The 143,521-nt window shown below is 43.1% G+C and overlaps 8 protein-coding genes and 1 long non-coding RNA gene across 11 annotated transcripts in view; 5 read left to right on the top strand and 4 right to left on the bottom strand.

Annotated features, from left to right (window-relative positions):
- mxd1 (MAX dimerization protein 1) overlaps positions 1–15,609 on the top strand; it is a 17,401-nt gene extending 1,792 nt beyond the window's left edge. Inside the window, 4 exon segments of the mRNA XM_032515184.1 lie at positions 6,667–6,705; positions 11,556–11,670; positions 12,447–12,606; positions 12,917–15,609. Of these exon segments, the coding sequence (XP_032371075.1) occupies positions 6,667–6,705; positions 11,556–11,670; positions 12,447–12,606; positions 12,917–13,113 (511 nt within the window). The 3' untranslated portion in view covers positions 13,114–15,609.
- An 8,394-nt stretch (positions 15,610–24,003) lies between these two features.
- neff1 (neuronal intermediate filament family member 1) lies at positions 24,004–31,253 on the top strand. The gene is made up of 4 exons (XM_032515181.1): positions 24,004–24,879; positions 27,439–27,756; positions 28,305–28,429; positions 29,242–31,253. The coding sequence occupies exons 1-4, from the start codon at positions 24,127–24,129 to the stop codon at positions 29,618–29,620; spliced, it is 1,575 nt and encodes a 524-aa protein (XP_032371072.1). The 5' UTR covers positions 24,004–24,126; the 3' UTR covers positions 29,621–31,253.
- Positions 31,254–37,817: 6,564 nt separating this feature from the next.
- On the top strand, positions 37,818–59,201 carry cds2 (CDP-diacylglycerol synthase (phosphatidate cytidylyltransferase) 2). Its single transcript, XM_032516805.1, has 14 exons — positions 37,818–38,066; positions 42,490–42,632; positions 42,797–42,893; positions 43,365–43,462; positions 44,753–44,892; positions 48,052–48,110; positions 49,547–49,629; positions 50,272–50,359; positions 50,998–51,066; positions 51,471–51,623; positions 52,060–52,179; positions 52,819–52,922; positions 54,548–57,028; positions 57,859–59,201. Exons 1-13 carry the CDS (start codon positions 37,995–37,997, stop codon positions 54,681–54,683), a joined length of 1,362 nt encoding a protein of 453 aa, XP_032372696.1. The 5' UTR covers positions 37,818–37,994; the 3' UTR covers positions 54,684–57,028; positions 57,859–59,201.
- A 502-nt stretch (positions 59,202–59,703) lies between these two features.
- Positions 59,704–78,485, top strand: arhgap25 (Rho GTPase activating protein 25). 2 transcript variants are annotated; one of them, XM_032516801.1, is made up of 11 exons: positions 59,704–60,041; positions 64,673–64,875; positions 69,328–69,415; positions 69,775–69,888; positions 70,622–70,826; positions 73,349–73,484; positions 73,642–73,715; positions 73,957–74,078; positions 74,467–74,621; positions 75,505–76,043; positions 77,936–78,137. In XM_032516801.1, exons 1-11 carry the CDS (start codon positions 59,978–59,980, stop codon positions 78,135–78,137), a joined length of 1,902 nt encoding a protein of 633 aa, XP_032372692.1. In that variant the 5' UTR covers positions 59,704–59,977. The 2 variants fall into 2 exon arrangements, with proteins under 2 accessions (XP_032372692.1, XP_032372691.1); XM_032516800.1 differs by having other exon boundaries at positions 59,705–60,041; positions 64,652–64,875; positions 77,936–78,485.
- On the bottom strand, positions 69,564–93,704 carry ch25hl3 (cholesterol 25-hydroxylase like 3). 2 transcript variants are annotated; one of them, XR_004332158.1, is made up of 5 exons: positions 92,990–93,704; positions 90,396–91,929; positions 84,565–84,569; positions 73,791–73,797; positions 69,564–69,574 (listed from the first exon to the last, which is right to left on the bottom strand). XR_004332158.1 is itself a non-coding variant. In XM_032516808.1 (2 exons), exons 1-2 carry the CDS (start codon positions 93,427–93,429, stop codon positions 91,554–91,556), a joined length of 816 nt encoding a protein of 271 aa, XP_032372699.1. In that variant the 5' UTR covers positions 93,430–93,704; the 3' UTR covers positions 88,161–91,553. The 2 variants fall into 2 exon arrangements, 1 of the variants encoding a protein (XP_032372699.1); XM_032516808.1 differs by lacking the exons at positions 69,564–69,574; positions 73,791–73,797; positions 84,565–84,569 and having other exon boundaries at positions 88,161–91,929.
- bmp10 (bone morphogenetic protein 10) lies at positions 81,146–85,972 on the top strand. Its single transcript, XM_032516803.1, has 2 exons — positions 81,146–82,212; positions 83,253–85,972. Exons 1-2 carry the CDS (start codon positions 81,807–81,809, stop codon positions 84,332–84,334), a joined length of 1,488 nt encoding a protein of 495 aa, XP_032372694.1. The 5' UTR covers positions 81,146–81,806; the 3' UTR covers positions 84,335–85,972.
- Positions 81,718–95,929, bottom strand: LOC116690066 (uncharacterized). Its single transcript, XR_004332159.1, has 3 exons — positions 94,787–95,929; positions 83,555–83,556; positions 81,718–81,728 (listed from the first exon to the last, which is right to left on the bottom strand). It is a non-coding gene; the product is annotated as an uncharacterized LOC116690066 (long non-coding RNA).
- Positions 95,930–97,942: 2,013 nt separating this feature from the next.
- erlin2 (ER lipid raft associated 2) lies at positions 97,943–114,684 on the bottom strand. The gene is made up of 12 exons (XM_032516807.1): positions 114,471–114,684; positions 110,298–110,405; positions 109,573–109,654; positions 109,251–109,297; positions 109,024–109,085; positions 108,699–108,824; positions 106,145–106,218; positions 103,461–103,519; positions 101,306–101,397; positions 101,132–101,221; positions 99,569–99,648; positions 97,943–99,477 (listed from the first exon to the last, which is right to left on the bottom strand). The coding sequence occupies exons 2-12, from the start codon at positions 110,402–110,404 to the stop codon at positions 99,298–99,300; spliced, it is 999 nt and encodes a 332-aa protein (XP_032372698.1). The 5' UTR covers position 110,405; positions 114,471–114,684; the 3' UTR covers positions 97,943–99,297.
- A 25,030-nt stretch (positions 114,685–139,714) lies between these two features.
- znf703 (zinc finger protein 703) lies at positions 139,715–142,912 on the bottom strand. Its single transcript, XM_032516802.1, has 2 exons — positions 142,263–142,912; positions 139,715–141,483 (listed from the first exon to the last, which is right to left on the bottom strand). The coding sequence occupies exons 1-2, from the start codon at positions 142,509–142,511 to the stop codon at positions 139,978–139,980; spliced, it is 1,755 nt and encodes a 584-aa protein (XP_032372693.1). The 5' UTR covers positions 142,512–142,912; the 3' UTR covers positions 139,715–139,977.
- Positions 142,913–143,521: the final 609 nt, after the last annotated feature.

The raw sequence follows: 143,521 nt of genomic DNA, 5'->3' as shown, positions 1-143,521 counted from the left end.
TTTTTGGTTTGTGGTTACAAAGTTATTTGTGAGCACATTTAACATAATGTTGTTTTGCATATTTTTGGTGCTCCAATTAAATATATTGCACTCTCTCAGCTCTTTCCTGTAAATCTTCAGACATACTATCTATTAAAGGCAAGAAAAGCTACAAAAACAAGACAAAAGGTCATCTAATATTATAGGTTGTGTGTGTGTGTGAGTGAGAAAGAGAGAGTCTATTGGGTTAAGGCCATGTTTTGACTTCCCCCTGTCTTCTGTAAAGCGTGTGACTGACAGCAGCAAACATCAGGCTGGCTTAGAGCGAATGGCCACTCTGTATCATTAAGTCAAGGTGACTGCAGAAGACATTTCAGTGAGGGAGCATGTCCTGACAGCTCCAGTCAACGGACACTACTGCACACACATAGAATTCCATTAATCAATCAAATCAGGACAGATTCATGTTACATCCACACCCCACAGATCAACCTGCGCTCCGTGGTCAGATTGCAGTTTGGGTTTTTTTGCAACTGCTGAAATCGAACAGAGTGGTGCGCGCCCTCTGGATGCACACTTCAAATCCTGGGGCGCCAGCGAGATCTACGTCCTTTTGACGTCACATCGGCGTGTGCACGCTTGGATGCGTTGACCGTAAAACGGCATTTACTCTCCCAGGCTCTCGTTTTTGATTTTAGGACCACCTGCTTCTAGAGCTGCAAAGGTTAATTGTGGTAAATAAAGTTGTCCACTATTACATAATTTGACAACTATTTTGTATAATTGATCGGTTTGAGTCATCTAAGTAAGAATTCTCTGATTCCAGCTTCTATGGCAGTAAACTGAAAAGTGTTGAGTTGTAAACTAAACTTTTATATTTGAGGATATTGCCTTGGGTTTTGGGAAACAGTGATTGACATTTTGTAGACCAAACAGCTAATCAGTTAATCGAGAAAATAATTGGCAGATTCATTGACAGTGAAAGTAATCGTTAGTTGCAACCCTACCTGCTTCCACAGCTTGTAGTATGTTCAAACGAGGGAAACACTGGATGTCTTGAAGGCAACACTGTCTGAAGTGTGCAATGTTGTCCCCATGTGCACTATCACGTCTTGCCCTGTGGCGGTAGACCTTTAGACCTTGTTGGATGACCGGTAGTATACAGCGGTGCTCATAAGTTTATGAACCTGTGCTAAAGTTGACTAAAAAGAGGAATTAAAAATTATTTTTTAATTTTTTTAAATTGATCTTAATGCCTTAATTAAAAACAATTAGAAAAAGCCAGTCCTTAAGACACCAATTTTAAAATAAATACATTTTCTTTCTTAAAATACAGGGGGCATAAATATACACCCATTTGTTAATTTCCCATAGAGGCAGGCACATTTTTATTATTAAAGGCCAGTTATTTCATGGCTCAGGATAATATGCATCCTGATAAAGTTCCCTTGGCCTTTGGAATTAAATAGCCCCCCCCCCCCACATCATCACATACCCTTTACCATACATAGATATTGGCATGTTGTTATTTCAGTTAGCTTAATAACTGGTTTGATTTGCAGTGAGATATGATCTTATGGAAAGTTCCCCATGCCAATCTCTATGCATGGCGAAGGGTATGTGATGATGTGGGGGGGCTATTTTAATTCCAAAGGCCAAGGGAACTTTATCAGGATGCATATTATCCTGAGCCATGAAATAACTGGCCTGTAATAATAAAAAAAACATCGGCCTGCTTCTATGGGAAATTAACATAGGGGTGTACTTACTTACACCCCTATTTTAAGGAAGAACATTTATTTATTTACAATGGATGGATTTGTCCTATTTCTTTACTTAAGGCAGTAAGATCAATTTACATAATGTACATGATGTAAAGCATGCCATTTATGTCCACATATACAGGCCTGTCACCCTTCATAACCCCAATGTACATATTCAACTATATTATCCCCCGATCTAAAGTTACAACACCGCTATACACATTTCACATTTGAGTATCCCATACATCCATATAGGCTAAGTCCATTCTTTTTCAATATTTAGTCTACCATAAATAAGAACATAGTTAATAGCGTCCAACATGACGTCATCAAATGTCTTCTTTTTTTTCTTCTAATAGTCAGAAGAAAAACACAGTATTAGGGGACCACTAAGGTCCATATAAAGAAACTTCAGATTCAGTATTAGGGACCACTAAGGTCTATATAAAAGAGACTTCAGATACAGTATTAGGGGACCACTAAGGTCTATATAAAAGAGACTTCAGATACAGTATTAGGGGACCACTAAGGTCTATATAAAGAAACTTCAGATACAGTATTAGGGACCACTAAGGTCTATATAAAAGAGACTTCAGATACAGTATTAGGGGACCACTAAGGTCTATATAAAAGAGACTTCAGATACAGTATTAGGGACCACTAAGGTCTATATAAAAGAGACTTCAGATACAGTACTAGGGGACCACTAAGGACTATATAAAAGAGACTTCAGATACAGTATTAGGGGATCACTAAGGTCTATATAAAAGAGACTTCAGATCCAGTATTAGGGGACCACTAAGGTCTATATAAAAGAGACTTCAGATCCAGTATTAGGGACCACTAAGGTCTATAGAAAAGCCTCCAAAGAGCACCATGTCATGGGACCTTTTAAATATTTCCTTTAGCCTGTTGGCCAGGATTACGCCCGATGGGCTCGACCAACGTTTTTAGTGACGGTGACTAACCTGTAGTGTTCTTCCATTGTCACTATGCGCTAAACGGAGCAGGATGTGGAGTGCTGCAAGAACACACCTGCTTCCAACTCAGGACATGCCTGAACATGCTTATCATAAGTTAACATAATAAGTTAGATTTTGTTGTGAAATGTAGGGCAGTCATTCATGTATGTATGTGAAGCCACTCAACCCAGTGTGTACAAGCTCCTCCAGTCTCTGGTGTTCCTGCATAGCGTGGATGTGTGAGTAGTGGGGGAAGGGAGTTCCGTGTGTTTTTGGCGTGTATGTGTGTGTGCACGCATGTGTCAGTAGTAGTGGTGCTCTCTCTCTCTCTCTCTTTTCCTGCTCTATTCTCACTCTTAGCAGGCAGTGGAGAGCACCAGCTCCTCCATTACATAAGAGAGTCCTCCCCCACCCTTCACTACAGTGCACTATGGAAATCATACAGTGATCTTTGAGCCGTCCTTGTTAAGCAGGCAAATTGAGTCTTCCCATGCTCCCCACCCTGTGTTGTTGTTGTTGTTCAGGCTAATGTGGCTAACTTGGGCGAGGCTACAGCCAAGCTTCAGAAATGAAAATACAGCTTAATGGTAGTTTCATGAAGAAGAATCTTGTAGTAGACTAAGCTGAAGGAAAGATGGACTGGTCAGTCATTTTGAGACAGTTCCGTTTTCCAGTAAATTCTGCTCATCTTTCTTCACCAAGGACCACCAAAGTGACAGGTGCCCATGGACCCCATGTAGCAAAGCTTTGTCCAGGGATGTGTATGGGGAGATGGAAGTCTTCACTGTCTATGTAGGGCTGCTCAATAATGGAAATAATCCTAATCTTGATTATATTGGTCATATAACCCTAACCCCCTAACCTTTTATTGAAATCACGAAAACACAAACTGTGAAATTTCCCACAGTATTTTTCCCATTTGAACTTTTTTTCCCCGTTCAGAACACAGGAATTTTTGTGTTAATAAGGAGCCGTAATCGTGATTACAATTTTGAAACACTGAGCAACCCTAACTGTGTGTGGAGTTACAATATAAGACTGAACAGTCATTCATTTTCTTGACATTACCCTGACCAGTCAATACCATGCAGGGCCTGAAGTTAATTTTTTTGACCACCTGCCATAGTGGTTGGAGGATTTAAAAATCCACCTACCACTCTCTTTTCTTACCAGCCAGTTTTTTTCACCTGCATCGGGTGTTAACTTCAGGCCCTGGTACCAAGTAAGGAAAGAAGACTCAGTTATACTCAGGCGTGACACTGTGGCATTGGCCTCCGTAGATGGAGCATGTTGGAGACGTTTATGCTCAACTAATCGATATCCGCGACGTTCCACTTCCTGGGTTGCTCCCCTGCCGCAGGAAATTCCGACAGATTTATTCTTTTTGGCCAGATGTCCGTTACCTTCCGCTTCCTTTGTGTTGGAACTGGAGGTTGGAAGACTATGGTTACCTGGTCCTCTGATCTCTGCAGGGTAAATCCAGACAGCTAGCTAGACTATCTGTCCAATCTGAGGACTATGGTTACCTGGTCCTCAGATCTCTGCAGGGTAAATCCAGACAGCTAGCTAGACTATCTGTCCAATCTGAGGACTATGGTTACCTGGTCCTCAGATCTCTGCAGGGTAAATCCAGACAGCTAGCTAGACTATCTGTCCAATCTGAGGACTATGGTTACCTGGTCCTCAGATCTCTGCAGGGTAAATCCAGACAGCTAGCTAGACTATCTGTCCAATCTGAGGACATGGTACCTGGTCCTCAGATCATTGCAGGGTAAATCCACGACAGTAGCAGACATATCTGTCAATCTGACAATCTATGGTTACCTGGTCCTCAGATCTCATGCAGGGTAAATCCAGAAGCTAGCTAGACTATCTGCCAACTTGAGGACTATGTTACCTGGTCCTCAGATCTCTGCAGGGTAAATCAGACAGCTAGCTAGACTATCTGTCCAATCTGAGGCTATGGTTACCTGGTCCTCAGATTCTGCAGGGTAAATCCAACAGCTAGCTAGACTATCTGTCCAATCTGAGGACTATGGTTACCTGGTCCTCAGATCTCTGCAGGGTAAATCCAGACAGCTAGCTAGACTATCTGTCCAATCTGAGTTGCATTAAACAGCTACAGAGTTTACGTTGCCATTGACGTAGGATTCCAACCACAGAGATGGAACAGACAATTTTCTTTAGCGGAAGCAATACAATCGTATTTAACGGCCCAGTGTGTAGGAATTTCTCCCATCTAGTGTTGAGATCGTATATTGTAATCAACTCTCTTGCACCACGCACTTCAAATTACGTATTACAGCTCCGGTAGCCTTCACGCTTCAAAAAGCCAGTCTTTTGCTTTTTCTGGGTGAACATTCATCTCTCCCCCACCCCCCGAGGGCCGGTGGTCTATGAAATTTCTCTACACTATCCCTTACATATAGTAGCATGGTGATTGCCAATGTAATGTGCTTGTATAGAATTAAAGCAATCCATAGATTATTTTATGTTGCTCACGGTATAATAAAACAACAACTAATCTTTACTCTGTATAACTATGTATCAGCAATACACTGTCGCGTCATGGGTGCATTAGGTGGAGGGTAGAGCATTCTGGGGGGTAGGGCAGAGGGGGGGAGGTGTCCCATGAGCCTGAATAAGTGGGATCATTTCCCTGCTAGCCCTGTTATGTCATCAGCGGCTGTCTGACCTGCAAAGGAATGCACCCTGGCTGTAAGGCGGACAGAGCACTCAAAGCTGAAACGAGATGGTACCACACACACACACACACACACACACACACACACACACACACACACACACCACACACACACACACACACACACACACACACACACACACACAGGCCGTTTACATGCAGTTTAAAAAAACAGATTATATTCAGGTTAAACGTACAATATGTAACTTTCTGCCACTAGGGGACTCTCAACCAAAAAATGGTTGATAAACACAGACTTTTGTTGACGTTTGAGAAGTTGCGTGGAATTATGGGAGTTGTAGTTTTTAGTGGTCAACACCATTGCTGATTAGAATGCATCTGTTCACGGACGAGTTTACCCATTGAAGGTTATTCACGTTACGTTTAGTAACATTTATTCATGTCATTCTAATAAAATAGCTGCTTGGAAGATCTTAGCATTGGGACAGTGTCAAGCCTAGCAGAGCTGAAGATGCAGAGGCTATTTTGGGACATAGGGTGGGAGGGTGGTTTGTGAGGTCAGGTGGAGGTAGATTAGAGTTCACGAATGCTGAGGGTATCTTTGCCTTCTGTGCCCACACACACACACACACACACACACACACACACACACACGCACACTACCACCACCACCACCACCACCCTTACGCCTCTTTTTGTACACAGGTCAGTCCAGCACATGCATTCCAAAAACTACACATAACCCTGTTTGTATAAGTGAATAACCCAGTGTTCTCTCTCTCTCTCTCTCTCTCTCTCTCTCTCTCTCTCTCTCTCTCTCTGTGTGTGTGTGTGGCTTTAACACTGCAATGCAGAAGTCATGCTGGCCTCTAGCACACCTTCATCTCTCAGTTTACCTTCAGCAGCCCTGTGTGTTCCTCCACTTAAATCCGTACTACATGCACAGTGGCTAATCAGGCAAAATGAAGGGACATAGTCCATGGCTTCTGTTTCTAGTTACGGTTACTATGTTTACCTCTGGCCTCTTCATCACGTATCTGAGTCCTTAAAAAAGCACAAGTATCCTCCGTTAAACAAGCCTCAGGCATCAGAATACCCAGCCTGGTCTTTGTTTTTCCTAGAATCCCATATTGTCAGCTGTTCTGACTGCTCATAAACACCCACACCTTTTCTACTTTTCTCTCTCAATCCACTGCAGTAAGGCCTTGGACTGCATTAATGACGCACAAGACCTTACCTTGTTTAAGCAGTGGCCCTGTAATTAGGGGTGGTTTCTCATATGGTTTTATCTCCACAGGTCTACGCACAATGAATGGAAAAGAACAGGTATGTAAAAGTGTCTATTTTCTTTCTCTCTTGTGTGTGTGTGTGTGTGTGTGTGTGTGTGTGTGTGTGTGTGTGTGTGTGTGTGTGTGTGGGTGTGTTGTGTTGTGTGTGTGTGTGTGTTTGTGTGTTGTGTGTGGTGTGTGTGTGTGTGTGTGTGTGTTGTGTGTGTGTGTGTGTGTGTGGGTGTGTGTGTGTGTGTGTGTGTGTGTGTGTGTGGTGTGACATGTGTTGTTAATTCTCATCATGGATGGTGCAGGGCTCAACATTAACCCTTGCCCTGGGAAAGTAAACTCACTGTTCGGGCAGTGGAATACCTCATGCAGTTGTCAATCGTGCATGTGAAAAAAACAAGTAATCTTGTGAGTAAGAGCCCTTGCCTACCCAGCAGCACAAAAAGGCAGCCAGGGAAAACCAAATATAGCCACAATATTTTCACATCAAATATAGAAATAAAAGATACCAACTCTTTGTCCATCTGGTGAACGTTTGCCGGTGGGTGAGCAGGGATCTCTGGGCCTGGGGGCATGCGGTACCGTTTTGTCCGCGCTGTAGTGACACAAGCCGGTTGAAAATTGGCAACGTTTCCCTACCAAACCAGACTAGGTGATTATTGTCAAGTCAGCTGTGGCTCGTATTATTATATTGTCCAAGTTTAGGAAAATGTGTTTTTGCAGCACAGAACACCTGAGAAAACCTTCTGGACACAGCTGATATTCGCCATGCTAGTGGAAAAGCTCTCAGGATGGCAACCTCAGTTGTTGTTGTTCCAAACTGAAACAACTCAAATGGATTTCCTTGAGATTTGGTACACGCATTCATGGTTGCTAGAAGATGAATTGGATCATAATGTCAACTTTTTAATTTGTCCAATACTTTGTTTAATGACCTTAAAGACATTCTTATCAGCCTCAGCTGTACTTGGTGTTGTTTTGTTTGGCCAGTTAGCAAATGCTAGCATGCTAAATTAAGATATGAACATGGTAAATATTACACCTGCATAACGTCAGCATCTTAGCTTTGACATTGTGAGCATGTTAGTGTGCTGATGTTAGCATTTGGCTCAAAGCACCGCAACGCCAAAGTACAGCCCCACAGACCCTTAATCCTGCTATAAATAGAACACATTTTGGCTAAGATAATGTCAGTTCTAATCACAGGCTGTGAGGTTGTCATGAATTTGTTTTTTAATGCAGATATTTTGGGACCCAAAAAAATAAGTGTTTTATTTATGTGTTTATGTTTTGGTCCCAGTCCCTCTTGCTGCTTCCATCCACCCTGTGCTAGTTGATCCGAACCAGCAGCTCAGTGGACAGCCTGAATAATATATGACACTAAGGCATGTGCCTGGTATTTAGTCCCGTGCATGCATGTGTTTGTGTATGTGTGGAGGCACCTCATGCCCAACAGTGAGTCAAAATTATGACTACAGCCCGATGGTTTTGCACCTGAGAACATTCATAGCCTTTTGCTAGTATCTCCCATCAGTAGTTTGATGATAGAAAGCCATCATAGGCTAGTAGTGAACTACTCCGCTCGACCCCTTCTAGCAAGCCAGAGGCATGCAACCAGACCCATCCCCCTCCCCTCCACCCCTGCAGCAATATTGGCTCAGTGAAATCTCTATATACACACACACACACACCACACACACACACACACACACACACACACACACACACACACACACACAACACACACACACACACACATATTCAGAGTTCTATTTTGTACAACTCCCCTCTGTCGCCGCAAACAGAACCAAGAGCGTGCATGTGGGGGAGTGTGTGTGCATGCTTACGTCCATGTAACAAGACTCCAGCCAAAGCGTGTTAGGTTGCAAGGGACAACTCGTTTTGCATTTTTTTATGCATAAAAAAAAAACTGACTTTCACACTTAATTTCAGACCAAACGAGAACTTCGCAAAATTAGGGCAGAGAAATCTAGGTTCTGGCATTAGGCTAATGCAACACGTAGCGCCACATACAGTAACATACTTACCTATTTACACACAGCACTAATAGCCTTATTAAACCAGAATAACCTGTTAAAGCCACGCCCATGGAGTGTTTTTATCTCACTTAGATACCTTGTGACAGAATAAAGCAGCCAAGGGCATTTCCCTGACAATCTGCATGCCCTTTGGAATGATACTTTTTATTTTGAAACCAATGACCAGAGTTTTCTGACCGGTCTTCAACCCTTCTTTTATCAATTCAAACCAAACTTGTCAACACAGGTTGATCTCTGGTCATGACAATTCAGATACGTCCTGGGTCACAACGCTGGGAGAAATGCATACCAATTAACTCAGGAGTTGAAAATGGGCGGAGGTTTACACGCCATATTCAGCGGGCAGCTACAATAGTACGCATACTACAGTCAACCAGTAGTGTTTTGTAGCCAACTTGAATTGGTCATTGTACAGTATGAGAACATCCCAAAAATAATCAGTTTTCAGTTTACACGTTTCACAACTTTGACATTAAAAAGCATACTGAACTGGTTTGATTTACTAACACAAATGTGTCAGTGACTACCTTTTACTTGCACATAATATTCAGTTTATTGCCCTTATTCTGAAAAAGACAGTTTTCCAACTAAGATGTTTACATGGCTAATGAATGTGAATATTCCACTAATATTCCCGTTTACATACAGCGCCATGGCGGACTTGTTCGACCGTGCACACAAAGCCTCCCTCTTTCATTCCAAGCATGCCTCTAAAACCTGAATAATACTGGCATATCCCACATCCTCAGATCAGTGCAGCGGCACCGTGGCTCTGTCAGGCTCTTAGTGCTGCCCGTGATGATTGTGATTGGTTTAAGGAATAGCCAATAACGAAGCATGTTTTTTTACCCATCCCACAATACTGTGTGGACTAGCCAGACCTTGTTCCGCAGCACTGTGAAGAAGGGTCTGGCAAGGCGAGACTATGCTGGTAAACACTACATTGGCCCTCACCGTCCCGCAAATTCTTTCCTCATCGCAGACCGCTGTGTGTGTGTGTGTGTGTGTGTGTGTGTGTGTGTGTGTGTGTGTGTGTGTGTGGTGTGTGTGTGTGTGTGTGTGTGTGTGTGTGTGTGTGTGTGTGTGTGTGTGTGTGTGTGTGTGTGTGTGTGTGTGTGTGTGTGTGTGTGTGTGTGTGTGGTGTGTGTGTGTGTGTGTGGTGTGTGTGTGTGTGTGTGTGTGTGTGTGTGTGTGTGTGTGTGTGTGTGTGTGTGTGTGTGTGTGTGTGGTGTGTGTTGTGTGTGTGTGTGTGTGTGTCCCCTCTGCACACAGTCAAATCGGTCTCTCTTACATCAGGACTTCCTGCAGCAGACAATAAATGTACAGCTCGTCCAGCCAGCCCTCAGCTGCCGAACATTTTCAGTGTCAGGATAAGTCTGACGTACGCGCGCCCACGCATTCAGCACACACAGGCATACAGACACGTACACACTCCGCCGAGGCCGGAGCTGGAGGTGTGTGTTGTGTAACCGCGGGTTGGCAAACACCCACCAGACCTGACTGCCAAGGCTGCCAGCTTAGAGCAGCTACAGGAGGAAATGGAGTGGAGATGACAAATGTGAATGTGAAGTTTGTTATAGGACATGTGTCCCAGCACATTTGGCTTTTCTTCTGGTCAATGGAGGATTGGGACACTGTTCCTCAGATATTCTATGTAGCAACATTATGTGGTAAAGTACAGGATGGTTTCATCACTTCATATAGAACCTGTGCAAACATTTTAATCACTACATCTTTTATGAATGCGTAACTGTGGTTCAAAAAGCAGAGGGACTAAATACTACTTTGGTAGTATTGAAGTATTGACACAATATCCAAAGATTTTCATGTTTCATGCTTGTGTATAGACAACATTTGAACATTTAAGAGTTTGGGCTTCTATTGTACAGCATAACAAGAGTCTAAAGCCACACTAGCTCTGCGAGGTTATACTTATTCACTCAGGTGGTAACATGTTCACAACACTGACCGCATTTACCATGTTTATCACTTCAGGTTTTAGCATTTGCACTAAACTCAAAGTACAGCTGAGGCTGATGGGAATGTTAATAGTTTTGTCTGATTCATCCTTAGAGAGACATGAATGTCTGTCACATTATGTGGCAATTCATTTCAGCAACAGTTAAGACATCTCACTCAAAACCACAAATGTCAACATCATGGTGGCACTGAAGGAAAAGTCAGGGGATCACCAAAGTTATTAGGATTAATCATCTCGGGACCATAAACTCAAAATATCATGACAATACATCAAATAGTTAGTTAATAGGCCAACCGACTAACAGACAGACAAATGTTGCCATCCTTGGAACCAAGCCACTAGCATGACTAAATAATTTCTATTGTTATATGTTTCTATTTCTCAAAGTAGGAAAATAAAAAAGGTATTCATTTGATATCTTTTCAGGACTAGTTTAGAAAAATCCAGATGTGTTTTAGCCCTAATAACAAGTAAAAAATGCAAGGCTTTATGCAGGCTTGCATCAAATCACATTTGACAAAAGACAACTTAATTCAAAATCCACCCACAACTTTTTGTCTTGAGCCTACAACCACAGCTCATGGTCTACATGAGATAGCTTAAATGGCATCATGCGATTGAAGCTCCATGCTTTGGTTACCTGATTCAACTGAGTGGACTCCCTCCAGCGATGGAGACCATGAGATGCGGTTTAAAGCTCCAGAAAAAAGTTAACAAGTGGACCTTGAGTTATTATTAATTTGTTGTCTATTTCCAAGGCCAAGAATGAACTTTAACGTGTAACAAGTCACATGCTTTTTGTGTTTATCTTTAAAAAACATAATGTTTGACAGTTTCTCTCTCTTTGTTTCTTCTCTTCTTTCTTCAGACGGGCACATCTACGGCTCTGTTTAGAGCGCTTAAAGTCTCTCGTTCCCCTAGGACCAGATGCTAACAGACACACCACTCTAAGCCTGCTGATGAAAGCCAAAGATCATATCAAGGTGCGTGTATTTATGTGTGTGTTTGGTTCACACCAGATCAGTGCGAAAAGATAAGGAAGGTCCCCTCTGAGCTTCTCAGTGCTGGCCTGGTATCCGGTACCTTCTTCCCGGCCTCAAAAGGTAGAAAAGGCTATTACCCAGGTGGTTTGGATCTTTAATGATTTCTGCAGTACCTGGTGGAAATCCAATTTAGGTAGGATAGAACAAGACCTACTGTATGTTCAGCCAACAAACAACTTTTTTCAGTGCTTTGCAGTCCTGTTTAGTGCTGTTTCTGTACCAGGCAGGGATTTTCCTGTTAGGACACTTTCAATTAGTAGAAATAAAATAAATAGAGTAGAAATTCCTTAGTGTTTAAGGGGATACCTGGAATTGCCTCACGCGTTTGCCTTTTTCACCACTGAAAATAATTATGACAAGCAGTGTTCAAGGATGGAGCCGTGAGGAACTCCACTAGATAGAATTTAAACCAAATAGCACCATGCCAGACAAACAGTCCAGTTTTGTAGTCTGTCAAGCAGTTTTGCATAATCAAATAGGGGGAAGTGCAGCAGTCAGTGTTTAATCGTATGCCATTTACAACTTCAATAAGAGCAGTCTTAGTGCTGTGATTGGGCCCAAATCCAGACTGGAAGTCATCTACACAAGACAAGAGTAATTTGTTGGGCCCTCTGCTGTGTGAGTGTGTTAGTCTTGTGTTTGAGTGACTTAAATCTTGCATTAGCCACTGAGGGAACACACACATTAACTGTTTTGTTTTTTTCTCGACCCTGCAGAGGTTGGAGGAGAGCGATAGGAGAGCTCAGCACACCGTGGAGCAGCTACAGCGGGAGCGGAGACATCTGAGGCGGCGTCTGGAGCAGCTAGGGGTGGAGAGGACCCGCATGGACAGTACCGGCTCCACTGTGTCTTTGGACAAGTCTGACTCTGACCAAGGTACAGCTGTTTAATTAAATACACTTAAGAAGACGTAGTGGCGTCTGAAGTCAAACAAGTGAAATCATAGTAGATTACGCCCTAGGCTGTTTAAAAGTCGCATTGCGATTACATTTTCATCTCAACCGGTTGTAATCTTCTCACATTTATTGTGATTTGTATAGGGTGCATCGTTACATCCTGACTCACGTTGTTAACTCAAAAGATTAAAGTGGTACCTTCAGGAAAAAACTTGAATAACTAACAACAACAGGACAAAATAGTGAATTAGCCCTATAACCATGTTCTTGTGGTCCCTGTGCTCCAACAGAGGACCTGGATGTGGACGTGGAGGGGACGGACTACCTGCTGGGTGACCTGGAGTGGAGCACCAGCAGTGTCAGCGACTCGGGCGACGAGCGGGGCAGCCTGCGCAGCAGCTGCAGCGACGAGGGCTACTCCAGCGCCAGCCTGCTGCTGCTGCAGGACACTCAGGAGAGGGCCAAGCAGCTGGGCTGCAGCCTATAGACAGCACTGGGCAGCACAACTCCCCCCACCCTCAGCCACTCTCGTCCCAATATTGCCTCCCCACTCCATAAGCCCACTCTGACCTCCCCCTCCCACCTCCGTCCCTCCATGCTGTGACTGACCAAGTCTGAGGCCTCTCTTCCAGCCAGGCCTCTGCAGACGTCCCGTTCCCACCAGACTGCAACACCTGCGAGACACCTGCCCGCATCCAGCCCATCAGCAGCGGTCAGTCTTTTAGGGTGTCGCCCGCTCCGCACCAGTTAAAGACACTCCACCCATCTCTCCGTCCATCCATCACAAACACAACTTTCAGCCAGAGAATGTTACCACACAATGTCCCACTGCCTCTTTTCTATGCCTCAAGAGTCATGGAATCACTTGAGATATCACCCTTACTTACACACACACACACACACACACAACACACACACACACACCACACACACACACACACACACACACACACACACCACACACACACACACACACACACACCTACCTCATTGCTCTTAGTTGTCCAGTGAGACCGAGTCCTTCCAAAGGTGTGGCACTGACATGATCACCAACCAGGTAACCCATCTGTGCATGGTATTTAGCACTTACAATAGCATTTTTTTGTTTAAATCTTTTTTTTTTTTTTTAAACAAAACTGTTTCATCTTTTTTCAAATGCTGACTCTTAGAAACTTAAAGGGCACCCACTACAGCAGTAATGTTACAAGATGAAGTGAGCGTTTGAAACGCATGCCACGTGTCTGCCTGTGCCGGGGGGTGCAGCAGAGTTTTAGGGGACACTGAAAGTAAAACTGTGTGTGGTGTTAAACTGTTGGGGGCCGACCACAATGCGTCCCTACGCACCCAGGCAGTGGCAGGCTACTAACCAACCTGTCCACAACTGCTATTCAGAGGGAAAAGTAACAAAAAAACATCGCACACACAAAATAGTGCAGCATGAGACTGTGAAGGGGCCCAGGGAAATGGGAGTTTTTTTTTCTTTTTTGGGGGGGGGGGGGGGGGGGGGGTCTGCCTCTCTCTGATGACTGTGGCGTTTTTCTTAAACAGCATCCTTTTTATCCTAATGTGTGTGTGGTGTGGTGTGTGTGTGGTGTGGTGTGTGGGGTCACGTCTGAGCCTGGCGACGACAGGGTCACTAACAGGTTTGGGAAGCTGTAACAGCGGCCCCCAGGCCCAGGGCTGCCCCCCCGCCCCGGTCACCAGGTACTAACAGGAAGGGAAGAGCCGCGGAGCAGTCGGGGGACTGGAGCACATTCCATAACGTAGGGAGGACAGGAAGGTTTTTTCACGAGTGGACGGTCCTGCCAATCATTTCTGAAGGGAGAGTTGAGATTGAGACGAGCCGAGTCGCCCTGAAACTAAAACGACTGGCGCGGACTTCTCAGTAGGAACACCCGGAGAAATGGTCTCCTCTGTGTTCACATGGAAAGCTCGAAAATGTTTAAAAAAAATAATAGTAACATATTTTCTCTCCTTTGCCTTGCCTTTATAGCTATTTATTGTTTCTGCAAAGTGTTAATGTAAATAGTTCACAGAAAGATGTTATGTCTAACAACAAATGTATTTATTAGATATGCTGAATATATAGAAGAAAATATAGAACTATATTTAATTAGTCATAGCTTCTGTTCTTCTTGTGGTTGCGGTTTATTGAGCGTATTTAGAAACGTCTCCGGTGTGTCTGTTCAGATTTGGGCAGAGGGCTCCTGAAAACCTTTCTTTGTGGTTGATCCTACTTTTTAGCTTTCAAAGCCATCTTGCACTATAATGCAGGAATAAAAGGAAAAAAAGAAAAAAATCTGAATAATATATGGGGAAAAAAAAATAGAATTAAAAATATATATATATAAAACTGAGAGGCGTTAGTGGTCAGGTTGAAGGTGGGGATGATTGCTATGGCAACGCTGGGTTGCCTGGTGGCCCATCTCGGGTCCTACTGGCTGCTCTAGGTTCAGAAATCATCCCAGGCATCCCTGCAGCTTCTTATGAATGTAGACGGCATCCTAAACCCTGCAGTGTAGCAGCGCAGTGCCCAAGGAACGTCCCTGCTCCTGCAGCCACTAGTTGCAAATCTCAGTTAAAGCATGAAGGTGAATCAGAAAAAAGCGTAGTGTGTGGAGTGCTGCTCTGTGTTCTTGTCAAACGGAAACTTGTTCCACTGGAGAGGAACTGTGTAGCCCCGGTATTAGGGGGACTAAAGGGGAGTTGTAATGAACTCTGTGTGTGTGTCTGTGTGTGTGTGTGTGTGTGTGTGTCGCGGTCTTCAGAGAGACATTTTTGGGATGGAAGAGGGCAGAAATAGTCCACTTGACAAAGACTTCATGTATTAACCTAAGCATTAATGTCTGTCTATGGGAGTCTCTGTTTCCTCCTTTTTACAATCCATGGCCGTGTGCGTGTGCGTGTGCGTGTGCGTGTGTGTGTGTGTGTGTGTGAGAGAGATCACATGCAACTATTGCTCCTCACCTCACCACTTCCTCATTACCAAAAAAAAAAACCCGCCCGTGGTGCTCTCAGCCTTAAGAAGCAGCTGTGGAATCTCTCATAGAACAAGACTACTATTCAGACCAGTTGTTTAAGCTACAAGTTTCACCATCAGAGGAAACTCATGTTCATGTGTATATTTGATTTTTTGTTTTTGTTGCATTCTGTCCCCGTATACAAAGTGTCTGATAATGCCTTAAAAGAGACACAACCTAACAGAAGTATATATGACATGTATGAGCGTATATGAGATGTATATCGACATGTATCACAAGGGTCATTCCTTATTGTGATAGTCTCAGGCGTGGTGCTTTCATGCATTACACACACACACACACACACACACACACACACACACACACACACACACACCACACACACACACACACACACACACACACACACCACGTCATAGCTCATTGAACATCCCCATCGCCTGGCCGCCTGTCTCTTTATTGAACAATAACTTAAGGGTATTTTGTGCACTTACTTTTTAAAAATTATATAATTTGGACACTGTCTTTAAAAATCACTTCAAATGTAGGGGGGGACATTGAAAATGAAATATGGAGCAGCAATTTATATTTGCCATTGATATTAAAGGAATAAAACATTTGAAACCCTTGTTTACCTACCTATCACCGTGTCATCGTCTGTGTTTGTGGTCCAAGGCTCTAAAGCCGGTGCAGTGACTATTTAGAGAAGAGGGAGAGAAGGTTTTAACTGAGGAACGCAGTTCTCACACACCGAATAATCTTCATGTCGAGGTTGAACAAACGGGAAGGAGGAGGTTTTTGATCTTGATCCTCGCCAGCCATCCAGGGTGTCTTAGAGTAATCTGCTGGCCAAAGCCCACGTTTGTATGATCTCAGCCATCTGACTGCTGCTCAATAACACACACAGACACACACACACACACACAGACACACACAGAGCCAGAGAAGAAGCTGTGTGGCTGCTGAGGGGGAGGGGAGCCATAGAAGGCTTTTTCCCATCGTGGAAGCCCTGGTTGTTGGCTCCAATACCATTTCAATATATTGTAATGTATAATAACTATGATGCCTAGGCGCAGATTAATAACCAATATTCAGTAGCGGCAGATTGTCCCCCTCAAAAAAATATTAAATACAACCCCCCTCCTCAAAAGACGTAAAAATAACCGTTCAGGGGGCTCAAACGTGTAGGGGGGGTTAAAGAACACCACAGGAGCGAGAAAAATAAAGAAGATGTTTTTTGTGTCGGTGTAAACTCGGCTGCTTCTGGTTTCACTGGGACCCGGGACCCGGGACCTGTTTCTAACGTGGCCTGTTGAAGCCTGTTGGTGCTAACGCTAGCAGGAGGCTAACTCGCTGTAGACAGGTTTCATTGGTCTCGCTACTGACAGCACTCCACATCTAAACAACAGAGCTACGTGTTGAAATCGACCGGAATGCTCCTTTAACGATGAACTGGTTAGACTTAGACTTAGACTTAGCTTTATTACAGATGTATGTAACCGGTTGAGGTAGAACAGGAGTTCGATGCCATTTTAATCTTCTTCTGATTTCACTTGTTTGACTTCAGACGTCACCTTAGTCTTCTTAGTTTTTTAATTCATAGGGATGTTATTAGTTGTATTCAAAAAGTTATTTTGATTTGTCTTCAAAAATGTAATTATGAATTTATTTATGAAAAAATAATTTTTCAATTGCACTTTATTTGTCATCTATCCATCTATCTATCTATCTATCTATCTATCTATCTATCTATCTATCCATCCATCCATCCATCCCAGTGCTGGTAGAAGATAACCCCTCCATCCTTCTGTAATACACACCTTCTGTTTAATCTGCCCGTGTAAGAGGAGCCAGACGCTGCAGCAGCTTAGCTGAGCGTGTTGTTGACATAACCTGCTGGTGTGTGTATGGGGAAGTTGTGTAAGTAAGTGTGTTACTTAGGGTCAGGGTCACGGTCCCACTGACCCACGGCCCCCATGGTCAGATTAGTCAAAGTCCAGCAGCTTAACCTGCAGGACCTGCACACACTTTAGTTTGACCCCAGATTTAGCACTGCCCTGATCAATCATGCTCATACACACCAGCAGACACACACACACACACACACACATCAGAGCATCACAATCAGCAAATACCATGTGTACCATGGAAACAAACAACACCCTGCCCCTGGGAACCATAGAGGTAGTACATGTAGAGATTCAATCACTAGTAAGCATCAAGTCACCAATGGTGAGCACACGATGACTCATTTAATCAGAATCTGCTCTAACAGGAAGTCTATTCTGCAACTTCCTGTTCAGACAGAAGGTTGCTTGAAAAAGCTGGAAATTGTCCAACTTGACAGCAGGTTTTTGTCACCGCCCCCTGCTGCTGCCCCTTCCCCCGTCCACTTGACCTTATCCTGTTCCAGATCCACATTCACATCCTAATTGAATGCATTTATCTGAGCCCCGGTGAGTCTGATCAGCTCAATAGGAGCCCAGCAGCCGCCAGATCCAGAGTGGCACCCTGTTACTGCAGGAAGTAGCTGGGTGACAACAGCCTTCCATGATCACCCTCCATCACAGCTGACAGCTCAGATCAAGAGATGGATATGAGAGAGAGAGTGTGTGTGCTTTGCATGTGTGTGTGCATATGCAAACAGATGGAGGAGATTGTCTGCATGCGGCAAATAAGAGGGATCCCGGGGGACCGGAGTACACATCAGACGAGATCAGTGCATCCAAGATAGAAGAAAAGCGAGGGAGCTGAGTGGCCTGGACGTGACACCTAGGGAAGCTCTTCACAGAAGCCATTTAGTGAGTACCACCTGGCATATCAAAGCACCAAAGGGAAACCGGTTTCAAAGGAGCTGGGCCTCCATGGAGATCTGGGCATTTCTGAGTTATGAGATGCCGAATGTTAAGAAAATAATGCCACTCAATGAGTAGCCATAAACAGTAATGTTCCCTTTGCAGTACTGAATGCAATACATACATAATCAATCAAACTACACGACACTGTGTTGCTGAAAGCCTCAAAGCTCCGACTCCTTCTGGTTGTTGTTCTGCAGGTGTAGTGTACCGGGCGCCATGTGGACCCGGGTTCACAGAGAGGAGGGACAGCAGCAGAGGTCGGGACCGCAGAGGAACAAAGGTTAGCAGGCTGGTGAAGGAAGCATAAGGCATGTTTGAATTCCAACGGGGGGGGGGCATGGTAAATAAATAATATGGTATTATTACAGCATACAGTGTGAGGGACTTAGGATGTATTTCATTTCCTGCTAGATGCTTTTTATTGAGTTTTAATGTTTTATTTGGACAGTTGGGTTAGCATGTGTAGTTAGTCTGGGAGTCAGACACTTTTCATTCATTACATTTTCATTATATCTGGCTTAATTAAAAAACAAGCCTTTCATGATGGACTGTTTCTCGAGGAGAAGCAGGGACCCCTGGTGGTCTGGTGGTCGGGAAATCCTGTCAACACAGAAAAGGTTGGACCATTTTGATTTAAAGACATATTCAACGAGCTCATGCCTAGGTGTTTTGTGGGGTACGACAAGTAAATAGACATCCAGCATGTCATATTTGGATCAACATAATATAACAGCAGACAGTTGTACATGATCAACGTACAAAAGGGATTGCAATTTGACCAAAACAATGATGAATTGCTTTTATCTTGTGACTAGATCATGTGAAGATTGAACTATCAGTCTGCTGCGTGTCAACTGGGATCTGGGAAATGTACCAAAGCCAAAATCTGTAAGAGGTGAGCTTTAGAGGCACCAGAAGGTGGATTTGATTTACACTGGTTCCTAAGATGAGCCGATCGGCTGCCGGTGGCTGTGCAGTGGACATGACACATGCCATTGGTGTGGGAGACCGGGGTTCGATTCCCACTGCGATACATACACCAATGTGTCCCAGAACAAGACACTTAACCCCTTGTTGGTCCGGAGCCGTGCAACCTCTGAGATATATAGGAATTGTATGTTGCTTTGGATAAAAAGCGTCAGTTTTCTTTATTAATGGCAGGAAAGAAAAACAAGCTCAAAATGTGGAATCATCTTTTAACTGTAACATCTTAAACATGGTTATGCTCTCTTCACATGATAACTATGGACAAATAGGATAATCAATGACATGGAATCAGAATCACATTTATTAACAAATTAGGTTTTCACTTGCATGGAATTTGCCTTGGTGAGCCAATGAAAATGGAATCCACAATACACAATGGAGCAAAGTACCGCTAAAGGTAAGAGCACAATACAGAATCTAAATATTACTATCCAAAAGGAAAAAGATGCCAAGAAGAAACTGTTTTAGTTGCTTGAGGTTTTTTTGCTAATGGACTGAGGCCTCCTGCCAGAGAGGAGGGGGGGGGGGTCCAAATGTTTGTGTCCGAAGGTGGGAGGGATTGGCCAATCATTTTTCCTGCACCTCTGGGTCCTGGAGGGGTACAGGGTTCTGGAGGGACTGCAGACTGCAGCCAACCCCCTCCTCAGCAGAGCTGTTTTATTGGTCACTAAAGGTTTTCATATTGCTACTTTCCCTTTTAGTTTGTTACATCTGTGATGAAAAACTTTGATGATGGCTCTGTTCCATTCGAGCTCCAGTAAGCCATGCCAGTGAACCAGCATGTGGGATAAATAAAGTATAATCTAATCTAATCTAATCTAATCTAATAAAAAAGGGCCCTGAATCAGAGTGAAAGAAATGGAATGCAGCCATTGTTAGTCTGTGGTTACCCTACAGTGACATGTCAACATGTCTGCTGTTAAAATGGTGATTACCTTGGATTGCCCTTTGTGTCTTTGTGTTTTTTCCTCATTACACTGATGGATATTATATGTTAGAGCTTGCTTTTCTTTCACCCGTTCCATTTGCCATGGCCTCAAGTCCTCCCCTTCTGCTTCTGCTGGGAGAACAGCGCCCTCTTCCTGTTTTTTTGTTGTAAAACACCCCCGCATATTTCCTCTGACATCCAACTAGTGGCACCACTGCATGCAAATGGCAGTGCAGGGAGCGCTCAGGGCTGCCAGCTGTGGCCTAGTTTGGGTGCAGTGATCACACCGTGGTCGGGGTGTCATGCCCACTGCACATCTCCTCTGAGGGGGGGCGTGTTTGTGGGGTACAGCAGCAGCTCTCTGCTACAGCTGATATCACTGACGTTTCACTTTACTGAGTGATATGATGCTTTTAGTAGAATCAATTCAATAAGGTCTTATCCTGTCTGTCCTGTTGCTGTGCTGTTCGGTAACTATAAGGGTGGGGGTGGGGGGGGGGGTGAGCCAGACATATGATAGAAATCGGACAGTTCTAACTACCTGTCACTTCCTGCTGGCACTGGCACCCTCTCTCTTAAATAGGCCCTTCTGTTGGCAACACACACACCACACACACACACCCACACACACACACACACACACACACACACACACACACACACACACACACACACACACACACACACACACACACACACACACAGTCTCTCTGCATCAGGGATGCTTTGTGTCTTGATGATCCCACCTGTAAGCTGACACCTGAGGTGTGTGTGTTGGTGTGTGATCAGTGTGTGCCCTGCAGCTTCACACCCCAGAGACAGACCAGTACCTCCCGGTCTTCTGTTAGAGACCTGGAGGCCGCTGCCAGCTAGGCTCAAATGTCCACATGTCCACATCATATGTCCACAGTCATTTGCACAATTCTACACTAGGAGAGGTGTTTGTTATTTAACAAACCATTAATTGAATTCAATTTTATTAATCAAATCATATTTTTGTGTCAAATCACAACAGGAGTTATCTCAGGACACTTCCCAGATAGAGAAGGTCTGGACCACTCTCTATAATTTACAAAATCCCAACAATTCCCTCCCAAGAGCAAGCACCTGCTGTAGCAGTGGTGATCTGCCGGGTGGGACGCAGATACAAATATACAAAAATAGGATTCATAATAATTATAGCAGTTGAACAGTGGCGATTATAGTAACAATACAGACAATAAAACTATCACTAGAAATGATAGAGCAGGACGTAGCAGTGCAGGGCGTAGCAGTGCAGGGCGTAGCAGGACGTAGCAGTGCAGGACGTAGCAGTGCAGGACGTAGCAGGACATGGCAGTGCAGGGCGTAGCAGGACAAGGGTTACTGGGACATGAAGGCACACAGACGGAAGGAGAGAGCAGAGGCGCTCAGTGAGGCATCATGGGACATCAGTGATACAGACGGGGTGTTGAACGTTGAATCGACACCTCTCTGAAACCGTTTGAACAGAAACTGAACATCAGTGAAGGGATGATCGGTTGCAGGACTGTTGTACGCTACATTGTGTTATAATTATTAGGAATCCTATTCATGTATATCTGGATCTGTGTCTCTGTGTCCCATCCGGCTGCGGCAGATGTCGTTGTTCCTCGCCACTGTCGCACCAAATGCCTGCTCTTGGGGGGGAATTGTTTTGGGTCTTTGTAAATTACAGAGCGGGGTCTAGACCTTCTCTATGTGTAAAGTATCCTGAGATAACCTCTGCTATGATTTGAGACTATACATAACATTAGATTGAATTAGTTTTGACCAATAAAGTGGCCCCTGAGTCTCAGTGCTCGGCAGCAGCGCTGCGGCTCAGGTGAAGGACCTGTGATGTGTTAGCATCCCTTAGTGGTTAACATGTGTAAGGAAAAATCAAAAAGACTAGCCAGCGTCATCTATCTACCATGTTGACATTGTTTGCATTGCTTACTGACTTCCAAAATAATTTGACATACTTATCAACAAGGTATTCTACTGACGAGTTACACTGACTGTGTGCAATGAAAGAAGAAGAGATTGGAGCATGAGGAAGGTAAACTATGTGGACAGACAAGAATCCAAGACTGACGTAGTGATCAGTAAGAGATACTGTGTGTTGTTGCTGTGGAAATACTTTTCTCCTAATAGGTTACTTCTCATATGAAGAAAAAATATTTTCCACTTTTCCCATTAAAAAGCGTTAGGTCATATTGTAAGGATGAAATATAAAATAGGTATGAGTTCTTTGTTTACAGCCATTATAAAAGTGGTCTGAGGGGATTTAGGTGGACTAGGCTGTTTCCCAGACTGGCAGCAAACAGGACCTCCTAATGTAGGGTTGGAGGTGGGGGGGCTGCAGTCGTGTGTGTGTGTGTGTGTGTGTGTGTATGCGTGTGTGTGTGCGTGCGTATATGTGTGTGTGTGTGTGTGCGTATATGTGTGTATTGGGCGTGTGTGTGCATGCGTGTGTGTGCGTGTGTTTGTGTGTGTGTGTGTGCGTGCGTGTGTTTGTGTGCGTGCGTGTGTGTATGTGTGTGTGTGTGTTTGTGTGTGTGTGTGTGTGTGCGTGCGTGTGTGTCTGTGTGCGTGTGTGTGTGTGTGTTGTAGTGTGTGTGCATTGGGCGTGGTCCTTCTCCAGCCTCCAGTCTGGATCAGGACCAAGGTCAGCGACAGCTCTGCGCAGCGACCCCAGACAGGACTTTCAACCAACGGAGACTGATTGTGTGGCCGTAGCTGAATCTGGATCAGGACTCTGGCTATATACATATCATACATTGGGATATAATGTTATTAATCATCCAGAAATCAACTTCTAACCAACGCTGGTTGTCAGCTCCACACACATTTGAAGGGACCATGCACATAGGGCCTATAGTTACAGTGATCTCAGTTCTATGGGGAAAGCAAAGTGAATAGACAGGCTGTTGGAGGATGTATTAACTTATAATATGGTTCTCATTTATAGGCTATAATTACATGTGTTTTGTTGTTGTGCTGCAATATGACCGTGACCGACAGGAGGTCACCAATCCATCACTGAGGTTTCCGAGTGCCAGGGCTGCAGATGAGACTGCGATGAGCCAGGCCACTATACTGAGTCTCATCCAGTCTCCCGATGTTGCGGAGGACGGGGCGATAAGGGCGGCTGGAGGCAGACTGCAGCACCAAAAACACACCCTGGCGCACTATGCATCGATCTCATTTGCCATTCTGCTGGGACAGCAAAGAAAAACTGCAATGACAGTGGACAGTATAGACTAAGGTAACACGAGACAGTCCAGTACACGGAAAATGAGATTACACGTGACTTAAATATGATGTGATTGCATTTGCATGTCATCAAGTCAGAACATGACAGGATGTCGTGAGTTACAACTTTATGAAAGTGACGTGCAATAAGCTGTCGGGTCCAAAAGGCTACAATGAAGCCCCCGATACAGGACGTGATCTTCATTTAGAGTGGTTAGAGAAGAGGAGCTGCATGAGTGGATTCGTGTTCTCCCGGAGGGGGGAGGCTTTCTGCAAAAGCTTGCAGGTTTCCCCTCAACTTCTGTTGTCCCTGCGTCAAATGACGCGCCGGCGTCTTCACCATAAAAGCACCTGTCCGGGCCAGACATCACTCGCATCTCACTTTCTCTCTCTCGCTCACACACTCACCCTCACACACTCCTAAAACTCCACACACACTCTCTCTCTCTCTGTCTCTCCCGTACAGGACAGTCGGACCGGGCAAAGGAAACATGAGTTACTCCAGCGACATTTACAGCAGCAGCTCCTACAGGAAGATCTTCGGAGATGCGCCCCGGTCCGGCCGAGTGGGTCTGGGCAGCAGCAGCAGCCCGTCCCGCCTGCACTCTGCCCCTGCGGGATACCGCAGCAGCCACCGCAGCTACGGCCCCCCCTCCGTCATGTCCTCCACCAGCTACCGCAGGACAGCGGCTCCCGGCCGAGTCTTCTCCTCCATGCCGGACTCCGCGATGGACCTGACCCAGTCCACCGCGGTCACCAACGAGCTCAAGATCATCCGCACCAACGAGAAGGAGCAGCTGCAGGGCCTCAACGACCGCTTCGTGTCCTTCATCGAGAAGGTGCACAACCTGGAGCAGCAGAACAAGGTCCTGGAGGCGGAGGTGGGCATGCTGCGCCAGCGCCACAACGAGCCCTCGCGCCTCCACGAGCTCTACGAGCAGGAGATCCGCGAGCTGCGGGCGCGCGTGGAGGAGCTTACTCACGAGAGGAGCCAGATGCACGTGGACTGCGTTCAGATGAACGACACGCTGGAGCGCGTGCGTGAGAAGCTGGAGGAGGAGACCAAGCTGCGCGAGGAGGCCGAGAACACCTTGAAGGGCTACCGAAAGGACGTGGACGACGCCACCCTGTCGCGCCTGGAGCTGGAGAAGAAAGTGGAGTCACTGCTGGACGAGATCGCCTTCCTCAGGAAAGTCCACGAGGAGGAGCTGCAGGAGCTGCAGGCGTCTCTTCAGGCCACTCAGGTAGCGCACACCCCCACTGGGGGCTGGGGGCCATGCACGGGCCCCTTTTAGTTTTCAGTGTCACACTGCCACACACACTGTAATACTCCTCAATGGTTCTCATGGTTTTTATTTTTCACATCCATACACCAACAGACCAGGCTGTACAGTGGCAGATCACACTTCATAGGAGGTGATACCGCGAGTAGAATCCTCACTTCAAATATTGATTTGCTAGAAATTAGTCTACATATACATCGGTAATAGTCAAACACGCAGACCCACTACTACTGTGTATCATCTACAGATTTCCCAAATAACCTGCTACTCCAGTAATATTACAATTAGTATTATTGGTAAAGGAGAGTCATGAACCGTTTATTCCTGTAATCTTAACTTTATGTGTCCTTCTCAAACTGAGCATTGCGCACTGGATAATTGATGGCACTGCAGTCCCCCCCCCCCAGCGTCCTGTATGAAGGATAACTTTAAGATGTCTACCGGCCGTCGTAGAACTGTCCTCTCTGTGGGAAAATTATGTGAGGGTTATTATTATTATTATTATTATTATTATTATTATTATTATTATTATTATTATTATTATTATTACTGAGTATCACGTCACAAAAGTACCTCTCCAACTATTAATACGCTTAGTGCGACAAGGTCAAGATGAACTTTGAGTTCGTTATTAACTAGCGAATACTGTGAGAGCCAAATCTTGGTTTGGGAATATGCTGGGGGGGGGGGGGAGAGACTGCGGGGAAATAGCGCATAGTCCAGGGGTGTGGTCGTCCCAAGGGGCAGCAGACGGGACAGCCCTGAGAGGGGGGCTGTGTACATGTCCACATAGACTCCCTCTGACAGTGAAATACTGTCCCGTTAGACACACAGACCTGCTGGGAGGCCCTGGGCGCACGCGCGCCTGTGGACGTGGGAGCTGCTTTCATTAACAAACCCATCACTGTAGATTCGTATAAAATATATATTAAAGCTGCTTTTATGTGTGGGGCAGTAATCTAGTTCATTGTGTCGCAGGTGGAGAAAACGAAAAAGAAGAACAAGGTAGACATCGAACTGAATGAAACGCTCAGGGCTGCTGTGACATGCAGCAGTCCAGTGGCTGGGCATAGCATCCGGTCACGATGCTGGGTACAGTTCTCCAGGGTATTAACGCCATGGAAGCTATTGACAGCAGAGAAGCCGAGTCAGCAGTCCTGCAGCAGCACATCAGCCCACTGCTCACCTTATACATACATGTAGGCTGAATGTCAGTAGCCCATTACAGTCCCACGGTAGCACAGAAAACAGTGGGGCGTAGTGTTTATCTGCAGGCAGTTTACACATCCCATTAGTTTATACAGGAAGAAGGGGATCTCTGAGTTTGCATTAAAGGTCCCATGACATGGTGCTCTTTGGATGCTTTTATATAGACCTTAGTGGTCCCTAATACTGTATCTGAAGTCTCTTTTATATAGACCTTAGTGGTCCCTAATACTGTATCTGAAGTCTCTTTTATATAGACCTTAGTGGTCCCTAATACTGTATCTGAAGTCTCTTTATATAGACCTTAGTGGTCCCTAATACTGGATCTGAAGTCTCTTTTATATAGACCTTAGTGGTCCCTAATACTGTATCTGAAGTCTCTTTTATATAGACCTTAGTGGTCCCTAATACTGTATCTGAAGTCTCTTTTATATAGACCTTAATGGTCCCCTAATACTGTATCTGATGTCTCTTTCCCAGAATTCAGCCTTGGTCCAGAATTCCAGCCACTAGAGCCAGTCCCACAATGAGCTTTCCTTAGTATGTGCCATTTCTGCGTCTGTAGCTTTTGAGGGGAGAGGGGGGGGCAAGGTGGAGGGTGGGTGTGTGGCCTTGACCAACTGCCACTTTGCTTGTTTGAAAGCCATGATGTCTCTCTCTCATGGGGGGGGGGGGGGGGGGGCAAATTCTCTGGGCGGGCAAAGCAGAGAAAGGGGAGGTACCCTTTCCCCTTATGACCTCATAAAGGGAAGATTCCAGATCGGCCCATCTGAGCTTTCATTTTCTCAAAGGCAGAGCAGGATACCCAGGGCTCGGTTTACACCTATCACCATTTCTAGCCACTGGGGGGCCATAGGCCGGCTGGGGGAACTCATATTTATGTTAAAAAAAAACTCATAAAGTGATATTTTCATGCCATGGGACCTTTAAGAAATATTGCAGAGATTCCAACATCGTCATTGTTTTTATCAGACTGGTCAGTTCATTAGTAGTCCAGTTTGGCTGGAAAGCTCTTTTTTGTCCTCCATGGTGACATTTAGCAAACCAGTGTTACAGTCTCTAAAGAATGACTCCTGATCAAGGAACACACAAATAAAGTCAACCGCCCAATATGGTTTATCATGGTAAAAACGTAAAATAAGACCTAAATAGAATTATAACAATTATAGCATTTTCTAAATGTAAGGATTATTGATGCAGTAAGCAAAGTGGCGCTGCATTCATTTCCAGATGGAACTCCAACGTTTAAACCTCCTAATAATGAGCACTCATATAAGAAAAGGCCTTTCTGTTCCCACCCGCTCCTACATCCAGGTGTCAGTGGAGATGGACATGAGCAAACCGGACCTGACTGCCGCCCTGAAGGACATCCGGGTTCAGTACGAGAACCTGTCCTCCAGGAACCAGGCCCAGGCAGAAGACTGGTACCGCTCCAAGTTTGCTAGCGTGAGTGAAGCGGCCGCACGCAACCAGGACGCCATCAAGCACTCAAAGGAGGAGCTGAGCGAGTACCGCCGGCAGGTGCAGTCCCGCACCCTGGAGATCGAGTCCCTCAGGGGCCACAACGAGGCCCTGGAGAGGCAGATAGCCGAGATGGAGGATCGCCATAACCATGAAATTGGAGAGATGCAGGTACTTTGATGACCAGGGGGGTGAGGAAGAGGTTTCAACCTGTTTCATATCTTGATTAACCTTTATTTACGCAGGGTGAGGGAGACCTTCTCTCGGGAGACCTGGCCAAGATGGAAGCATAAAACAGACAAAAATCATGCAACACATAGATCAATTCCAAAAACTGCTAATGCCAGTGATAGCAATGTGCTTCATAAGACTAAAAGCAGGCTAGCAACAGAGACAATTAACAATGGGGACACTTACCACATCATTTACATCAGTCTTAAATTCTTTGTCAGGTCTCAGGGTACATATAATTACATATATAATATAATTACACAAACTGTCTTTTATAAATCATTTAATATTAAAACTGAACTCCTTGTTAAGTGTGACAAGTCAAAAGGGAAAATCCTACTTAAATGTGTATCAGCACATTTTCAGTCTAACTCTATTCACAAGCATGAATTGTTTGATAAAATGACTTGTGTGTGTGTGTGTGTGTGTGTGTGTGTGTGCGTGTGTGTGTTTTGTGTGTGTGTGTGTGTGTGTGTTTGTGTGTGTAGGATACCATTCAGGAACTGGAGGCTGCCCTGCGCAGCACCAAAGGAGAAATGTCCCGTCACCTGCATGAATACCAGGACCTGCTGAATGTCAAGATGGCGCTGGACATTGAGATCGCTGCCTACAGGTTGGCTACATCACAGACGTTGTGCAATTCATGCCCTCAAAGCTTGCTTATTTTAAATATGTATTATGTAAAAAAACAACAGTTATTAGTGTATTTTGCGGAGTTCAGTGGTTGGATTGCTGAAACCTTACAGGTCAACAAGGCAGGGCAGTCAAGCAAAACCCTTTTTTTAGTTGTTAGATTTTCAGCTGACATTATCTTTATACACTTACACAGTGTCTTACAAAATACAGGTAACAATACAAAACGTTTCACTTTTCCACTCATTATGTATTTTAGGAATTAAACTCTTGGTGCGTCTGGCCTCGTTTTTAAGACGTCCCCGGTTGGAATCTGACCATTGTTGCATGTCATACCCCTCGCTCTCTTAATTCTACACAGTAAACTGTGGTAAAGTGTGGTTTAAAAAGCTTGTATTGACAATAGTCTCTTTCATGCAAATGGATCAGTTCTCTCCCACTGCAATAAGGTAGATGACTGGAAGTGATGCCAAGTGAAACCTTACAACATTCCAACTCAGCTAACACAATGTTTCAGGAAGAAACAGCCAAACAGACAGCAGAGGGGATGCCACTGATACTCCAGTGACATCAGATCCCTCAGGAGAGATACACTGAGATAATTATAGCTCTCTCTCTCTCTCTCTCTCTCTCTGTCTGTCTGTCTGTCTGTCTGTCTGTCTGTCTGTCTGTCTGTCTCTCTCTGTCTCTCTCTCTCTCTGTCTGTCTGTCTCTCTCTATCTGTCTTTCTCTCTCTGTCTCTCTTTCTCTCTCTGTCTCTCTCTCTCTCTCTCTCTCTCTCTGTCTGTGCAGGAAGCTGCTGGAAGGCGAGGAGTGCCGCCTCAGCTCCATCGGCGGAGCCATGGTCCAGTCTGGCTACCAGGGCTTCTCCTACATGTCGGCCCGCAGCTACACCCTCGGAGCCTACCGGAAGGCTGAAGCCAAGCCCGAGGAAGAGGAGGAGGCCGGCGAGGAGGAGGGCGAGGAGGGAGAGGAGAACGAAGAGGAGGGAGAAGAGGGAGAAGAGGGAGAGGAGGGAGAGGAGGGAGATGACCAGGAGGAAGGCGATGGAGAGGGCGAGGGAGAGGGTGAGGGAGATGAGGATGACGAGGAGGAGGAGAAGCAGAAAGAGGAGGAGAAAGAGAAGGAGAAAAAGAAGGACAGCCCCACCGGCAAGACCAGCAAGAGCTAAACTGCTTATTCCGACATCATCTTCATCATCATTATCAATAACACATTCCTCATCCCACCAATCACATGTATGGATCTGGTCATTGTTCACATCATCTCTGTCACACACAGATGCCTCACACCTACTGTCTCTGTCCACGCTGGGATGCAGAAGGAGTAGTTCAACCTTTAGTAGATGGAGGAGGAGCTTTAGAAGGAAACGGATGTATTACAATGGCACAAGAGTTTAAGTCATTCACATACTCTGCAGAGGTCGTCATGGTTTTACATCACGCAAGCGCAGAGGGACGTGGAGAAAGCTAGCATGATGCCACAAGGTCATTTAAGTTTAAAACGGGAGGATTTTTCCTCACATGAGCAACAGTGAACGTGCCATTGATGATCAACAGCGAAAGTAACATTGAATCAGCACACAGACGTTAAGACAAACGCACAGTAACAGAGTAACAGGCAGTCCAACTTTTAGGGTGCTATTTGATTTTTACATATAAAAGTTGGGGAGTACTGTAGGTTAAAGATTGTATCACAGACCCAAAGCTCTACCAGCTCATTCCGGATTCTCGGCTTGTTAGATGAAAAACTGCTTCTGTTTAAACTGTAAGTCCAACTGCACACACTCCGCACAACCGGTGAAGGATTTTCTCGCCCGTCTTTCTTTCACTCCTTTCCATGACTCTAGTTCTGCATCTCATCCCACCATGACAAATAGAAATGTACCACTAACCATTTAAGACCTTTTTTCTCATTATCTTTAGTACACTGCAGTGTCACAGCACGGCCATAATGGCTTCTTGGAGCGCAGAAAAACTATATATAAATGTGTTGGGGTATGCTGGTATTTCCAGTAGCTGGAAAGGAGGAGTGCTGCAGCTTCTCCATGAGGTAGTGCATCTTTGGGAATGAAAAATGTAGAGTTTAAATTGCCGCTATATATATATAGGTATATATTTTTTAATCTTTGATTGATTCATTTGTCAATACATGCATCAGCCATCTCACCAGTTAGTTTGACATTACTGTAAGTCTTCTTCCTTAATTTCTTTCCTGACATGTTGCATAGTACGTCAGAGAAACCAACCTGTTACTTTCTCCTCATAGTAATGTAGTGGTGCTTCTGTTTAATTTAGCTGGATGAAGGCCACCAGGAAGCAGGTAATGGCTGTCAGTGTCAGGCAGCTGAGGATGACGCCGACAGCCCTCAGCTCCCACTGACAGTGGCAGGTGGGGCAGACGCCTCAGGGGTCTTGGCTATATGGTAAAGATAAGGGCTATTTCATCATAAACCCATTATATCCCTTTGTTCTGAACTGTTTTATTTCACTAATGTTCATCAGTTCATATTTTATTTTTTGACAAATGAATCAACCAACGGGCATGAATGCATGGCCTGACTCGTGAATATCTGCTGGATGGGATAGATTCTTTGCTTGTTGTGTGTTCAATTAAAAAAACTTGCCTTAACCATGACCGAAAGTTAAAATAAAACATGTTTTCACATCCATCTCACTTGTTTCTGCTGAGGCTGAGGAGTACTGACACGTTCCAGACCTCTGCTGTACAACTGTGACTTTACATGCTGCTGTCTCATGCAGTGATATTCCTCTCAAAGCCAAATAAAGACATTTATTAACCAAGCACTCACTTCCTCGTGTCTTTAATGTCATGTTAGGAAGGAAATTTGTTAAGGAAATTATATAAGGCTATAAGGTAGACTACACAATATAAAAAACACGCAAGAGAGACATCGATTTTTGAAATTTTGAAATACTCACAATTTTTTTATTTAACAAATGTTAATATGTTATGATATAAAACAATCTGCTGTGAACGACATTTTACAACATAATAATTTGAATGTTATTGTTGTATGAATGTTGAGCAAGTGTTAGGTCAAAATAATGAGAGTTAAGTCAAGATAAATAAAATAAAGGGTAAAGCATGTAGCAGTGGACTCTATTTGTGTGCAGTGTTGTACACATCAAACAGTTGAAAAGGTTTCGAACCTCGGGGGAGAAAGAAGGGCTTTGAGACGGCCTTCCCTGGGGAGGGACAGAGCACTTTGGGCCGACGAGTAGAGGAGCTTTCGACTAAGAGACATGATATGCAGCCAGGTAGGGATAGGGGGCAGAAGGTGGAGCCTCCGGGGGTTGGGGCTTGCAACTCTGGCTGGCAGGGCTGATGGGGGGGGGGGGGTTGGAACACTTGCATGCTGGAAGTCACCAGGTGACAGATCCAGGAATTTGGTAAAAGAATCGTTTGACAGAAACATTTTGAAACGATCCTTCAATGTGGTTTTCATAATCGCATTATAGTGCGTAATATTTGGATATTACTGAACATCTGTTACATTCAAGCCATTGCCAAATGAGTTGCTACAAAGCTGATGAAGACCACCAGCTCCACACCCCTCCCTGTGGATTCCTCAGTATGTTCAGAAGACCGTGGTGCCCGGTGCCACGCAGAAGCTGAAGGGAAGATAATAATCTCTTCTGAAGAGTCCATCGGGTTTTCTTCAATCCTCCGTGTCCTCCTTGGCCACTAGCAACTGTGTGGAGGAGGGGGGGGCAATGCACAATCACGGAAGGCTTGCACCATGTGGACGCGCTGACAGTGTTGTTGTGTACATCACTTAGAATTCCTCACGGGGTCGACAGACAGAAACTACACACTATAGCTTTAACTAGAAATTATGACTATTCATAATTGATATAATGTTGTATTTTAGAAGGAGTTTAGGTTGATGCAGGTCTGTTTCTCTCACAATCATGATTTGTATGTTTAAAATGTAAATTCGTCAAAACTTATTAGAATTAAATGAATTAAGAAATGTGTCAGCTTGACTGCGTTTTCATTTTTTCTGTAATATTTTTCTCATTTATCAAGGCCAGTTATTTCATAGGATTCTTCCCTGGTTACCTTCTTAAAGTACAAATAGTCAAGCTAGCAAGACCACCGAAAATTAGTCCACAGACGTCTTTGTGTTGGTAGGTCTGAAACTGCTGAATGGAATTTAGCCATTTTTCCTTTTTTAATTTGCACCTTTTCTTTTCCTGCTGCATTATGTCAAAATACATCAGTAGGCACGCAGGTCTGCATCAGTAATGCCTTGTTCAAAGGCACCTTGACAGTGTTTAATGTTGGAAGAAGTGTCCACTAATATTACTTTAATAACAGAAGTAATACAAACTGCCTACTTCCAGTCACAAGCCGGGCTGCCTGCATCCCTAAGCTTCAGGCGGTCGTAGACGGCTTTTCGGTAATGGGCGGGGCTGCAGAGTGTCTGCTGGGTGCTTCTATCGGCTCATCTCAGCTTCAGCCTGCCTGCACCCAGAGGTGAAAGATGGGCCCGGCCAAGATGGATGGCAGCTGCCATCACTGGCCCCCAGCACAGCTGTCACCAGCAAGAACTTCATCACAGCCTGAGAGTGTGTGTGTGTGTGTGTGTGTGTGTATGTCTGTGTCTGTCTGTCTGTCTGTCTGTCTGTCTGTGTGTGTGTGTGTCTGTCTGTGTGTGTCTGTGTGTGTCTGTGTGTGTGTGTGTGTAGTCGGTGTGTGTGTGTGTGTCTGTGTGTGTCTGTGTGTGTGTGTGTCTGTGTGTGTGTGTATGTCGTGTGTGTGTCTGTGTGTCTGTGTGTGTTGTGTGTTGTGTGTGTGTGTCTGTGTGTGTGTGTGTGTCTGTGTGTGTGGTGTTGTGTGTCTGTGTGTGTGTCTGTGTGTGTGTCTGTGTGTGTGTGTGTGGTGTGGTGTGTGGGAGGGAGGGAGAATCAGCTCAGTGGCAAAAACATTATCAGCACTAACAGACAATCAATAAAACTACCAGAAAAGCAGGGGAAAGTAGCAAGGACAATGTTTTTAACCAGAGTATTAGATGAAAAGGAACAATCTTGAGTTTCAGGAAAGAAAATGCAATGTGATACAATGCAGGAAAGGAAATGCTTGGGGCAATCAATAAGAAGTTAAATGTTATTTAAGACAGTTTACCATAATACTGCACAGAGATAGGATGTGGGTTTGCATTGCATGTAAGCAATACTTTATTGAGGAGAAATATTGAGTCTACCTGCACATTTGCATCTTTTAGTACATTTGTATCTTAATATCACGGTGCCAGATCTATACCATTCTCATATCTGTCTGTTAATATGACCCTCTCGCAGGTCACAACAAAGTAGGAGATGCACGCCAAACTGACATTGTTAACAAAGTGACAGTTAATAAACTAAAAGTCAAACAGGAAGAGGACGGTGTGGTGCTGAAGTCAGGATCAGTGTATCATGAATGTCGTCAGTGTTAACAAAAGAAGCAACGCAACGGACACAAACTGAGGTTGGTCTAGGGTGAAGGTAAAGACCAAGAGGCCTTCAGCAGCTTCTGAACCCCGGCCAGGTGGACCCAACAGGAGCCCGTAGCCTTACTTCTGTGTACTGTGTAAATGTCTCTATGTCACTTCCTTGTTGTGGCCTGTGAGCTAGTCATAACATATTGGGGGCTCTTCCGCGATGGAGACTGGTTTCATGAGTGGCTCGCAGGCCACAACATGGGAGGGAGATGCTACCAAACTGGGTGTTACAGGTGCCAGGTGTTTCCAGTTACCTCGTAATCACCTTTGTATCCACAAGTCCACAGACCTAAAAAACATTCACAAACGCACACATTACAAAACAGGTAACAAGTCTGTTAAATATGAAGCTACAGCCAGCACAACAGGTGGCCTGGCTCTGTCCAAGCGTCAGTGTTGTAGTACTCAAGACCGGTCTTGTCAGACCCGGCTGGCAGAATAACCCAAACGCAGACAAGGAGAAGTTCAATGAGAGTTTATTGATACTAATCCGTGCACCAGATGACCAACCAAGGTGAAACAGAGGGAAATGCTGTGACGGCAGGTGAGTGAAGACAATCCGGGGGGGAAGTGTGTTGACGGTCCGTAGCAGGATAACTGGAGGTGAAGACAGAGAGACAGACGTTACCAAACACGAAGACAGACACGGAGCAAAACGACGACAGGCAAAAGTCAGATGAGACGCCAAACATACTGAGAAGACTAACAATCCGACAGGGACTGGATGTCAGGTCACGGTATAAGAGCTGGTGGTGATGACGATGAGACACAGGTGGGTGCTGGTGATTAGGCTGAGCAGGAACAGGTGATGGTGATTAGGCTGAGCAGGAACAGGTGATGGTGATTAGGCTGAGCAGGAACAGGTGATGAGTGAAGGAGGCCACACCTCCCCAGGTTGCATGGCAACAGGAACCATGATGCACAGACCGAGAAAACAAACATACAGACAGACCACAGGATCAGAGCGGGGGATGCCTGACAGGTCTTGACCACAGCTTCAGGGACATCGCAAAATTGCTTGTGTATCGTCTGATTTGTGTGTTAACATCATTTCTGTGATTGGATGTAAACCTTCCTGCTTCTAATGCAATCGATAACTTGAATATTTCCTGATGTCTTGTTGTTACCATTAGGTTATTATTATTGTATAAAGGTCCCTGAAGCTGCTCGAGCCCTCTCTGGACTCAGTGTGATCGATGCTCTGATCTTTTGGCCGTGACACCAGGAGAGTTATCACTCGGCATGCACTTCTGTGATGGAGACAGGGAGCTCGTCAGAGGGCAGATTTATTGCAAGTACAAGAATCTGATCAGTCCCACAGGTCTGTGGGTCTGTGGCCTGCCGCTGGCCGGACCTGGGCGTCGTCCTTGAATTTGCCGTGCAGCTGCTATGTTGGTGCTGCGCTCTGATGTCAGCACATTCGGTAGTTGTGGAGGTGCATACATAATCGACCTGCTCTCCTCCTCCACTGCCCTCCTGTGACCATTCAAGATAAAGCAATAAAAACTGAACCTCAGCATTTAGCACACCCTTTCCTGTTACTGTTGCTGGGAGTCCACAAGCACGTAATGACATTTTCTCCTTTGTGGTTCTGGGGTTTTCTGGAACATTCTTCAGTGAATTCAATGTTTCACTGCTTTCAGTTTGTACAAACTAGGAATTTACTTTAACTTTAGCAGTGGAGAAAGCTGCATTCTGTAGGGCCTTATATTAGTCCACTGCACATTCTCAGTTCAATGTTCACTCTTTTCATTCTCTGTCTTGTCCTTCCTTTCTGTGTCTCTTTGAATCCTCCCGTCTCTCTGTGTCTCTGTGTCTCCCTCTCTCCCCCTCTCTCTCCCTGTAACTCCATGGCTATATATAGACTTCTGCATTGCAGATGTCCCAGAGCCCTGCAGTTCTGGAGGAACCGCTGAGGAGTCCCAACCAAATTTTTGGCTGGCTGCCTGACACACACACACACACACACACACACACACACACACACACACACACACAAACACACACACACACAGAGAGCCCAGGTGACCAAAACAGCAGAGTTACTGAGCACCACAGGATGGGACAGTTACAGCATGACAGGACCCTGCACAGTAGCAGTGTGTGCAGCAGGCTGTGTAGCAGCAACGTCCAGGGCATCACACTGCAGAATAGAGTCAAAAGCACTGCAGTCATAGTCCTTGGGTGGGAGGGTGGGTGGGAGTGTATTCTTGTTTTTCATGCTAATGTTTCTGTCATTTTAGCAATGGGTATTAAAAAGAAGAAAAAAAATTCTGAAAATTACAGAAAGTCAGGCAGTGGTGCAATGTTACAAAATGTATTTTTCACAAATGAAACCTTAAGATTACCCTCATTTTGTAGATTGCTATGCTAAATAACCGTGTTCTATTTCATTGGTGCTTGTCCAGCCCTGTTACTACCTGTTACTACCATTGAATACCAGTGAACACCCTATGATGTGAGAACCTATTGAACTGTTGTATTTGGGCTGCAGTGCTTCCCGCCCCTTCACTTCTGCTGTAACAGTGGTATGGCATTAAGTATTTATAACTGCTGACTGCTGTCAGCCCCCCCCCACCCACACACACACACACACACAAACACACACCCACACACAAACACACAACCCCATAGTGAGCTTTTGCTGCCACATTGTGTTACAGGGTGCACATTACAGATACTTTTACAAGCAGGAGACTGGCAAACACACATCAGAGCCTGCATAGAACTGAAAATGTCATACGCTTGTCTAATAAATGGTCCCCTACGATATTAAGATGTATGTATTAAGGTCACAGATACTATTTTAAAGTCTTGAAGAGGAAGGAGAACTTCTGTTTGAAGATTTTAAGAACGGTAACTTGTATTGTTAGTTGGGGAGGTTCATGGATAAGGTTGTCCCTGTTACTGTATACACCCTGCCATAATGTTTATTACAGCGTTAGTGAGTTTGTGTAAAACATAATCTTTGAGAAGATGTGTGTATTAAGAGCAATAATAAAAATATCAGAAGGCCTGATTTGACCAAGAATGTATACAGGCTGGCTCACAGGCTCACTGGGGGTCTGAACATCACCGTCACTGTTACATAAAAGTATAATAATACTTTATACTTAAAGCATTAAGTACACTTTATTATTATTATTATATAAGCTATTGTAATAAAGAAATATGTCCCCACATGGTCTTAGCTAATGCTGTATTGACTATCTACATTTGTAGCACTCCAAACACATTACACGGTTGTCTTAATACAACTCCATAGACGTAAACACCACACCTCCCATGACGTCAGAGGACAACGTCAAGTTCGTCAGAATAAACCGAACCATTGGGAGAATATGCCTTCAAATATAAAAGCACACGTTTACCACTTGGCGAAGTTGCATAGCTACGTATATGATAGCTGTTATATATGTTTCAATGTATTACATATCACACCTACAAGGAAAAGCCTACAAAAATACAAAGAAACAATAATTCTATAATTAGTTTCCATGCATAAAAGCTTCTTTCTTTTTCTGTTCACATTTTAACAAAATAAATTACAAATCCCTGTTTTTTTCTCATCAGATTATATGTTGCTAATTCACTGCATCCATTGTTGTTTTTCTCTTTCTCTTAATAAAATAAAGATTTGATTTTACATAAACTACTGGCACACACATTAGTGGCATATGCTTTTGGAGAAAAGTCTGGGATACAGAGAGTTTTTGTTGTTTTTATGTACTTTTTATGTACTGGTTCTATATGTATAAAAAAAGCATTGATGCCTACTTTCATAAACTTGGAAAAAAAGAAATACTCATCCATTTATGTTATGCTTAAATGTCATCAACTTGGACTTTATTTTGAAAACCGGAAGTTGTTTTTAATCTTTTCTTCCTGCAGACTTTACACCACCGATTGGGTTGATCGAGTGAAAAGTGTTGCTGTGCAAAATCTAGCTACACGCTAGATCTGTCAAATAACGAATCCGTGTCTCTGAGACACAGGACCTTCGCCGTAGTCGGTAGGCTACGATCTGCTAGCTAAGATGGCGGAGCTAAGGCACCGTGGAGCCAAAGACGCCGAGCCGACGTTACCGCCGCAGCCGTCAGAAGACAAGGTAACGGAGCCAGGCTAGCTAGCTAGTTGATAGTGGGTTATCCTAAGGCTCGTGTAGCTAGAGGAAGAGGAATGTCAAAATCGATTAAAATCCGTCATTTTGACGTTGGTGTTCCTCTGTGTCCCGTCGCAGCATTACAATGGTTACTCAACAGTCTGAATGCGCTGTAGCGGGTAACGTTAACAAGTCATCCGCCAAACTACTCCCACTTTCGACTTGATTGGTTGGTGCCACTGTCTCCCTGTGTTAGTCTGGAAAACCACAGACGATACAACTGTGAACGGAATCAACTCTGCTTTCTTTATCGTGTAGCTAGCTATATGTATGCCGACGTGTAGAATGACTCTCATTGTATAGCTAAAAACCCTCGTCACAGTTGTCCCGCTGATTTTATTTTATGCCATAAATAGTAAATTGTAAACAATTAGACTGATGTGTGGGGCACGTTTAGCTGCTAGCCACCTAGCTACATGGTCTGAGATGTACAGAAGCCTAAAACACTGTCCTGTTGTAGTTTTTCTAACAACGTGAGCTAAAGTCAACTGTTACTGGAGCTAGCTAACGGGAGCCAGGGCTCGCAGACATCAGCATCCCTGCCAGCTTAGCTTAGCTTAGCTTAGCATAGTTTAGCTGGCCTGATTGCTACCACAATAATAACAAGGGCTTCGGGCATTCTGCTGTCTAGCAGTGGATTCTAATTCCTCGTGTTGCATTCACACTGAAGGAGAATAACCGCTGTATCGGTGTTGGACATGGATGTCGAAGCTGCCAGTGACTTAGAGCCAGCGAAGGGGCGTGGTGTGATGGTGTGGTGGTGTGGTGGTGTGGTGGTGTGATGGTGTGATGGATGTGGACAAGAGGACATCATTACAGATGATTGAAGAGCAGCTAAAAGCAGATGGGAAAGTAGCCCAGGCATTACCTACGTCTAGAGGCGATATTAATTATATCAATATTGGGTTTTGAGACTAGATGGCTGCATTACAGTTAAGTGATGTCAATTTCTGATCATACCAGACTGTTGTAACTGTTCAATTATTTGCCTTTACCCACTTAGTTATTATATCCACATTACTGATGATTAATTATCTATTTTTTCGATACCGATCTTTTTAAACAAAAATAAGTTACAACATTATGGCACAAACCTTTTTATTTATTTTTCTACTACGTCTCTTTGTGCTTAACGTAGTTTTTCCTGCCTGGCCTCTATGGCGTGTGAACTCAGACAGCCAATCAGCAGCATTTGTACTCCTTGGTAGAAGCATGCTGCATGCTGATTGGCTCACTGACACCGATGAGATTTACTCCTTAGGTTTTAAAATTGGGTTTTGAATGACGAGGCATCTTTCAATACTCCCGGTAAATTTCGGTGGGTGCCTATAAAGTATACCTATATCGGTACATATATATATCTAGATCTATATCTAGCTATATTAGCGAAATGCAAGTGCAGAAACTGGAAATTGATTGTGTGCCACAAGTATCCGATGTTGAAATACCGGCATATAGTAAATTGTCACGTGTTTAAGATGACCACAACAAGCAATATCACTTGACAATCCTCCACAAGACAAAGCTTCTTAGTGCAGGGCGTGCAGCTGATCGTGGTGGATCCCCGGCCTGCAACGACCTGATCAATAAACGGTGGGGGGGGGAAATCAATCACATAAAACAAAGTTCTATCTACTCTGGCCCTGTTGTGACCTTTTCATCTGGATAAGCTTAAGAACAACACTAGAGAAAATGACAGTGTTTATGTAATGAGTAGGACGTTAGTTTAGGTGAGGTACTTTTATAGGAAAGTGAAATTCAGTTTACATATTAATGAATGAGTCCCACTGTGATCAAACTATATAAACATATGAGATGCTGCAACACCATTTCTGGATATGTGGATGGTTGTGTATGTTTCTAATTATAGACCTGGTGTGTTCAGTCAGAATTCTCACTCTAAATGAGCATCTGAACACACGTGTGGTCTACGGCTGTTTGAAACATTTTCAACAAGTTGCTCTTAAATATTTGAGCCTCATAAACTAACAGCACAACCCATCTGAAAACCTCAATTCTCCCACTGCCTCTGCTCCTTTTTGCTTTATTGCTGAAGGACTCACGCTCCTCTGGCTTTAAACACTCTAAAATACCACTACAGATGGCCTTTTTCTATTGAAAGCCCTGGAGACACTCGGTGTTGACGCTGACTACCAGAAAGCCTGGTAGAGGGGAGGAGTCTTTTTGTGAAATGAGCGCCTATTTTTAACTCAAGCATCCTGAGTGACGGAAATTGTCTCCATAGAAACCAGCAGCTGGAGAATGGGTCTGTAGGTGCGTGTCTCCCTGTGCCTGCTTCTGCATTCACTTGGTTGGTATAACTATTGACAGTACATTTCGTAAGAGTGTTTCATAGGATTTGAGCAAAGTAAAGGACATTTTACAAATATTGGAAAAAATGTACATATATTTTTTAGCTAAGTTGATCCAGAGAGAAGGCGCAGTCAGTGTTCTGCTTCGGGTATTACTCCCAAGACAAAACATTTCTAGTTTTATTGAGGTCCTCCTCACATTATAACATATCTCCTTTGTAACCTGTAATTTTCCATTATTAATCGTGTACTTTGATTTTGAGCAATATTGTTATAGCAAATGGTTTCTTGTTACTGAATGAAACTGAATCATTTTGGTATCTAGTGATATGCCAAAATTAGTTTATGGAAAATATAACTTTTTAAAAACATGACATTTTTTTAGTTGTAACTAGAAATTGGGAAAATACACTGCCATTGAGTCGGTATATAATATTGTTGCCCAACCTACCCAGTTACATTTAATCAGCCTTGCACAAATACAAAGTGGTAGGCTCTGTGCAGACTAGAGCCTGACCGACACAAATATTTGGTTATTAGAATTCTTAGGAGACCTGTGAATGACATGTTGAATTTGGATATAATTTGGTGTTGTGGTTTCTTATTTAACGAATTTGTCACACAATATGTGGGTTTCAACTACTTAATATTACTTTATTTCAATGACTACTTCTCAGGTTTATTGTTTTCTTAAATTATTTAAATGTGTTGACAAAGGACATTTAGTGGTGACCTGATTATATTGGTCATATAATATCATAGTGATATGATAGTCTTATAATCTGTCAGCAAGCAACGCATCATCAAGGCTGTATTGTAGAAGTCAGATGAGCGTTTGTTTCGACAAAAAATTAGAAACAATGTAATTTGAGGACATTTCTCAGCTACGGCGGCTGACGTTTTATTTCTGTGTGGAGCTGTTTTTTAAGTGATGTGGGAAATTGTGTTGTGCGTGATGTCATGTAAAGGGCAAAAAAATAGCCGTCTAACCTAGATACATATCATGTGATTTAGTTTGAGGCAGTCACCATGTAAAGAGTATTTGACAGTTTACACTAACTAAATAAAGAGCTTCTCTTACATTCCTTTTATGTAAAGGCAAGGTGGAGGCTGGGGGGGTGGCCTTGACCAACTGCCTTTTTGCTAGTTTAAAAGCCATGATGTCTCTCTCTCATGGGGGGTGGGGGGGGTAAATGCTCTGGGCAGGCAAAGCAGAGAAAGGGGAAGTAACCTTGCCCTAGATTTACCCTGCAGAGACCTGAGGACCAGGTAACCATAGTCCTCAGATTGGACAGATAGTCTAGCTAGCTGTCTGGATTTACCCTGCAGAGATCTGAGGACCAGGTAACCATAGTCCTCAGATTGGACAGATAGTCTAGCTAGCTGTCTGGATTTACCCTGCAGAGATCTGAGGACCAGGTAACCTTAGTCCTCAGATTGGACAGATAGTCTAGCTAGCTGTCTGGATTTACCCTGCAGAGATCTGAGGACCAGGTAACCATAGTCCTCAGATTGGACAGATAGTCTAGCTAGCTGTCTGGATTTACCCTGCAGAGACCTGAGGACCAGGTAACCATAGTCCTCAGATTGGACAGATAGTCTAGCTAGCTGTCTGGATTCACCCTGCAGAGATCTGAGGACCAGGTAACCATAGTCCACAGAAATCCACCAGAGGTTAGAACACCAACACAGAGACAGAAGACAGGGACGAATATCGGCAAAGCAACATGCATCTGTTGGAATTTCCTGCGACACCGGTGGAACGTCATGGATATGTAGACTACCAGGCTTGCCATACACTGGAGTAAACCCTGATAGTATACATTATCACATGAAGATCTAAACGGGAACAGGAGCTATTCTTAACCCACTACGCTCTACCCGAGTTTTAGAAGGAACAAACCAAAATATCATTATTTTTAAATGCAAAGACTGAAGAGTCACTTATGTTTCTTTTGATTTTGTGGTTCTAACTAATTTTCTAAAATTTTGAATTTTCTTTTTTTATCGCTACAATGTCAGTGACGTATTCCCCTCTGTTTTTTTGGTTTTGTCAGGGTTCAGACAGTGAGCTGAAGGTGGAAAAAGATGGGGCGTCAGATGGCGAGTCCAAGGTTGACTCAGGCGTCCCAGAAGTGCCGGTCCCTGCTGATGACACCCCCGAGGTTCTAAACAAGGCACTGTCTGGACTCTCTTCAAGGTACCATCACTGTTGAAGAGCAAAGCCACATTTCTGATTTTTGTCTGCAGTAATAAAAGGTCTTATATAAAGAGATAACTTAAATAAGAGATCCCAACTCTGAGGACCCCCTGTTGAAGATCTCTGAGACTGTGTGTGTGTGCGTGCTCTTCGCTTCCTTTCAGATGGAAGAACTGGTGGGTCCGAGGCATCCTCACCTTAGCCATGATCTCCTTCTTCTTCCTCATCATCTACCTGGGCCCCATGGTGCTTATGATGATTGTGAGTACACTCCACGCTGATGGCGATGTGCAAAAGCTCGGACACTGTGCTGCTTCAGTGGACTGAAACGCAGTGTAACAATTAACAAAATGTATACCTTAAAACGTAGTGGATATAATAAGCCGTGGTCTTGTGCTTACATAATTATATTTATGGTACAGACACAGCTCATTTTCTCAATGACTTGTACAGTGTAATAGGGGTCGTCATTTCTCAGTGCAGCACGTTCAGTTGAAAACATAATCTCATATGGATTAATGGGATCCCGGTCAGCCATTTTGTGTCACTAGGACTCCAGGACGTAGGACATATTAACACACACACACACACACACACACACACACACACACACACACACAACACACACACACACACACACACACACACACACACACACACACACACACACACACACACACACCACACACACACACACACACCTCTGAATCTGTCCAATAATTCTCTGTGCAGGTCCTCTGTGTTCAGATCAAGTGCTTCCAGGAAATCATCACCATTGGCTACAGTGTGTACCACTCCTACCACCTGCCCTGGTTCAGGACTTTGAGCTGGTGAGGGAACACACACACACAAACTCACAGACACACACACACACACACACAATATCATACATTTTATAATAATTACAATAATGTAGGTGTTGTGGAGCCTGCTAATATCCTTGCATGCTCTTTTCTTATTGTTTTGTCTCATGTTTTATTTTGTTGCAGACTTCCCGAGGTTTGTTTTCTGACCTGAGTGCATTTTGAGTAGGTTGTAGATTATTAAGCCAATCAGCGAAAATACCAAAAATATTGTGAATTATCAAAACTGTTTTTGATTTTAGCAATAGTGGTGTACAGTTTTAGTGTGATAGATAGCCAATAGAGACCTGACATTCACTATGCCATAAGCCTGAAACAATCTAAATTTGAGACTGTATGCCATGTACAGTTGGCAATTTGGACTAAAACCTCTGGCCTTCTAACTTTGCCATGCAGGGAAGTGAGTCAGTGAAGGTTCTTCACATGGCTTCACTGGCTTTTCTGCAGGCATACTGAATGCAGAGTAGGGCTGCACGATATTGGAAAAATCTGACATTGCGATATTTTTTTCCCCTGCGATATACTATATTGCAATATGAAAAAAGAAAAAGTAATTTGACATAAATAGCTCTATTTGGAAATAATAAATCATTCTCGACTACTGCGGTGATTTTGTAGGGGAGTGCATCTGCATAGAAGAAAAAAATGAAAAAGGATCTTTTCTAATGTGAACCATACTTTGTTAAACTTTAATACTTTACAAACACCAAAGCAAGTAAGCCGTTACTAACGTTACTCTTCTTCAGTGGTGTTGGAGAGGGACATCAGGTAGAAATACGCTGGTTGACTAGCATGACACCATTGGATTCATATAATAATCAATCCAGGCTAACGTGCATGACAGTGACTGCATGTTGCTCCCTCTAACTTCCAGGTTGTGGTCGACTAGCGGGGTTAGCTCGTTAGCTTGTTAGTTCGATAAATTAATCAGACCTGCATGTCACACGCACTAGCAACACACTCTGTGTAACCCCCGTCGGACTAACGTCACATGCACACTCTGCCCACATGGCTACCTGTCTTAAAGGGGAAGGGTCGGCCGGTAATAACATGTAAAAGGAGAACGGTGGAAGTTTACTTTTCTATCACGCAGCAAAAAAGGATTATGTCAACATCGTAACGTCCTGCGCAGTGACCATCGCGCATGCGCACATCGTGATGTCGATTCTAAAACACAATATCGTTCAGCCCTAATGCAGAGTCTGATGAGCTGCTGTTATAAAGATGTAAGACTTGTACATTTGCTCCACCCCACAGGTACTTCCTGCTGTGTGTGAACTACTTCTTCTATGGTGAGACTGTGACAGATTCCTTCTTCACACTGGTGCAAAGGGAGGAGCCGCTCCGCATCCTCAGCAAATACCACCGATTTATCTCCTTCGCCCTCTATCTCACAGGTACAAAGACCGAGACCTCAACTGGGAGGAAAGTAGGGCCGGGACCATGTGCTTTTGTCCCAAATTGATTCTTTTGCGGTACATGGTTGCCAAATTGATTTTTTTGTATTGCGATTTTCATGCATTGGGATTCTAGAAGTATTGTGATCCTCTTTTCCTCCTTTAAGAAGGATTAGCATTACCTTTTTGTGATATTAAATTCAACAAGTTTGTAACGTCAAATATTGCGAAACATCTTTTTTCATTTGTGAAATGTTACTTAGCTTAGCATTTCTTTCTCATGAACATTTAAATGCGCAAACGTCTGTCTCTTTCTACGAGTCATTGTGCCAAAGTGTGTTAGATGTCTGTCCCCAAAATGGCGGCAACGCAGACGCATCTCACAAGCCGAAGGCGGTATCTACGTATTTATATCTATGGTCTATTAATTCTGTTTAAACGCAGCGTCGCATAGTCTGTCCACCAGAGGACGCTCTACAACGTCCCTGTTAGTGATGGCCTAGCATAGTCTGTCCACCAGAGGACGCTCTACAACGTCCCTGTTAGTGATGGCCTAGCATAGTCTGTCCACCAGAGGACGCTCTACAACGTCCCTGATAGGGATGGCGTCGCATAGTCTGTCCACCAGAGGACGCTCTACAACGTCCCTGTTAGTGATGGCGTTGCATAGTCTGTCCACCAGAGGACGCTCTACAATGTCCCTGTTAGTGATGGCCTAGCATAGTCTGTCCACCAGAGGACGCTCTACAACGTCCCTTATAGGGATGGCGTCGCATAGTCTGTCCACCAGAGGACGCTCTACAACGTCCCTGTTAGTGATGGTGTTGCATAGTCTGTCCACCAGAGGACGCTCTACAACGTCCCTGTTAGTGATGGCGTTGCATAGCCTGTCCACCAGAGGACGCTCTACAACGTCCCTGTTAGTGATGGCGTGGCATAGTCTGTCCACCAGAGGAGGCTCTACAACGTCCCTGTTAGTGATGGCGTTGCATAGTCTGTCCACCAGAGGACGCTCTACATCGTCCCTGTTAGTGATGGTGTTGCATAGTCTGTCCACCAGAGGACGCTCTACAACGTCCCTGTTAGTGATGGCGTTGCATAGCCTGTCCACCAGAGGACGCTCTACAACGTCCCTGTTAGTGATGGCGTTGCATAGTCTGTCCACCAGAGGACGCTCTACAACGTCCCTGTTAGTGATGGCGTTGCATAGTCTGTCCACCAGAGGACGCTCTACAACGTCCCTGTTAGTGATGGCGTTGCATAGCCTGTCCACCAGAGGACGCTCTACAACGTCCCTGTTAGTGATGGCGTTGCATAGTCTGTCCACCAGAGGACGCTCTACAACGTCCCTGTTAGTGATGGCCTAGCATAGTCTGTCCACCAGAGGACGCTCTACAACGTCCCTGTTAGTGATGGCGTTGCATAGTCTGTCCACCAGAGGACGCTCTACATCGTCCCTGTTAGTGATGGCGTTGCATAGTCTGTCCACCAGAGGACGCTCTACAACTACAATCTACAAACAACTGCTAAACAAATATACCCCCCCCTCCCTCCCGAAGCTCCGACCCCCAGATTCACGGACAGACAACCACTGGCTGGCCGGGACATTGTGTGCACATTATTAGGTTAGAGACTTCCATGGTTGGTTATTAAAGTAGGCCCCATGCAAATTGGAGAAGTCCCACTTCCTGTGCTGCAGGTCGTCGGTTAGTAATTCAGTTCTAATGTAGCTGCTGGCAGATGCCAAACAGGATGTGGGGGGGGAGGAAGGACGCACCCTGACTCTTTCTTCCTCATAACTACTGTACTCAAGGTGAAACTGAGTGGCCGGGCTTTCTCACATCTTCTCTTGTCTTCAAGCGGAAAGGCTTTGAAGATATATAATCAAGTGTCAGAAAATGCTCATATCTGCAGTGTTTTTGTCATGACATCTATTTTTAGATGCTGTAGATGTTGCATCTAACCTGGAAAAGAGTAAATGTACAACTACTTCCCCGGGTCTACAGCATGTCTGGTTTGACTTCCCGGTAAAATCACTTGAAATGAAATGACTCTCACACATTCTCTGCTGTGCAGTGGTGAAATGTAACCAAGTACGTTTACTCAAGTACTCTACTTAAGAACAAATTTGATGTACTTTACTTGAGTCTTTTCTATTCATGCCACTTTCTCCTTCTACTCCACTGTATTTCAGAGAGAAATATTCTACTTTTTACTCCACTATAGTCATCTGACAGCTTTAGTTACTAGCTACTTTACAAGTTAAGATACCCTAGTCCAGCTGAAAGCATTAGATCATTAAACACAGAACAATTTCCACACCTTTTTTTTTTTTACGCTTTTAACACTTTTCATTTTACAATTTCTAAAATTTGAGGATTTTTCTGCACTGAGTACTTCATAAACATGTCAAGTACATTTCCCTGATGATAGTGATATACTTTTTATTTAAAGCTCCCATATTCTGCCCATTTTCAGGTTCATAATTGTATTTTGAGGTTGTACCAGAATAGGTTTCCATGGTTTCATTTTCAAAAAACACCATATTTTTGTTGTACTTCACATTGCTGCAGGTCCTGTGTGTTTAGGTCTCTGTTAGAGATCTCCCGATACCAGTATCGGTATCGCCTCTGATAACATCTAAAACACTGGTATTGGTATTGGGAAGTACTGGAGTTTATGCACCGATCCGATACCACGTAAACATTTTTTTACGTTCAAGTAGTTTATTTATATTCTTTTTCCGATATAACTGGCTGTCAAACTGGATGATAAAAGAAAGTTTTGTGGTGTTGATTGTTTGAGTTTGTTCATGTTTCACAAAGAGTTTAACCTGAACCAGACCGACAACAAAGATAGAAATCATATCTCATCCATACAGGGATAGTAGTATACAGCTGTTAAAACATAACTAAATATATGACTCACTGGTATTGGATCAGTACTCAGTATCGGCCGATACGCAAGTTCAGCTATCAGGATCGGGAAGCTAAAAATGGTATCGACCCATCTCTAGTCTCTGTTTTAGCTACAGAGACATCTCACTTCTACACTATCTTTGTTGGGAGGGATCTTTGACCTCATTAATCTCCCTTTTCTGCACAGCCCTGATTATGTCCCCATTAAGTATTTTACACAGCACTTGTCATGTTGTTGCAGGTTTCTGCATGTTTGTGCTGAGTTTGGTGAAGAAGCACTACCGTCTTCAGTTCTACATGGTAAGTGCCCCCCCGCCCCACCATCCTCCAGCCTCAAGGCTACTGGCTTATTGACGAGGCCAGCTAAAATACAGGCCCTCCAGTGTATGGAGAAGTAGGCCGGGGTTTAAAAAGTATCTGGCACACAGTCATTCCAACTGTGTTGTGTTGGTTGTGTTGAAAAGAAAACTAATGGTACGGTAAAATAGTTGCTTGGTAACCCAACAGGCATATAATCATTAAAGCCTATATACTATAAACGTTTTAAACGGGTACTTTTTAAAACGTAGCTGAGGCTGCTTTCTGCTTTTTTCCAGGCTTCTGATTGGCTAACAGGGCTTTAGGGTTACGGTAGTCTGGCGGCCAGAGGCGGGCTAAACCGATGATGATAGCGCTGCGACGTTGAAGTTCGTAATCAGTCAGTAAACATTGGTCGTAGTGTTATCCAATTGCGTGCAGTGATATTTTCAAATGCATGCTTAGTGCCGCCCCGTAATCTTTTGGATTTGGGTCTGGATTTCCAGGCTACTCACATCTGCCGCCGCTGGCTGCTCGCCGGGATGTCCCTCACTTTCTGCTCTGTGTGTTGCCGGTGTCTATTTCCGTTCTGCTGCACGCTTAAAATGGCAGGTTTGAAAGAAGAAAAAAAAAGAAAAAAAAGAATTTTGGATTGTGCAACAAGGCAGGCCTGCTTGGTTCTTTCAGGAACAGTTTGTAAAGATTTACAGAGAACATGTGAAGGAGTTTCCTCTCTAACTGGGACGTTTTGGGACAGAGTGGTGGGATTGCTGTGGACAAAGTACACACGGCAATACACTGTTAAGACATATGGCATTATAACCATGTATCCAGCTCATTTAAATAGTTCACGCTACTGTATCCTGTCAACAGTTAACTTTACTTAAAATGGTACGTGGTATTTTCTTATGCGGGGGTGCAAATTTCCCACCAAAAGAATTTCCTTCCAGAGACTATTTTGCAGAGCGACCGTGGCTGCGTCCTGAGCTTAGCACCGCCCAAGATGATCGGGATTGGTTTAAAGAAATGCAAACAACCCAGAGTGTCTCCTACCATTCCCCTATCCCAGAATGTATGTGTGGTGTAGCCAGACCTTCCTCCGCAGCGCTGTGGAGGTGGGTCTGGCAATGCCAGACTAGGGTTAGGGTTGTATCACCTGCCAAACTAATAGCCTGTTGGTTTGTCCGGCTCTCCACAGCGCTCCAGTACGTCTGCAATGTTTAGCGGTCTGTAATTGAGTACAGCTCGTTCTTAATGCCAAAGAGGAGACGCTTCCTCCACCCACATCTTCCAATCACATTGTGGATTTCATAGGACTAATATTGGGTCACGTTTTAGCTAAAACGATCACAGTAAGAATTAAGACTCGCAATCAGGAATAGTAAGGGTTTAAATTCCTAGTGTAAACATACTTGTCTAATGTTGTATTGTGTCCACAGTTTGGTTGGACCCATGTGACTCTGCTGATTGTGGTCACTCAGTCTCACCTTATTATTCACAACCTGTTTGAGGGGATGATCTGGTAAGTAAACTTTATTTCCTTTACATACACTGTGTAATATATATATATATATTCTTGCAGTGAAATGGCTTCTTCTCTCTGGTGTACTCCAGATAAGAAAATTACTTTGAAATCCAATTATGTTAATTTTGTATGTTGATTGGTAGGAGAATTAGTAAGTAAAAATGAAATAGTGTTTCAAATTACCTTACCACACATGTAGGACTGGGTATCATTCAACAAATATTCAAAGCCGGCACCAATACTAATACCATGACTTTGATACCGGTTGCTACTTTTTTTTTTTGTTACTAATTTTATAAAACAAATTACAAATCTCAGTGCGTGAGCCCTGTCTCTGTGCGTTACGTAGAGTTTTCCCTGCGTTCCTGTACGACATGTGACGTGAGACAGCCAATCAGCAGCAATATTAGATCTCGCTAGAGTGCTTATTGGCTCACTGACGCTGATGAGATTTACTCCTCGGGTACTGAGATTGGGTATTGAATGACGAGGCTTTTTTTGATACTTTAGAGGCAATTTGGTTGGTACCTAAAAAAGCATTAAACTCAGGACCCAGCCCTACACACTTCTTGTTTCATAAAACATATTTTCCCCTGGTCTCGTATATGAGGCTCGTGTAAACTCTTCTCGTCTGAACAGGTTCATTGTGCCAATTTCCTGCGTGATCTGTAACGACATTATGGCCTACATGTTTGGTTTCTTCTTCGGCCGCACCCCTCTCATCAAGGTTGGTTGATATCACTTGCTCTTAGCTTTAGAATCCATTAATGCAGGGTTCCCTCGGGGTCTGAAAAGTCTAAAGAAGTCTAAAAAATTCTGCATCAAAATATGAGTCCTTAAAAAGTTTTAAATTCGCTGAAGTATTGTGTTCTAGGTCTTAAATCATTTTAATTTTCCTACACCAATCTAATCTAACCTCTAACGCTCATTGAAATGTTCCCGCAGCATTTGAGAATTCTGTGGTGTTGTAGTTCTTCCTGTCGCTACTCCATATATATAACAACTACAAATGAGACCAGCATGCAACTTGTATTGCAGCCAATCTAGACACCAGACCTATAAGGCCAATGAGGAAATCAGGGAGTTGTTTCAGACAATGCTTCTGGACTCTGACATCGGATTTTGTTTTTGATATTGCAATATAGGTCTTAAATTTGACTTGGTGAAACCTGTAGAAACCCTGTCACGCAAACACCTGATGTGCACTCTGTTTTTCTCTAATCAATCTATTTGAGGAGGATTCTCCTTTCCAATTTTGGTTTTACTGCCAGGTCAGATCAAACGTAATCCATTGGCTTATGTGATGAACACATGAAATTAAATTAAGTTAAATTAAAATAAATGAATCTCCTGTGTCCTCTGCAGCTGTCACCTAAGAAGACATGGGAGGGATTCATCGGTGGACTGTTCTCCACCATTGTGTTTGGCATCATGGTAGGATGGGGTCTTAACTCATGCCTTTTGTAGCGAATTCTACATTTTGTCTGTTGTGATCCCCACTATAGCCTTGACCTTCCTTCCTCCTTCCTTCCTTCCTTCCTTCCTTTCATTGAGACAGACACATTTGGTTGAAAAGTTGGATCTACTACACTAGGCTGTTTACAAAGAGATTGTTCAAAGCTACACTTAACAAACATTAGGCTTTGATTTTGGACTTTCTAATATAAAAGTTAGCTACACATCATACAATCTCTGAATTATGATAAACATAAACCAAAAAGCTGCCAAATATAAATACTCAGCTTCTCTTCCTCTGTAGTCTCTCATCATTTGACTGAAATAAGAGCCAGCTGCCAGGGCTGTGTCTGCAGACTAACTGAAGCCTCTTCTCCTCCCAGCTCTCCTATGTGATGGCCGGCTGCCGCTACTTTGTGTGCCCGGTGGAGTTCAACACCAACTCCAACAGCTTCCAGGTGGAATGTGAGCCGTCTGAGCTTTTCCAGCTCCAGGACTACGCGCTGCCCAGCGTCCTGGAGTCTGTCACTGGATGGGTAAGACTTTCCTGCACTTCTGTCTCTCTCTCTCTCTCTCTCTCTCTCGCTCTCTCTCTCTCTCTCTCTCTCTCTCTCTCTCTCCCCCTCCCTCCCTCTCCCGCTGCCATCTGTTTGGCTTTAGGGCAGGGGTCTTCAATGTTTTTCAGGCCCAGGAGAGAGACAGCTCTATATGTGCTTGCAACTATAGCTAAGCAAGTTTGTGGGTCCAAATGGAAAATGCGAATGCTGAATGCCTCGTCTATAAAACGGCTTGTCATTGTATTTAGGAAGCTAAGCTGCAAACAGCTAAGTTGTAGGCTGTCCGTATGAATACGGCAGCTGTTACGTTAACTGGGTAAAAATGTGGAGTGGCCAATTTTTCTATGCAGTCCCATGTTTAGACGCTGGTTGATCGTGGCTAGTTGCTGGTACCACTCTCTTCTTGTCTCCACAGACCACAGTCCGTCTCTACCCGTTCCAGATCCACAGCATCGCTCTCTCCTCCTTCGCCTCCATCATGGGACCTTTCGGTGGCTTCTTTGCCAGCGGCTTCAAGAGAGCCTTCAAGATCAAGGTAGGGATGACGGACACCTGTCAGTCTGCTCACAGGGCTTATTTTCTTGTTTGTGTTTGATTCATAATTCATCTGCTCATTAGGTTTGGGCAAAAATTTCAAATTTATTTCAAATATTTTTTGATATCAATGATTCACCTAAATATTTTATATTTTTTATTTCATACGGTATGGCTGACGGCGAATACATCATATCCGTTTTCTGACCGAAAGCAGAAAATTGATGTTATTTACTTCTTTAGAAATGAAATAGATGTCAGACTGACTATGACTTCATATCCCAGCTCTATTGCTTATGTCTGTCAAGTCAACTGAAAAAAAAGTCTAAGATCTCAGTAAAATGTGTGGCTTACACTCTACTTGAAGGTGGTGATATAAGAGTGACATGACACAGTCATGAACGTGTCATAAACATTATAAACAAATCAAACGTTGATGACTTAACCCTTTGTTTAGTCAGGGTCATTCGGTTTTGTCATGACGGGTTAGGGTTAGGGTTCATCATGACAGTGTCATGTCACTCTTCAAGTAAAGTGTTACCGCTGTGTGTTGTGCTTGATTACATATAAAACAAACTGTTGAAATCTTCAATGTCCAGAGGAGCAGTCCGAGCTCACGTACTGTCCTTTGTCCTTTCAGGATTTTGCCAACACCATCCCGGGCCATGGTGGCATCATGGACCGATTCGACTGCCAGTACCTCATGGCCACATTTGTTAATGTCTACATTGCGAGCTTCATCAGGTAACCACCTCCTGATAAAATGATGACACTTGAATATGGTAATACGCTGAATATGTCAATTAGCAGTTTACGGAGTTGAATCCTCCCAGTTAGCTGTAACTTTTTAAACAATGGCTTCTTGGTTTCCAGCAGGAAGACAAAAGCAGCTTCTCATTTCTGGCCGGCGACCATTGTTTTTTTTTCATATCACAACTACGCTAGCTCTGTCTTTTGTTGAGTTGTAATGTCTCCGGGAGTGTAGGATAATGAGATCCCTGAAGAAGGGTCATAAATATGGATCAGATGGCTACATGCATGATATCGTCACTGTCGGATAGGCCTGCACGATTAATTGTTATAAAATTGCAATCTCGATTCACCCTGTTCGCAATTTAATTTTTAAATAACTTCTACTAAATGACTACAAAAAAACAAAAATCTTCTCATCAATATCAAGTCTAAGCTAAACAATCGTGATACATATTTACCCAGAATTGTGCAGGCCTACTGTCGGGTAAAAAGCTTGTACAGTATGTTAATGAGGCTAATTTGAAAACCTTTGATTGAACTACAGTACCAGTCAAAGGTTTGGACACATTCTCATTCCAGTGAATGGGAAAGCGTGCACTGTATTTACCTGAGAAGAAATCGCCTCGTTCGGGCATCTGGTAAGCATGCCCCATGGGGGCCTCCCTAGGGAGGTGTTCCAGGCACGTCCAGCTGGGAGGAGGCCTCGGGGAAGACCCAGGACTAGGTGGAGAGATTATATCTCCAACCTGGCCTGGGAACGCCTCGGGATCCCCCAGTTGGAGCTGGTTGATGTGGCTCGGGAAAGGGAAGTTTGGGGTCCCCTACTGGAGCTGCTGCCCCCACGACCCGAGACCGGATAAGAGGCTGAAGATGGCTGGATGGATGGTCACTGTTTAAACATTTGTTAAACCGACAGGCCACAGACAGATGTAACGGGTGACCAATAGCATTGTTTTATAAAAACAAATTTTAATGAAAAAAATATATGGAGATGTGAGGTTTCTGACAGTGATGGGTTTGCTAAACCAATGCCATGTAAGGATGCAGCTAAAGCGTACAGGTCCCAGGTATGGAAGTATACGACCTGGAGACAGCGTGAGAGGCAGAGCCCCGTTCATTAGAGTTGCTCAGCGGCACATCAAACACAAAAAAGTTTAACTTCCCCGTGTAAAATGATCCAGATAAATCGATGCTGCTCCCGCGCTGTGCGGCCCATAAACCTCCGCATCCCGAGCCGGCCACTTCAGGTTTAAATGGGGACCAACTGATTCAATCATGTGGGTCTTCTAGACTCTCCAACTGTAATCAGATTGAATGGGTCAAAGTGGATTCAGTCATTTCATAATTTCACTGATTTACAGGCGTCTCCTTTTGCCGTTTATGTCGATGGGAACAAGTCTTTTTGGGCCCCATGGCATCACGTGACGGATACGGAAGTTTGGCCGCTATGTCAAATTGGCTTCAAAGCCCGGCGCACTTCCTGGGGGGCCTGGTCCCAGGGACTTCAGGGCAGCTACTGTAGCAAGCCTTAGGGATTTAATCAAAGGTCAGTTCTGTTGACTTTAGAACTATAGACTCTGACGACGTACGATGATCTTCTCCCTCCCTCCTCTCAGGGGCCCCAACCCTAGCAAGGTGATCCAGCAGCTCCTGGCCCTCCGCGTCGATCAGCAGCTCCACATCTTCAACTCGCTGAAGGCTCACCTGACAGAGAAGGGCCTGCTGCCGGCGCTGGCGGAGGCCGCTGCCTAGAAGCCCCCCACCCCGCACCCACACCAGGTCACCCTAAGAGGAGGGCAGCACCCCGAGGGCCCAGGAGCTCGGGGGGGGGGGGGGGCTTGCAGTGTTGTGCGTGTGAGCCAAAACAAACTAGAGCCTGGGTCATTCCGTCTCATTTGTGTATGAGAGCCGAGTGTGTGTCTGTGAATCACCAGGTTCAGGTTGGGTCAGTGAACCACTGGACCCTGGTTCCACATTTCCATCACTGCCCGTGTCTAAATCCACACTGTTGAACAAAATGTTGGTCAGCTGTTCATTTCTACCTGTACACAGGCTATCCTCTATATACCTATTAATGTGTGTTCATATTTTATTGTACATTCTTTTGTTTTAATGTACTGCTCTCAACCCTGTTACTCACTGTATTGTTACCCCGGCTGCACACCCCAGCTCCCCAAATGTAACTTTTAATTTTCTTTGTTGTGATTGTTTCTATTTATACATAGATTGATTTTATATTTGGTATGTTCTATTATATCTCAATGTTGTGTCTGTTTTATTCAGGCTGAATTTACCTTTACCATCTGCCCGGTGTATTTATGTGTGTTTTGCCCATGTTTTTGCTGCCATTCACAATTTTAAAAAAAAGGCTCTCCCCCTCTGCCAAACCATTGACATCATGGTGTCGACTGTAATATCAAGCGGAAAGCCCTAAGATGATTGGCTAAGGTACAAGGGGTGTGAATCTTCACTGGTCTCACGATTCGACTAGTCCATCAATGATTCAAATCGACAATATCATTATATAATGCTACAAATGATTTTTGTAGCATTATATACTGCTACACATCAACAAATTCAAGCAGTCAGATATATACAGTTTGAACTCCCATTTTTATTGCATCTGCTCCTAAAATAGACACTGGCTGAATGTAGCGTGTGTGAACACAGAAGACAGCAGACAAAGGAACTGTCGCTGCATCTCTTCCACACCTCTAGAAGGTACCCCAAAGTGTTCCCCAGGATCAGTCCATCTTACAAATACACAGTCCAGTCCTCCAGTCTGGAAGCTGGGAATTCCCAAACTGCAGTTAGCAATGCTCAATTTAAAAAAGTGTTTTATTATGAAGGCCAGTGCGGTGGATAGCAGCACTCCTCTCAGCATTTCATGGCAGAAGCACACTGGCCCACAGAAATGGAACACGTGTTATGTATTTTTTTGGCTTCATGGACTCACTCTGTTTTAAAACTTTTTTTTTTTTAATATCTCCAACAAAGTAGCTGATTTTTACACATGTTTAATAAGGTGGTGGGGGTGTTGCTTTATGGCTTCTGTTTGTGACATTGTTGGGATGGGACCGTACACAAAAGGTAACCATGGTTTCTGTGTTGCCACTATCTGCTTCTGTGTGTCGTAACCTCGCCATGTCCACTTCTTCACAGCAGAAAGTGTGTGTGTGTGTGTGTGGGTGTGTCTATCATTGCTTGTGAGACAGCCAGCAGATCTCTGGCCTCTGATGCTCAGGTTGTCGTTCTACGGTGAGTTGCTGGGTCCACCGCGGTCTGTTGTACAGCAGGATTCTGGAAGATTTCTACCACTGGCAACTGTTGATTCTTTAATGGTAACATATAAAAGTTTCTCCAGTGTTGAGTTCACTTCTGTTCTTTTCTTTCTGTTGTTGAGTTCCCATCTGTTAAAGGGCCACTCCACCGATTCTTACACATGTTTACTTGTTGTTTAATATCTTCTGTGGCGGAGGGAGCTTTAACAGCTTTTCACAGTGATGTCATTAGGGTTACTTTGGAGGACGGAGGTGTAGTGGAAGCGCTCTAGGTGTCAGCGGGACCCAAGCACAGCTTTTTCTGCGCTCGTTGTCAAAGGACAAACGGCAATATGAATCATAGAGCAGTCTGTGTAGCAGGGATGTGAAGATCAGTATCCATGTGTCGGCTTATAAGTCAGGTGTACAGTAACTGACTGCGTCATATGGAAGAGGATTAGGGCCACGTGGGAAAAATGAGTCTGAATCCTGACATTTTATCTTCTGACTTCAAACTCTGAACTCAAATACATGTTTTTACACGTGGCACTAATTAAGCTTTATTTAATCAGGGTCATTTTGAAAACAGTTTGCCACCTTAAATATACCCAATTATCAGATTCTGTTCTCAAAAATCTCTATATTTTTAAGCAAAGGACTTTTTGTAACCCAAAAGTAGTGTATGCTTCCTTTATAGCAACTAATTTATAGGAGTTTTCAGATGGAATGAACACGTTTTAATTGTTTCTACCCCTATTTGAATGTCACTCCATTCACATTTTTGTTGACGTCATTTAAATGTCTGGCTTGAGAAGTCTCACGCTTAACTTCTTAAAGGTCCCATGGTGTGAGAATTTCACTTTGAGGTTTTGTGACATTAATATGAGTCCCCCCAGCATGCCTATGCCCCCCGGCTAGAAATGGTGATAGGTGTAAACCGAGCCCTGGGTATCCTGCTCTGTCTTTGAGAAAATGAAAGCTCAGATGGGCCAATCTGGAATCTCCCCCTTATGAGGTCATAAGGGGACCACTAATGTCTATATAAAAGAGACTTCAGATACAGTATTAGGGACCACTAAGGTCTATAAAAGAGACTTCAGATACAGTATTAGGGACCACTAAGGTCTATATAAAGAGACTTCAGATACAGTATTAGGGGACCACTAAGGTCTATATAAAAGAGACTTCAGATACAGTATTAGGGACCACTAAAGTCTATATAAAAGAGACTTCAGAACAGTATAGGGACCACTAAGGTCTATATAAAGAGACTTCAGATACAGTATTAGGGACCACAAGGTCTATATAAAAGAGACTTCAGATACAGTATTAGGGGACCACTAAGGTCTAGTATAAAAGAGACTTCAGATACAGTATTAGGGACCGCTAAGGTCTATATAAAGAGACTTCAGATACAGTATTAGGGACCACTAAGGTCTATATAAAAGAGACTTCAGATACAGTATTAGGGGACCACTAAGGTCTATATAAAAGAGACTTCAGATACAGTATTAGGGACCACTAAGGTCTATATAAAAGAGACTTCAGATACAGTATTAGGGGACCACTAAGGTCTATATAAAAGAGACTTCAGATACAGTATTAGGGGACCACTAAGGTCTATATAAATCATCCATAAAGCACCATGTCATGGGACCTTTTAAAAGAATTATTTTATTTTCTGTAAAAAAAACTTATCAAAGTCACTATATTGTACATTTAAGAAGATGTTTAGAGCTGAGTGTGTTTCAGTATTTTTGGTTAGAGAAATGTTTTATTGAAGTATTACTATTGCCATATTGGAGAGAGAATGGCAACATGTTTCCTCTCGGTCCGTTCTTGCTGTGACTTCAGTGCAGTTTGGTGTTTTCTGGGCTTTTCCCTGGTAGCTGGCGTGTGTCATCTTCTGTGTCGCGGTGCGAGTGGAAGCAACACACACAGCCTATACATGTTGTAGCACTGTATAGACCTTCTTCACGGCAGACATGTTGACATGTCTTAGTGTATTCACAACCATTAATGATGGCTGCATTCCACTTAGGAGAGGCCCTGAAATAGCTCACTGGGACGCAGGTTATCAGCTGTGCGTTTCCATCTATGACAAGGCAAACATGTCTGCCGGGATACAGGTCTGTTGCATCGTCTCCCTGCAGAAAGTTAAGCTGAGGACCGGTGTCCAGAACTGGTCCATCTCTTATATATCTCTGGCTCCACTGCCTGCTGTCCGTGGTGGTTTGGTGTTTTTAGCCCTGCAGCTCTGTCTGGTGTCACCGTCGGCCACCAGAGAGAGCCGGAGCTCCTGTGGTCGGTCGCTCAGTGGAACGCTGATGCTGCGTCTGAGCACAAAGCCTCGCCCCTGTTGTTCCTGCTGTTTGATACATTCCAGTAGTATTAAGGATAAACCATTTACAACACCAATTCATGCTTGGATATGAAAGAGATTTTCAGAGAACTAATGCTGTACAATGTTCAAAGAATCCTCTAACCTGGTGCGTTATTTAAAAAAAAGAATGTCACCCACAAAGCAGTTACATAGAGACAGAAACAAATGTGAGATTTCTTTAGAGGGTGTGATGCAGAGACGGTTTACCTAAAGCAGAACTGTACCGCCCCACTTACAAGAACTAGAGCATCATGACAGGGATTCCTTCAATTTCTACTTTCATCTGATACCAATCTATCTATCACTCTAGCTTTAAAATAGAGCCTCTAAAAAGGTCGATCTTGAGGGATTTATGAATTAATATCGGATCAGTCAAATACAGATTGTTTACAGTCGGGAAACGGATTCTTTTTAAACCCGGCCCTACATTCCAGTACCCCTAAAGTTAAGATTTGCGCACAGGGAGGCAGAAAAGAAAGGATAGATAGAAAGGCGTTGTGACCGTCCACATGCTTAGGCTCCCCTTTGTTGCCATTTTATTTTGTGGTTGTAGATCCTCTTTAAAAGCTGTATGATTTCACTATATTATTCTTAATGGTTTGTGTTGAGTTGTACATTTGTCTAGAGTTGTACTCTTTGATGCTGAAATGTGCTTTGCCTTGGTTTAAAGAAAAATAAAGGTCTGTATATATATATATATATATATATATATATATAAAAAAAAGAAAAGAAGCCAAATGTGGTGTTCTGTGTGTGACTGGTTTCTTCCCTCTTGGTGTTCTTCCCCATTTTTGAAATAAACTATGTCCAGTCTATTTCACCTACCGAGCAATTTTATGACGGTGCTTTATTTCTTTTACGGATTGGGGGAAACTCTCCTTGTCCCAAATCGCTGTATTCAGTAGATGATATTCTCAAGCTTTCAAAAAACCCCTTTGTACGTCCTGACTGCTGTAGTCTCACGGCAGCCCGAGCCCTGAAAGCAACTGAACAAGTCCCAACCAGAAGCTTAGAAACCCCATTTCCTTTAGAAGACACCCATGTGTCTTTTTGTGTGCGACACCAGTGCACATTAGTCATTTGAGAAGTCCCCACTAGTGTTACATGCAGCCCTGGACCTTTTTTCATTATATATATATATATAGAACAAGTATGAACATGGAAGTAAAGGCAACGTGAGGGGACACGTTTAGAAGGGCTGAAAAAGAAGAAGAAGAAAGATTAACACACAGGAAGTAGGAAGTGTGATCTGCGATATCTCCAGTTTGTTTGTGTGTGTGTTTGAGTGTGTGTGTGTGTGTTTGAGTGTGTACATCAAATTGTGTGTATGTGTGTGTGTGTGCGCGCTCCTGCGGGGTGTATGTGTGAAATGAAACACTGACCTGGGTTATGAGTTAAGGACAATGTCTCTCAAACTACCACGCAACTGGGACTTCAGCACCTTCAAGGCTGAGACAGCTCGCATAGGTAAGCCGATGGCCGCGCTGCCTTCACTGTCAGCAGTGGAGGGTGGTGGGGGGGGGTGCTTTACACTTTGTTCTTTTGACTATTCATCATTTAGCCATCAAGCCAGAGATGGTAGTAAAGTAGAGTAAAACAAATCCACGTAACACATACATTTATCTTTCAAGAATATCATATTGTTGCCTGTTTTCTCATGACATCTACAGCCTGGTTGAGGTGCCATCCTATTGGTGAAGCACAAATGGCTGGTTATGTTATAGAAGAGTAAATAAATCAGATATTAAGGAGTGACTGAATCTGCCTTTTGTTTTTATCAGTGTGAGTTTTTGGCCAGGTCGTGGCTTGCTGTGCGGTAACGTAACCAATGTGTTTTTGGTCTGTTTTCCTTTACACAAGTCACTGTCGTCTAATATTAGACTGGAAAAAGAAAAGATCTGCTCTTGATACAGCATCGCCATTACGAAAGAAAGTTTTCTTCATTCTATTTTTATTCTTCAAAAAACAAACAATGGTGATGCTGTAGCGAGAGTCCCATGTGATATTTTCCAAAGCAGCTGCCTGGAAGAATGACTGGATGTGTAAATTGTTGTGTAAAATGTCAAAATAAAAAGATTGTTTCTATATTAAAAAACAGCTTGACAATTGCAACTAAAAAGTGTAAGCTTTTCTTAAGTCACCTGAAAGTACCGGCATTGATCTAACTTGTTGGCCATCTGCAGAAGTGTGCACCCATGCAGCTTAAAGTGCCGGTAGAGCAGTCTAGACTAACCTCTGTTTGCATAGGGTGGGATCAGCGCTGACATGCCTTGTTGGCTCTGAGGCTCGGATGGCACAACAGTTGCAACGTTCAAATTAGAGTGGTTTGCACACACAATGGGTGACTCCAGTCCTGCTGTAGTTCACCCCGTGCACCCTGCTCTAATCATGCTCACAATCAGTGGTACTGCTCGTTCAGCTCTGTCAAAGGAAGTTGTTTCATTTTTATCTGCTTCATGTTGACTGAATAACAGATGCTCTTATGAGCTTTCTTTAGTAGGAAAACTGAACTTCCTGAAAGTTGGAGAGTCCTTCGTGATTCTTTCACCTTGAGATGTTTTGTGGACCACGGCTGTGACAGGTTTCACACTCGGGAGCTGGAGTGACGCAGGTTTTCAGCAGGAAACTGATGCAAGAGCTGGGTTTCTGCAGAGCTCTGACTTTGTAGCGGTCTGTATGTAACTCTGCCTACACACAGTGTGTGTGTGTGTGTGTGTGTGTGCGCAATGCATGTGTGTGCACAGTCATACTGCTTCTGGCCTTTCAGAAGGAACAACCGCAATTCTGCCAGTGCGCGGGAGTAAATGTTAATTTGAATTAACCTTACAATATAATTCCCATAAGACCATCAACTCCTGTGTTCTGCGAGGTAAAATGACAGTTTTTATCAATGGAGTCTGGTGGCTTTGACGAGAGCATCAATAATGGCTTCAATAAATCTGAACTCTTTAACATGAAGGCGGGGAAAAGGGGGAAACAGGTAGACAGGCACCCACTTCTAAATGTTCTCCCAATGGTCTTTAGTTGCTGTTCTATATATAAAAAAGCCTCCACACAGTCCGTGGGAAACTGAATATAATCTTCCCTGTCCTGACGTTAAGCACTTGAAGTCAAGTCCTTTTGATGGCGGAGGCCGTGTGTTTGTCAGCTGTGGGTGTGGTGTGACATCGGCCTCTGTGTGTGGGCTCTGGGTTCCTCAACAGCACTTTAACTGTCCGCTAATCGAGGGAGGGTGATGCTTTTTAAATGAGATCAAACGTCTAGGTGGAGACCTTCAAAGTGTCGCTTGCCCTCCGGCGATGATGTGGTCGCTTCCTGTTTACCCCGGTGCTGCCCTTCTTCTTCTTCTCTCCTCTATCATCTTGCTTAAGAAGACACGCTGAATTTAAGAACAACTGAGCAAGTGGGCTCAATCTCAATCTAACTATCTGTGCAGTCCACAGTCCTGCGTGTGGCTCAGGCCGTGTCCATAGGACTGTGTCTTCTCTGAGCCACGTAGACCTCTGGCTCTGACCTTTCATCGCTCCATTAACCGTCGCATCAAGGCCGCCCAAGTCACACAACTCAAGGGTGACAAGTATCAGTCAAGGGTGACATTTCCGAAAAAACAACTTTAAAAGAGGATTTTGGTGTCAGTTTCACTTCCAGTTGTATGTATGTATATATGTAGATGTAGTGGTGTAGGCAGAAGTAGTACTTTGTACAGTACAAAAGTGAACAGCAATAGCAGTACTGTCTATAACATGCTCAACCAACAAAGCTCAGTCTAAAAAGACAAAAAACTGTTGATTTGAACCTTTTCAGACTAAAATATGTTTATATTAAAATACAGCAGCGTTGTTTTATGGCACAAAGTGGCAACTAAACATGACCCAAACAGCAGAGAAGGTGTTTACATCCTGCAGGACATAGACTAGCCCACATCGGACATCTTGCAGGACATAGACTAGCCCACATTGGACATCTTGCAGGACATAGACTAGCCCACATCGGACATCCTGCAGGACATAGACTAGCCCACCTTAGACATCCTGCAGGACATAGACTAGCCCACATCAGACATCCTGCAGGACATAGACTATCCCACCTTAGACATCTTGCAGGACATAGACTGGCCCACATTGGACATCCTGCAGGACATAGACTGGCCCACATCGGACATCCTGAAGGACATAGACTAGCCCACCTTAGACATCCTGCAGAACATAGACTAGCCCACCTTAGACATCCTGCAGGACATAGACTAGCCCACATCGGGCATCATGCAGGACATAGACTAGCCCACATAGGACATCTTGCAGGACATGGACTAGCCCACATTGGACATCCTGCAGGACATAGACTAGCCCACCTTAGACATTCTGCAGGACATAGACTAGCCCACATCGGACATCCTGCAGGACATGGACTAGCCCACATTTGACATCCTGCAGGACATAAACTGGCCCACATCAGACATCCTGCAGGACATAGACTAGCCCACATCATGACATCCTGCAGGACATAGACTAGCCCCTATTGGACAAACTAAAATTTACGTCACTCCCAGATAACTTATCTTTTTATTCAATGTGGAACACAGACGCGTTTCAGAGAGAAGCCTCATCAGCGTTCACCATTTCTTACCAAACAGGAAGGTCACTAGGTTACTATTTCTGTTATTCTGTATTTTGATCAAACTTGGCTGGACGGGCCAGTGAGTAAAGTGGGGGGGCCAGTGCCGCCCTGGCCCATTACTGACTACGTGCCTGCCGAGATGGTTTTTCTTTCTGGGTTTGGCTCCTTGCTGAGAACCAAGCTAACTAGCTAACGACAGCTAACTACAGTTAGCGGTTACTCGTTACTTGATACAAGGAAAACCATTCATGACACAGTTGTGATGGTCTCATGACAGCTAATGTAAAACCAAATCACTTAATAACAGTTTAATGTGATGTTAACATATAAAGCAAAATAGTTTATTTCCTGGCATGACATATTTATGACAGGTTATGTTGTTAAGGTTAATGTCAAGTTGTCATAACAAAGACACTGATAGGTTAATATTGTCTTGCTTAATATCTTGTCGTCATAACATAAACTTCTCAAACAATGCCAGCTTTCCATTAAAGTGTCATAGTTTACCGAATAAAACAATAACTATCAACTACCAGTCATAAACATTCATAACGACTCCTTTATGTACATTGCATTACATGTCATGTCATAGTTGTGACCGTATTATGTCCTTCTTATGCACACCCTTCAAATAAAGTGTTATTGTTCTACATACAGGTTATTCTCTGAGCCCAGAGATCTTCAACAGGGGGTCCGGGACCCCTAGGGGGTCCTCAGAGTAATGCAGGGCAGCCTCCTTATTATTGTTAAAAAAAAGAATAATGTGAAAGTCTTAACTTGAATCCAACATATTAATAAGCAGATAGATAGATAGGCGTACTGGCCTATAGGTAAGGTAGTCACTAAGATAGTCTTCACAGATCCAGTTCATCCTGAGGGTTCACTTTGCCACATGTATTTTTAACATTAAAACATAATTTATAAAATCCTTCCAACAATTAGTAGGCTATTTGAATAGCTTAGTATTCTAATGCAAAAGGGGTACGTATGAAGGCTTTAGGCTGCCGTACACGTTATTGTAGGCCCAGTTTAATATGGAACTTCATTTCATACAGTATACGTAGTAGGGGGTCCCTGCTCCATCTCTCTTTCAGTTGAGGGGTCCATAGCTTAAAAACTGTGGAGACCAGCTGCTCTGGCCTGTTGCTTGTTGGCCTGGCTCCTTCAGACCGCTGGGTTATTTATGTGGAACAATCTCAGCTGCATTGGTGCACCTTCAACAGGAAACTGGTCAGCTCAGACCAACCGTTTCCTTTCAGCCTGAAAGTGTTTCAGTGTCAAACACAAATATGCTGTCGTTAGCAGGTCTCTTCAACGTGATAGGCTGATGCATATCGATATCAAAAAGAGGAAGTGCTCTGCTCCAGTTGAGTAGAGCTCTGATATCTTGGTAATGTTTCGCTGCTCCGGCTGTGACACAGCACGTTGGGGATCGTTCTTTAGCACACTTTCACCAACAGCTTTCTTGTGGTGTTTGGCAGCGCGATCCAGGAGTGTGATACCCGGAGAGGGAGGCCCCGGCCCCGGCTCGCCGCGCTCCTCCAGGTCCATGGAGAAGCCGCTGAAGGCCGGCTGGCTCAAGAAACAGCAGAGGTCTTTAGTCAAGAACTGGCAGCAGCGTTACTTTGTGCTGAGAGGAACCACTCTGACCTACTTCAAAGATGACAAGGAGACCACTGTCCAGGTGAGACCCTGTCCATCTTACTTTATTTTATATTCATATTCTAGTATATGACTAATACTTTTATATTGACTGTGATGTAATCCTATGTCTTCTTTTTGTCCTTTGTTGACATAAAATGCAGTTGCACATTATGTCCAAAGCAATTCTAAATTGAATCACCATTAAATGACAATAATAACATTTTTGAATTATGGTGCATGCAATCCATATGTGAGATTTTGTTCAAAAATAATGTATTTCTCTATTAAATGTTCTACTTCTTTTACATTCAGTGATGTTATTTAAAAAAAGCAAACCAGCATTATCTAATTTTACCATTATAAGTAATACCAGTAATCTAAAGTCAGCCTTTTTGTTGTATTAAATATCTTGTGTTCATAGTTTAAGTCATAGGTTAATCAGAAATGTGCCCTTATCTTTTCTAATCAACACCACACACACTCTAGCTGTGGGGCTAACTTTGCCCACTTCCTGTAAACAAGTGGTGCTAGAACTGTCACAAAGAGCCCTGCTGCCACTGGAAGTCTTTTTGGTACGCCTTTAGCTAATTCTCTGGTTTACAAGCATTGCTCTGCCCCTCCAGAGCCTGCAGGGCGGGGGGGGGGGGGACCATTACATTCCTATAGTCGTTACTGGATAGAATTCCCAGGGTTGGCCACACAAAAACCCCTAACTGCTGTTCTGACAGCTCGCCTTACCCAGAAAAACGACCACGTAGGTCGATTGTGCAAGAAGTTATTAACGACCCATAATTATATGTCTTGTTAGGCGGCGGCCTCTCGAGGCTGAGGTAACGTTGACTTCTCTTTATTAATCGTTTTGGGATGACTCCCGCAAGAAAATTGAAATTTCCAGCATCAGTTTTTAGCAGAAGAATACAGTGTAGAGAGAAAAAGAGGAAGACAGTACAAAGATAACAGTAATAATATTCCTGTTTATTCCTTGTATCCGCAAGGAATAAAGTCACGCAAACTTTGAGAATGGCAAAAGCTAATTTTTTTATGACAATAATTAATAGTGCCAAAGGAAATTGTAAGCTAATTTGGGAAAATATTAACAAACTTCTTGGTAAAAGTAAGCACACTGCTGATAAAGACCTTGAACTCAAATTTGCTAATGAATTGGTATCAGAGCCCCTCAGCCTAGCAACTAAATTAAATGATTATTTCCAAAGTACCATTGATGAGATCGCACAACTGTTTTCTAACTCTTGTGACTCTCAACAAAATATTGGCAATACTGATCCCTATATGGATGCCTTAACTCAAAATTCAAAGTTTAATATTCAAATAATTTCAGAAAATGAAGTACAAAACATAATCTCTAAATTGAAAAGTTCTAAAGCAAGGGATGTGTTTGGATTTGATACCAATCTTCTGAAGCATTATAAATCTTGTATCTTGTTGCCTGTGACCCATCTTATTAATTTATCAATCACGCAGGCAGTCGTCCCCTTGAGTTGGAAGGTGGCAAATGTCATTCCAATATATAAATCGGGTGATAAATTAGACCCTGCTAATTATCGACCTATTAGCATACTTCCTATCTTTTCAAAGATTGCAGAAAAGTGGGTTGCTAACTCTATCATTGTGCATCTTAATGATTCCAATCCAGGTTTGCACCCTTTGCAATTCGGATTTTGATCTCTTCACTCAACTGAAACGGCTGTCTGTGTTTTTGTTGAGAAGGTTAAGTCTTATTTAGACAAAAACAGTTATGTTGCGGCTGTTTTTGTTGACTTTAAGCGTGCGTTCGACACTGTGAATCACCTTAAGCTCTTGTCTAGACTGTTAACATTTAACTTTAGCAATCAAACTGTTGAATGGATACAGTCTTATCTATCGGATAGAAAACAATGCGTGCAAATAAAGAATAGTGAGTCACCCTATCTTCACTATACACAAGGTGTCCCTCAGGGATCAATTCTAGGCCCCTGTTATTTTCACTTTATGTGAATAATTTGCCCAATGTGTGCAAAAATGTGGACACGATTATGTATGCAGACGATACGGTAATTTTCACACAAGCCAAAAGTACTGATGATGCAGCCCATCAGCTTTCATTGGCTTTACATGACTTACAAAAATGGCTGAATGACTCATGCCTGTGCCTTAATGTTAAAAAGACTGTATCAATGTTTTTTAGTAAACCTAAAACAACCGTGACCGCTGTACAAGTTCGCTTGGGTGGACTAGAATTGATTAATGTTGAGGAATTTAAGTATTTGGGAGTAATGATAGACTCGAAATTGTCCTTTAAAAAACACGTTAAAAAAGTTGTGAAAACAGTAAATGTTAATATACGGAATTTTAGGCAGGTTCGTTCATCATTAACAGATACAGCAGCGATTACATTCCTGCACGCTATGATACTGGCTCATATTGAGTACTGTATCACAAGTTGGTCCTATACGAGTCACGCTGCTATTGAGCCAATCAAAGTATGCTACAAAAGAGCATTTAAAATATTAGACAAGAAACCTTCATCATATCACCATTGCCAAATTTTAGATAAATATAAGCTTATAAATTTAGCTAATTTCAAATTATTTGAATCAACCTGTCTAATCTATAAGGTTATACATGGTTTGGCGTCTCCACCATTGAGCGATTTTATTAAACAAAAGTCTAGCAGTGTTGCCGGGACTCGAGTGACTAGAGCCACTATGAGAGGTGATGGCGACTTGGCGTTTAGGCGAACCGCCTTTTCACAGAACGTTCTGTCATATCAGGGAGTGAGCTTCTGGAGCAGTAGTCCACAATCAGTGAGGGAAAGCACAAGTCCTCCTATCTTTAGGAGTCGTTTAAAAGTGTGGCTGAGGGACACACAAACTTGTGATCATGTTTAGGGAATTTTCATATATCAGACGAAAACAGAGTTACTGCATTATTAAAAATGTGGGTCAGTGCAATATAGGGTGGTGTTATATGGGTCAGTGCAATATCAGGTTAGACAGGGCATGTGCAAAATTGTGGTTTGTGTAATATAGTGGATGTTTTTTTTTTGTCTCTATATGTCCTTTGTTCTCCATTCTTCTTGTGACTGTCTGTTCTGACATGATGTAATCACTGTTCTTGTCCTTGTTTCTCTGTATATAGCCTGTGTATAGTGTATGCATTTATTATTTTTTGTGTACCATCAACCTGCCAGGGGGTCTGCAGATTTAAATTAGCCTAAGATTACAATCTGGCATATTAACATTTGTGAAAATGTTCATTAATATGTATTGTCCTCTTTTGTTTTTTCTCAAATAAAAATAAATAAATAAATAAATAAATAAATAAATAATAATAATAATAATAATAATAATAATAATAATAATAATAAAAACAACAAAATTAAAACCTTTGGCTATAAAAAAAAACTGAAAAAGACATTTATCATAAATTATCCTTAAGTGTCAGTGTCAAGTGTTAACGTGTCCAGGTATTTATGTGAGTCCAGGTGTGTATCTGAGTTCAGGTGTGTGTGTATGTATTGTCCTCTCTGCCCTATTTCCCCCCCCCCCTCCGAGTGAGGCGTTTTACAGTCTGATGCCATGAGGGACAAAGGAGTCCTTGAGTCTGTTGGTCCGACACTTGGGAAGGAGCAGCCTTCCACTGAACAGGCTCCTCTGGGGGCTGATGACGGTGTACGAGGGGGGGGGGGGGTCTGGCATTGTCAGTAATGTCCAGCAGTCTGTCCAGTGTCCTCCTCTTTGTCACAGTCACCAGTGAGTCCACAGAGCCGGCCGGCATTATCGCCAGTACAAAGCAGGAAGCGATAGCACCAAATTGTGGATCAGTCTGCAGGTTGGAGGGGGGGATGGGTCCAAACACAAGACTTTCACTCAGGAGAAATCATAAGTTATCTGTCTAATTTTAAAATCAGTCATCTTTGACTTACCTTAGTCTGTGACGTCATGTTTTTGGTAGTTTTACGTGACTCATTTTTAGCCAATCCCTGCTCTTTAACTAACCCTAGGTATGTGTGTTGCCTATACTTAAATAGTTCCGTTTCACAGCGTTAACTGTGTCTTTAAAACTGCGTCGCCACATTAAATTCAACAGTCACATGTTTAAAGGAGCCACTGTGCAGCAGTAAAATCAAACAATCAACAGTCAATATATGTCTCTTTGAGAGTCACTGTGCTACACCTGTGATGGAAGTACCTGCTGAGGCCTTACCTACATTAACAAGACAAACAGAAGTGTGTTGGTGACCGCAACAAAAGTACAGGTGTGACAAAAGAAAGTTGCACACTTGTAGCCATGATGCAATTCCTTTTTTAATAATAATTTATCAACGTTTCAGTATGTCATGTCCATTCCCTGGTAAATAGTTAATATTGATGGTAGACTATGGCACTCTTTGAATGAATTATAAACACGAGGATAACTACCAGTGGGTGGTTCTTGACCTTTTTGGACATGACACTAATGTGCTGTTTTCTGTGTGCTTGTTGGTCCCCAGGGAGTCATCCAGGTGCGGTTCAGTAAAGTTAATGAAGTCCCTCCAAACCCAGATGATCCTGGGAAGTACCTCTTCGAGATCATACCACGTAAGCATATGACCGACCCCTAAAAGGAGAGCAAAACGGACTTTAGCCGTTCTAGATGGGTTTTGTTGTGTGCAGCAGTTATACATCACATACGGTCCATTCTGATTCATCTTTCTTGTGTCATATTTGTCTTCTTTATAAGTTACAGAATTGTTTTTCCTCATATACCAGTGTTTTTAAATTATTACTATTACTTATGACTATGTTCAATCAGGCGACATGACCCTTTATGGTGTCTTACCTGCATAGCAGAAAGTCAGAATCTACCACAAACTGCAATCACAATCTTCTCTGGAAATCTTCCAACAGTTTTATCGGTTCTACTAAAGCTTTATCCAACAACACCCGTCCTTTCACAGGTCCAACTGGAGACAGAGAGCGATGTCCCTATGTGTTCATGGCAAACTCCCAGAGTGACCTGGAGGAGTGGGTCCGCACCCTGCGCAGGGTCATTGGAGCACCAACAAGTGGAGGTTCAGTAAAACCTTATATTGTTATGGAAACTGAGTTTATGTGTGACACTGCAACTATCTTTTTTGACAAGGTTTTTCTAGAAATTAGACATTTTGGAAAGTAAATTTTCTCCCTTTTTTGCCAAGAGTCAGCTGAGAATATTTGTATCAGCTTTCATGTCAGTTCATTGAATATGTAGCTGGAACAAGCTGCAGGTTAGCTTAGCTTAGCATTTAGACTGGAAACAGGGAAACAGCTAGCTTGACTCTTTTCAAATGTAAAATAATCCCAGAGACTGTATTCCCCGAAAAAAACGACCCCATAGGCCGTTTTACAAGCAGCTATTAGGACCCACATTTACCTTTATTGTTAAGCAAGCCCTCTAGTGGTCATAGTAATTATGACACAAAAAAAGCAGGAAGTCATGTACCGTGGTATTGGGTCATGGGTTTCTTGCTACCTTTGGACAGAGCCCGGCTACGTGTTGCTTCTGTAAGTTAGCCAGCTACTCGGTGTAGCTGGAACTCTCAGCAAGAGAAGTTTTTTCTCAAAATGTCAAGCTACTACTTTCTAGTGATAATAAGAATGTCTTCATTCCAACAAAAACAGTGTTTAAAGCACAGCCACCGGCCTACAGCTGCTAAAAACTGTAACGACCATGTCAAAAGGGACAATAGTGTTGTTAATTTGAATGTTTGCTGATTCTACATCACTGGTCCAAGAAGTCAGTGTTACCTCTCTGCCTGTCTGCAGTGTTTGGGAAGAGTCTCATGGACACAGTGACATATGAGCAGCGGTTCGGGCCTCACATGGTGCCAATCCTGGTGCAGAAGTGTGTAGAGTTCATCAGAGAGCATGGCCTGAATGAGGAGGGCATCTTTCGCCTCCCGGGTCAGGACAATGCTGTCAAGCAGTTCAGAGATGCCTTTGATGCAGGAGAGAGACCCTCCTTCCCCAGGTAACATACTGCTGAGTCCCTCTGCATGGACTGGAGCTAAATGAGCCATTACATTAAAAAAAATCGTGATTTCTACCACAATATTACATTAATACTCTGATCCCACACAATTATGTCCCAGTAATAGTAGTTGTTGTAGTAGCAGTGGTATTGTATGGCAAGCCATTTTAACATGTAATAGCTGATATCTGTAATTCTATTCTTCCTTGTTGAAAAAAAGGAATATTTCAGATATTCAGAATTACAATCTTCCTATCCACAATGGTTGTTTGAGATATCCACAACATCCTTCTTCCTAGGACAAACAAAGTCATTTTTGCCTTAATGTGTATTGGGCTTTCAGTTTCAGATGTTCACAGCGTCATTCTTCCCATCCAGAATCCACAGTCTAGAGTTCCGCAATAAGATTCTTCTTAAGAAGAACTCCAATTTCAGATTTCTACAATCCCATTGTCACTAGTCATCATTTTGATTTCAGCTTTCCAAAATGAAAAAAACATTCCAGATATTCAAAATGTAATTTTGAATATTTAAAATACATTGTGACTAGTACAAATGTAATTATGGATATCCAACTGAGGCTTGGTATGGTTATTGTGTATGTGGCAAACACTGCATATGAAGCAGGGTAATTCTGTTTTTTTGAAATACATAGGAGCATGAAGTGGTTATAAAGATCTCAGGACCACCAAACAGGACCACCAATGACCTTGGTAATCATGTTAAGCCCTCTTTAAGTGGATGGGGGGGGGGGGGGTAAATGGATGAGCTTAAGAAGGTCACTGCTATATAAGGAGAAAAAACCTCGTCACCTCAATCAATCAGCATCAGCTTTCTTTCTTCTGAGAAAGCAGGGAGAGATGAGAGAGATGCAGAGCGCCTGCTAGATTTGTGTCTGCTCAGAGCTGAAGGCGGAACCACATCCTGTTCTGGCAGACACACAGGAGGAAGCCCGTGTTACTCAACATCACACGCTCCTCTCAAGGAGCCCGGTTGATTCACCGTGCTCTAGTGTGGCCACCGTCGAGGAGCAGCCAGCAAGGGCTGCTAGAGGATGCTTTCAGGCCCAAAATAAAGAACTTACTGTATGCTTTTGTGTGTTTCCCCTTTAAATTTTAAACTGAATTCAAACCTGCTCGGCCGCCAGCTAAATGTACAAAACTAGGCCCAGAAGCCCAAAGGGTCCGAGAGAGGCCTTTGTAAAGACCTTTATTAAACCACAAGCCTATTAGTCCAGATGGAAAAATACTCTGATCATTTTATTATTTCCTTTTGTATTTTACAAAAACAAACTAAAATCAGACAGAGCAACAACAGTGTCAAAACAAGAAAAAGAAAAAATAAAGAAAAAACAACAACAACAAAATTATAAAACAACATAAACCAAAAACATAACATAAAATGACAATTACATTACTTTGGAAAAGAAAAGTAAATGGGGGGTGTCTTCCATTGCCCGAGCCATGTCCACAGCGCTGTGGAGTAAGCTCCGGCTCCGCCACGCACACCTTCCTGGACAGCAGAAAAAACACGCCGGCATTTCTTTAAACCAATCACAGTCGTGTTGGGCGGGGCTAAACCCTGGACGCAGCGACCGTGGCTCTGCTAAATAGTCTCAGGAAGGAACTTGCACCCCGCAAAAAACCCCGCCACATACATTATTAAATTAAGCTAACTGTTCACACGAGACAGGAACGTGATTTCTCTAAATCAGCTGATACATGTGTTACTGTCACAACACCATTTAACTGCCTTTGTTGTGTTTGATGCTAACTTGTAGCCAGCAGTGAACCAACTTGGTTAAGTAGGCCCATTTTTACTGGGTTGACATTCCAGAAGTCTCTCGTTAGCATCTCGGAGGCTATCTGTCGCAGAGTGACGCATGCACGACCCACATCTGCACTGGATCCCACAGCCATCCCACCTAAAGGTCCCAGTTGGAGAGTAAATGCCGTAAACATATTCTTTGTAAATCTTTCCAATCATTCCCCAAAGAACCAAGCAGGCCTCGTTGCACCATCCACATGTTCTTTAGAACGTGCCATCTTTAGCGTGTGGCTTGCTAGCTCGAAGTTTGTTGTTGTTTCTCCCAGTGATGGGATTTTAAGAATGGCAATGCAGAGAGAGAGAGAGAGAGAGAGAGAGAGAGAGAGAGAGAGAGAGAGAGAGAGAGATCGGAAGTCAGGCAGTTACCCTGGAAATGTACTTCCGTTGGCCCAGATTAGTCTCTACAGGTTTTGCTGTTGTTTGAGTCATTTAATGATAAAAAATACACCATGGTAAAACTATAACAGCAACTTGTGTGTATGCATGTATGTGTAGAATCCAGTGAAGAAAACTAGATATTCTTCTTAAAGAGCATGTAAATAAGCAAACTGTATGTCTAGGATGCAGGATGTAAGTTTTTTCAAATACATGCTAACTCATGTACTTGTGAATGAATGCACTAGTCTAGCGTTGCGGTCTGAATGTCAGTTGTACTGTGAGTGGATGTTCATTGGATGATTTGACGCTGACTGCAGGGACACAGATGTCCACACGGTGGCGTCGCTACTCAAGCTGTACCTGCGTGAGCTTCCTGAGCCCGTGGTGCCCTGGACTCAGTACCAAGACTTCCTGGACTGCACCAACAACGTGCTGGACGCCAGCTCCACAGAGGTAGGGTCATCTAATAAAAAATAAAAAAACAACAAAAATATGCCTGAGTGTCTGTATACATTGTCTGTGTGTGTGTGTACATGCAGAAGCAGTCCTGTGATATTTTGTGTGTGTGTGTGTGTGTGTCCTTTAAGCTCTTGCTCATGTTTCTGCTCAGGGTTGGGAAAAAATCGACAAACAGATCGCCCTTCTCCCCAAAACCAACTACAACCTTCTGAGTTATGTGTGCCGGTGAGTGGAAGCTGGAGCCAAAGGGATCCCAGCATGCCTTTGTGTTACAGAGGACACACTGTGTGGAAAGATCACACAATGTCTTTCTTATGGTACTCAGAATTGAAAATGGTTGATGTTTAATATCTCCACTGACCAAGACTCTTCAGATCAGTTTCCCGCCCTGGTTCTGCGTGGTGGGAGCGGCGGCGCTGCTAGTCCAAACCCGTGAAGAGTCACACCGCTTGTCTTTGCTCTGCAGGTTCTTGTTTGAGGTGCAGCTGCACTCCAAGGTGAATAAGATGAATGTGGAGAACTTGGCTACGGTGATGGGGATCAACCTGCTCAAACCTCAGATAGAAGACCCCATCACTGTGATGAAGGGTAAGAACTGGGTGTCCTGAAACAACATGGCTGCACATCTATGTGCAATTATGTGGCTGCTGCTGCTATTCTGGTCCAAAACAGGCTAAACGTATAATTTATTTGCTGTGTTGGCTGTGAAATCTGTTTTGCTCGCCATCTGCTTATTTTATTGCTTTATTTTATTAAGCAATTGTATGTGGTAATACTGCATCATGACATCCTTCTCTTTTTTAGACACTATATTAAGTGCAGTAAAGCAGCCTTTTACAATAACGCCTCAGTACCACTCAGACCTGAAAAAAGCTCAATAAAAATGTTCAAGTACATTTTCAAAAGGAAGTGAATCAAGTATTTGCACAAGAGCCTAAGGAGAAGACTTTTTGATCACCATCTTTTCCCTTGGCAGCGACTCCTCAGATCCAGAGGCTGATGACAGTGATGATCCGACAGCATGAGATTCTGTTTCCCCTCTCCAAAGACGTACTTCCCTCCCCCCCCTCAAACAAGGCAGAAAGCCAGAAGAACACCCCCCGAAGCTTTGTGGGCTGGGAGTCGGCAGAGGTACGAGCATTTGACCACACGTTGAGCCTCTGAACACTAGAATATATCCTAAAAACCAGGACAGGGCCATAGTCAACAGGAAGCAGAACACATACCTGAATATCCCAAACAATATGTAAAGTTAGCTCTTTGGCTAAAAGTGCTAATTCCATCAGCTGGGGCAATTTGTTGCCAAAATCTAATCAATACCCCCACAGTCAAAAACAATTCTTACATTCGGGGATAAAGTTGCCAAGTTTTCACAATTGTTCAAGTGGCTTGAAGACAGGTGGCAAAACTGAAATTAGGTCCTTCACTACCTTACGTACCATAACCGCCGTCATGTCTGTCCGCTAAATAAGTAAGTTAGCTTAGCATGAAGACTGGAACTGGGGGAAACAGCTAGCCTGGCTCCATAGCTCACTCATTAGCACATTATATCCTGTCTGTGCTCTGGACATACATGTGACATGTCTGTAAAACCACCAGATGGGGCTTTTCATATTTAAACAAATATGAAAATGGAATCATTCTTCTCATCCAACTTGCAGCAATAAAGAAAATAAAGCTTATTTCTCAAAATGTCAGTACGTTTTCTGTGATAACTTACTGACATCAGCGTTCCTGACGTTAGCTGGCCTTCCAAGATTAAACCGCTAGCAGACGTTTAACAGAGAAGCTATTTACAACAAGTACCTGCTCGCTTTGGAACAAATACTAACAGTACTACGGTGACTGGGTGCTACATAAAATGCTAATTTGTGTGAATATGCCAACATTAAATCCTAATGTTTTGGTTCCCACAAATTTTGAAAAACACTGCTTATCTCTCTCTTAGCTGCGGCAGATGTATACATATTATATTTACATCTGTAATTATTAGTGCGTTGTGTGTTTGTCTCAGATGGGGGATGCATCTCTGTCTGAGTCTCCGGAAGAGGAGGAGGACAATGACAGTCCAGGTCCAGGACGAGGAAACTGCAGCCCACAAGACTTGGCTCAGGAGCCTCGCTCACCTACCACGGACTGGATAAGCCCCCGCAAACGTACTCAGACCCTGCCCACCTTCAACTGCCCCCTCACCGGGATGGCAGCCAAGGCGGACGCCCTCAACCGCTGGAGTCACATCCAGGAGGGCGTGGAGGAGAAGAGCGGGACACTGTCAGAGGACATTTTTAAGATACTCGACCTCCGGAGTTCAGGTTCATTGTTCGGGGGGGCTCAGGTCAGTAACAAGGAGGGAGAGGATAGGTTACCAGCCCGAAGAGGAAGTGACATCACAAGTCCATCTGCCTTTGGCTCTCAAAAGCCTGACAGTGACTGGCAGCCTGCCCAGGCGCTGTCTCAGCCGACGAGTGTAGGGAAGCTGACAGCGAAGGCATCGGGTCCACAGGAGGACAGCAGGTCTGAGCCGGAGAGAGACACCCAGCAGCTGGGAGACAGGTGAGCTCAGCTGAGGAGTAGCCCGGGAACAGGTTCTACACAACTGTGAATACTGTCACACATGGGGAAGTGAGGACCCAAATGCAGAGATGAGGCAGGCAGGCAGGCAGGGAGTTAATGTTGAGGGTTAATTAATAAACCAACACACGGATCAAAAATGCAAAAAGTCCAAAGAGAAAAGGGAAAACAAAAACCAGGAACACACTGGCAAAACGTCACAGGGAAAATAATAACCACAGGGGAAATAATAACCAGAAGGAAAATAATAACCAGAAGGAAAATAATAACCACAGGGAAGAAACCAAATGCTGACCCCCCCCCCCCCCAACAGGAACAGGAGAACACACACAACACATAACACAAGCAACCAGCGTCAGGACGGGGACAACACCGGGGCAGGCAGCAAAACCAGACACGACTAGACAGAAGATCAGACTATCAAAATAAAACAGGAAACAGAACATACAGACACTTCTGGGACAAGACAGGAAGTAGAACTAGGCAACAAGGGAGGACACACGGAGTGTAACAGGAAACAGGAAACAGAACAAATGCACAAAAATAACAGGAAACAATGACAGAGCCTAAAAACCAACAGCAACTATAACACTAATTGTCCTTTTTTTTTTAAATTTTCTTTTTTACATAATCCCGGTTTCTTTGTTTAACCGCAATTAATTGCTAACATTGGCTAAGGTCCTAAGGCATGGGAATGTTTAGATATGCAAAATTGTATTCATATAAGAGATTATTGGTTTGGATACTTTTTTTATTAATATTTCAATTGTGTTGGCACTTGACCCCATACATATTCATAGCAACAAAAAGGACAAGGGTAGATACAGTTAGAACAATATTTTATGATAATAACGAGGCGTTGTTTACTTCATAGGCTGTTTATTATTTATATGGGTCACATAACAGTGGTATACAGTATATCCAAAAGAGGTCTCCTGGAAGTCATTCATAACTTTAATTTGTTTCCCAAAGTAATAAATAAATAAATATACTTTACTCTGACCAAAAGAGGCTAATATATCGTTAAGTCCCAATTATTTCTGAGACAGTTAATCAGCAGTTAATCTGGAGTTGTTATCTACGGAGGGGTCCCGACTAACTCTGGGGCGGAGCAAGAAGTTCAACATGTAATCCCGTTTATTTTGATAATAATAATAATATTTATCACCAAAACAGAATAATCGAGTCATTCGATCATTTTGCAAATTATGTTATGGAAGTAAACTCTTATTTTCTCTGGTGCTCTGAATGAAAAAAAAATCAATGTTCAAATGGGAAAAGTATGAACTGAAGTTTCCCAGTTCAAGTTGTTTCATTATTATTATCATTATTGATTTCTTTAACTGTTCCACTGCTGTTTGAAGTTCAATAGTTGAAACATCTTTCCAAAAGACAATGAGTAATTGTGTTAAATCATTTCAATTTTGACCAAAATCATTGCAATACTGATTTTTATTCCATAATCGAGCAGAAGAATCAAAAGAATGTGTATTTTATTATATAATTATATTTTATATATATATATATATCTATATTTTATATATTATATGGTTATTATTATTATTATTAACATGATTATTCCAAGTAGAGTATTCCTTGCTTTGGGGATATTGTAGGAATGAGAGTCCTATCTTGACAGAACAAAGCAGATCTCTAGACTCCACGTAGATATAATTATTAATATTAAACAGGGTTAGTAATCTTGCTCCACTGGCAGAATGTTGCCTTTTTATAGAAAATGTAATTTTAGAACTCATATTGCACAGTGACAGACATCTCTTCGGACTGGATTCATTTGCTTTTGCAGTGACGTGAAGATGGACTAGAGGCTTTACTGCATGTCTGAACCCTCCGTGTGTCCCTGTCTCTCGCAGCCTGCAGCAGGAGAACGAGGAGCTGAGGGCCACCGTGGCCGAGCTGCAGGCGGCTCTGGAGGCAGAGCGCCACCGTGTGGCCGCCCTGGAGATCTGCCTGAGGAATGCAGAGCGCAGCCGCGACGAGGCCCAGAGACGCAACGACCAGCTGCAAAGAGACATTCAGCAGTTCCTCACCAAAAAGCCCCCCACCCCTACCTAACAGTCCCCTTCAGACTCTGGTATATGGATTTATGACTAACGTTAACCTCAACAGAGCTGAACTCACATGAACTGGTTATGGAACGTACTATTGTCCTCCAGTGGGATGACTCTGGATCGTTTCTCAAGATAAATTATTGGCTCATTTGTTTGTGTCTGTTACAGTAATAAGAGCTCTAAATGAGCTTTAATATTTCTATTTACATTAGAGACTTAATTCCTCCCTAATGCAGGAGTCATGTGACCACTTCAGCTTAGGAAGAACCCTTTGTTCAACTGGACTGAGTTAATGATCATGGTGGACAGACAGTACAAATACTCTTTGTGCCATTATTTCATGTTTCATTTCAGTGGTAAAATAATAAAAGTGTATTTTGTTGATGCATAACAACAAAGCTTGCACCACATATGAACTAGATCTACACATCGGTGTGTCTTTAATATTTGTACATCAGCGTTTCAGATTCAAATAAACTAATTACATAGTGTATTAAGTAAAAAGCTAAAGAGCCAAACAATAAGGCAACAGAAAGGCCAAGTCCCCCCCCCCTTCCAGTAGACCTCAAGGGACCTTATTTTCAGAAAAGATCTCTTTTTTGATTCCTGTTTGAATTAAGCCATGAATTGCACATATGATGTTTGTCAATTCAAATAGGATAAAAAAGTATTTGTCATTCCTCATTCAATAGGCTACCATCCATATTTTTTACAAATGATGATAAATGAACTGTATTCATATAGCTATATATATATATATATATATATATATATACACACACATCCACCGTGGCTGCCGTACAAGGTGTTCATCAGATACACTCTCACACACATTTACACTCCGATGCACAGCAGCTCGGGCTCAGTGTCTTGCCCAAGGACACTTTAACATGGGACTGAAGCCCGGAATCAAACCACCAACCTTCCGATTGGCGGGCCACCGCTCTCCCACTGAGACACAGCTGCCCCATGGTCTGAGGAAAGGGGAGGGACTTTAGATGGACTTTGTCTCTCTGAATAAAAAGACACAGGCCTGACAGCATCTGGCCATTATTTGTTTTGTTTTTTTAAAGATGATTTTTGGGGCTGTTCCCTTTATTTTAGAGTGATAGTGGATAGACAGGAAAGATGGAGAGAGATGGGGATGACACGCAGCATAGGGGCGCAGGTCGGATTCAAACCCAGGCTGCTGCAAGACTCAGCCAACATGGGGGGGGCACACTCTTACTGGGTACTACAGCACTGGGTTAACTGAAACCCACAGCCATGTGGCTGTGTGAGGCCGTGCTTAGGCACAGCAGTGATTTAAGCTAAATGTTAACGTCAGCATGCTAACGTGCTCACACTGACCACAATAACGTGCGTTTATTTAATATAAGTGTAATGTTAAGTGTCTTTGTATTGCATTTGCAAGTAGCACTAAACACAAAGTGCAGCTAATGGCCGACGGAAAACAGCAGTTTTCCCGGCATTTGTGTTGGACATGTTGAAATTGTCATAATTGACCATTTATATCCAACTTTCATGGCAGTCCATGTGATAGTTGTTGATATATTGTTGCAAAGGGCCGACGGAGTAACATTTCCATCCTGAGAGCCCGGCTGCTCACCTGGCAAACGATCAGCTAGTACTTTGATTTACCTCACAGAATGCAGTTTGTTTCATTAAAGCTGCACTTATCAATGCAGCACGCAGCTCTTTTCAGCTCTTTTCAAAATAACTGTACGATGGCCAACAAACAGCAGACTGGTCAAAGAAACGTTTCCCTCAGGAGTTTGGGACAAAGTCAGAGCTAAACGCTGAGTGGAAATTGGACGTTAATATGTTGGGCAGCCAGAAACACGGCTCCAAAGGACCGCGAACATCGTCAGCAGACACATTCTGGTAATATGTCAGAACTGTACCACTGCAATCACTACAAGTACAGTAGTAGTAGTAGTACTGCTGCAAGTACTAAATATACCCTTTAAATATACCCTGTTTTGACTGATCAGTAGTGCATTGGTTACCTAAAACCCCTCTTAACCTGAATGGACTTTACACTATATTTTGTGGTGATGGCAGTATTATCTGGTAGTGTGTTAGTTTTATACATTGTCCTTCCTTTAAAACATACCATTGTGAGGGAAGCAAAGCTGACAATCGTAAAATTCAGATATTTGATGTGTAACGTTCAAAGCAACTAGGCTCAATGATTCCACATTTGTTATACCCTCAGGTCCATAATACAGACCATATGGATGGGAATGCCTGTGTGAATGTGTGTGTGTGTGTGTGCAAAAGGACATTGCCATTATCTAGCCCTCTTACGGCCATCAGGAAGATGTGATAGTCCGTTGTGGCAGCAGTGTAACAGAGTGACAGATAACAGCACTTCTGTCAACTGTCAGATGAGTGGCAGAGGCAGGAAAAAGCTCATTCCTTCCCATCACTGTGACGTGCTGCAATCACGAGTGTATCTGCAGGTCACACAAAGAAGTTCAGGAATGAAGGACAGTTGCGTAGTTGGATTAGGGTTCAGGTGAACGGAACAGAACAGTTCTTGAAATCTGTTGAGGAGTTAGTGTGAGTCATTACTAATCTCATCAGAAAACATCCTTTTGTGCCTCCTGTGCCCAGATAACCCATTTCAGACACAGTGTCAACTTACCAGAGGAAATACACGCAGAACAACGGGGGGGGGGGGATTGTTACTTTGCTGAATGAACATGACTCTGTTGTTCTCATGAGCTACTAGAGCTGTCCTCCAGACCCAGTATCTTTCATCCTTGATCATTAAGGCCTCACACCTCATTGCCTTTCAATTTCATTTGCACAAGTGTTGTCTAATAGATATATCCTGTTACATTCCACCACATCAACACAGCCGTGGTGTAGTTTGTCAAAGAAAGAAAAGAAACGGTCAATGGAGCCTAGATGCAGCTCGCAGACCTCCATCATTTACAAAGCAAATAAACAAATAAAGAATATCATGGAGCACCCACCCAGACAAAATAGCGCTTCCACAAGGAAGAGGCTACAGGACAGTGTTTACAAAATCCTCATTAAGGAAGTTGTGAGATAACACGCTCATGTGCATCACACAGAGCTGAAGGCACGCACGTGCGCGCACACCACACACACACACACACACACACACACACACACACACACACACACACACACACACACACACACACACCACCAGCAAAGAGACCATAAGCACTGAGCAATGCAGAGCCCACCATATCATTGATAAGGGACAGAAAGAGCTGGAAAGAAGAGAGCAGAGAGAGAGACTGACAGAGAAGAGGACACAACACAACAGACATGACTCGGATGGACAAAGACAAGCTTCGGCCCCCCTGTCACCGGAACTGCAGTCCAGTTGCACAGGACATCAAAAGGTGTGCATGAGAATAAATGCTGCGTGCTTTGGAAGAGAGCAGCAGGGACACACACTCCTGAAGAAAGGCTCACACTGGTCAGAGCAAGGGTCAACAACTCTACGTCTACTGCCAGGGATCCTGCCACAACTTTCTTTGCCAATAGATGAACTGACCACAATTTCAACTAACCTTTGGATTAAGGTGTTCAGAGATCACAGTCATTTTGTCTTACTGTTGCATCCACCCATCCATACCGTAGACAACCCTAGAGGGCATACAATAGAAAGCTGCAGATTGTTTTTCCCATGGCGTGCATTTGGGTCTCTGAACTGGGAACCATCTGTAGCTCCAAGACTTTGCTCTGGCTGTTTCCTATCCTGCTGCTCCAGGGGCTCTGTGGACACTGCAGCCCAATCTCCAACACCCATCAGAGGTATCGCCCCGCTCCGGGGCTGGGAGACGGGCATGGAGGGGTGGTGGATCCGTCACTACTGGAGCAGGACAACAACATGAACATGCAGAGCCTGCTGGAGAGCCTGAAGGAACAGTTTCTGCGGACTTTCAACCTGTCTGGCTTAAGTTCTCCTCCCCTGCCTCCTGGAAGCACACGAGAAGAGCCACCTGAGTACATGATGGAGCTCTACAACCGTTTCGCTAATGACCACACGGCAATGCCCACCGCCAACATCATCCGCAGCTTCAAAAATGAAGGTAAACATGATTTGTATTGTCTAAATCGCCCTGTGGTCTACAAGGCCAAAGCATATTAGTCAAGACGCTGGGAACAAATGTCTTCTTGTAAACATGTACAGTGTTTAACTCTTGACACTTCTTTTTTTTTAACCCTTTTTTGACATTTGACATTTTCAACGCATTATTATTTTTTTATTTCACCAACACCACCTTACTACTGGAATTCATGGCCAGTAACGCTCCTTTGTATAGAATTATACCTAATACTTGTGTTACTAAAGCAGAAATTGTGAATAAGTTTGAGTAATAGTTAAGATCAGAAGAGCCTATGTTGAGTGGATGCCATTTCAATTTACACCCAAAATTCAATGAAAGTGATTGTATTTGCAAAGAGCGTTGCATGAAATCCATCCTTTTGTGGTTATTCTACTTCTATGTGGAAGGTTTGTTTATTTAGGTCTTGGGTTAAGTAACACCTTTCACAGACAAAGTGACAAAGCACTTCATTAAAATATAAAAAGAAATACAGTAACAACGGCAATAAAAAGTAAAAAATACTACTAAGAAAATTACAAACATAATAGCCAATGGCCAGCTGCTTTTTAAAAGCGTCAACAGAGAGCTCACATCGCAGTGCAATAGGAAGTGCATGTCACAATGTCGGAGCCACCACTTTAAAGTAACATTTAAGATCAAGATAATAGTTAAGATAATAGTTTTCCAATTAAGGATGAAGGTGAGGATAAAATCTTCTATAGGGTTAGATTTTGGGTAACTATTTAAAATGTAAAAATCAAGGTAAAGGTCCCCAAGGTGCTGCCTGGGTTAGGTTAGGTTTGGTTTGGTTTCTATAGAGTTAGGTTAGGTTTGGTTTCTATAGGGTTAGGTTAGGTTTGTTTTCTATAGAGTTAGTTTAGGTTTGGTTTCTATAGGGTTAGGTTAGGTTTGGTTTGGGTTAAAACGTTTAAGGTTTAGGGTTAGGATATGTTCCAGAAGTCACTAAAAAGACTATACAAAATATTTCCACTAACAAACAGTTAAACTTTTCTCTTCTCTAGATTTATCTCCCAGTATTGTTGGTGATGGAGGAGTGAGGCGCCACCCACTCCTCTTTAATATGTCAGTCCCCCATCATGAACGCATCGCAGTGGCCGAGCTTCGCCTCTACACCCTTGTCCAGACTGACCGCCACCTCTACGCTGGTGTCGACCGCAAGGTCACTATCTACGAGGTGGAATCACATGTCGGAGATGAGAACATGACTGCTGAGAACCCTGTGAGAGGCGATGAATTCAGAGGGGGGGGGGAGCAGTTAGAGCTGATGGCGTTGGCTTCCCGCCAGGTCTACGGCACTGATAACGGCTGGCAAGCCTTTGACCTCACTGCTGCTGTTCAACGCTGGCGCAAATCTGACCATGGGACCACGCACCGGTTGGAAGTGCACATTGCCAGCATTGCTTATGAAGAAACTGTTCACGATATCACAGAGGAAAACCAAGACAGGAATGCACCTGAAGGGGACATGAAGATTGACACCAGCCCTGAGGACAAACACAAGCCCCTGCTGATTGTTTTCTCCGATGACCAAAGTAGCGATCACCGTAATGACAAGCGCGAGCTGAACGAGATGATTGACCACGAAACCTCTAACATGGTTCTCCAGGACGACTTAGGGATGGGCCTGAATGGTCTGTGGGGGGAGCTTGGGAGGGACAGGGAGGAGGGAAATGAAGAAGCAGAGCCGGACGAAGAGGACCTCATCCAAATGCGCTCCAATCTGATCTACGACACAGCATCCCGCATTCGTCGCAATGCCAAGGGAAACCACTGCAAGAAACAATCTCTGTTTGTAGAGTTCAAAGACATTGGATGGGACAGTTGGATCCTGGCACCCACTGGTTACGATGCCTTTGAGTGCACTGGCATTTGTTCTTTCCCACTGACGAAGCACGTCACACCCACCAAGCATGCCATTGTCCAGACATTGATCAACATCAACAGTCCTCAGAAGGCATCACAAGCTTGTTGTGTGCCCACAAAATTGGACCCCATCTCCCTGCTGTACTTGGATGACACAGGCGTGGTCACCTACAAGTACAAGTTTGAAGGCATGGTGGTAGCTGAGTGTGGCTGCAGATAGTTCATGTTTTGAAGGAGTTTAACTGTTCATAAAGTCTTACAATAAGAGGGAAGACACAGAACTAACAGAATGCTGAGAGAGGAGGTTAGCCTGGACTGTCTTCAACAAAGGCTTCTCTGGAAGGGTTTACTGAGATTGGACGTGCACATTCACTATTCCTGCAACCATATGCACTCCAAATGAATGATTGTGGACATATATATGTTTTAAACAGCAAAAACAGAAACAACAAATACTTCATCTATAGGCCTGGATATCAGTTCCCATTCTTTGGACAGTGGAAAGCCAGTGTGTGCAGATCTACAGTCATTCTGTTGCCAATAGTGAATTAAAAGGACAGAATCAAGCACATCCTACAGTGTATGCGGCCTGGTGGGAACCAGTGGGAACCAGTTTCCCCCCCCCCCCCCCCCCTTCCTTCCCTCTGACATCTGTCTTCCTCTCCACTTATCTCTGGCCTCCCCACTCGTTGCAAACACTAATCAGCACTTCGTGTGTCCTGGCGCAGTGAAATGACCCCCGTGAGGCAACCTGACAAGACATCTCTCTCCAGGCCCGCCCCCTGCCTCCTGATACGTACTGTAGGCACTGTTCAGGGGTCCTAGCAGAACGGTTATCTATCCCAATCCTGTTACCCACTTCACATGCCTCTTTTCCACTCCCCCGAGCTACAGTGATTGCAAGGTGTGGGGGGCTTAGAAACATGTATATCACCACTCAGGCTTGGAAACTGGACGGCATTCTGGGCAACTTTTGAGGAGGTTGGATGGGGGAGTTGGACAGGAAAAGGGGGCAGGGGTTGTCCACATTCCTAGGCAACAAACAATCTTAACTAGCCCAACTCGCTGACCTAGCACCATGTGCCCCAACATATCTTCTCAGTTGAGTCCATAACCTTCGTAGTAAAAATTGCCATTTTGGACAATTATTATCTGATGGCCAAACTCAACAGTGGACATTCCCTTTATGGATACGACCCAAACAAAACACAGTTACATAAATACAGTTTCTTGGTTTAAAAGCCTTTTAATACCTCTGCTGCTTGTGTCAAATAAAAGACTATTTATTGTTCTAATTTATTAATTTTTACAACAGAGTAGATAACTATATATGTACATTTGTAAGTTACTTAGTGTAGAGCTGTTTTATATCCATGACAATGCATTTGCAGCATAAAACTAATTCTGTTGGGATGAGAAATGGTAACAATTTCTAAAACAATAAAGAATAATGAATTAATCGCTGATCCTTACTGTGTCAGTTACCAAAACGTTGTTTGGATTATCTCTTGTCAAGGTGGAAGTGAATATTTGGAGCTAAAATTATTGTACATGTTTTCTTTTACACATTGCAACTATCGATCAAAGCATCTAAGTCTGTGAACTTTCCTTTCCATTATTTTAGGGAGAAGCTGCTAGACCATGATACGATGCATTGCTGACATTCAGATTATTTAGCCCGACAGTATCAGCTCTCAGGTCATGGTTCATACATGACACACAAACAAAGAACCATGAGAAACTGAGTGGAAGGCTGGCTAATGAACGACATGGATGGCCCACTGCTCACACTGACAGCTAGCAGATGCAGACAGCTGTGATGGAAAACCTGTTTGTGACGAGAAAATGTGAACAAAAATCCAAAGATCTGGACTCCAGTATCTCTGTCTGTTATCACTAATTTCTCTCTGAATGTTAAACTAAATGGCAAGAGCTTTGTGTTGTTCCTGTCAAGTACCAACGCAGTTCATTGATGCTAAATAAAGTACACAGATCAGAGTGATGAAATGTTTCAAACTTTGTTTTATGTATTTGTTGGTAAGAACCTGTCCCACTAATGTGGTAAGGGGAGATGTCTGCTCTGATTGGCTAAATTCCTCAGCTACAGCGGCAGAATTGAGGTCAAGTATGAAGATACAAACAAGCATTACTAGGATATGAATAGTAATGTAAAGATTGGACAGTGGCAAGCAGGTGAGTATTGTATAGTGGTAAATGCCACGCTACTTGACAAACTGGTTAAAGATCCCGTTTGACTTATCTGTTTTCTCCCTAAGAGATAGACAAGAAGACTGATACCGCTCTCATGTCTGAATGCTAATAATGTAGCAACACTGAACGGTGTTTAAATTTAGTAATTTTTCCAATCTAAATGCAGTGTATGTCGTTACTAAAATTGCAGTTCTACAAACTCAAAAAAGTGTGTGGCAACAGCCCACTGATGGCAAGTGCACTGAGATCGAAAACAAGTCACTGACTGACCTCTGGTGTAAGAGCCGAGCAGAAGTCGTCTCAATGGTTACAGACCAGAGGGCAAGAACCTCCGCCTGTGACAAAAGAAGGTCTCTGCTATATAAAGCTCACTAATTGAATATTTACAGAAGGGTGGAAGAAGTATGAATCTGGCCTTTGTCACTGAATGGCAAACCTTCGGGAAATATCCTGAAATGGGAAGTCTTTGCTGTTTGCTCTGATGATAAGGACTGTGAAGAGTGCTCTGTGCTTTTTCTTCTCTCTTGATGTGACACAGCTCAATCTGTCAAAAGAATTTGAACATGTCTTCTTGTTATGCTGGAGTTTGTGAAGGATTCGGCCTACGTGATTCATTTAGGAGCACACCTCTTAACGAGTAAACAAACTAATGGCTGGCCAATGTGCAGACGCTTCAAAGTGCTTCGAAGAGGTGGAACGCTCCAGGGCTGGCATCAGGACGCCGGCATGGGTCTCGCTGTGAACGTGTGATTTGGTGAGTGTCATCCAAAGCTGCACATGACTCGCCCTGACTCTGACGTGGGGTCTGTAATAGGGCCTGATTGTTTCCGTTTTGGGTCACATGTTTATCATTCCATCTGTTGGCTACACCCCCACCCAGCACTCGTCTCTCGCTCTCTCCTCAAATCATGGGTGGAGTTAGACATTTGAGCCTGAGGGGGCGAAGAAAAAAGAAGAACTCATTGTAGCAGCTGAGAGCTGTCCGACCACTTGGGGAACACAGCATGAGCACATATGGACAAAACACACGCTGATTTCGTGTAAAGCACTTTGAATTGCCCTGTTGCTGAAATGTGCTCTACAAATAAAGCTGCCTTGCCTTGCCTTGCCTAAATAAACAATATGTATATTTTTAAAGCAGATTTTTAATTGCATTGTAACAATTTAACAATTCCCTCTCATGAAATCCAATCGCAGCACAGACGGTGGAGGACTGCACCAACACCTAAAGGTCCCAAGGTGGAGGCTGGGGGGGTGGCCTTGACCAACTACCACTGTGTCATGGGCGGGCAAAGCAGAGAAAGGGGAGGGGACCTTCTGGAATCTTCCAGATGGGCCCATCTGAGCTTTCATTTTCTCAACGACAGAGCAGGATACCCCGGGCTCGGTTTACACCTATCACCATTTCTAGCCACTGGGGGGGGGCATAGTCATCTTAAAAAACCTCTGAAAGGAACCATTAAATTCAACTAAAATGTAACAGTGACCAATCAGTGTTGGAGCTCCAGACACGGTAAGAAAAAAGATTTGTGTTTTGACGTAATCCAATGACACGAAAAAAAAGTAGTTTAAACAATGTGGAAAAAAACGTATAAAAGTCCAAATCTACACAAAACACGCAATCAGTTAATAAGCTCACAGCAAATGTATAAACATGTCATTTAGGCAACCTTTACTGCAACGTTGGCACGGCAACATGTCCAGACATATGCATCAACAATGGTCTCAGGTGAGAGCTACTGAGCCCTGAAAAAATATAGTTTTTACTAAAGTAGTATTTAAATATAAAATATATAATATTCAAAATATTTATTAAATAACTGGTCATGCCAGACGTAATTGTTACACTCATTTTTGGAACAATGCAATTACCCATTTCAGTCCCCCCCCACAAACTCTGCTGAAATCCCTTAGTTTCCCATAGAAAACTCACCTTGCACAACACTTTCTCACCATGTGCAACAGTTCCTCCGAATGTTCAAACACCTTTTAACAATTTGCATTTGACTCTGATGTTGCGAAACAGCAAAAAGCCGGCTCAGCAGAGCACCCAATGAAAACCAGATGTCCATGTAGCTCAGACTGCATGATGACTAGAACAACTCCTCAGAACGATGTGTTCACTTCAAGACACAGCACAAATTGGTACAAGTGTCATTCTTCATTAACAAAGTAATGACTTTCCCTCACCAGAGACTCTCAGAAAATACACAGAGTACAACATTACTGAGAAAATGTACTGGAGGCCTAGAAAGTTGGATTATTCAGGCTGTTCTGAGCCTTTGTTTGTTCCACCATAGCTACACAAAGTAAAGCTCTTTAATTTCTCTGTTTTGAACATATTTATTACTGTAGCCCATGCACCACAATGACTGCTGCGGGATAGCAGTGAAAACACAACGCAGCCGTGAAGTGGAGATCCTGAAGCCTGGTCCCACCTGGCCATTCTCATTCACAAAGCCTCTCTCTCTCTCTCTCTCTCTGTCTTGTGATGTTCACTGTTATCTTTGAATTAACAGAAGATACTGGGTAAGCCTGTCCTCTCTAAGCGGAGCTCCTCTGGCGCCATTTTAATGCTACGAAGCACTCACTCAGCGTTAGCATGACCCCGACCCTTTATTTCACAGGTTACGTTTCCGTTGGCAAACAGCATTCTAACAGGAACTTCCAAGGATATTACATGTCTCTCTTCCTCTCTCCGCGTGTGTGTGTGTGTCTGTATGTCCGTCCATTGGTCTCTCTATCTCCTGATTGCGTGTCTCGCTGCAGTCACACCTAAGAAGTCAAGACAGCCAGGATCACCATAAACCTGGGTGTTTTATTTTGAAATTGGTTTTCTTTTGTAAAGTATCCAGCTGCACTGTGTCCTTACCTAGGGGCTGTCAGGGCCCTCATACTCTGCTTCTGACTGGCTAATAGTCCTTACCTAGGTACTGTCAGGGCCCTCATACTCTGCTTCTGACTGGCTAGTAGTCCTTACCTAGCTACTGCACATGTGCAACTCACAACAAAGTCTTGTTTGACTGAAATGAACAGAAGTGTGTTTAAATGTCATGAAAGTTGAAGTTGACCAAAATTTGTGCTGTCTCCTTTATCCAGTGATAAAACTAAATTACTAAAACAGAAATTAATTCATTTACATACATTTTTATCTATTCTATTTTAGTTTTTTAACCAGGCAATGTCATCTTAGATTGTGACTTTAGTTTTTATTCAGTTTCAGTCTGCCAACAATATTATTTCCCTTTTAGTTTCACTTTTAGTCAACACTGACATTATACCAATCTGGCTGTACAAAGAAGCACTAATGTGCCGTCTAAAAGAACATTGACATGTAAAAAAAATCTAAAATAGTTCCAACTGTGAAAACTGACTAAGAGGCTTGACATGTGGTTTGGATTAATCAGTCAAATCCACCTGGGACCAGTTTACAGTAAGTAGACAGATGCGAGGCCCCGGGAATGAAAAGGACGAACCACAGCAGCACAACACAAACCCAAAGTGGAGACAATCACCAGAACACCGCAGCACTGATTATAACGCAATATGTACATACATCAAACATACTGTATACTGTATATACACGCCGAAAACATGGTACAAATTAAACAACAGTTTGGGCTCCAAAAGGAACGTTCACCTGAAATATTTACATTATTCTTACATTGTAGACAGTTTCACTGAAATATCTACTTTTAAAGACTTACTTTACCCTTCCTAATAAATGACAGGCTGGTCATTTAGTGGCATTAAAGAAATACTTTGTCCTATTTGAGAGTTCCCTTTCACCAGTTTGTAACTTGGCATGAGGAAATATCAGCCGACATCCACTCACATTTTGCTTTTAACTACACCTACACTACACGCATTGATCAAAACCATAAGTCATGTATTATCTGCCAAAAAACCATGTCAGTGCACATTATTTCAAGCATTTGTTCATTGTGTGATTGTCCTGGTTTATTGTGTCATCCTCACGCTCCCCTCATCTCGTGCTGCATTCAAGGTACAGAGCAGCTGTACATATCTATGCATATGTACATATGCTAAAATGCCGTTGTTGGTTTCACATTGACCTGAACACGATGCTTGTCCATCAACTTTGTGAATTCTGAGATCATTGACAAGGAATGAACAGAGTGTCTAGTCTTGTTAAGGGATTATACAGATTTCAATCATTGAAATTATAAATTGCACTCTAAAAATGTGTCTTAATACAGTAGGGTGTGGGACTGAAAGGGCCCTGGCCGGTTCGGTTTGCTGTAAACTGTGTGTGTAGGGTTGCAACTAACCATTATTTTCTCTATCGATTCATCTGCCGATTATCTTCTCGATTAATTGTAGGTCTTTAAAATGTCAGAAAACAGCAAAAAATGTCCATTCCAGTTTAAAAGTCCAAGGTGATGTCTTTAAATGTCTTTGTTTAATCAGTCCAACACCCAAAGATGACGAGCAACCACCAAAATCAGCAGAAAATCCCCGTCATTGCATCGTGACAGCTCTGCTGGAACCAGACGGGTCAGACTCTTCCCTGGCGCTGTGCGGCCTGGTGCAGCAGCCACACCGTGCTGCCACCAAACGACGTCCTCACAGCTAATGACTGGAGTTTTGTCTTTAACCTGAGGCGTCCATCTCTTCTGCACATAAAGGAAGCGTAAAGTCTAACATATCACCCACTTCTGAGTAACATCTTCTTATTCTGGGTAACATCTTAACTTCATTCCAGTTTATTAGGTAGTTGTTTTTTATTTATATTACTTTTGGATAAAATGGTGAATAAAACTAATTTATATTAAACTATACCTACAATTTTGAGTAAAAAACCCTGGAAATTATGAATAATTTTGACTTATAGTCAAGATCAAAGAAAGGTATGTTGATAGATAATCCCAGTTTTGTTTATGGGACATCCGTGTTATTTTTGGGCAAATTGGTTGAATGAATCCCTTTCTTATATATATATATTAATATATATGTCTTATGTCTGTACATATATATATATATCTATCTATATATATATATATATATATATATATAGATATATGTTTATATATATAAATATATATATATGCGGGATAAACTTTGAAAACAGGTCAAATTTGACCCGAGGACAACAGGAGGGTTAATCTATTAGAGTGTTTGTATTTATTATCTGCTCTAACATTTTAGACACAGGTGTGAAAATGATGATGATGATGAAGTCTTCTACAAGCCAAGGGAAGTTTTTGTCACTCCGGACGTGGACACTTCACTGGAGCATGGAATGTGCCAAAGAGGAGGTCCCAGTGGGTGAAGTAGGGGGCGTAGTTGACGCTGAGGCGAGTATGGTGGGCTTGGTGGCAGGGGGCTCCTCCCAGACCGGGCAGCAGCCTGTGCAGAGCCAGGGGCAGCTCGTAGCCGCAGTGGGCCTCCACCGCCAGCCAGCTGTTGGTGAGGTGGAAGAAGGCCTCGCTCAGCGGGTGGCAGCCCACCGCCCAGGCGCTGCTCACGGCCAGCAGCAGCAGAGACAGCAGCTCGGCCGCCGTGCTGTCCTGGGCAGCCAGGGCGAAGGTGACGTGGTGCTGGTGGTGCAGCTGGTGGGTGCTGCGGTAGAGCCAGGGAAACCTGATGGGGAACACACAATCAGCTGGGATATGGATAATCTCTGTCACTGCGTTATCCTGTCTAGGATTCTGTATTTGGACGTGCAGCACACTGGTTGAAATGTTGGAAAATAAGCAATGAAACATATTGTTGGCAGACTGAAACTAAATAAAACTAAAGTCACAATCTAAGATAATAATGCCTGGTTACACTAAAATATAATAGATAAAAAATAAAAATGTATGTGAATGAATTCATTTCTGTTTTAGTATTTTAGCTATATCAATGGAAAGAGAAGACAGCGTGAATTTTGGTCAACGCTCATGACATTAAAACACAGAAGTTGAAGAGACTTGACATCACATCCGCCCCTTTATGATTAAAGGAGCAGTGTTGAGGATTAGAGGAGTTATTAAATACTGTTTTCAGGTTCATACTTGTATTTTGTGCTTCTACTGGAGCATGTTTTCATGCTTTAATCTGTAAGAAAGACTTTATTTATTTTTCTGGAGTTAGCATGTAGCTACATGTTAGCAGTGGACTGTAACGGAGTGTAGTAGTATAGTATATACTATACTCCTATAGTAGTATAGTATATACTATACTACTATAGGAGTATAGTACCGCAGAAGGCTTGTATCACTTGGAGGTGACGACAGTGTTGGTGTCAATACTTAGAATTCCTCATGGGGGGGACAGAAACTACACACCGTAGAGTTAGAGATTAAATTTTGCACTGTAAAATAATATATATATATATATTTTTAAACTAATAATCTGTATTGGTATCGGCCGGGAAAAAAACCGAAAATCCCGGATCCCGAAAATATTCCTGTTTACGAAAAACTTTTGTCAAACAAATGTATTTATTAAATTAAAAAAACTTCAATATCCAAACAGCAGATTAGATTTAAAAATAATAAATTGGTAGGGAAGTTAGAGTTGTGTTAATATATTTAATGTTTTGTTTTAAAAATATATATACTGTGTGTGTATCATGAGAAGATGATCTCTTTTTTCACCTGGCCACAGGCCCCCGAAGTGTGCGCGTCCCCGCCGGACATGGCTGCAGCCAGCTCACCTGTGCATGCAGACGTGCCAAATGAAGAAGAGCGTGTCAAACAGCAGGAGACACGCGAAGACTTCCACGAAGAACTGCCAGCAGGACGGAGCCAGCTCCGGCATCGCGGGGCTCCGCACCGTGTGAAACAGCGCGGTGGCGGGGAGGACGGTGGTCAGGTATCGGTACAGCACCCTCCAAAAACAGCCAACCCACCGGCGGAGAGACGGCGGCGGACCCGAGCCTGCGGTGATCCTCCACGAGCGGACCCGCTGGCAGACGCTTCCCAGCGCGTCCAGCGCGACGAAAGGTGCGCAGAACAGCACGTGAATCACAAAGCCGTAGAGCGCAGGAAGGTAAGGGGAGAGCAGGATCTTCTCCTGGCCCGCTCTCACACACTCCCACAGCCCCTGGAGGAGAGGCGCACTGGCCTCTCCATGCCCTGCGCACAGCACACTCATCCCGGCTCGCCCATCACCCTCTACCGGCTACTGGCTGCTTTCAGCTCGGGTATCACCAAGTCTTAAAAAAAGACTACTTTTCTTTAAAAGCAATGCAGCAGTTAGTTTGGCTGAACTTTAACGTTATTATGCTCATGTGACTTAAATACCTTCACTTTAAATGGACTCCACAATAATCAGTAATGTAGGCCTATATAAACTCTCATACATCTTTAGGAAAAATGGAAAGTTAGGTGCTTTCCTCCGTGTCCTCCTGGAGACGAGTGGTTGTGTTACTGCAGAGGTTTTCTCTCTATACGGTGGGAGGGGGAGGAGCCCCAGATCCAATTTCTCTCCAATTTCATTCCTATTTCTTTTTTTATGCTTACGCCAGCAGTAGGTGAAGTAATTCTCCTCATGGTTGCATTAGCCTACATGAAGTTGGCTGAGGGAAACGCAGGGGTTTCTGGGAAAGAGGACTGTCACATCTGATGACCATTCTATTCCAGTAAAGTGGAAGTGTGATTGTGATGATGACACAGACTGATTATTACATTGGTGACTGCAGAAGAAACAGTTTCTCTTTAGTGTGAGACAGTAACTCCAGTACCAACGGGCCAGAGTCTACAGGAAGCCTGCATGGGCGACACTCTACAATAAGGCAGGGTGGAAAAAGGAAATTCTCTGACCACAACCTGCAAGCCCAGGGTGGTGAGGACAGGACCAGCACTACACGGTGACGGCCTACACCCCCTATTCCAGGCGTAGGAGGTGCTGCCAGGCAGGAGATATAGACAAACCCAACGGGCTCACAAATCTTTATTCCTACCAGCATCACGACTGAATGGGAATATTAAAATGTCAGTGATGATGAACGTTACTCTGATAGCCCACTGGTGCTAATGACACTGCACGGTACTATTTTATAAGGTAGAGATAGTTGGTTTTGTGTATCGTTTGTTGTTGGGGGGGGGGGAAGAGGTGTGGGTGTGTGTGTTAGTGATGAGCTGTATGATATATAAGATATTAAGGGTTGTAATGAGAGTTTAGAGGGACCTTCTCAGTATAAAAACAGTCAGAGAACCGAACCAGTAATTCATCAGTTACTATTAGTTTTGTGCTTCTCAGCAGATAGTTTGGTGTTAGACAGGATCAAATGACGAAGAAAGATTCCTGTATGTAAAACGACAGACATACTACATTAGATACACAATGCAAATAAAAACTCATAATAATGTCATTAGTTTCTCAAAGAATAAAAGGTACTTTACTGTCAAATGACAATATCTTGCTTACACATTCCCAATTGAAATCAGTGCAAGAACATTTGTTTTTCAAGTCATTGTCAGTCTCAATCAATCAGAGGAATTCAAATGACAACTGGACCAACTTTAAACAACAGAGAGCGGTGCCAATAACAACATAATCACTGTTTTGTACAAGAAATGAAACATGGAAGTTGTATTTGGTTGCAGGGATTTCTGGACACAAGACCCTGAGCTTCACGCTACATAAACATTCTCTCAGCGTGGAACTGTGTGCTCAACAAAGAAGAAAACCGCCAAGCTCAACATGTCAAGTTCCAAGAATCAATGCCTCAACATGCCCCTGCCCCTGAAGCCTGACGCTACTTACTGGATGCCAACATATAAGGTGCTGTGTATTACCACATCCCTCTGTTGCCAGCTGCTGTTACTCATCCAAGACAGAGAACATTAACACATTACATAGCTTCTTTTTTGGTCCTAATTAGGATTTCTCAAGTCTTAAAAGTGATTATCTGACTCCTTCAGACAATAAGGAATACCCAGTTTGTTGTAATAGGGCTTATCACGGTCTCCCGTAACGCATGTTTTGTCAGATTAGATATTGATTTGGGATACATATACAGTCCCTGACACAAGTCTTGTCGCTTATCTATTTTGTAGAAACACCTGCTATTAACCTGACTTTTAATTCATCAATTGGTGTAAGAAATAGCTCATATGAAAAGCTAAAACCCTCGCACTGAAATAAATTAGTTTCACTAAATAAAGATTTATTTAAACAAGACAGAAAGGTCAAATTTTGGCAAGACAAAAGTCTTGTCGCCTATACAGAAATTGAACAAATTTACTACAAATACTAAAATATGTCAGCAAATTAAATAGCGGTGCTGTGAGATCCAAATGTAATATCTTGTATGACTTCCATGAGCTTGAAGGACTGGACCCATGCGGTTTGGCGAGGATTCAGACCATGTGTTGATGAAGTCATCAGGACTAGCTAGGAAAGCTCCAGAGTTCATCAGTACTCTTTGGTTTGGTCTTCCATGCTTCTCTTCCATCCTACCCCACATATGCTCCATGATGTTCATGTCTGGTGACTGGGCCGGCCCAGCCTTGGTATTTGAGACTATTGATGTTGCCTTCCACCCTGCAGATCTCTCGCACACCCCCATACTGGATGGAACCCCAGACCATGATTTTTCCGCCACCAAACTTCACGTTTTCTGGGTGAATCTTGGATCCATGCGGGCTCCAGTAGGTCTCCTGCAATATTTGCGCAACTGTGGTGTAATTCAACAGAAGATTCATCTGAAAAATCCACTTTCTTCACTTCTCCAGCGTCCATCCTGTTAGCCGGCTGTGGGCCTTGGTAAATGCCACTCGGTTTTTCAATTGTCTTTTGTTTAGTGCTGGCTTCTGGGCCCTGATTCGACCATGGAGGCCATTTGGAGACAGAATCCGACAAACTGTTCTGGTTGACACAGGGACTTCAGGGGACCAGGTCTGGTGGAGCTCTGCTGCAGTGGAAGATGGGTTGGCCTTGGATTTTGGAGCCAACAAACGGTCCTCTCGAGCAGTTGTCTTGCGGGGTCTGCCTGACCCGGGCTTGTCAAAAACATCTCCAGTGTCTTCAAATGTTTTTTTAATCCTCTGTCCTTGACGTTGAGACACATTGAAGGTGTCTGCCACATCAGCAGTGGATCTGGTCTTCAGCCTCTTAGGCATGTTTGCAGAGGTCTAGTTGCAGTTGATGTGAAGGTCTAGTGTACTGGGGTTGTTCTTATACACACCTGAGACCTGATTGATCCATTATTAGTCCCAGGTGAAGCTCATATGACAAGGCGACAACACTTATGTCTTTGCAAAAATTGACTCAATGGGCTTTACCAAGCTGTGAATATTAGAATACTTTTTGACAGTTTCTTTTTGCTCTGAAACATTACAAAAGCTGTTGGGATTAAAATGAAACATTTCTTATAAATAAATCTTGATTAGAAATATATTTCAGTGGCACTTCAGGTCAATTTGTACACAAGCAACAAGAATTTTGTCAGGGACTGTTTATACACTGCATCAAATCTATCTGCCTAGGAAACGGTCTAGTCTTAATCTGCGTTGCTATGTTTACTCGTTAATATCTAAGCCACAAGTAATTAGGTCGTTGTTTTGTTGTCTCACTTTTACAGACAACATGCTAACTGGCAAAATAGGATTTTCCATTCACTATGCTAAGCTAACTAGCGGCAGCACTGCCTGCGTTGCACCGGACTAAAACAGTTCATCACTGAGACATCAAAATGCACCGGTCTACAGTAATGAGACCGTGATAAGACCTATTTATTCCTTAACATGCGCAGGGTGGTGATATTTGTCCTACGAGTCCCTCAGCATCAATCAGTATGTTACACTTCTTACTCCCTGTTCCTCCTCCAGTGCATTCTTACAGGAAAAAACATGAAATTGTTATATATTAAATCATCACAACCTAATAAAGGCTGATGTCAGATGTCTGTATGAAATCTGGTATTAAACTCCTGCAAAACAGATATTAACAGTCAAAAAAATAAAGAGCTGCACAAATAGTCTCTCCACTGATTGGGCAGTGCAGAAAACAAAAAGGTGCTACATACATATAGAACCAAATGTAATGTGGTACAACTTCAAACAGATGTACAAATTCAATTAATATTCAACAGGTCCCCCGTGCTCAAAAGAATTATTTTACAAACAAAACAAATGGATTGATATTACATCCGACAGTCCATTCACCGTCCCTGTGGTTTGTCCACAGGGACTGATCTGGTCCGGAGGTTTCTAACAGCCTTCCCATCCTCCGATTTGGTCCTTCTCAGCAAGCAAGTATCAGAATTTGAATAACTTTATTGATCTTGTCAAGTCATTCCATGTCCTCCAGGATTTAGCAGAGCTTTCCTGCCCTGGACAGTAAGAGAATGTAGGACATGTCATGTGTTTGATTAAAAGGTCTTTAGTCCTTTAGTGCTGTGCGTTGGGCTGTAAAGAGTGACACTGCATTAAAAAAAATGTTTGGTAAAACTTTTGTATAACCTTTTCAAAACCAAACACACAAGGAAACATTAAACTTTGTGTTCATCCGTGCTAACAAAAACTGCAATTGTTAGCATGTCCAGCTAACAAGCTTCCTATCTACAGTAGTAACCTAGCATCACTTCCAAGGCCAACAGTCAGCACAGTGCCAACCAGCTACATGACTGTGCTGTCTACAGGTTACAGAAGCAGCAGCAGCCTATTAACAACCAGCTTTGTTTCCATGTCTTCTACATGAATCATTCATAGGGAGGAAGCTGACTTATGCCTGTGACGTGCAGTGTTAGCTTTAGACTTTTAGCACAACATGTAGCCATTAAATGCATACTTAAGAGCCCTTCTTTAAATTTCTTTTTTTTTAAATAGTCAGTGGAACATGTTTAAAAACTCAGTTGGTGACGACTTTCTTAACCAACACGTAGCGCTAACGTTAGCTTAGTTGGTTAGCTGGCTAAAGCACCTAAAACCTGTTTCAGCCGACAGAATGGACGCTGCCTGGCTGGAAATGAGAAGCAGCTTGTTCCTTCCTCTGAGATCACACAGCCATACGGTAGAAATGCAGTCTACTGAACAGAGCTTGACAGGCATAGCAACAGTAACTAGGGGACAGGGGTTAGTGAATGGCCAATGTATTTAACAAGAAAAACTGATTGATTGATTATCACCTAAAAGCTTAATTAAGATGAATTATAGTAACTCCCCCACAACTGAACAAATATCTCTGCTTCAAAGCGACAGCAGTCATCAACCTAAAAGGTCACACACACACACACACACACACACACACACACACACACACACACACACACACACACACACACACACACACACACACACACCACACCACACACACACACACACACACACACACCACACACACACACACACACACACACAACACCACACACACACAACACACACACACACACACACACACACAAACACACGTTATGAGACGCAAAGGGCAAACAGTAAATGGAACTCAGAACGCCTGGGCTCATGGGCTGGGGGCTTACACACCCACGTGGGGACCAAAGGCTCTCGTTGACGGCCAGAAGTGTTCTGACTCTCCAAAAGTAAAAGATGTTGCGTCAGAGAGAGGACCGGTTCTCTGCAGGTACAGACACCTTCTAGTGGGTTCCGAGTATTGAGAGAGATAACTTTTGCATTAATCTATACATGTTTTTTTTGACAAAAGCATTGCATATTATATCTTTAAAGAGCTAATTACACACCCACGGGTGATGCTATTTTATCTAGGTTTTATTTCATATTTACTGAGTCTAGACAATCTCATTCTCTATCTGAACAGAGTAGAAGCATAGGTAGCTTCTTAAATAACTCAAGTCGTCTGCTTCGAGCTAGGATAATATTACATCCTAGTAAAACTAGGAGGTATTGGGAGGAGTTTGAGAAATACGAGCCCAGGTCAGCAGAGCTTCACCGGGTCAGAGTGGAGAAGTTGCCAGCTAGGCCGTGGGCCGGCCCCTGCTCTCCAGCAGACGGTCCTCCACCGCTGGGTGATCCTGTGGACCCCAACACTTCCCTTCCCTTGCTAATCCAGGTCCAGGATCTGCTCTGCAACAATGTCCATGGCTGTAGAGGCTTTGATAGAGCTCCCGGAAGAGCCAGAGTCCACAAACATCTGGGGTATTTCGTTCCCAAAGTAGATTTTGCTGTTGGCTGCGATGGCCTTGTACTTCATTAGCTGCAAGTACTCGGGTGTTAACTTCAGCTGCATGAGGGGTAACAGAATTCAAATTACAAAAGAACAGTCTGGGCTTTGACTACCTATTAGTCCTGGCTAAGGCGGGAAGGGTCTTTACCTTATTGGCCTCTGCAATTCTCTGGGATGTATAGAACTCGGCATCGGCCCTGGCTCTCTGCTGGGCCAGGAAAGCACCGTCTATAAATCAGACACAAGCAGGCAGAAAGTAAATACTGATATCTACAAATATGACTTCCATGTAAACTGGTTCCCAGACCCACAGCGTGCGCGCACACACACACACACACGCATGCACGCACGCAGTTCAGACTGTAGACAGCACAGCAGCGGAAAACCACTTGGAGATCTACTCATAATCATAACACTCGCTTTGACTTCTAATGCACTCCTTTGTTACAGTGTTCAGCATGTTCCGTTCTTTCTTAGAAGGAATCAGAGTTTGACTAGCAGTTAATTCAATTGGATAGTCCTTCAACCAATCAGACCAATGATCCGGGTGACGTAGCAGCGACAGTGTGCTTCGGTGGCCGTCGTGGTGAATGTAAAGAAAAAGCTGATTGCTATTGCTGCGCTATTGTCAATGCGTAATGCCCGCCTCTGAACAGTTGTGATTGGTGCCTCGATTTGGAAAAATTGGAATTGGACTTGAATGGCCAGACTGACTTGCAGAGCAAATCTCAAATTTGCCACAAGTTTTTCAGGGTTCTCCCAGGCTACCAGTGACCATTTCGGTGAGTAAAACGTGGACAACACAAGGACTGTGGAATTGGCACACATAAATAGCATGCAGCGATTATTTATGGTATTACCATAGATTGTAAAAAATAGTGGACGTAGCAGCAGTGACGTCAACCATTGGTTTGTGGAATTTCACTTTAGAAACCTGGAGTTTGGCAATTTGGCCGTTGCCATCTTGTTTTTTTGAAACAGGATGTGATGATTTGTGGACGAGAGGGTGGAACTAGCGAGGATGCATTTCCCCATACAATTCTACAGGAACAGACTTCTTTTTGCATCCAGTGGAGTCACCTCCTGCTGTAAATGAGATAGAATGCAGCTTTAACGCACTTTTGCATTGGCTACCCCTAGAGCCAGTACCACAATGAACTTTCATTAGTTTGTGCCATTTCTGAGTCAGTAGCTCTGAGGAGGAAGGGGGGGGGGACCAACTGCCACTCAATGGCAGAGAAAAGGGAGGTAACCTTTTTTCCAGATCGGCCCATTTTCATGCCATGGGCCCTTTAAAGAAATGCCAATAAACCAGAGCATGTTTTCCTCCCATCCCCGAATGCTGTGCGGACTAGGCAGGCGAGACTAATAACACAATAACATTTTAGATGAGTAATCCAGAACAATAACTTGTTGAAAATAGCATGATTACATTGACAATTATTCCTCAATTAAAAATCTCAAACGTATACGATGTGCTACTTCAGTATACAACAAACTAATGTCATTGGGACCAGAACATTTAATATCTTTATTCACAGTATAGACACCACCGCTGACTGTCCCTAGAACACCGTGGCCACAACTAGGTCCATTGACCATACACGGCCCAGCCATTTACTAGGTTTACACCTAGTCTTGTTACACTGTTGTACTGGTGCTTTTAATTCAGCAAAGGATCTGCATACTTCTTCCATTGCTGGATACAAACCTTCGATTTCAGAGATCCTTTTTTCAGTTTCCTTCTCCATGACTTTCTGTCCAAACTTGATTTCTGCCACTTGGGCAACTTTCTCAGCCTCTATAAAACAAAGCATATTTGCATTTAAACCCTGTAGTGTGTGTAATGCACTACTCCTGGATTGCTTTATTCTGTCTCTCTCACCTATCACAGCTTTGATCCTTTCGGTTTCTGCCTCTTTCTCCACAACCTTCTGTGTCTGTTGAGAAACAAGCAGCTTTGTCTTCTCGCTCTCCCTGCAAACATAGACAGACAGACACTTTAACTGTAAAACCCACACTGTGCATGGCTTCATGGGAATGCTCATTTTGTTGCCGTCTTTATGGCATCTTGTTGTTATCTGTCCATAAATCTTAACCCGTACAAGTGTCAAGCGGTTTCCTGTTACTCTCGTCTGAAAACAACTGAGCAAAGGACTAGAGTTGAAAATTAAGACACATTTACAGAAATGTAATGTGTATTGGCCTTATAAATAAATACATACATAAATAAAATAAAACATTTCAATAGTAGTACGACTTTTTTGATTTATCTGAAGCTTGTTTAAATAGCTCATAAAGTGACTGTGCTGTTGTGGCTGTTATTTTGGAGTACTGCAGGCTGCCTCTGTGCAGGAGTATTGCGCAATACCAGCAAGAACTCATTGTCACGCACTGTTAACAGAGTTCTGTCTGCTCGGGAACTTGCAAGTAGGCCTGCAGGATTAATCATAAAATCGCGACCTCGATTCACCCTTGTGTGCGATTTAATTTTTTTTTAATGAGCTGACTGCCTCACAAACGCTACTACTTTCTTCTGGCAAAAGAAATCTACGTTTGGCACTGACAATTTGTTTTGTTTTGTCATGGTTCATGTGTGCAATAACACTTTGTGAGAAAATAATCTCTGGCAGAGAATCGTGATATCAATTCTAAGCTAACAAATCCTGATTCATATTTTCCCCTGAATTGTGCAGGCCTACTTACAAGATCATTTTATCCAAGAACGACTACCAAGAAGTTTCTCTTAAAGTCTGTGTTCTACATTGTGATTGAGAAACGCTGCAGGCCTGGCTATTGGCTCACTACCCTCACCTGGTTTCACCTCCAGCCCATTCCCTCATTAATCCCACACTAATATCTACTCCACTTTCACTTAGTCCCTGCCCAATTGTTTTGTGTGTTAATGCCATGCTTTCCACTGTTTCTTAGTGGATACTAGCCTGGTGTGCTTGTTTTTTGGACACTGGATTCTGCCTGCTTCTCTTCGGATTTGTCTCCGGTTTTGACCCTGTCTGAACTGTTTGGGTAAACTGAGCTTTCCTTACAAACTCCCAACTGTCTTATTGCCATGCTTTTGGGTTCAAGTCTGCCAGTACCAGTAAACGTTATAGTACAATCCGGCCAACATGAAACCAGCCAACTCTGAATCAGCCCAGACTGAGCTGCCGACACAGGCCATCAGTCTCTTAACTGCGGCACAGAGCCCAGTAACCACCGCTGCTCCCATGTCTCTGGTCCAGACTTCGCCAGTGGTGGCATTTGCCTCCTCCAGAACGTTACTCCAGCTCTCCTGGTTCCTGTAAGCCATTCCTCGTGCAGTGATCCCTTGCCTTTGAGCTCCACACAGAGAGGTCTTGGGGGCAGTAGCAGACCTGAGGACCCAAGAGTCTTCAATCTGCTTGTCAGACCAGAACTGTGGAAGGTCTTTGATCACGCCACACCTAAAAAGGAGGCTGTTTGAGGTAACTGTCTTGTGACTCAGGCCTTGTGACTCCCCTGAGCCCATGCAGCTGCACCATTGCCAGTTTGTTGTTGTCCTGGTCTCACATCTCTACAGATTTCGTCACCAGCCTAGTTACTCACTGCCAAAACAAACGCTGAAGTTATGTTTATGTGTCCTGGCTGCATGGCTTTCCAAGTGAAGTGGTCTCTGACTACTCTGAATTCACTTCTCAATTTTTGTCTAAGTTTTGCAGGCTGCACGCCACTCTCAGTCGGTCATCTGGGTTCCACCCCTAATCCAATGGGCAGGCCAAGCATATAACCTTGAAATGGAGACAGCCATGCGCTGCCCTTGCTTCCTGCAACCCCACTATAAAACTCAATCCTTTATCACAGTTGCCATGACTAAGCATATACTGTTGATTCACAAAGCCAGAGTAAGATGCTCACAGTCTTGAGATGAAACTGCAGAGTTCTACAGGCTTACTTGGCAGAGGGAGATGTTCTATTCACTTGGGAGGGAAAATTATTACACAACACAGGCTTTAGGGGTCAGGGAACATTCCTTGTTCGGCATGGAAAAAAGTAAAACTCACATGAGCTCATAGTTCCTGCGAATGCTCTCTGGGATATTGGGTTTTGTGACACGGACCGCCTGTGGTTTAGTGAGACAAACAAAGACAGAGAAAGCAACGGTCAATTCGGAAGAAGGTAGATAAAGACATGAGAATCAGGGCTTAAAGGTAAGGCCAGGTCATCATCAAAAAAAGCGATTTTGTCCATGTTGACATTAATCACTTTATGTACAATTATTAAAACGTTGCTGTGTTTATTTTTTCATATAGATAGATGTCTAGGACGAGATGTCAGGGACAAGGCTGTTATGTTTTAATAATGGCCATGCTGATTCCAGACAGACAGTATGGGCTACAGATAGCTTTTACACAGTGGCCATCGTTCCGCTATGAACGTGCACACATGCATTGTTTGTATCACAAACCGTCGCAGCGGCAGGCTCATATGACAGAGTGCACGGACCGAAGCTAGCAGGCACGTTCTTACCGCTGCTGCCATAAAGTGAGTATCTCCCTTCCCTCGATTTGAGGCAACAAGTGCTTCACACCTAACAGGTTCTTGCTCCACCCTTTTCCTCTTGTCATTCTATCTCCACCCTTTCATCCTCCCAAATATGTTTTTATTTTATTTATTTTTTCCCTCATGGCTGCATGCCAGAGAGACAGGCTGTTCTTTTTAAAGGCCCACTGTAAACTGTAGGATTATGTGTTTCCAGAAAGACCTTGTTATTTCAGCTATTTCCAGAGATTTACTGGAAACCGATGCCCAGTGAACTGTGTCTGTGTGTTGTGGAGGGGGTGGATTCAGTGAGGGGGGGAAACCACTCAGGCTCTTTTTTAAATCCTAATGTCGTCCTTTATAAAACCCTTTGGACAAAATGTCTAATGTTGTTGTAATGAACTCTCCATGGGGGGTGTTTACAGAGGTAGTGAAAGTCAATATGAGGCTGGGTATGTTTAAGACCTTTGAGTGCGGTACATGACCGCTGGATATAGCAACCAAACTTATTCTTCACTTTCCTGGAGCACAAGCGGATAGCTGACAGGAACATCCCAACTGTTGTGTTGAAAAATGTGGAGAAAAAAAAAAAAACACACTACATAACCATACCATAACCGTGACTACCTTTCAGAAAAAAAAGCCCATCTTAAATTCACTTAGAGCATTTCACCAAGAGAAAACTAATAAAAAGCAGTTTTACCGACACTAGATATCAAACAAAAGCCAGGTAGAAACACTAAGCAGAGAGAGAAGTCTTCTACAGACTAGGGGTCAACCAAAATGGATTTTTTTAGCGCCGATGCCGATTATTTTTTCATTAGCCTTGGCAGACGACCAATGCGGGTTGCAGATTTTCTTGAGCTGATATTTGGAGCCGATACTGCTTTTGCTCCCTCGATTTACATCATAATAAAGTAAACCCTGCCACACTGGATTTGTTTTCGGAATCTGCTCTGCCATTTCTTTAAAAGGTCCCATTACATTAAAATGTCACTCTTTTCACATTTTTTAACTTGAATATGCATTCCCCCAGCCTGTCTATGGCCCTACAGCGGCTAGAAATTGTGATAGGTGTAAACCAAGGCCTTAACCGAACACTTAATAAAATGTTGGATTTCATTCAGGCTCAAATGCATAAATAACAGAGTTAATGGTTACGGGCACGGAGAAAACGTTAACCGAAGGCTCGGTTAGCAACAATGAACAATGATAAGCTCCGGATAGCTCCAGTTAACTCCAAATATAGATAATCTAAAGCAGACACACGGCCACGGAGAAAAAAAATGTGTTGCGTCTTTTCTTTTGCAGTTCAGATGAGATGCGGTTACCTTAAAGGTCCCATGACATGGTGCTCTTTGGATGCTTTTATATAGACCTTAGTGGTCCCCTTATACTGTATCTGAAGTCTCTTTTATATAGACCTTAGTGGTCCCCTAATACTGTATCTGAAGTCTCTTTATATAGACCTTAGTGGTCCCCTAATACTGTATCTGAAGTCTCTTTTATATAGACCTTAGTGGTCCCCTAATACTGTATCTGAAGTCTCTTTTATATAGACCTTAGTGGTCCCCTAATACTGTATCTGAAGTCTCTTTTATATAGACCTTAGTGGTCCCCTAATACTGTATCTGAAGTCTCTTTTATATAGACCTTAGTGGTCCCCTAATACTGTATCTGAAGTCTCTTTTATATAGACCTTAGTGGTCCCCTAATACTGTATCTGAAGTCTCTTTATATAAACCTTAGTGGTCCACTAATACTGTATCTGAAGTCTCTTTATATAGACCTTAGTGGTCCCTAATACTGTATCTGAAGTCTCTTTATATAGACCTTAGTGGTCCCTAATACTGTATCTGAAGTCTCTTTATATAGACCTTAGTGGTCCCCTAATACTGTATCTGAAGTCTCTTTCCCGAAATTCAGACTTGGTGCAGAACTACAGCCACTAGAGCTAGTCCCACAATGAACTTTCCTTAGGAAGGACTTGGGGGACCATAGGCAGGCTGGGGGAACAGATATTAATGTTAAAAAAAACTCAAATCATATCAATCAGTTTTGCAAAGGAATAAAAATATGCATCAAATCTCAAAAATGTGTTTTCTGGGGCTTGGTATTGTCCCAACAGGACCAGAGACAATTTTGGTCCCAGCTGTTAGCTGCTAACTTTGTCTTGACTGGACACTTTCCGGTGGTTTTGCTGTACCTGGATGATGAGTCCCGGTGCCATGGATGTTAGATCCTCTTGTAGTGTCAACTTTAGGTTTTCATCGATTTGGTCTGTGGGGGTGAAGTACAAGAAAGACACAAGGTGGGTGGGTGAACTGATGACAATGAAATAAAATAAAAACTAAATAAAATCAGAAATAGTTTAGTTTAATTTCATTGTCACTACAAATGGATTATATCGTAGATTTTACATTCAATAAAGTTTTTGACTGGTCAAAACTGAAATAATGATACACTTCAGTGACATGGAAATGATTCAACATAATTCAAAGTAACATTACACAAAGTAAACTTACACATTGAAGATAAGCTTACTTAAGTAGGGTAGCCAATATGGTGGCCAAACAGTTAAGCTTAAGGATTCACAAGCACTGTATGTTTAACAATAAAACAAATAAATATCCATTCATTTTCATCCAGCCGGCCTAGTTCGATATGCAACTCAATTTTATACAGTATATTTAGTAGAGGGTCCCTACTATGCAAGTGCCCTGATGTTGTGTGTTGAGGACCACAATGGAAATAGAGTGGGGCTCGAAGGTTTGGGCACCCCAGGTAAAAATTTGTATTTATGTGCATAAAGAAGCCAAGAAAAGATGGAAAAATTTCCAAAAAAGGCACCAAATGGACAAATTAGACATCCATATGTCACAAAAAGTTAGATTTTATTTCCATTATTTACACTTTCAAAATATCAGAAAACCAAAAAATGGCTTCTGCAAAAGCAAGTTTGGAAAGTATACCAGCTTGGAAACGCTTCTTGTAGCCAGCCAAGAGTCTTTAATCCTTGTTTGAGGTATCTTTGCCCATTCTTCTTCCAAAGGTCTTCCAGTTCTTTGAGATTTCTGGGCTGTCTGTCATAAACTGCTCCTTTAAAAAGGTCTATCCATAGATTTACCATTATGTTGAGGTCAGGAGATTGGAAAGGCCATGGCAAAACCTTCAGTTTACGCCTCTTGATGTAATCCACCGTGGATTTAGAGGTGTGTTTAGGATCATTATCCATTTGTAGAAGCCATCCTCTCTTTAACTTCAGCTTTTTCACAGATGGCATCAAGTTAGTGTCCAAAATTTGCTGAAATTTTATTAAATACATTTTTCCTTGTACTCTTGAAATGTTCCCTGTGCCGCTGGCTGCAATACAACCCCAGAACATGATTGATTGGCCAAAAAGTTCTATTTTAACCTTATCGGTCCACAGAACTTGTTCCCACAATGCATCAGGCTTGTCTCTATGTTCATTTGCAAACTTCAAACGCTGATTGTTGTGGTGAGGACGTAGAAGAGGTTTTCTTCTGATGACTCTTCCATGAAGACCATGTTGTACGAGTATCTCTTTATAGTGGACTGGTGTAGCCCAACTCCAGTGTCTCCAGGTCTTTCTGGATGGATTGGGCAGTCTAACGTGGGTCTGGACTTGCTTTTCTCTCAATCCTGCGAGCGGTGCTAAGTGTGCTAGAAACTCTGCAGGGGGCCCAAACTTTTGCAGACGCCATTTTTTTGTTTTCTGTTATTCTGAAAGTGTAAAAGATGGAAATAAAATCTAACTTTTTGTGACATATTATATGAATTTCTAATCTGTCATGTGATGCCTTTTGGAGATTTTTCCATCTTTTATTGGCTTCTTTATGCACATTAATACAAATTTTTACCTGGGGTGCCCAAACTTTCGAGCCCCACTGTAAGATCTGGACTTTGTGTTTTTATCCTTGATTCTATTGGATGTCTTTTCCTGTGTAAGGCCTTTTTAATGCAATTAAATAAATCAAATACTCAGTGTCTTTTTTAGCTATGGGTGCCTTGGCCTAAAAAACATTAATAATAATAATAATTGAAGACCCATGCTGTAAACAAAAATTTTACCACCCATAAACTCGGAATAAAAGGACACTATAGGTCTCATTACGCCATGGTTGGGTTTACCTTCTGAGGACCTTTGCTAATTTAATTTTAATGTATACTGTTTATTGATCCCCAGTGGGGAAATTAAAAGTTACACTCTGTTTTGTTAGTAATCACCCAACGGACTGAGCTAGGTGGATAGTTTGTGTCCATATGAATAGCAGCTGCTGTGTATAACAGGGCACCGGCCATGTTGTAAAGACAAGCCATAACCAAGGGTGCTTTGAACCCTTAGCTGTAGCCTGACTACATGCTGTTTATGTAGATGTATCATAAAAAAAAAAAACAGGGGGAGGTGTTTCAAAGTTGTTAGTGTGCACTAGGGTTGCACACAATTAATGGCAATCTTATCAAAATCGCAATATGAACTAGTGCAATATCCAAATCACAAAGGGGCGCAATATTTGTTAAAGGCAAAACTTGTCAAACCATTCTAAAATAAAGTATTGTGGTGCTGCAGAGACGTTCCGTTTTTAATATATATTTCAATGAAAATGAGAATAATGAAACCAAAACAATTATTCCCTCAAATATCGTGAATCATATCGCAATCTCAGTTAAAATAATTGCAATTAGATATTTTCGTTGTATCGTGCAGCCCTAGTGTACACCCAGTCTTCAGCCCTTACCAAACAAGCCAATGTAGACCTCCTGCAGCGAGTGAACACTGCAGAACTGGTTGAGCTCATGGTGAACCTTGTTGAATATCAAAGCTTTGTCGTAATCTGCTGTGAAGTTCCTCACTATGTCGTACACTGCAGAGGGGGAAATAAGTGCTCAGTGAATCCAGAAAGACAGCAAACCCAGATCACACATACTGTGGCTCGGCCGGAGCCAACGTTCAATGTGTTAGTCAGCGCCAAATTGTCTTCAGATTTGAAAAGACTTGAACTAGGAATTCAAGATAAATCCCGTGTTTTGTTGTGTTTGGCCTGTTGAACACTGGGGGTTTACCTGCTGATTGAACAAGGTAGTTCACCACTTCTATACGGTCAAAGTAAATCATCACTCCTCCACTGAAAAAAAAAGCAAACAACTTTTTGACGGGCAATTTTATCCAAACACCAGCACAAGATGAAGGGTTTGTATCTTCAGTTTATCTGATGCCATTAGTTCAGATGTTCAGTGTTTTAAACCTGGAGACCACATACTACTTTAGCCAATCAAAACAGCAGACCTACCTTGTGCCGCATGGTACATTCTTCACCTCGTCTGTCTGCAGTGTTGTCTGTGAGACATCATAATGAAAATACCAGACACACAATGTTATTGGCATGGCAAAAACTCCATCTGTGTTGCTAAACCACCCACCCCCACACAATCTATCACGCTTTGTATTTGTGCACCATATATAAGTTACATGTCTGTTCAAATTGTTTTGAGTTTTTCACTTATCTGGATTGAGGATCTTAGGAAAGAGGATGTCATATGTTGTACACAACATGACTATTATAGTTAAGTGATTTGGGATTTTAAGCTATACATTTTTTTCACTTCACTCACCTGAACAGACTTGTAGGAGGTGATGAATGGAAGCATAAGATGGAAACCAGGGCCGCTGGTGATGGTCAGGAGAGCCCCTCCCCTGCGGCACACAAAACACTTTTTTTCTTTTTCTTGTAATGAATAAAACTATTATACTGATTATGTGTGTTAAGATCAATTAAAGTTTGGACCTTGGCCAAAATATTAAGAGTTGAGTGAGGAGGAACTGTATGTATTTTAGCATGTGTTAGCAGTTAGAACTCAGGTGCTGTCGTTGTCCCTTATGCAACTGCAAGTACAGACAGACCTTCCTTACTGTCCACATAATCGGGCAAAAAGAAACAAGCATTTTTCAAGAAGAATCTCTCATGAAAAAAGATTGTTTTTATTCTTGGATGACACTATTGTGACTCATAAGAGAGCCCAGTCTTATTGGCTGCTTATCATTTGTTTAAAGAGCTCTACTGAAAGGCAGAACTCTGATAGTTACTGCATGTCTGTGCAAGTAAGAATACTCAGCGCCTAAGAAGATACAGAGGCACACAACAACAGCTTGCTTTTCTTTGCAATCTTAATGCCCAGGTATTTATATGAGGAACTGTTTAACAGTTAAGTTGCCTGTGGCAAACACGTTTGAAGCAGATGCTCTCTTTCATTATGGTCTCCGTTTTACATCAGAGCAGATTAACACACTAATGTCTCAGCCACAACATAAAAAACAACCATGTGCGTGGCAGTCTCACCTGTAGTAAACTCCAGTGTGTCCCTCATCAATCTTGTGCACGGAGGCTAGGAGCGCTGCTCCCCCGAGAGCGGCGATTACTGTGAGTATGACACCCCACTGGGCCATCCTGGCAGGCAGAAACAGAAGACAGCATGTGGAAATGGACAGATTGTGACAGTTTGTCTTTTGATGTTTACACACGTTCCTGCCTTAATTAAAATCTAAATGTTCCCAACCACAAGTCTGTCCTGCACTCAGTCCCTAGCTTGTGTTGTACTGTAGTACTATCACGTTGGAGTTGGCATCTTGCTGACTGGTTCCTCTCCTCTGAGCTCAGGCTTAGCATTGGCATCGGATGGGACTCAGTGTGACCTTGTAACACTTAAAGAGGATTGAAGCTAAAGTAGGTGGTGGGGCTGGGGGAATCAATCACGCATGTATTGTGATTCTTTTTGTGACGATTTTTAAAATAGATTATTTTCCCTGGAATCAATATTTTTTACTGTTGTTTTCCTTGAATATTTTCTGATTATATGGTACCGCTGACGGTGACTATATCATATCCATTTCCAGCAAAACAGACTATCCATCAATCCATCTTCGTCCGCTTATCAGGGGTCGGGTCACGGGGGCAGCAGCTCCAGCAGAGAACCCCAAACTTCCCTTTCCTGAGCCACATTAACCAGCTCAGACTGGAGGATCCCAGGGCAGGTTGGAGATATAATCCCTCCACCTAGTCCTGGGTCTTCCCCGAGGCCTCCTCCCAGCTGGACGTCCCTCCACCTAGTCCTGGGTCTTCCCCGAGGCCTCCTCCCAGCTGGACGTCCCTGCACCTAGTCCTGGGTCTTCCCCGAGGCCTCCTCCCAGCTGGACGTCCCTCCACCTAGTCCTGGATCTTCCAGGGCCTCCTCCCAGCTGGACGTCCCTCCACCTAGTCCTGGGTCTTCCCCGAGGCCTCCTCCCAGCTGGACGTCCCTCCACCTAGTCCTGGGTCTTCCCCGAGGCCTCCTCCCGGCTGGACGTCCCTGCACCTAGTCCTGGGTCTTCCCCGAGGCCTCCTCCCAGCTGGACGTCCCTCCACCTAGTCCTGGGTCTTCCAGGGCCTCCTCCCAGCTGGACGTTCCTCCACCTAGTCCTGGGTCTTCGCTAAAGCCCCCCAGCTGGACGTCCCTCAATTGGCTCCTTTCAATGGGGAAGGAGCAGCGGCTCTACTCCGAGGTCCTCACCCTATCTCTAAGGGAGACGCCAACCCCTCTCCTGAGGAAACCCATTTTGGCCGCTTCTTATCCTGGATCTGGTTCTTTGGGTCATGACCATCGGTGAGGGTAGGAATGAAAACTGAGCGGTAGATGGAGAGCTTTGCCTTCTGGCTCTTTCATCACAACGATGCAATAAAATGACTAAACAGACTGAAGGCAGAAAATTCCGATGACAATGCTAGCTGATACTAGCGATTTCTAGTCTGCGACATATTTTGGGCTTCATTTAATAAACATAACATGTAGTAGTACACAACCATGTGTACAGTTTTGATTACAATGTGTTGAATTACTTAATGTTGCCTATTTATATATATTAATTTCTATTTCTCACAGCGTCTGTACGGTGTTTCGGTTTAACTGGTTTTTAAGTTAACTGGTGATAGAGGCAGATGTGGTGTAGGCGTGCCATGAGAAACTCCGCAGAAATGATTACGTAGGTAGCTGCAGTGATGCCTGTTTGAAATACTGCAAACGTCAATAAATCGTCAAAATGTTCATGCTGTCATTAATTGTGTCATAATTGTGTTTAAAGTGTTGGTAATGACGTTTATTTAAACCTTCTGAAGTGTTTGCTGACTCTGCAGATGGAACACAAATAAAGACCGCTGAAATAAGCAGAACAGCGCTCAGTGCGCTCCGATTAACTTGTGTCACAACAAGTACTACCATCGGTCATAGGCTCATATCGATTCATTTACACTTACAAATACCTAATATTTAACATGGGCAACACAACAGCTGTGTTGTAGAAAATAAAACCAAAGTTTCCACACGTCAACATGGTGCACAAATTCAAACTCAATATGCAATGTAAGATCTAGGTCGTGTTAAAGGAAATACATTGACTCAATGCTAAACGTCATTACCAACACTTTAAACACAATATGACACAAATAATGACAGCATGAACATTTTGACGATTTATTGACGTTTGCAGTATATCAAACAGGCATCACTGCAGCTACCTACGTTGTGGTCTTAGTTCTTGCAACGGCATCACAGTTAATTCAATAACAGTAGGCCTACTACAACATGGATTACGTGTATTGATATCTGTTACATTTCAATACAGCCTGTAAGTAAAACATAAGCTACATATGAGGTTTACACCCAGCTGAATGCAGATGTGGCAACATGTGCATCCGCTCAGATTACGTTGTGATACATAGGCATTTATAGGCTAGATGTAATTATATTTATGTAGGCTACGATGGGTTATGTTAAGTTGCAACCTTACAATCACGTTCCTTAATGTGCAGAATGCCTACTCATTCATCCAGATACAAATGATACCTCTCGCTTATTGAAACGCATATTGCATATAGCACAGTGGGTCGGAGAGAAACATATTTTTTATGCTCTGGGTGTCTGGCACATATTGTAGAATTGACTTGAAGTGCCGGAGTTCGAGCAAGTGTTGGTTGTAGAAAGTCAATCTTATGAATGTCTGAATAGTTGGCAACATTATAGTTAGGAAACAATGCAATTTCAGATATGTACAATCCAATTGTTAATAGTTATTTTAAGTTTAGATATCCATAATTACAAAAAATTCCAGATAGTGTAATTTAAATATCCAAAACTTCACTATGCCTTAAATATTACATACATCATGCTATGAATGATATCTGAAGTTGAGTTGAGTCAGTATATGAAAAAAATCCCATTTCGAAACATAGAAGTGATAGGGTCAAATAAATAACAGATAACATGAAAAGTCCCCCGCTAACATACATCGACACATTTATTATTCCAACAGTAGGCCTATATAATACACCAGTTTGCTTACATTTCAGAAACAGTGCTTTAACGGTGAAGTGTTATAGTCACAAGTCGATCGGGGTGTACCGTGACGTGCAGTAAGAGACACAGTCGCCAGACAACGGTTGATATTTCGTAACGACAACGGCAAGTGTTTGCATAAATGTCTGTCGGGGCAGGAATTAATGCTCAGCAACTCGTTTTTATCGTAAAGTTTCACAAGACACCGACAAATAAATGTGAAATAGAAGGAAAGCGATAATAATGTTTATTTCCTGGTTAGTCGGGAATGGGTCCTGAGAGACCACGCCTACACCACATCTGCCTCTATCACCAGTTAACTTAAAAACCAGTTAAACCGAAACACCGGCAGCAACAGGTGTCGCCATTGTTGTTTGTGTGTGTAACTGGAAGTACAACGATCTGGTCCGAGTTCACGGGCAAAGTTACGGGGTCCACAAAGAGTTGACTTAGCTAGAAATGTTTGAAATATTGTACGAATAGAAAGGATTTACAGGCAATTTTCAGAATACAAATTACCGACCAAACAGAACCTGTCTGAAAAACTAACGTTCAATCTTAGTCTCCGAAGAGTGGCGGACACAGCTCCCTCTGGTTCACGGAAACGACTAGCTGAACGTTCAAAGTTAACACTTATCAAAATACAAAACACATATGTTAACACACGTCCACCGAATGGCAGGGGGACATTTAAAGATGTGTATACAGTCGTAAAGTCTTTACATTAGGTAGGGTATGTATGACTTACTAGAAAGTGAACTTAAAATATCCAAAAGTTTGAACCTGATTTGGTTCAGAGGGCTTTGGTGCTGGCTGCGATAGCATAACGTTAATTTAGCTAAGTTACTACATTATTTCTACCTCAAAATGGCTTGCCTTTTCCAACGGCAGACCGGTTTAACGATCTATGAGTCACCTAACACGACGTAACGTTAGCTAAGGTTACACTTCACTGTTAGCTTAACATTAGCTAGCTGTCTAGACTACCACATTGACTAACCTTGGCTAACGTTTCAAGTTAGCAAAACAATATTAGCATGTCTTATCTCGTTTTGACACTGCACTGCTATATTGAACAAAACTGCGTGTACCAGAGACTTGGTTTGAATTGACGGTAACATATATTTGTATTGCCCTGCAGGTCTTACCTGTTACTTTACCGGAGAGGGTCACGAACAACTGATAAGAAGCAGGCCCCCTGGCACCTGCTACCTTTTTCTTCTTCTTCTTCTTCTTCTTCTTCTTCGGTAGAGTATGTGAGTGTCTAACTTGTTGCATTGGCGCACCCTCGTGGGCGGTCCACAAACAGCGTCTGTCGTTCGCATACAGTGCTAAGTGCTAGATTTGAGTGCTAGGTGCTAGTGCTAGGTGCTAGTGCTAGTCATAACGGTATATTGTGTTAGTCGAGCACCTTTGTGGCGGATTTCGAGGTTCACACTGCCAGTAAGTTTCTGGAGAGTTGGAAGAAACCAGAGTACCCAACCCAAAGGAAACCCACTGCAGCACCATGCAGCGCACAGCTTGATAAGGCCCAGTCTCTGCATGGGGTAACATAACCATTGGCCAAAGGGAGATTAACGATCAGTTAAAAAAATATGCGAGCAATTATATAGGCTACATCAGAGGCTGCGGATAAAGGAAAAGTAAAGCAATTTTGGGATTTTATCATATTGCCAACATTGGAAAGAGAGGATATTGAGCCTTTAGAATCAGCTATCTCAGTAGATGAGATAAAAAGGGCAATTACTAAAATTAATAGCGAGAAGGTACCAGGCTCCAATGGATTTCCTGTTGAGTTAATACACACACACACACACACACACACACACACACACACACACACACACACACACACACACCACCACACACACACACACACACACGCATGCACGCACACACATGCACGCACACACAGCTGAGCTCTACTCATTGCTGCGTGAGGTACGCCTATTTATTGAGGCATTACAACAAGGTTCTCTACAACCCACCCATGACAGAGGCAAATAATTTCTGTTATCCCAAAAAGGGAAGGACCCCTTAAAGCCCCCATATTCTGCTCACTTGCAGGTTCATTATAGTATTTTGAGGTTGTACCAGAATAGGTTTACATGGTTTCATTTTGGCTCCTGGGTGGTGAAGGAAAATATTATACCACTTTGTAATGTCTTAATATATGAAATGCCTCTCATACTTATGTCTCACATCACTTAGAATTGTATTTTTACTTAGAAGTGCTATAGTTAAAAGGCCTCATAAAGGCATAGAAAAGCCATAGAAAGTTTTCAGGTTCAAAATAGACTAGAGAAAGAGGAAGTGGTGTCATCTGCGAATGGTAAATAAAGAAGAAGATGCTAGAGAAAGATGAAGTATGGAAACTTTGTATTTCACTGCAAATAGGAACCGAATGGAATTAGAGGAAAGAATAAGAAGAGGACGCAATAGAGATAGAGGAATCAGACTTCTGAAGAGACTGTTTGGTGCTAGGGCGACTTTAGCCTTGGAGGAATTCCGATTCATGTGCTTACGCTGTATTTTCTCACAATACTGTTTACTAAACTGTTAACTAAGAATCTCGTCTCCTTGAGTCATTTCTTCTGATTGATTTCACCTGTGGTTGAGGATCAGCAAACACGCAGAGGACGGGCTAAATTGGGACAGGTTAAGTGGAGTCAGATTAGTTTATTATTAGATATGTTATTAGGGGACCACTAAGGTCTATATAAAGAGACCTCAGATACAGTATTAGGGACCACTAAGGTCTATATAAAAGAGACTTCAGATACAGTATTAGGGACCACTAAGGTCTAGGCAGGCAAGGCAAGTGCAGCTTTATTTGTATAGCACATTTCAGCAACAAGGCAATTCAAAGTGCTTTACACAAATCAGTTGACAGATAAAACACAAGTAAAAACAGTTAAAAATCACAAGCATTAAAAACGGTAAAAACACATGAATAGACAGTTAAAAACAAAGAGAAACATAAAACACAAGAATAAATTTACAGTGCAGCATAAGAAATTAAGAAATGATTAGTCATTTAAGAAAGGCAGCATCAAATAGAAAGGTCTTCAGCCTTGATTAAAAGAACTGAGAGTAGCAGCGGATCTACAGGTTTCTGGGAGTTTATTCCAGATATGAGGGCATGAAACTGAAAGCTGCTTCACCCTGTTTAGTTCTGACTCTGGGACAGAAAGCAGACCTTCCCAGATGACCTGAGAGGTCTGGGTGTTCATAGTGTAGTAGCAGATCAGCAATATATTTTGGACCTAACCGTAAGTGATTTATAAACTAGCAAGAGTACTTTGAAATCAATTCTTTGAGACACAGGAAGCCAGTGTAAAGACTTCAGAACTGGAGTGATGTGATCCAGTCTCTTGGTCTTAGTGAGGACTCGAGCAGCAGCGTTCTGAATCAGCTGCAGCTGTCTGATTGATTTTTTAGGGAGACCTGTAAAGACCCCGTTACAGTGTCAAGTCTACTGAGATAAAGGCATGGACAAGTTTTTCCAAATCCTGTTGACACATAAGTCCTTTAAACCCTTGATAATTCTTAAGGTGATAGTAGGCTGACTTTGTAATTGTCTTAATGTGGCTGTTTAAAGTTCAGGTCTGAGTCCATGACTACACCAAGATTTCTGGCTTTGTCTGTTTTTTAACATGTTGTTTGAAGCTGAGCGCAGACTTTTAATCGTTCCTCTCTTGCTCCAAAACAACCACCTCAGTTTTCCTTCATTTAATTTCAGAAAGTTCTGGCACATCCAGCCGTTAATTTTGTTCGATGCACTTAGTCAGTTTTGTATTGGACTATAGTCCCCTGGCGATAAGGTTATGTAAATTTGTGTGTCGTCCGCATAACTATGGTAACTTATTTTGTTTTTCTCCATAATCTGAGCCAGTGGAAGCATGTAGATGTTAAACAGAAGAGGCCCCAGAATGGAGCCTTGCGGAACTCCGCACGTCAATTTGTACGCTCAGATGCATAATTACCTATAGACACAAAGTAATCCCTATTCTTTAGGTAGGATTCAAACCAGTTTAGTACTGAGCCAGAAAGGCCAACGCAGTTTTCCAATCGGTCTAGTAGTATATCGTGGTCGACCGTGTCAAATGCAGCACTGAGATCAAGTAATACTAAGATTGAAATTTTGGCCATTATCTGTGTTAAGGTGGATGTCATTAAAGACTTTGACAAGAGCCGTTTCAGTGCTGTGGTGTGGTCGGAAACCCGACTGAAAGGTATCAAAACTGTTGCTTAGTGACAAGAAATGGTTGAGTTGTTGAAAGACTACTTTTTCAATGATTTTACTTAAAAACGGAAGGTTTGATATTGGCCTATAGTTGCTCATTAGTGACTTGTCTAGGTTGTTCTTTTTTAAGAGTGGCTTGATTACTGCAGTTTTCAGTATAAAAGATATATAAAAGAGACTTCAGATACAGTATTAGGGGACCACTAAGGTCTATATAAAAGAGACTTCAGATCCAGTATTAGGGACCACTAAGGTCTATATAAAAGAGACTTCAGATTCAGTATTAGGGACCACTAAGGTCTATATAAAAGAGACTTCAGATACAGTATTAGGGACCACTAAGGTCTATATAAAAGAGACTTCAGATACAGTATTAGGGGACCACTAAGGTCTATATAAAAGAGACTTCAGATCCAGTATTAGGGACCACTAAGGTCTATATAAAAGAGACTTCAGATTCAGTATTAGGGACCACTAAGGTCTACATAAAAGAGACTTCAGATACAGTATTAGGGACCACTAAGGTCTATATAAAAGAGACTTCAGATACAGTATTAGGGGACCACTAAGGTCTATATAAAGAGACTTCAGATCCAGTATTAGGGGACCACTAAGGTCTATATAAAGAGACTTCAGATACAGTATTAGGGGACCACTAAGGTCTATATAAAGAGACTTCAGATACAGTATTAGGGACCACTAAGGTCTATATAAAGAGACTTCAGATCCAGTATTAGGGGACCACTAAGGTCTATATAAAGAGACTTCAGATCCAGTATTAGGGGACCACTAAGGTCTATATAAAGCATCCAAAAAGAACCATTTCAAAAAAATACTTATAGCCTACTACCTTAGTGCTTTCCATGTGTTTGTCATTATTGGATAGTGATCTAATTTTTGGCTGTGTTATAAAGTATCATGCATGTTCATGGCCCTAATGGTATTGACTTCTTTCAGTAATTGTGTGAACGTGGATGAGGAAAGTGTTTTACCCACTGCCCCAATGTGAACAGCAGATGGCGACACAGACTAGCTGAGATGCAACAGCTTCATTTTCATGAGTGGAAAAGGCAGCATTATCCTGCTACCATGGCCTGCCATGATTTGAACATTTTAGACATTTAGAGCCATACGCTGCTGCCTTGCAGCAGATGTTTATTTCGTTAACTCACAGTGGGGACAATGGGCTGTCAGCAAAAGCAACAATCAGAAAGTTTGACATTTGAAATGAAGAAACTTACACTACAATCTACAATTAAAAACAAAAAAGGACAATCACCAAAACCCCCCAAAAGTCAATTTATTTAATCTCCAAACAGTAGCTAGCCACTGGAAGTGATACACAACTAAGGGTCTTGACACAAAAATGGCTGGGGTGCTTTTATTTTTAGACGTTGGCCTCTTGAGAAATTCAAAATGGCTCAGAGCTAACCCCTAGGTGCTGTGGTGGCAGCTCTGTGCCGTGCATTTAAAACGGGGGAGGGGGGGGTTGGTGGACGGGAAAGGGAACAACAGAGCAAGGGAAAAGAAGTTTGTCAGAGTTCATTAAGTATCAAGGGAACATCGCTAGAACTGGCAGTGTAAGCCTCGCCGGGGCCCTAGTGCCATTAATCACGACTGACAAGAAACCAGGGGCCGTGGGAGGGGGTGTGGGGGAGAAGGGGAGGGAGGGCAGCTCTGCCAGAGACTCTGGGAGTGATTATAGAACAGGGTCCAAGCAGTCCGGGCCAAGAGGGTGTTGAAGGTAAAACACACCACTGCCAAGGCTGTAGAGTTCATGTACCTTCATACAGATCACAGTCACATAATCACAGACATGGAGCTCCAGGCTTTTAAAAAACACAACGTGACAGACAGGGTAATTGCAGAAAGAGTGGAATATTTGGGTTTTGAGAAGAGACTTAGAGGGTGTAGCTCTCCTGTTGTGTATTTCACCGTCTCTTTTCTTCATTTATATGAGCTGAGCCTCTGGCTTAATAGCATGCAGCAGGAGAAAGAGAGAGTGGAAGTGCGGCGGTAACAGAGTGTTGCCCATATATCTCTGTCGGGCTGCCTTATATTCCCTCCGCACCCCGTTGAAATCTCGTGGTACAGCTCGCCGCACTGCTGCCACCCTGGAAGAAGAAATAAATGGGAGAGAGAAAGAGAGGGGAGAAAAGAAAGAGGAGAGCTTGTGACTCGTGAAGATGGAGGCCTCTGTTAAGTGCTGTGCTTGAAAGCCCGTCCGGCCTCATTAGCTGTCAGTTGTAACAATACTGAGCTGGCAGCGAAGACTGCTCCCAGTCTCGGTGCCATAAATCACAGGCTGACAGGGCCCTGACAGGGCTGGGAACCAACACACATGCAAGACCCGCTTGCTTTCTGTCTCTCTGCTTTTCTTTCCCTTTTCTTTCTCTTTTCTGCCTCTTTTTCCCCACTGTTCATGCTTTTTCTTACATTCTCTCTCTCTCTCTTTCTCTCTCTCTCTCTCCCTGTCCTCTTTCTGTGTCAGCCCCACTCCTTTATTTCCTTTTCTCTCTCTCTCTCTCTCTCTCTCTCTCTCTCTCTCTCTCTCTCTCTCATCTGTCTCTCTCCCTCTCTTGCACACACTTACAGCACATTGCAGCGTGTCAGCAGACTGTCTAGAACACACATGCTCACACACCAACACACACTTGCCTTTTGCAGCACGTCTCTTTGGCGTTCCATAAACAAATGTGCTTGACAGGACGGATTTGGAGAAGTCTGTGATTTTTTTTGATGGATGATATGTGTTCACTGGGCTTGTGTGCATGTGCACTTGCATATGTATCATTTGCTATTCCTCCTTATTGTCGGTCTCTCTAACGCTTCTCAAGCATATGTGGCTGTAGCAGGGATGTTTAGGAGGGATTGTTACATATCAATATGTAACAATCAAATCAGTAGATGTGACACATCAGTAGGTCTGACACTGCCTGTCTTTTAATCCTTGGTTGCAATCTAGGAATTGAAATGTATGTGTAAATATGGTCATCCTCTTGCCTATCTTTGGCTCCTATGTCCTGAACAGTTGTATGACAGAAGAGAAAGGAATTAAGTAGTTTTGTGTTGCAAAAGCAAAATAAGCGTATTTCCCAAAATGCCTAGCTGAAGTTCTCCCACCCAAGATGTGGACAATAATCAAGTGTAATACCAATTTTAAAACTTGAAGTCGGAACATAAAAAAGGTCTCTTTAAACACAGGTCAGTCATCCTAAAGCTGAGATCCACTTCAGGTCAGAGGAGGACACAGTTTGCTGATGTCACATGATGCTGCTACGGACATGCAAAGGCTCCCAGAGCAGCTTTACATGAGTATTTGCATGTGGAGGATGTTATGGTCTGCTTGTCTCCATGAGGCCCAGAAGGAGTTGTGCAGCCCGTCCATTATGGTGACGCGGGATGATGTGTGTGACACTGCTGAGGGGAAGGAAGTGGAAGAAAGCAGGGCGGTGGGTCATTAATCATTGGTTCGTGACACATGAACACACACACACACACACACACACACACACACACACACACACACACACACACGGCACAGGCGTAGCTATGTTGCTTGCTGCTGAGCTTGCAGCTGGAATAAACCCAACTCAATATGTATACACAAAGTAAGTGGATATATACAGTGTGTGTGTGTGTGTGTGTGTGTGTTTGTGTGTGTGTGTTCATTTACATGCACACAGAATGAGCTCACAGCTGGACTACATGCCAGATTTTGATGGACTCTCCTTCCCAGCTCCCACACTCCTCCATTCCAGAGCTGCATACTTGTACCCCGGTGTAACCCTGACCCAACAGGACTCAGCTGGACCTCACAGACTTGGGGTCAGCTCAGGTTGGGTTTGGCCTTCTATTGCTCTACCTTAAACAAGGCTAACATGCAGATATGTTGAGTTATTAGCAGGGCCACACTCAGTCAGCGTACGCAGAATTCTGCAGAAATTTCTGCAAATTTTGTTGCAAATTTTAAAAATAAAACTTAGAATGTTTTATTTTTTGGGTTATTCTGGGCTTTATTTGATAGGAGAGCTGAAGACAGGAAAAGGGGGGGGGGGGGGGTGGCGGATGACATACGACAAAGGTCTGCAAGTCAGTCTCAAACCTGGGCCACTAGGGTAAGGACTAAGCCTCTGTATATGAGGCACACGCTCAACCAAGTTAGCTACTAACCAGGGGCGGGGCTCCAGCCCCTGGTTGAAGCTTGGTTCTGGTTCTCAGTAGTGGAATGCAACTAAGTACATTTACTCAAGTACTGTACTTAAGTACAAATTTGAGGTACTTGTACTTTACCTGAGTCTTTTCTTTTCAGGACACTTTCTATTTCTACTCTGCTACATTTCAGAAAGAAATATTGCACTTTTTACTCAACTCCATTTATTTATCTTTAGTTGCAAATATAGATTTTTACACACAACAACATAACAGGCCCAGCTGAAATGATTAGATGATTAAACACTTAGTTGATTGACAGAACTGTTTGGATTGTTTCCAGTCTCTACAATATGAGGATTTTGCTGGATTGAGTACTTTTACTTTTAATACTTTGAAGAAGAATTTTCCTGATGATACTTTATTACTTACATATTTTTACTTAACTAACATTTTCAATGTAACAGAGGATTTTTACAGTGTGGTATTAGTTCTACTTCTTCCCCCACTGTCTGTATGGTAAATATAAAGCTACAACCAGCGGCAAGTTAGTTTGGCATAGCCAAGCAAATGGTTTAATTAACAGTTGTTGACTGGCTCTTTAGCCACTAAATGCTCCATAATGTTCTGAGCACGAGGAGTTTTAGAGCTTGTTTTGGCTGAAAGCCGCTGCCTGCTAAGGTCCCCGAGAGCTGTGACAGTGAACCAAAAACAGTTAAGTTGTGGGGCCATAATTCTCTGTGATAATTCTCTGTGGGTTTTTTGACCTGTTTTGCATTACACGTCATTATTTGATTTGTTTTAGTATTATAAAAAGACACAGATTAAGGCAACTTAAAAGTAAATTGAGAAATCCATCCAGTCTGTTGGACCCTGCTGCTCCAGTTGGAGCCCAGGGCCAATATCAGGACACCAATAAGTCATGACTTAACTTTAAAGGTTGGAACGCCCACTCTCATTCACCTCTCCCCCTGATCTTCTTTTCTCAGCATCATCTGTTACCATGACTGTTTGAGAGTTTAGGATGTCCTGCTCTTCACGGTGCTGCCGAGTCCCAGAGGAGTTACCGGCACCAAGTTACACAGCTGGCCTCTCTCTGCGCCGGCCGCAACATTAATCTCCCCCTGGTTGCAGAAATTTCCCTTTTAACGTCTTCCTCATGGGTGTCCGCCTGCTCGGCTTCATGATGAAATTTATTAGAGGATGTGTGTGTGTGTGTGTGTGTGTGTGTGATTATAGATATGCATGCCTGTGTGTGCATGTGTGTGTGGGTGGACAGGGTAATTGGTACTGCGACTATGCCGGGGGTGTGCTCGGGCCAAACGATGCTGCAGTGTATGTACAGTGTGGCGCGGCGCTGAGCTGTGGGGGTGTGGGAAAGCGATCAGAGTGGACTTCAGAGGGAGCGGAGGAAGAATGAGGAAATTGCAGACAGATAGGCCTAATGGTCGTGCTGAGAGGAGAGGTTGTAGGGCCAACAGCTGCGAGCCATCCATCTGGACCAGCCTGCTGAGCTGGACCGGGCCGCTCCGCGCTGACGTATCGGCCTTCTGGGCACCAGGGCTCTGGGACTTTCCATCAGCGTGGGGTCAATACGTATTGGCAATAAATTCATGGAGTTTGTTTTTAAAAAAAATCCTTTTAAAGGGGCCAATTTGTTCAGATGCAATAAGATGAAACTTCAGTTAAGGCTGCAGAGATTCTGGGTTATTGAGCAGCAAATGGCAGAAAGATACAGAAAACCCATTTTCAAAAAGTTGTTATATCAGACATTTGGATTTCTTTCAACCAAATTGTCCCCAAAAAAAAAAAAATAACATGGATATTTCCATACAGTGCTCCTCCCAAGTAAATTTGAATTATCAGTCCACTACTTTCACTGAATTTGTTTGTTTTATTCAATGTTATGGCATTTTGAAGAAAACTCGATAAAAGAAGTTTCAAAAAAGTGACAAAAACGTCGGTAAAAGTGACAAAGACATGGGGGAAGTGACAGAAACTTGAAACAAAGCTTCAAAAACGTCAAAAAAGTGACAAAACTTCAAAAGACGCCTGGAAAAGTGACAACAACTTTAAAAAAGTGACCAAAACAAACTCAAACATTTGTGAAATCACCACCTCAGAAACAGCATAAAGTTTAGATTTGATTGAGAATCATGTGAACGCCGCGTCCCTCCAGCAGGGAAATGGACTGCAACAACAGAGATCTACGAGAGGCCGTGACAGGCCACTCTTAGAACGGTTAGGCAGAAGGCTTGGGTTGGTGATTCAGGAACAAGGAGTACAGAACATTCTAGTGGAATGTACAATATACACAAGTATTGTACTTAAGTACAAATTTGAGGTACTTGTACTTTACTTGAGTCTTTTCTTTTCAGGACACTTTCTACTTCTCTGCTACATTTCAGAGAGGAATCTTCTACTCACTACATTCATCTGACAGCTTTAGTTACTTTACAAATATAGATTTTTGCACACAAAACACATGTAGTTTATACAATACAATGTTTTATTTTAAATGAAACTACCCGACAAGATAACAGCCTACAGGTCCAGCTGAAATGGTTCCCCGATTGAAGAACTGTTTGGATTGTTTCCAGCCTCTAAAATATGAGGATCCTGCTACATTGAATACTTTTACTTTCAATACTTTAAGTGCATTTTCCTGATGATACTTTTTACATTAATTTACTTAACTAACATTTTCAATGCAGGACTTTTACTTAGTATTTTTTACATTGTGATTTTAGTACTTTTACTTGAGTAAAGGATCTGAATACTTCTTCCCCCACTGTCTGTGTGGTAAACATAAAGCTACAACCAGCAGCACGTTAGCTTAGCTTAGCATAAAGACTGGAAACAGGGAAAACAGCTAGCACTGAGCCACTAAAAGTGCTCGTTTTGCCACTGACAGGGTCAGGTTCATGTTCTGACAACACTACAGAAGGATCCCTTTTTAGAACCTCGCTGAGACCTTTCTGTTTGACCAGAAACAGCTCTGAGGTTGCTAGCGCTAAACCCACCAGACGCCGTTTAAATACTTTAGGCTTTTCATAGTTTTATTTTGCTTCTGTCAAATATGAATGAAGTGCATTTCTCGATGCTAAAATGACTGTTTATTTACAGGAGTCTGGTGGGTTTAGTGAACGCAATGTTGCAGATTTCTTTAGGTTAAAAAAAGGATCCTAATCTTTAACAGAAAGGTTGATCTCTTTAGAAATCCTTTCCATAATGACATTTCAAATATTAATCTGAGTCTGTCAGCGGCAAAACGAGCACTTTTGTGAAGGTAAATACAAGCTGGACAATCGCCCTATTAACTTAAATGTGTTGGATTAGGATGTTAATATTTTCATTTTTGAAAAAAACGACAATATCAAGAACAACAAAAATCTAACAAGAATCAGTACCTAATACCCGCTGCAGTAACTCTACGGACCCCGAAGGGTCTCGGACCCCCTGTTGAAGATCTCTTCTTTAAGACAGCATGCTCATTTCATAACATGTCATGACTGCGTGCTGCTTATTAAAACTAACTGACTACACAGAGGTGCTGTTAGGTAATGTTATCTACAACACATCCCTTACAGTTGAGCAATGAGAGAACCACTGCTCGTTCTGTTGCAATCTCATCTGAGAGAAAGGGAAATTGGCAAGCACCTCTGGACAGCTGTTTGATTCATTTTGGAAATAACATCGATCTGGTTGTTGATGTCCAATCATGAAGCCACAAAATAGAAGAAAAAAGAAGGGCTCAGCTAACCCTCTGTGTAGCTGATTTGTCAGAGCAGTGGTGTGTGGGGGGGGGGGGGGGTGGGGAGAAGTTACTCACTGCTCTCCTCTGTTGCCTGATCCGTCATGTGGACCAACACGCCACCACACACGTGCATACATGCGTGTGCACACAAACCCACAGTTTAACATGAACATGGACGCCCACAAGCAGGCGTCCATATACCCACGCACAAACACACACACACACACACACACACACACACACACACACACACACCCTCTAACCTCACTATGGTCTCACACAGCAGGCCTGCCATAAATCAATGGGCAGGATCGTGTCTGCCAGTTAGACTAAACAAGAGCATTTGTGAGGATTTGCTCTCACCCATTAATCATCTTGACAGCTTGAAAAACACATTTCCCCTTTAATGACTGTATTTGGATAATCAGCTCTGTTTCCCTTCCCGCCCTCTCCCTGGCTCTCCCTCCTATCCCCTCCCCATTTTCTTCCTTTTTTTCCCCCTTCTATTTTTTTTGCCCCAAGCGCCATCATGGACTTGAGGACAACTTGCTATTAGAGGAGAAGAGAAGAAGGAGGGACTGTGGAGGTGAGGGAGGGGTCTTTCAGCGTCTAAAAGGAATAAAAATAATCACGCAGCCTGTGGAAAAGAGTTTTTTTTTTCACCCTCACTCAACAAACCGCAAGGCCTCTGCTAATATAAACTGGTGGATGGGAGTGACACAGTCGTGCTAAATGAAACACAGAGAGCGTATGGAAGTATTCAGATCCTTTACTTGAGTACTAGTACCACACTGTAAGAAATAGTCTGTTTGTAAGTATCATCAGGAAAATTTACTTAAAGTATTCAAAGTGAAAATACTCAATGCAGAACAATCCTTACATTTTAGAAACTGGAAACGATCCCATCAGTTCTGTCGAGTTCCGTTCTTCCAGTTCTGTAAGGGTTAATCAGCTAATCATCTCAGCGTTTTGGGGAGTTTAGTTTATCATAAAACTTTGTATTTTATGTGTGCAAAACCTCTACATTTGTAAAGTCCCTAGTAACTAAAGCTGTCAGATTAATGTAAAAGTACTATACATCTCTCTGGAATGTACCAGAATAGAAGTAGAACGTGTCTTGAAAAGAAAAGACTCAAAAAAAGTAAAAGTACCTAAAATCTTACTTACACAAACAAAACTATAAAGCCACTTTTTGGTTTTTTGAACTAAAGATCAAAGATTTTTTCTATGTAAAAAGGCCTTTTTTCCCAAATTTTTCCCCAAACAAAATCTGTATTTGAGCACTTCTCCGGCCGGTAATCCACCATAAAGGGTGAAGTGAACCCCCCCAAAAAGTGCCGGGACCCATCGAATGTAAAAACATTTTTTTTGTTCAAAGCGCAATGATGGTTTGTTGTCTCCGAACAAAAACAACCCAAAACAGAGTGGGGGGTGAACCACGCCGTCCGCGCTAACCCAACCCTAAAGAAAAAGGAGGGGAAATGCAAACATGATTAGGGAGCAGGTTTCGGGGCCCCTGGTTTTGGACCGCGTCTCCCTGGCGTGACGCCCGGGAATTTTAACCATGCGGGTTTTTTTCCTCATAGAGGTTTTTTTGCCCCCCCCCCCAAAAGAGGTTTAGGCGACCAAAATGAAAAAACATTGAGAATTAAAATGAAATTTAAAATCCTTCCAAATGGTTTTTTGGGCAATTTACCAAAAAATTGTCAAAAAAAAGAACAAAACAGAAAAAGGGCGCTAATCTCAGTTTTATCTCCAGATTATGGCTGTTCCAAACTCTCCTGCTGATTTATTTAAATATCAATATTCATTTTTGTAACCTGTTTTCATAATTGAGGTTTTATTTACTCCAGTGTAATATACATTTTTGTTTATCAAATTCTCATAAATACCAGGTAAATGCATGGACTCCTGTCAAATAGGGTAACATACTTTTTGCCTTTACCGATCATGCAAAGCCCCCCCCCACCAAAGGCCCATTCTGAGCCAGGAAAAACCCTGCATCATCTGTAATTATCCTTCAGGCAAGGCATGTTAATTTACCTACTGCAGCACCTTATCGTACACACAGAAGTCATTCAAAGTAACAACAACAAGTACTAATACACAATGGGATGAGGGCAAGTACAGTTACATGTTTTGGAAGATTATTTTTTGGGCTTTTCCGCCTTTAATTGATAGGTCAGCTCCGATATATAAATGGGAAAAGGGGGGGGACAAGCAGGAAAGGGCAGCACGTTGGATTACGTTGGCTACCAGGTGTGCTACCCAGGCGCCCAAAGTACAGTTGTATTTTATAAAGGTTCACAATTTTTTTTGACCTACCTTGTTTTTGTCGCTTGTTGCTTTTTCTGATGTTTTTTGTCACTATTGAAGACACTTTTGGCGCTCTTTCTGTTTCTTTTTGGCACTTTGTTGCTGAAATGGTTGACATTGTGTCAACCAAACTCATAGAGTCAAAGATATTAGACTTTATTAAAATAAAAGCATGTCAATAAACTATACATGTCTGGCCCTTGATGTGATTCTCATTTTCCAGTGTGGCCTTTTTGTGAAGTTGACTTTGACCCCCCTGGTTTATAGTATAAAGTAGTAGAGATGGTTCAATACCATAATTTGCTTCCTGATACCGATCCTGATACCTGAACTTGCGTATCTGTACCGAGTACTGATCCGATACCAGAGTGAGTCATTTATTTAGTTATGTTTTAACAGCTGTATACTACTCTCCCTGTATGGATGAGTTATGATTTCTATCTTTATGTCGGTCTGGTTCAGGTTAAACTCTTTGTGAAACATGAACAGAACGATGAACACCACAGTACTTTCTTTTATCATCCAGTTTGACAGTCAGTTATAACGGAAAAAGAACAGAAATAAACTACTTTAATGTAGATTTTCTTTAGGGCTTTATTACGGGGTGTCGGATCGGTGCATAAACTCCAGTACTTCCCAACACAGATACCTGCGTTTTAGGCGGAGGCGATACCGATAACATTATCGGTATTGGGATCGGGATCGCCTCTGATACTGGTCTCGGTATCGGGGCATCTCTTGTTTAAAGAAATGCAAACAACCGTGAAGCGTTTATTTTCTCCTATCCCAGAATGTATGTGTTGTGGAGCCAGACCTTCCTCCTCACAGAGTGGAGCTTAGTCTAGCAATGGAAGGCTAAGGTCACCACTAACTGACCACTCCCTGCAGATCCGACAGACCCAAGATATTATTATTACTTGTACCTGTGCTTCTCCTACTATGGGAGGTCAACATGGATGCATTTGCATGGATTTTATCATACTGTTGTTTTTAGAGGCAGGTTTAAGAGACCCAAAATGGTCTAGATGAAATAAAACTTAAGACATATACAGAACCTAAACAAGCTGACCATTGGTATTAAGTCTCATTGTACATAAGTATACACACAGTAACCATTGTTGTGCACATCCGATATACCCAGTGATTTGTAGCTTGAATGCACAGTTACACAGGCTGAGTAACACAGCTCATGTGTATCATTGGGTGAATGTGTAATGTATACAGAAGTGTAATGTATACGGCAAGTGTGTGTTTGGGCCGGGGTCCGTCAGTGTGTTGACATGTGGAATAATCCGTTTGAACAACTATGTCTGAATACCACACAGCTGAGTGAAGGAGCACAGACACGCTGAAGACTGTTTGTCAGCTGAAGTCACACTCAGCTGTCACTCAGCTACCAAACATCTCGTGTGTGTTCAGTGACAGACGAGAGAAAGTGTGACATCTGGGAATGTTTTTGAATGCTTGGCTAGGACTTCAGTTTGCACTCCCTCACACACAGTCACACTAACATATCTAACTATTAGGGGTGGGGGAAAACTTGATATAGCATATTATGGCGATATTTGTGGCAATACTGTATTCATCTTTTATTATATAAAGGGAACATGAGAATTGAACTTTTGATACTAGCATAATACAATTAGTTGCTTTTTTTCAGTCCACTAGATGGTTCAGTTGAGTTTTTCTCAAAGCAACGCCCGTTCATTGTCTAACTTGCAAAGATAATTTAATAGCTAGCAACGTTTGGGTACTAGACCATCAGGCAACTCTGCAAATAATTTACCTGATGAAGATGTAGTACCAAAACATTGCCAGCTATTCACTTTATCTTCAGCAAGTCAGACAGTATGCAGGGGTTTCTTTGCAACCTTTGACTTGCCGGTCCCTTTCCAACGCACCTGTCTCATAGACGTGCAAAGCATTTTCTGTTTGCAGTTGACTTCTTTAAAACACATGTTGACAAAGTTTTCCTTTGGGGACATGATTTGAAGTTGGAAAAAGGTAATAAATTGTAATATATATCACAATATGTTTAAAATCGCAATAATATCATATTGTTACACAAGTATTGTGAGGTAATAAGGTACACACAAAAGTAGGTAGTTAATGATTAAAGAATGAGGACCAAATGGTTACTTAAGGAGTAGTTACTGACTGACTGGGATTCTGGCACTAATGATTGGTTACTGTTAAACAGACTTTATTCATTCATGTAACAGTAACTACCAGTCTCTCTAACAGTAACTAATCATTAGTGCTTGCATCACAGTCAATCAGTCAACTACTCATTAACTAACCATTTGTTACTCATTCATTCCTCATTTGTTTCTCATTTGTTAAACATTAACTACTTACTTTTTTGTGTAACGTATTGTAAAGTGTTTTCAGCAGTCCATAGGTAATTTATTCCAAGTTACCTAATCAGCAATTTCTCCTCTTTCCTTGTCCTCTATTGCATTTCCTCCTCCGTCTCGTTCATCTTTCCTGATTCTCTGCATTGTTTATTATCCAGTATATGTTTCTGCATTTATTTTCAAAAAGATACAACCTGCCTTAATGTGGCCGCACTGGTCCTGTAAGAAACGTTAAGCAGCTGATGTATACAAGTGGGTATAATAAACTGTGTGTCCCGGCCTGCAGTGCAGCACATAAGATGAGTGTAATGATCATAATGGCAGCCTCTGAGTCTGGATGCCCATCCAGGGCATTTATAAAACAGACATAAGGCCAAGGATGCTTAAAGTGAGTACATTATGACCACAGGCTGTACCAAAGTGGAAGAAAAAAAGAAGTTGTCAATCAGAGCATTAATCACGAACGGTCAGAGCTGCTCCTCGTTCCCCGCCAAGGCACGTTCACTCCCTAACGCTCGTGACATCTTCGCCGTAGATCTCCCAACAAATAGAATCCAGCTGGACACGCGGTCCAAGTGCTATTAGCAGTGCACTGTACTGTAATTGAAACGTTCATTTCTCCACTGGTGGTTAAGGTGGTATGTCTATTAACGGTGCTCACTCACACCACTGGAACTGTGGAGAGACCACAGCAGCTCTGGGCAACTCTCCATGTCGAGGCCAAGTGAAGTCTACCAGGGTCAGGGCTGGCTGAAAATGAAATCAAAAGCACTACGGCCCTCATTTATAAACCTAACGTAGCAACCAGCGCAGATATGAGCGCAGAAATCCTCTTACAACAGGCTCCACGCGGGATTCATGAAACGTTCGTATCACACCAATTAGAGCGTAAGAATAGTCGAAACGATCGGAATTTAAATATCACTCCCCAATATATTCTCGGTTTTGAGGCCTCTCCCCTACTATTTACGACATGTACAGACGTAATCCGGCTAAGAAGCAGCACTTTTCAGAGGTGGAGATTGAAACCCTGACATCTCAGGTTCATTTGCAGTAACGTGTGTACTATTTAACAGCTTAAAAACTGTACCTACTCTACTCCTAATTGTAATATATAGGCCTGTATTACAATCTTGTAGTTCTACATGTAGGTGTACCTACTATACTCCTAATAGTAATATATAGGTTATATTACAATCTCATAGTTCTACATGTAGGTGTACCTACTATACTCCTAATAGTAATATATAGGTTATACTACAATCTCGTAGTCCTACATGAAGGTGGACCTATATTTAAAAAACACACTCCTGTCCTACGCCTGTTTTAGGTCGTATGCACGTTTCATATATGAGGGCCTATATCTCTGTCTCTAACCCTCCCTCTTTGTTTCCAATCAACACAAAAGCATGAATTATACGACCATTTAGATGGTTACACCACCATGTGTTGGATGTTTTTGTCTTATATTATTCTACCATGAAGTATTTGAAATGTTTAGATGTGCATGTCAAATGAAATGTTTAGAATACTTTCAATGGTTCTCAGCATGAATGTTTTAGAAGAACTGGATGCAGCGTTCGAGGCGGAGCCCCCCCGTTGCTCAGTGGTACATGAAGCCTTCTACTAGAGCCGGCTACTTCTGGATTAGCGCCCCGCTAACTTGAATGTGGATTACATGGTTTAAATCTTGGCCATGTTAGTCTACGGGGAAAAGTATTTTTGGGTCTGAGGGCTTAACGTGATGGTCTGGGAGTTGTAATTCCACTCTTTCAAGCCTACACACTTCCTGGGGGCCTGATTCACAGGACAAAATACATATAAAATATCAGTGAGTGGGGTCAGTGAGTTGTCAAGAACTGTGTTTATGTGGCAACCTTTTGAATATGAAGGGCCATGGATGGGGAAAAAGTCAACCAAACTACCGTATTTAACAGACTGTGCTCCTGCCTATGCCTTATATTAAAAGTCCTGTGTGTCATGTTTTTAGTCGTTCATTATCAAAACTTCTTCATTCTTCAATCCTTTTCATGAATATTTTCCATCACCATCAATTCCAAGTATTCCGATTGGCTTGAAGTTTGACATTTGCATTTGCATGAACTGGGGCAGACGCTCCATATTCATGCGCCATCTTGAACTACGTTAGCCGGTAAGGGACATCCAGCACGTGCTGCTCTGGCTCTGTCACATGATGAACTCCCAGGGGCTGCTAGTGGGTATCGTCGCTTCTTGGTAAGTTTGAAGATGGAAACATGGCTAACATCAACAAGACAGTTTTAGTACTCAACAGGTGTTTAGATCAAATTTCTTATTATTAAAATTAAACAAATAGACCTGATCGCCGGAGGTAAAGCTGGATGAAGACGTAGATGACATCTTGGCTTTTGACGCGTGGAGGCTACCGTAGCTGTAATACATACTTTGAACTACGCGGGGCCAGAGAGTTGATTACGGTATATGATCTCAACGCTAGACAGGAGAAATTCACACACGTTGGAACTTTAAGACTTTACAACTAATTACAATATAGTATTGTTATTGTAAACCTCAGCATCATAATTTATTGCCTCTTCATTAGTAGTGCGTTCCACTTGTACTTGGAAGTCGGATTTTCCGAGATGATAGTCGGAAACACGCCTCCTGAACTCAGATTTACGAGCTCGAGCCCGAGTACTCTGAGCTCAAAATCCAAGATGGCTACTCCGTGCATCAACAGTAGTGAAAGCTCTAGTGACATACAGTTATTAACACCTTTGTCTTACTTGTGTGTCCTTTAATCAGCCGTACACACAGTCTTGTCCAGCGTCTATCTGTGGATATGTTGTTGCCCAACATCATACAGCCAGGGTAGCTCAGCTTAGCAAAAAGACCAGAAACAGTCAGACTTGTCAGAAACACGAAAATGAATTAGGCCATATACGTGTGACGTCAACCTGTCCTCACTCCTGCTTGGTCATTGGCTCTCAGAGTCACGTACTGATACACAGTCTGTCTGTGGGGCTGCTGGGATTGTTAAAGTCTGGTTATTGGTCAAAATTGAGAAAAAGTTGAGGGGATTGGTTAAAATTGTGAGTCGCACCAAAGTTCCAGTGATTGGTTGAATTCGCCAGGATTGTGAAATCTTGGAGGGACTGATTAATCCATATGAGCTACACTATAATGTTTTAACTAGCGAGGTTTTGAGGTGCTGGCAGGCTGTTACGTTTGAAAGAGCCAGGTTAGCTGGTTCCTGTTTGCTGTAACGCCGCTATGCTAACCCTGCTAACGTTACCGGAGGACCAGGCAAGGGGGCCACGGCTGTTTACAATGTGTAAAAATCCTGATGAAATAAAAGTAAACATGTACGTGTGTTATTAAGATAAAAACAGCATTCTGGGGTTAGGCTGGCTTACCAGTCAGGGCTTGGATGGACAGGGGGCCAAATGAGTTCCTGAGGTGGTTGAGTCTGCACCGAGGGACTTGTGGTGCCTAACGTGACACTGGACATGAAGCTTACAGTGAAGAGACTCACCACTCTTGCTTTTCAAATGACTGTAACTGTGATGATGTAGGAAAATGCCGGCAGATGTCAAACCTGGTACATCCATCTTTGCTGCTTTTTACATGCTATTGTAACATTGGCATAATGGCTGCCCATTCAGAAAACTGATGCTCAATCCAGTTTGCTTCAAAAAAAAACGTAGTTACTATCTCCGCAAAGAAGGTTATTTTTTCACCGTGGTTGGTCTGTTTGTTGGTTTGGTTTATCGGTCACCAGGTGAAGGGTGTAGTATGGAAGAATTCAAAGCGGAGCCACTGGCGTTGGAATAATTGGAAAAAATGAATTCCCACCGGAGTATGTTGAATGTCAAATACCACTTGAACATTAAAACTTAAAGGGAGTACAGAACACATAAAAAAAGTGTGATAAATTTGAGATGAATCACAAGTTCACTCAGGACAACCATGCGATAAATAGTGATTACATATGTTAATTGATTGACAGCCGTAATATATGTACACACACACACACACACACACACACACACACACACACACACACACTGGGTCAGTAACTAAGTTCAGTCCAGGGTCATGTCATATAATTCCAGCCCTGACAGAAAGCAGCGTTTTGAAGTGACATTTACAAGCCTGCACAACCCAAAGCTGAAAAGCTAAAAAGGAGGTTACAGTAAGTCCTGATCGTGACCTTATTCCCCTGATCGAGAGAACACTACTGTTCATGGAATTGTGGGAGGAAGTTGCTCCAAACCAGCACACAACCTGCTGAACAACCTGGACGCCTGGTCTTGTTTTCACAGCAAGCATCGCCGGCACGGCTGACTGCAGACGTGTATGAGAAGAGAAATCGAAGCAAGCGTGTAAAAAAGTCAGTCACAGGGTTTATGTGGAGAAATAAAGCAGAGATTGTGTGACAGGCCCTGATGAGGGATGTGTTCACGCCATCTGGGTTTGCTTTAACACTGCGGTCACTGTTGGATGCCGAGGGCTCTGTATTGTGTCCTGATGTTAAACACAGAGGTGGTAGTCATGGAGTTGAGGTTAATGTTTTGTTCTGGAGACACAGAGAGCAAGAGAGAGAGAAAGACTGAGGACCCTCTCTCTCTCTCTCTTTCTCTCTCTCTCTGTCTGTCCTAGCTGTCAGCAGCGACGGTGAGCCGGGTAGAGCTGGCGTCTAATTGAAGAGCAGCTCCGCACCCTGTCGTCATTAATCACCAGGCCTGTCAGCCGCCGGCTCAGGACCTCACAGTAGCCCTCGGCACTGACGCACACAGGGGAATATTAGTCCCCTCCATCACCAGCGCTATCTCCACTAATACTAATTCTTTGATTACTACTATCATTCTCTTACCATTGCCTTTGATTATGTTTACATGCACATATAGTCTCGCATTCCCAGACCTTCCTGCACAGTGCTGGGGAGGAGGGACTGGCTAGTCCACACAGCATTCTGGGATGAGAGAAAACACGCTCTAGTTTAGTAGCATTTCTTTAAACCAATCACAACCATCTTGGGCGGACACAATGACGATGCCTCTGCAAAACAGCCTCGGGAAGAAACTTGCTTTGGTGGAACGCATATGTTCAAAAGTTGTGCAACAGAAAACTGGACAGATAGTCTAGCTATGCGCTGTATGCATGTGCAAAGAATGCTTCTAAAACCAAATAATACATAAAATACATAATGGATATCCGATATCTCTTAATCAGAAAATGCTGAATTTGAAAAATAGGTCTCATTCAGAATATCCAAACAGAATTACAGGACCTGTATCACATTGGGAATATTGTCATATTCTGAAAAATAGTGGAACATTAGTGTGCATGTAAACCTACTTATTTTAGCTTTAGCTTTGGATGGAGCCGAGAAAGCTGTTTCCCCCCATTTTTCCAGTCTTTATGCTAAGCTAGGCTAAGCAGCTGGCTGTAGCTTCATGTTTAACAGAGGTAGCGGTCTTCTCATCTAACTCTTAGTGAAAAAGTGTCAGTAAAACAGTAAAAAGGGACAATAATAATTCATATTATAATATTAGAGTTGTTGCTGTTGCTACCCTTTTTTTAAATTGACAAGACCATAACATCCTTTATATACTTTATAAATAGTCTTTTGTATTTGCTCCCTTTATTAAAAAAAAACTACTTTTTCAAGTGAAATGGCACTTTCTGCTGAGTTTGTAGATATTGTCATTTATTTTTATAAAACCAATGAAAAAGCAAAAGATAATTTAATAAAAAATTAAAAATAACTTTGAAATTTGCTATTTTTGCAATGTACCCAGCTTCGCAGCATATTTTGACAATATTTACTCACACCAGAGTCAGAATGTGGCTCAAATGTTCTTCATTTTAACAAATTGATGACAATTTTGGCGTTGAAGTCTCCAGACATGTCCCTGAGGTTGAACTTTTTTAGAGTGACTGGAAGATGTTGCACATTGCTTTAACATAACCTTTCTACAAAATGAGAAATTTGACAGGAACAGGACTCACAGACTCTGAATTCAGCCTAACATGAGGCGCTGACTGTGGACAAAAGGATTGGGGCTGAATACAACACACACACACACACACACACACACACACACACACACACACACACACAGCCTCACACAGGCAACATAAATGAAGAGTTTGGGTGTTGACTCAGCTGAGAGAGAGTGTGTGTGTTTGTGTGTGTGTGTGTGTATATGCGCGGGGGGTGGGGGGAGATAGATGGAGAAGATTGATGAGCGTGGGGAGAAGGAGAATAGTGAGGCATTTGATGAACGAGTGTAAACTGGCAACAGTGGAATTAATTCCACCTCCCAGACAAGATTGAAAGTTCTCCCCTCTGCGTGACCTCCAGTGTGAATCATCTTCACATTCAAGCCAATGTAACCAACTCTCTATCTACAGTTTGTAAATCCCAAAATCTACATTCATATATCTAAAAAAAGCCAGATAGCAGTGTAGACATTTAGAGAAGTACATGCCCTTCTCACCTGTACTTCACCAACACAACTTTAGGGGGCAACACAATCCAATGCATCTCTTGTGACATAACTCTGCAAGTTACAAAGAAATATGCTGCACTAAATATAAATGTGCAATACAGCATTACAAGCAGAATATCCTTGACCTATTTTGTCTAGACTACTTTAGAAACTCCATCAAAAAATGGCAGCAATAAGAAAGTCTGTCCTGTTTCCAGAGAAGTGCGTGGCTCCAGTTTCTAAAGAAGACAAATAAGTGTATGGTCCCAAAGAGCTACCCAGAGTGTGATCAGGGCGCCGTAACCTTGCTGCTGTGGCGGGGGCTTGGTTGTGGTTTAGGAGGGTCATCCATTTTGTTAATGGTCCTGTCAAGTGACACCTGTGCTCGCCTTTCCCCTGTCTGGAGTGCTAATGAAGCGCAAGAGTAGGAGTCTGGGAGTCGGGGTCAATAGGCACATTGAAGAGTGCAGCCTCTTTGCTCTGTGCCACCTACACGCTGTCAGCCAAATAGAGCGAAGACACAGACACATTATCAAGGCCAAAACAGTCTTAATGGCAGCGGGCGGCTTTGATATACCCACTCCAAGCCTCAAACAGTGGATAGACTATTATAAGGAGATCTTTACAATGAAGAGGATCTTGCAATCTTCCTCAAAAAAAGAGAAATGGACCCTCTATTTGTCAAAATAAATGGATGCTGCTCCACTCTGAATGTCCACGGACATTAAAAAGACAATTAACACGCGGGATCATATAAAACTAAATGTAGCGGCCCAAACAGTTTTCTTTGTGTTTTTACTTTCTGTAAACATGTAAAAAATACTTTAAATTAAGAGAAAAAAAAGATTAAGGAAACTGAGGCAATTAGGAGGGTAAAGTGCCCATATTATAAAAAAAATCACTTTTTCTTGGATTTGGGGGTTATTTTGTGTCTCTGGTGCTTCCACAAGCATACACACTTGGAAAAAGCTATCCATGCTGTTTTCAGTGAGATCTGGTTTCTGAATGTCCTCTGTCTTCAGTCTCCGGGTGAGCTGTCCAACATCTGCACGGCTTTCTACATCACTAGAGACCAGGTGGCTAACCGTAGCATGCTAGCTCATTCTCAATGGCTAAACACTGCTCCAACAGCCACTAGTTGACCAGAATCTCCAAAAGAACTACTTCCTGTCCCTGTTCTGCAGGTATTCCACAAGTGGCCCCGGTCTAGAAGAAGTCTCCCAGCTAATCCTGTCTTGGACTGACCAAAGCTGGAGAAAGAGTTATCTAGCTGATGGATCTTAACTAGCTACTGAGCATGTGCAGCTCCCTACAAAGATAGGATAGAAGGGAGATGTCTCACTCTGGAGCTAAAACAGAGACCTAAACACACAGGGTGAAAACAGGATCTGCAGCTATGTGCAGTACAACAAAAATATGGTGTTTTTTGAAAATGAAACCATGGAAACCAACAATTATGAACCTGAAAATGAGCATAATATGGGCGCTTTAAAAGGCCTTTAATATATTCCCTTCCAATGGTATGTTTTAACGATTTAGCCAAGAAATATTTTAAAAGGCTTTTAAACTCTACCCTCCTGAATGCCTCAGTTTCTTTAACCCCTCGTACACCTAAAGCGCACTGGAAGGACACAGTGTCTACAAACCCGAGCAGCAGTCCATGCGGACTGCGTTGTGACTTAGCATCTAACAACTCTGAGTCTCTGAGTCGCAGACAGAGCTCTGGGTTGGCACGCCTTTCATAAATGAGCGATGTTTGCAGAGCGAAAGAGAGGGTAAGCTATACAGTAGTTCACAAGAATGACTGCATCTGGTTTGGGAGGCTTCAGGAGCATTTCAAGATACGCCAGCTTGCCAAGGAGCAGTCGCAAGGGCTGATGGTGAGTTGGCTAGTGGCTTGAATATGTTTCATCTCACAATCTGAACAATGGAGGCCTGCGTCCATGTTTGTGGTTTCTGTGGGAGAAGGGGAGATGTCAGGACTTTGATGAATATTTCTCTATTAACGCCTCCCATTGTCAGCTCTGGCCTTTGTGGTGCACACCAATCAGTCAGAGCGTGAGGAGATCCCGGGTCGACACCTCCCTCAGGTCATTATTGAAGTCCCAGTGACCCAGCGGCCACTCCACACAGCCGTGCACTTTGCTGAGGCGGCTGTTTTTAAGGCCTTGCACAACAAGAATCAGCAATTAAAAGCTGCACTCGCAAACAACAAAAGCAATGTGGGAGAGATGGAGAGAGGAGGGATAGAGGTCCTCAGAGACTAGCTAACGGGGCTAATGTGACCTGGCCTGCCCTCCTTGGGACAGCCCTGTCAACTGATATGAGCCATGAATTATTGCAAATAGCCACATATAGCATGGCTGTAGCAGCCGTAATGATAGATAGAGCAAGATAAGTGCAGTGCAGCAGTCTGGCAAGATTTACTCCATCCTCTGTGACCAAAAGCTACTTCACAGCACTATATATAGCTAACAATAAGGAAGAAAACCAGGTCACGTGCAATCATGTATCATTTATTTAACAAAATAAGACCGTTTTCCTGTTGGTTGGATAGCACAGCCATCATTAATTGTTTTCATTCATGTCATGTTTTCTTATCGTTGTACCATTTGCGTCTGTGACCCCCAAATTGCTGACCCCACGTAAGCTTGAAAAAAATATGACATCTTTGCAAATTTACAAATAAAATAATGTCACTGTTCAAGATAAGGCTCATGGACATGCAATTCTCCAGAATCTGAATAATAATGCAGGAAAACCAAACAAAAATACAACAGCAGAGACGGGAAGGAGATGAAAAGAGGTCCCCAGAATAAAGCTTCACAGTCCATCTTCATCGTGGTGCAAGGTTTTTATTTTTAGAGTGTATGATAGGCATAATGGTACTATACTTTTCAGTTAAATTTTTTCAGAACAATTTATTTGGACAGCAAAAATCCCCCCCTCCCCCCACAGAGTTGAATACGAAGCGCTTGAGTGAAAAATAAATACAGACTTTCCGTTCCGGGAGACAGATATTGAGAAAAACAAAAACAAAAACAAAATCAAGACTGTTCTAATAATCCCACAATTTCATAATTTTTTCCAAGCTCTGTGTCTTTTCCATCTTGAATTATTAGAGTCTGTTGCTTCTGCCGACAATCCATCACAGGGGCTTTTTCTTTTCTCGCCTTTTGGAGCGCCAGTCCCAATCCTGAGGCTAACAGGTGGTATTCCTGGCTGCCAGCCCAGCAGGCAGGATGCCCTGTAACTGGGCATGACCCCAATCTTAAGAATCCATCTTCAGGGCCGCTCTGGAGAGTCCAAGCCGGTGCCAGCAGTCTGTGGGCGTCGACACTATTTCTGATATCACTGGTATCCGAGAGCCGAGGCGGAGCCCAGTCTCTGACTGTAGAGGGCATAGGGGGAGTAATAGGCCGTGGAGGAGGGGAGGGATGTCATAGGGAAACCTGGCGCTCCGGGCAGGTGGGATTTGCTGTAGGGGTGGTAGCGAGCCAGGCCCAAGCCAGGTGAGCCTCTGAGGGAGAAGGAGCTGGGCAGGGTTCCTGGGCTGTTCTGGGGGGGCAGGTGGAGATGGCAGGAGGCTGTCGATGAAACCGATGAAGGGTAAGCCGACAACAGCTTGCTGTCCACCATGCCGGGCATGGCTGTGTGGGTGCGCAGGTGGGCTAGTAGCTCCTCTGACGTGGAGAAACGCTTGTCGCAGGGGCCTCCGACGGACACCCAGTTACAGGCGTGAGGCTGGTCGTTGTGGAGCATGAAACCGTAGGTGTAGAGGGGGTGGGACATCGAAGGTGGGGTGCTGGAAGACAAGGAGCTGGGGTGCAGGGAATGGAGGTGGTGGGAGGGGTAAACCAGTGGGAAACCAGACTTAAGGCTGGAGGGATCGTGGATGCAGGTGGAGCAGTTGCTGCCTCCCAGGTGGGGTGCATTGGGGTAAGTCAGACAGTACGGGTCCCGACATAAGCCCTGCATCAGGGACGGAGGTGAAGCTCCAGTGAGAGGGCTGGAGCTGGGATGCTTCCCCTGAAGTCCTAACCCCAAATTAGACTTGGTAGGATCCAAGCCGGGAACAAACTGGGAGGGGTAGCCAGCGTAGGCCCCAACAATGGAGCCATGGTAGCCCATGGTAGCAGGCGGCAAAGGGAAGACAGAATGTCCAGGTTTAAAAGGAGAGACAGGGGCAATGTGCCCAGAGCCCAAGCTAGGCTGTGAGGAGGCCTGTGAGTCGACCTTGCTCTCCGGCCGAGGGCTGCTGGCAGAGCTGGCGTTGCTGGAGTTGGCGCTGGCCCGTATGTGACTGGAGTTGGCTAACTGAGCGCCATCCATCCCTGACTTCGCTGCGTCTGAGTCTTTTTTGCCAGCGCTGTTGTTATTAGTGTCCGAGCTGGACTGCTCTGAGCTCCCTGGTTTGTTGTCCATGTGCGAGGCCTGGGAGTGGGACGGGGGCTGCATGGCGGGGGAATGGCTTTGTCTGTGTGGCTGGCTCTGAGTGTGCAGAGGAGGAGGGCTGGAGCTGGGTGACTGAGAGTGGGGAGGAAAGGATGGACATGAAGCTGTGCCACTGCCGGAGCTTCCATTTGGCAACCTGAAAGCTGCTTTATCTGAGGGCCCCTTTGTCCCCAGAACGTCCTTACGACAGTCGCCTGATGACTTGGAGTAAGGCTTGAAGCTGGACTTGTCCTCCAGGGAATGGTGCTGCTCTCCAGACTTGGAAGATCGGCTGGACGATTCCTTTTCTCCCAGACTGCCTGAGGAGAGGGAGGCCAGCTTGGAAGAGGAGGGGGGATCTGGTTTGCCAATCTGAGAGCAGGTCTGGGCCAGCAGAGCCAAAGGACTCTTCTTGGCATCCAACTGAGAATGGAAAAAGAGAGCAAGATTGTGAACAAACTGTTTTTGTGCTGATTTAAATGTAGCATCACAAGACATATCCACTCTATTACAATTATAATATGCAATCATTCACATAATATTCTGTTTTTGTATTTTACTAGATATCTAGATACATACTTTATTCATCCCAAAGGAGATTTAAGGCATCCAGTAGCTTAGGCAACCATAACACAACATACACATACACACACATATGCCACACATACATATGAATAAAATAAAAACTCACTCACAGAAATGCAATGACCATGATAAGGGAAGGTACTATGGTGGGCTGTGTGCAACGGGGAAATACTAGCCAAACCATGGACTAAATATATTATAGAAAACCCGGCAAAGTCCACATCAGCCCTGAGTTATGGACTTATATTAAAATAAAACAACTTATGTCAAAGGATGCAAACTTAATGCAAAGTTTAAGAAAGAAAGAAAGAAAGACTCCCGTAAACATTTGAAAGAAAACATTTAATTATAATATATCAGCAAAGTTAAGTGGTTATACTACTTTTAAAACAGTAACAACTGCAACTGCAGGAATTTTACATTTCTGAACTCTGGTGCCTTGCGAACTTGCCAACGACTCGCTGTGCGTAAAATGGCGCATATATCTGTCAGAGTAACACTTACAGAAGCCTACGCCATGAGCGAAATGTTATCTGATTAATATTACAGAGAAGGACGACACCAGGAGATAACAACAGATCTCGGAGAACATGTCATTTATTTTTTGATAAACTTACTTCGATGCTGACTGGCGCGGATGTGAGGGGCTGGAGATACTCCGGGTGCAGCAAGTGGCCGCTGTGCGCCGTCAACATCTTTACGATCCGGATAGGAAGCCTCTGAGCCTGACGCAAGGGATCCGTTAGAGGACAAGGAGTGGGTATGAAAACGGACGGTCTCTCCGCTCCTGTCCGGCTTTGATCGCCGCTGCGCTCCGGGGACTGTCTGCGTAAAAGCGCTTCAGGTCCACCGGGGGGGTCTCTCATCTGGATCGGGTCTCGAGGAGGGACGACGGTATGTAACGAGGAGACGCAGGGTTATAAAATCATTCACCAGCAACTTTCATGATGAAAACTCAAAAGAAGAGATTGCGGTAATCCGGAATGACATGTACGCAGTGCGCGTCCTCCGCGTCGGACCCAAGCTGTCTCTACAGAGAAACAAACAGCCCAAATGTCATCCTCTATTGGGCTCTTCAGTATCACTCGCTAATTATTCCTAAATATTCCGTTATCCAGTGTTGAAAAAAAGAAGAATGAAGCAAATAGCCACTGCTCATCAAAATGCGGAGTGCAAGTGAAGGAATATCCCCGCAGAGGTTGGTGTGTGAGAGTCCTCCGGCGTGCGTAACTCTGTCCCTCTGCAGCAGTCTCTCAGTGCCTTACTTCTTCCACATACTGACGATGTGAAGGGAGGGATTTCAAAGCGCTGAGCCGCCGTCCAATCACAAGTGCCCGCATTCATAACCAGGGGCGGGACTAAGAGAGGGGGCGCGGTTTGTCTTCTGGCCTCACCCTGATGGACAGGCTGTGATGTGTATGGGTGAAAGTCTGTGTCTGTGACCTCCACAAGCCAAATACAAATACTGCATGACAGTTTTGACACTATGTACTGTGTGACAAAAGACGAATGAACTCATTAAGGATCGACTATGACGAATGAACTCTAAGACTCTGGATCCACTCGGTTCTTATAAATAGGTGCACTCAATTCCTAATAACTAGAACCGGCTGTGAACATTTCTGGGATGTTAATGACTTTATTGCATTTTAGCAACCATATTGCTACTGCTTCTGGCCTTGATTCCAATTTTTCCATATTAAAGCCAATTTAAATGATTCAATTTTCATGTGTTTTGCCGTGACAGTGAACGACAGCTTCAGTTTTGCGGTATTGTAGATGCACCGACACTACTTTCAGTGTTTTCGGCCAGCTTGTCAGATAGCCAGCATAACACAGAGAAAACAAAAAGACAATGGAGTTCATGTGGTTGTTA

Source organism: Etheostoma spectabile, chromosome 5 (genome assembly GCF_008692095.1).
Source record: "Etheostoma spectabile isolate EspeVRDwgs_2016 chromosome 5, UIUC_Espe_1.0, whole genome shotgun sequence".
In the NCBI taxonomy this organism is placed as follows: domain Eukaryota; kingdom Metazoa; phylum Chordata; class Actinopteri; order Perciformes; family Percidae; genus Etheostoma; species Etheostoma spectabile.
Note: the sequence above shows the minus strand (reverse complement) of the source record. Positions and strands in the feature narration are given on the sequence as shown.

Bases quoted from the DNA above. Each gene is read 5' to 3' on its own strand.
- bmp10 (XM_032516803.1), top strand. From the start codon at position 81,807: ATGGCGTGCATTTGGGTCTCTGAACTGGGAACCATCTGTAGCTCCAAG. The intron at 82,213-83,252 runs GTAAACATGATT...TCTCTTCTCTAG, and splicing joins CCGCAGCTTCAAAAATGAAG to ATTTATCTCCCAGTATTGTT.
- znf703 (XM_032516802.1), bottom strand. From the start codon at position 142,511: ATGAGAGACCCCCCCGGTGGACCTGAAGCGCTTTTACGCAGACAGTCC. The intron at 141,484-142,262 runs GTAAGTTTATCA...TTCCATTCTCAG, and splicing joins CCGCGCCAGTCAGCATCGAA to TTGGATGCCAAGAAGAGTCC.
- ch25hl3 (XM_032516808.1), bottom strand. From the start codon at position 93,429: ATGAGTGTGCTGTGCGCAGGGCATGGAGAGGCCAGTGCGCCTCTCCTC. The intron at 91,930-92,989 runs GTGAGCTGGCTG...GTTCCCCATCAG, and splicing joins TGGCACGTCTGCATGCACAG to GTTTCCCTGGCTCTACCGCA.
- cds2 (XM_032516805.1), top strand. From the start codon at position 37,995: ATGGCGGAGCTAAGGCACCGTGGAGCCAAAGACGCCGAGCCGACGTTA. The intron at 42,894-43,364 runs GTGAGTACACTC...TTCTCTGTGCAG, and splicing joins CCATGGTGCTTATGATGATT to GTCCTCTGTGTTCAGATCAA. The intron at 44,893-48,051 runs GTACAAAGACCG...ATGTTGTTGCAG, and splicing joins CTTCGCCCTCTATCTCACAG to GTTTCTGCATGTTTGTGCTG.
- neff1 (XM_032515181.1), top strand. From the start codon at position 24,127: ATGAGTTACTCCAGCGACATTTACAGCAGCAGCTCCTACAGGAAGATC. The intron at 27,757-28,304 runs GTACTTTGATGA...TTGTGTGTGTAG, and splicing joins ATGAAATTGGAGAGATGCAG to GATACCATTCAGGAACTGGA. The intron at 28,430-29,241 runs GTTGGCTACATC...CTGTCTGTGCAG, and splicing joins ATTGAGATCGCTGCCTACAG to GAAGCTGCTGGAAGGCGAGG.
- erlin2 (XM_032516807.1), bottom strand. From the start codon at position 110,404: ATGGCCCAGTGGGGTGTCATACTCACAGTAATCGCCGCTCTCGGGGGA. The intron at 101,222-101,305 runs GTGAGAGAGACA...TTTGTTTTATAG, and splicing joins AAGGATCAAAGCTGTGATAG to AGGCTGAGAAAGTTGCCCAA. The intron at 99,478-99,568 runs GTAAAGACCCTT...CCCCTCATGCAG, and splicing joins GAATTGCAGAGGCCAATAAG to CTGAAGTTAACACCCGAGTA.
- arhgap25 (XM_032516800.1), top strand. From the start codon at position 59,978: ATGTCTCTCAAACTACCACGCAACTGGGACTTCAGCACCTTCAAGGCT. The intron at 73,716-73,956 runs GTGAGTGGAAGC...TTTGCTCTGCAG, and splicing joins CTTCTGAGTTATGTGTGCCG to GTTCTTGTTTGAGGTGCAGC. The intron at 74,622-75,504 runs GTACGAGCATTT...TGTTTGTCTCAG, and splicing joins TGGGCTGGGAGTCGGCAGAG to ATGGGGGATGCATCTCTGTC.